Source organism: Hyperoodon ampullatus (assembly GCF_949752795.1).
Source record: "Hyperoodon ampullatus genome assembly, chromosome: 4".
Lineage (NCBI taxonomy): Eukaryota > Metazoa > Chordata > Mammalia > Artiodactyla > Ziphiidae > Hyperoodon > Hyperoodon ampullatus.
In genome coordinates this window covers 48,370,493-48,472,992 of record NC_136917.1, presented here as the reverse complement: position 1 = coordinate 48,472,992, position 102,500 = coordinate 48,370,493, and the positions used below count along the sequence as shown (strand labels likewise).

Sequence of the window (102,500 nt, the reverse complement as noted above, 5' to 3'; positions counted from 1 at the left end):
TCGCCCTGCTTCCTCCTGCCTCCGCTCTCCCTGGTCACCGCCCTGCCGCTGCGGTTGCTGGACTGTCCTCCCTGGCCCAGTCTTCCAGTCTATCCTGCTTTTCCCATTTCCGCTGCTCCGACAGCCTTTCCAGCTGCCCCACGCTTCTGCTGCTTCTGCTGCCCATGCCATCTCCCTACTGCTCCCATCCTGATCCCCATATTGACTTCAGATCTCCCTGCCTCATACCAGATGCCAGCCAGGCCCCGATTGCAGTGGGAGCTGATTAAGGACCAGGGACCCACAGCTGGAGGCATCCCTGACAGCACAGTACGCATCGGACAGGAGACATCAGCCCTGTCTGGAGTAGAACCCCAGCCTGGAATCCTAGAATGTCCCAGCAGGTGCCAAACCCAAGTGCCTACAGGGCCAGGCAGGGAACCCCGGTGAGCAAAGCTGTGGGTTTAAGTGGGAGAGTAAGAGGCATCTGACCCTTAGTGACTATTGGAGAGACAAGAGGGCCTGGTGGGGACTGTGATGAACTGGAGAAGAAGGCATGGTGCCTCTCTTAAGGGGGAGCTACCCATCAGAAGTGTGGGCCCAGGTCTCCAGATATCCTGGCTTTTTAAGAGAAGAGGGAAATCTGGATTTTCATGAGACGTTTCCCATTTTTAAATGTGGGAAACTGATTCAGAAAGTGTAAAAGAGCATGGCTCAACTAGGGCCTCCTGTCGGCCTCTCAGTGCAGGCGGACAGCTCTGCAGAATTAGGGGCTTAGCAGTCAGAGGCAGGGCTTGCCTGGGGATCCACGGTGAGAGTGGCCTAGAGCTGAAGCCAGGCCCAGGGCTCCCCACCCCCGCTCAGCGCTCTGCTTCCTGTCTTCGCTAATCTCTGTGTCCATGGACCCCTGACCCTGGGAGGCTGATGGGGGGCCCCAGGAGGCAGTGGATGTGCCTGGCTGGGGTGTGGCGGAGGGGTGGCCTGGGGCCCTCCATTCCTGTTCTGGGAGTCATCAGAGACGGAGAGGCACTGAGCTGGGGCCATGGACCATCTGCCGTGACTTCCAGCCTATGATCTGTGAGAGCAAATGGGGGTGGGGGTGGGGCAGAGGAGAGAGAGGCCACACCATTAGGGCAGCCATATTCCCAAGGTCAAGTTAGGGTCAACAGATAACACCGGGGGTCCCACTGGTTATCTTGGTGTTTGGTCCTCAGTAGGCCCTGCCCCCTCTACCGCCCCCGCCAAGTTCATCTCTGCATGGTTCCCTGAATAGGCCCAGGTTCCCTGACCCAGTGCCTTCTCCATCTACCCATCGGAATCCTGTCCATCCTTTCAGGTCCCACCTCCATACAGTCTTTTTTTTTTTTTTTTTTGCGGTACGTGGGCCTCTCACTGTTGTGGTCTCTCCCGTTGTGGAGCACAGGCTCCGGACGCGCAGGCTCAGCGGCCATGGCTCACGGGCCCAGCCGCTCCGTGGCATGTGGGATCTTCCCGGACCGGGGCACGAACCCGTGTCCCCTGCATCGGCAGCGGACTCTCAACCACTGTGCCACCAGGGAAGCCCCTCCATACAGTCTTTATCACCCCCAGGTATGGACTCCTGGGGTCTTCGGGGGGGCTGGCTCAGCCCTACATCTGGTGAGCCCTGGCAACCCACCCCTGCCCAGCCCAGCCCGCACAGAGCCCTCACGGTGTTCTGAGACGACCCGTTTAATTTCCGTGCAGTTAAGACCCTCACATCACGCTCTCTGGACCCCAGAGTGCTTGGGGCAGCAGTAGGGCACCCCGGGGGGCGGGTGTGTTGCTCAGCCACTAGGGTCATTCCCTGCTCTGCCCCTCCTGGCTGTGTGGCCTTGGGGACCCACAGTGCCAGTTCACAGCTTTGCACAATGGATGCAGCATCAATCTAAATGCAGTTTCTTGGTGGCTCTGGGGACAGCGAGCGAAGAGTTAAGACAGTCCCAGCCCCTCCGAATTCCACGTGACCCGGGTTGCAGAGCCTCCGGGTCTGCGGTGGACACTGTTCTCCAGACTCATTTTTTGCTAGTGGCTCATGGAAAGTTTGGCTCCTTGAGCTCCAGACCACTCCCTCTGGGGCCTGAGGCCTCGCTGACGCTGGTCTTGCCCTGGAAGGGCATCCAGAGCCGCCTCCCACCCGCGGAGCCTTGGTCAGCACCCCTACAGCACGTCTGCCTGACTTCCTGCTGCCTGACCTCCCCCAGGACTGAGCAGCAGCCCGCCCCCTCTGGCCACATGGAGGCCTCCTCTCGGCGCCCCCATCCAGGATCACTTTTCATTTGGAGGAAAAACGTCTTTTCCCACTAAAGCCCACAGCATCTGTGAGCTGTATTCCCTTTGAGTATTGGGGTGGGTAGCAGCCCAGGAGGACTTGGACATCCGCTGGTCAGAGCCCAATCTCAACTCCATTGCTCACTGGCTTTGTGACCAGCTGAATCTACTGCCCTTCTCTGAACCCAGGTGTCCTCAGATGTCAAATGGGGAGAATAACTTTCCCCTGGCAGGGGATTAAATGAGGTAATATAGCTGCTTGATGCATATTAAAAAAAAATGATCAGAATGCTTAACCTAAAACGTGGCATGTAGAAATTCTCCAGGTGTCATGGTTCTCAAGAGCCTGCTCTCCCTTGTACAAATAAAGAAACAGGCCTAGCTCGCTCCCCCAACCAACCAACCCGGGGGAAGGAGGGTGGGGGTGGTGTGCTTGGAGCCAGAGACGGGCCAAGACAGAGCCCACGGCTTGCACCTTCCAGCTCCATGGCAAGTGCCTTGGAGGCTAGACCAGCGTCCCCATCCGTAAGATGAATGGGTTGGACAGGAACCATGTTGTGCCCCACAGAGGTGGCTGGAGGGAGAGCCGTGGGCAGAGGGGAGCTCTGTGCCCCTGCTTGCCCAATTCAGGCTTTTGCCAGTGACCATGCTGTGGAGAGCTACAGGGGGAGCACCACCTCTTTGGAGCCAGATTCAGGGCTTGTCCCCTCTTGCAGGATGGAGTTATGAGTAGGAGCCCTGATGGTTTCTGCAGTGAGCTGGGATGCCCTGCCAAACCAGTCAGAGGTGGAGGATGTGGGGTGGGGCTAGGGGGAGTGGGACAGGAATAAAATCCTCTGGGCCAAAAGCCTTGCTTTGACCTTGATTCTGCTGAGCCAGGGTCAGGGTCTCAGAGAGTTTGGGGGCTTGGGGTGACGGGAGTCAGAGGCAGGGGAGGGGCCGATGGTCAATATTGATCTAGCTGAGTCAGGGGAGAAGGATGGGGAAGCGGGAAGGCTGGGGTGGGGCCTGCCGATAACTGGATCTTCCAGCTGCCAGTGTGACTGTGGGAACCGGGGAAGGGGGTGCTCAACACAGAATTCCCAAACTGGGTCCTTGCTAAGATTTCAGCTGCCTGGAGCCCTGCCCAGTCCAGCGTTTCCTAATCCCTGAGGGTGGAGCCTGAAGTATCTGTATTTTTAGCAAACTTCCCGGGTGATTCTGAGTAGCCAGCCGAGTTCCCGTATATATTTGGGGCCCACGGGTTCACCCCCTGTTGCTGTAATGATGAGGAAACTGAGGTCCAGAGAGGGAAAGTAACACACCCAAGGTCACACTGGGAGAGAATGACGATAGTCCCCCCCGCCCCTTTTTCTTGCGGGAAGAGATAGTCCACTTCTAGATAACTCCATTCACCATCTGCTGTGGCCCAAGGCCCTGGAAGGGATAGCCGCCCAGAGGGAAGTGGCCTCTGAGACCTTTGCGAGCCCAGGTGGAGAAGGGAGGGTGGGGCTCATCCCAGGAGGAAGGAAAGGAGGGGGGCCATTCCCACAGGACTGGACCTGCCCCACCTTGCCCTCTGCAAACACTCCCAGCACCTGCTGGGGGATGTTTCCTAAAAGATATACTATGGCCCTGGTCTGGGAAAGGCCATTTCCATTGCTGGGGACCCACCCATGCCCTGGAAAGGCACACCTCCAGCACGGTAGGCTCGGGGCACTCTCGGCCTTCTGACACCTCTGGCCCCCTTCTCCCCGCTACCTGACCCACTGTTCTGGGCTCTCAGCCTGGCTCTTGCCTGCATTCTTCCGCCACATCTCAATCTGCTGAGCATCCACACAAATCCCCTCCAGAACCCCCAGTCACTGCCACGGCCCTCCTACTCTTTCTTCTAGCTCCCACAACCTTCACACCAGGGCCAGCCCTCATCCCAGCCCACCCTGAATGCCGGTTCTCACTTTCTGGGGTGGCATCAGGGATTCCTGGGGACAGGAGACAAGCTAGCTCATCTCTGGGTCCCCCTCAGAGCCCAGCCCGTCTGCCGCATGCCCTAGCAGGTGTTCGGGGTGGTTCCTGTTCTGAGTCTCACCTCCCTCCCTCCCTGGGCCATTTCAGGTAAGTGCTGCCTTCACTTTCTGCACCACCGTCCCCTTGTTCGTGGAATGAAGAGAATAGTAGTGCCCAGCAGGGGGGTGAACTGAGGGTTGTGAGAGCGCGTATAAACGAGGTCAGGTGTACACACATTCCAACAGCACACATTTGTCAGGGGTCTACCCCGGGGCAAGGATGATGATACCTGCTGCGTGCATCCTGAGCGTGGACAAAGTGCTGACTGCCTTCAAGGACACACGGTTATGTAGACACTTGCTCAGGTGACTTCAAACCAGGAAGCTCTGGCGAGGTGGGTAGAGGAGGTCGCGGAGCTCATGGAGGGACCTAACGCAGTGCATGCTGGGAAGGAGGCGGGGTCTTCCCGGAGACGGTACCGCAGCTGTGTCCTGAAGGGTGCGGAGGCGTTGCTATGCACTGAGCAAGGAATAAGAGGGAAACCAGCCCTCTGCAGTGAGTTCTGGAGTAAATGGGCAGTGAACAGGTGGAGACTACAGGTGTAGACCACAAGAGATGAGGCAGCAGCTGGAAGGGATAGGGGTCAAGGAGATGGTGTTCCTGAGAATCCCAGCCACTGTTTTCTGGCCATCCACAGATGGGGAAACACAGACCAGGGGCCTGGAGAGAACAGAGCTCTGCGTGTTTGAGTCCCGGCTCTCTGTCTTGCAAGAAGCCTCTTTACCTCTGAGCCTCATTTTCTTCATCTTCAAAATAGGGCTGTTGTAACTGGGGTAAGAGGTGTGAAAGCACTTTGTGAACTGTAAAGGATCATGCCTCTGTAGATAATAATAGTGCTTTAAGTGGAGCTGGCACTTTGCGAGGTAAAGGATACTTCCTGAGGTCTACTGGGAGCTCCCAGAGCTTCGCAGGCACACAGAACCCTGGACCTCCTGTAACCTGCTCCTGGGCTGCCACCTGCCGGCAAGTGCCTGCAATGGCAGCCCAAGCTCTCAAGTCCTTCCTGCTGCCCAGGCGGGAGATCCAAGGCGCCTGAAGGCTCAAGTCCAAGCAGTCCTGGCGCTGCCGTGCCATGCTCCAGGGCAAGAGTGCAAATGAAAGCCTTAGGTCCCTCTGCGACCCGCTTCCTTGTGCTTTTCAGCCTTACTGCCAAGGTCCTCACGTGTGTGAGGGGCACATGCCCCATAGACACGCCCCCTGGCCTCCTCACAGGCCAGCAGGCAGGACAGACCCAGAAAGCAGCTGGCGTGGGAATTCTGGAGCCCAGACACCCATAGTGTGGTCTGGAGAGGACCACAGGCTCCAGAAGTCACAACCCCCCAATCTTGTGGAATCAGGCCTCTTAGGTGGGGGGGAGGGCATGGCTTACAGTCAGCAACTCATCTGTTTGGCCTGGGACTGTCAGGTTTCACACTGAAAATTCCATGTCAGCAAACGGGATGGTTGGTCACGCTGTCATGGCCTGAGGGGGCCAAAGCCTCTGCATCACCACCCTGGCCCAGCCTGAGCAGCTTGGGCTCAGGGAACCACACTAGCCTCTAATGCAGCAGTGGCCTCCCTTCCTCCAATAAAGCCAGTCCACCACCCTTCGCACCAGCCCCAGCACAGTTGAAACTGCCCCCGACACTAGTTTCACAGATAGTTTGTGGGTAAAGAGACCCTTCCTCCCCCTCTGACATTCTCCAAACCCCTCTCCAGGGGCTCTGAGGCCTGGGGGCTTGCCTGTGAGGTTGGGCAGGAGGAAAGAGAATGGGTGGGGAGGGACTTCTTCTGGAACAACCTCCTCATTATACAAGGAAACCAAGGCCCGGAGGAGAAGAGCCTTGCCCCAGGCCCCCGAGGGAGACTCTGCTGTTGGCCACTGGAGGCAACTCACGCCTACCCGTTGCTCTTGTTAAGGGCACTCTACGTGCCTGAGAGGCAGCCAACCCCCCCCCATCCCAGGCTCTAAGGCTGGGGCACGTGGCCCAGGCATAATCCCACAGTGATTGGCTCAGACTTAAGCACGTGACCAAGTTAGTCCAATCAGAATGAAGACCTGGGCCTTCATTTTGCAAATGCCAAGAACTAGAACAGGAAACTGATGAACTCTCCCAGTGCCCTGCTTGACCAAGACAGAGAGACAGCCAGTGCACAGAAGTTTGTAGCTATTTATTGCACTGAAAACACCAAGAATAAAACAGACACCCCTTCTTCCCCCCAACCCCACAATAGCAGAAAGTTTGAGCAGTGGTCATTCAAGTTCACAGCCACATATTTTAAAAAAGGAAGAACGGAAACAAAACCCCAAACAAATAGTAACAAAGAAACCAGCACAGGGAGTCTGGCAAATACATCCCCAAAAGGGTCTCCCTTTGCTGGGAGACAGGAGGCCAGGGGTCAGGATCAGCGCTTGCTGGGCGCACACCCGGGAGAATGCTTTCCCGTTAATGTGTTTGCATGCTGGAGCCTAGGACTTGTCTTAGGTCTGGATTTTTTGCATCTGCAGGATGTTTGACTGTCTGGTGGGGTTGGGCTCTGGGCCGCGCTTTGTCTGCCAGTCTCCCCTGCCTTCTGCTTTGGGATCACACCGGTGCCCTGTGGTCCACACCGGCTGGCTGCGCACCCACAGGCTTGACCTTCACAGTGGGGCCATCTTGGCCTGGGGTAGGGACCGGCCTCCACTTCTCTGGCACCCAGAGAGGGGCACAGTGGACAGGAGGTGCGTCAGCAGATGAAAGGCAGGACATTGGTGTCCTCCAGCTCAGCTCCCTCTGGAACCGAGGGGAGAGCAGGGAAAGGACTTTCCCAAGGTCACACGGCAAGTCTGGTCAGAGCTGGGAATGGAATCCTAATAACCCCCAAACTGTGGCTCTTTCCCCCGCAGTCCCCTGCTGATTAGCAGAGGACAGGCACCAAAGAGGAGGATGAGGGGCAGGCGGGGGAGGGAGGGGGGACTGGCCAGGCCCAGAAAAGAACAGGAGTCCAGCCAGTGACTCACACTGTCAATTCTCATGGGCGTATTGGGCTTCACCTCACCATCCTGTTTGATTCCCCCATCAGCCCTGCCACACAGGCTGGGCAGGAATATTTAACCCCTTTAACGGAGGGGGAAACTGAGGCTGAAGGAAGGACCAGACTTTGCCTTGGTAATGGCAGCAACCCCTCACCTTTGGCTTGGGGATGGCTGTGGGAGCTGGCAGATAGCAAGGGAGGCAGGCGGTTTGGCTGCTGGAGCGCTAGGGTCACTGGGCCTTACTGGGAAGCCTTCTGGACCTGGGGCAGGCCAAATGCCTGCCCGGGCCTTGGCAGCAGGGTCTCTGCCAAGGATAGAGGCCAGTGATCGACCAGTTTGGAGACCAGGAGGGCTGGGCAGCCTCTCTCCTGGCCTACGGCCCCCACCCAGCCTGCCTCACCTGTCCCACGGGCAGGAACCCTTGAGAATGGGCCCAGCAGACAGCTCATGATTGGGGAAAACTCAGAAAGTCCTGGGTCACATCCCCACCAGTCCGGCTCCACTCAACACCCAGGATTCCCCAGAGGTTTGGGGGAATCAGGGACTCCTCCAAATCTTTGGGGATGTGGCTCTTCCTCCCCTAAAATCCTCCAGAGGGGAAAGTATCACATCCTGGCAAAACACGGCCACACAGAGGCCAAAAGCACAGAGAGGCAGCAACATAATTCTGAGTCGGACACTGAGAATACAACCTCTATTTTTTTTTTGTCCAAAACATGTAGGTTGGTTTTGCTGAGTGTTTTTTCTTCTTTTCTTTTTTTTTTTTCAACATACTTACTGCATATAAAGTCATGCAAAGAAAAACAGTGCAGACAGTAGATCCTTGTGGATGTACCAAGGCATTCCACATCAGAGTCAATCCCAAGGGAAGAGGGAAAGAGAAAGAAAGAAAGAGATGCAAACCCACAGCTGCAGGAGGAGGTGTGAAGAGGAGAAATCCCAGTGCTCTTTTTGGACCCGCATGAAGACACATGCTCGTAAACCCCCCAGAGCTGGGTGGGGGGTGCTGAGGGGGGTGTGCAGATGTGGGGGATGAAATCCAGGGAAGCACGGTAGTAAGGACCCCAGTTTGGGAGGCAAGCAAGGTAAAATCCAGGTACTGCCACCCTGACAGCTTCCTCCACTCTCTCTGCCCTGATTTGCTGTTTCTTCGTCAGCACTAACACCTGATGCTTCTCCAGTCCACAAAGGAACCTAGGGACTGAAATGTCAGAGAGATCCTTCCCCCGGGGGCTGAGTCCACCTCAGCCCCAGATAACCACAAGTGACAAAGTCCATCTCAGCGATGACAAAAAAAAAAAAACAAGAACAGAAAAAAATACCCCTCAGCCCTCTTCCCACCTCCCTTCCCAACCCAGACCTTCTCACCAATTTGAGAGGTCTAGTTAGTACATAAATATCCATTAACGCAAAATCCATTTACAAAACACACAGAAGTTTGGCTATAAAAAGGCATGCGGTCCAAGTAGAAGTGATACCTAAATGCTGTTTTCTTTTGCCCCCCAAAGGCAATCAGATTCTCTCCCTTGGATGTGATGAAGCTGGAATTCTCCGGGCCTGATGGAAGGGTGGAATGGGCAGTTAGTGTTGGAAGTAAACATCAGCAGGAGGAGAAAGGGAAGAAGTGGGGGCACCCTGAGAGGATCGCGCTCCCCACACTGAGGGAGGAGGGTCGGCTGGAGAGCAGGAGGGCAGGACAGGATGGGAGAAGAGTTAGGAAGGCAGGCAGTTGGAGGCGGGAGGCTCCTGGCATCTGCTCCTCTCTCCCCCTCTCCCCCGGGGGAGGTTGGCTGGGGGACTGGGCGTTCTTCGGCCCTTCCCTAGAGGAGCCCGGAAGAGGCGAGATCAGGGAGAGGATCTGGCGGATGCCACATTCCTCCCAGCTCCGCCCCTCCTCCCAGCCCCTGGATGAATACACAGCTGGGCACTGTGGCTTACAGCCAAGGCAAGACCAGGCCAATGACAGCTGGAGCGGGGGTGGGTGGGTGGGTGGGGTCCTCGGGTCCAGCACCCAGGGCACGTGGGCCTGAGGAAGCCCTGCCCTGGCAGGGGACGGCTGGTGACGGGGAGATGTCGCCATTTGCTCTGAAGTCTTGATGGCTTTTGCGAACAGGCAGGTTTTCTTGACACGGGTATGAAGGTGACGGTGATGGTGGTGGTGGTGGGATGATGTGATTGGGGGAATTCCAGCAAAATCCAAGTGGGAGAACCAGCAGCCACATTCCACGGACGAACGGTGGATCTCTGCGGTACGGTGCCCCCAGCCTGGTCCTTCAGCTGTAAGACATGGTACGTGCGGTGCGTAACGTGGGTGCTTCTGAGGGCACCCACCCTGCCCACCTCCTTGGATGGAGTTCAAGCCGCCTCCTGTGGGTCCCCCCAGCTCTTCCCCCTCACCCCCTGGGACCTCCAGGCCTGATCTCCTCCCTGTGGTCTTCCCAGCCGCCGGGTTCCCCAACGTGTACCATCTCCAGACCGGCACCACCCCGTTCCTTTAGATTATCCTGAATGACAGATGGCAGGAAGGAGGGGCTCTTACTGGGGCAGGACGGAGGGCGCCCCAGATCTGTGGAAGTGGACGATCTGCCATTTGCCATCCCGGCGGTGCCACACGCGGGTCTCTTCCGACTGGGCCGTGCGGGGGATGCCGCCCGCATCCAGGTACTGCGTGATGCGGATGTAGGCGATGCAGGCGGCCTCGTCACCCATCAGGTGAATGTGGGGATTCAGGATGGTGGTGTGCACAGGCTTGCTGTTCCGGGACCACACTGCAGGCGGGGATGGGAGGGGGCAGAGGGGTCGCACCCGGGGGCCTCCTGCCTCGCTTCCTTCACTTCCCCAATTCTCAGCAACCCTCTCAGCAGAGGCACCTCTGCCTGCCTTGCTTCCCGAAGAGTGGGGCTCTGTGACAGGGCTCAGCTTCCTGGGAGTGAAAGCAGAACTTGTAGATGACAAGCTCATATCCCAGCTGAGATACAGTGGACTTCAAGACAAGCTGACTTCTTCAAATGCAGGGGAATGGAAGTTTCGAAGCATAGTATCTCAGACATGCAGGTGAATGGAGAATCAAGTGAGCTTACACCAGAGTCTCAACCCAGATCCCTGTAGAGGCCAGGAGAGTACATAAACAAGGAGGCTGAACTGGGTATAAGACGCTAAATGACAATGGACCCTTTGTCTCTGGGTCGGGGGACAATAGGGAGTGGTGGAGACTGTGGTGAATAGGGCGCCATGTCCCTCCTATGGAGGTGCCCTGCACACAGCTTCCCTGGTGTTCGCTATGTAAGTGGGACCCGTGTTGCCACACCTGGTTTTTCAAGAGAATCTAGAAATCTGGATTTTTATGTCGAATGCCTCATTTTAAATTATTGGCATCAAATTCAAATTTAAAACGTCATACAGACCACATGAAACATGTGTAGTCCAGCTATGGCTTGTGGGTGCCTCATTTGCCACCTCTATTCTCAACATGTAGAATGATGGAAACTTGAAGAATATTAAAATTGTATAATCTTAGAATCTTGGAATTATAAGGATGGTGTTGGTGGTGATGGGGTGAAGTCATGGAACTTTTCAGAGTTAGAAGGCAGTGCATAGCTCTTGTAATCATGATAGAACTGACAAAAGTACCAGAAACCAGCTCTCTCTATGTGAAATATTACTCTTATTATTATCATCTTCATCACTATCATCATCATCATCATCTTGGTTCTAGGAACTCTCAATGTTTTCAGCAAGATAGAAAACAAAAGCACAGAAAGACAATGGCCTAGGGAGGGACTGGACAAGGGTCACCAGGATCTTGGGCTTCAGAGGAAGCCTCATGCCTTTGCTTAGTGTAGCCCAAATGTATCCGAATCCATGGAGAGCTGATTTAAAATACAGACTGCCCAGCCCCACCCTTGGAGTTGCCAGTTCAGGAATCTATAATATTAAAAAGCTCCCTCTCCCCGTCTCCCTCCCCCATCCTCTGATTCTGATGTCCAGACAGGTTTGTGAACCACTGATTTCCTGAAAAATGTAAAAAAAAATTTTTTTCCCAGCACTTCAGAAAGCATCCAATAGTATCCACCCCTAAACATTACAATCACACTATACCCAGGCTTTGGATAAATGACTCAAAATCACTGAGTCTTAGATATGTAGACTAAGAGACTTTTACAGTTCTGGGCTCTTGGACAGAGAGAGTGCAGAGCTTTTGTGTTATAGGCTTGGGGGTGACCTCAAGGTCAGAGGTCACAGGTCACCCCATGGCCCTCCCACAAAATGCAAGGAGGCCTCCATAAGCAGCCTTGACAGCATCTGGGGCTGGAGGCACTCAACACCGTCTAGTTCAATGCATCCATTTAGCAGACCTGGAAACTGAGGTCCAGAGAAGCAATCGGGCTTGTCCAAAGCTAGGTCAGTTTCTGAAAGAAATGCAGTAGAACCTAAAAGAAGTCAGTCTCGAGGTGGGTCTAAATTAGGACAATCTAGAACAATCTCCAAAGGGGCAAACAGAGCTTAGCATTGTTGAGGGCACTGGGCCTTACTGTTGTCTGCCAGGGCTAGGGTCCTGAGGGTCATTTGTAAAGCAATGGCCACCCTAATGTGGTATCTTTTGAACAGACTCTAGGCTTCCATTTTCTACCCTCATGGATAGAATGGGAGAAAGGGCCAGGTCCTCCAGCAGGAAAAAACAGGCAGGAGGGTGGGACTTGCCCCGGGGCAGGCAGTTACTCTGGGTCTTGGTCTTGTGGGTCCTTTGATGTGACCAGGTGTCCAAGCCCAGAGTCCAGGGGGCTGGTGCTGTGATGGGGCTCACTGCCAGGATGCAGATCAATGGCTAGCACAGCCGTCTGTGTTTTTCTTCCCTTTTGCCATCCCTCAGCCTTCAGAGCCGGTTCAGCCTGGTCTCTGCTCTGTGGGGATTGTGGAATTCTCTGGGGAACCAGTGCCCCCCACCCCCCAGGACAGACGAGTATAGAGGTGGCCATGGTGATCATGGGAACCCCAGGGTGATGGGGACGGTGGGGTCCAGCCACCTCTCCTCACATTCTATCTGCATTGCTAGCCTTAGAAAATCAGAGTTTGATTTGTCAAAGGAAAATGCAACTTCCTTCTTCACGGCTTTTTGGGGATGCTCTTAAGCCCTCATACTCTACAAGCTTCCATCAGACTGCATGCAGGCAGGAGAGGAGTGTCCATCTAGGGGACACTAATGCCCGGGTGAGGGGGGAGCACGGGGAAGGAAGGAGGCGATGGAGAGAATCAGGACCGGGTTCTGCCACCAACTTTCTGGGTTCCTTTGGACAAGTCATTCCCTTCTCTGGACCTCTGGACCGTGAAGAGTTGGACTAGATCCAACTTCAGTTGCTTAAGTATCACCTTTATTTTTACCATCTACCTGTACTTACTTTATGAAAATATTTCCTTAAGTTGATGCACTTTATTAATTTATATGAATTTATTTTAAAAGAAAACTTTCTCGTACAATCATTAATGAATAACCAGTCTCACAGAATACAATTTTAATAATAAGTCCAGTTAAAATGAAATCAAGTTATGTAATCCTAGCTCCATGCTCTTGCCTGCAAGGATCTGAGCCTGAGACCACTCTCTTTTTGATAATGAGGTGAGTTAGAAAGCATTAGGTGCTTAAGACAGACTAGCGTTAAACTGACCCTTTCCTCTTGGCGGGGCCGGATGTACTGAAAGAGAATTCAGAAAGGGACAAACTTTCTCACTGTGTGCACCAATGCTGTTTCAATTGGTGTCCACATGTACCGGAAATCACCTAGCATAACCTTGGTGGTACGTGCCTTCCCTCTGGGGGACCCTGGATGTGCCACTTCTCAGGGCCTCCCTCCGGGTCCTGAGCTGCAGGAGTCTAACCTGTGTGTGCTTTGGTTCGTCCCCGTCTGACCCCTGGCCAAGGTGAGACACAGACACAGGCAGAAAGCGCCCTAGGTCAGGCCCAGCCTCAGCCCCCTGACAGCCCCGGGTTGCAAAGCTGCCAGGGTCTCTCCTGCAAAGGAGAGGCCCGGGAAGGACAGACATGCGGACAGAGACCTAGACAAACAGGCAGGGCACAGCAGTGTGAGCTTGGTCCGCTCCTTCTCCAGATTGCCCACCCACGGGGGCACCTGCACAACAACAACCCATGCGCCAGCTTGCGACCAGCTGGGCAGCTGGGGTGGCTGCAGGCATTCAGGTGACTGTAACTTGGGGGTGTGCCCTGGTGGGAAGGCTCCCTTATCTGTAGAAAGGGAAGAAAGGTCTTCCCCAGGCCCTACCAGGGTCATGGGCAGGCGAGGGCCGGGAGGGCTTGTCACGCTTATCCCAAGTCCCCATCCGCAGCCACTGGCGTCGGACGGTCCAGGGTTCGGAGAGGGAGCCAAGATGGTACCAACCCCTGTCCACACAGGACCTTCCTCTTCGCTGCCTCCTGAGCTGCCCCGGGGGCCCTGCCCGTCACCCTGCTGTGCCATCTGGCAGGACACGGAAAAGAGCAGACAACAGGCAGCCCAGAGGGAAGGGATTGCTCACGGTTTTCAAAATAGAATCGATGGAAGTCCAGGCCCTCGACCAGGTTCCCTAGGGCCTCGGGTTCGAAGGCTGTCATCCCGGGGTCACACATCTTCCTGGGGGGAGGAAGTTAGAGGAAAGATGGGCTAGGGTGGCGTCTCGGGTGCCCCCCTCTAAATTCCAGGGGCCTGGACCCCGGGAAGGCAAGCCTGTGAAGTAAAAGTGACTGCACCCACCTCACAGGATCAGTGAGGTTGGCGGATGGGACGGGGCTGGTCCAGTTACAGTGTGGGGCATTGCTGACTGGCTAGTGCCACTGAGAACTGGGAAGCCTGGGTCCAGGTCGTGGCTCTGCCACTTACAGGTTATGAGACCCCCTAGCAAGGGGCTTAACCTCTCTAAGCAAGAGCACCATGAATGTCGTGCATTGTTCGCTGCCCCGAGGCGCCGGCGGGGATAATTCAGCCTGTACACTCCTCTCCAAATTACATCCCCCGCCCAGGGCAGCAGATCCATCCAGAGAGGGCTTTTCCTAAATGGTCTTCCTTGGCCGGGGAGACATTTTCCTTCACTAAAGTGAAGCAACTTCTGTTCACCAAGCAGGTGTGTCCCTGGAGGGAGTGCGTTTTGCTACTTTAAACAAAGTTGCCCTATTGTTGGCAGCAGCCCGCCTGGTGAGCCACACTTTCCTCTTCTGTAAGAGGAGGATAACAGCATTCCAAGAAGTGATGCCTGGGAGGAAGGAGCACAGGGCATGGCAGAGGAGGCCCACTGCTCTGAATTTTCGGCTCAGTGCTCCCACCCAGGTCTGTTTTCTGGGAGACCCTGACAGCCAGACGGAGGAAGGAAAAAACTGTCTCCCCCACCCCTAGGTCTCTGGGATCTTCTGTAACACAACATGGACCCCTGTGATGATGACAATGAAGCCAGGGACAGGAAGCACCCCAGGCCAAGCAAAGATCCTGCCACGGGGAGGGACTGAAGACAGTGGAGGAGGGCATTGGGCCAGCATCGTCTGAGCTGGATGCCGTGGGGAGTGCAGGGCGCTCTGCACTTGCTCTGCCCTGACTGCCCTGCCTCTGTGACTCCAGACAACTCGCTTCTCCACTCAGGACCTCAGATTCTCCAGATGGATTAGCCAGGAGCTGGGGGGTTGTGCTCAGACCATATGGGTTGCTCGGGACCCTTCCAGATCCAGAATCCTCTAAGGCTGGGGGTCTGAGCCCTGACCGTCTGGAAGACTAAGCAGCCCCCGGCCAAGAGGAGCCCTTCTCCAGAGGGTCTCTGGGTGTCCCTGCCTCTGAAGGGACTCAGAGACCCTCTGCTCCAACTCCATTGTACGTGTAGGGAAACTGAGGCTCAGTGAGACGAAGGGGCTTATCCAGGGTGACGCAGGGCCAGACTCGGCACCATATGACCCAGAGGTCATGGCAAGTGGTCAGAACCTAGATTGGGCTGCAGATGCCAGAGGAAGTGACATCACAGAGGTGGGAGGCTTGGGGTCCATAGGAGCCACCTCTCTTTCCCTTTCTCCTGTGTCCTTCCGGAGCCACTCTCGGGCTCTCCCGTGGCTGACTTAATTCTTTCTAGGACTGGATGCAAAACCTGTTCAACAGCGCATTTCCATGCTTTTATGCAACCCGCAGGGGCACACGTGCACACACACCCGTGCACACCCCTTGTGCACGCAGTCACAAACGTGCATGTGTGGGCAAGTGCATCACACTCACATATACAAGCGGCCTCCGTCTCACACCTGCACCTTCCAAGATCCTTGTTCCTCCACAGATAATCAGTAGATGGCTGGGGCTTTGCCACCTGCTGCTGCTGAAACCCTCCCACAGTTAGGATGTGCCTGGTCTGCCAAGCCTTTGAGAGACAAACTTCAGCTCCTGGACACAGTGGTAACCAAGATCAGGCAGCCCAAGGAGCAAAGCCCAGCCCAGTTATTCCCATCTCACCTGAACCCAATAGGCAAAGGTCATTCTGCCCTTAGTTGGCAGCTTTTGTCCACCGAAAAGCATATGTGGGGTCTTCAGGCCCAGGCCTCGGTAGCTTTGGCCAAGATGTTGAGGCCTCAGCCCAGAATCCTGGCTCTCCTGGAGGCCAGCGGAAGGCCTGCTTCCAGGCCAGACCAGCAAGACTGTGGCCACCAGGGGGCGCTCCAGCCCAGCCTTTGCACACAGCTGCCCCTCCAACAGCTGATCAGGTGTGTAGAGGATGTCTCATACCACCTGTTTCATATCATGCTATTTTTGTGCACTCTGCCTTATCCCCAGAGGATGTAAGATTCCTTCTGGAGGTTCTTTTGCTCACCCCTACTCACTGGAGGTACAAACCCTATGGGTTCCTGCCTGCTCCTGCCCATCTGAGGTCATAGGAGGTCCAGGGTGAGGCCCCAGGCCCATGTGGCAGGACCCAGCTCATCTCCTGAGGAGGCCCATGTTGTGGTGGAGACCCACCCGCTCTGTCCTTGGGGAAGCAAAAGAGTTTTGTTGGAGTTCCTCCTGGGGAACAAGATAGGAGCAGGACTGAGATATAGACAAGTGTTGTGAACAGAAAGCTTAATGAAAGCGTAAAGTCTGAAGGCAAACCAGAAATATGAGTTCAGCCTGATCCACAGCACATGCAGAGTGAGTAAAGGAGGGTCAGAGACAAGGACCCCCAAAGGTAGCCATCAGCACCCCCTGATCAACAATCCAGGCGGGACATGCAGAATGGACCCAGCCGACTCACGTGTAGGACTCAAAATCTCCATTGCTTATGGCTTCAATCAGCTGTTCTGTCACTTTTATAATTTCTTGTTTCCGCACTGTAAGGCAGGAGGGAACACAGAGAAATAATAGCAATAGTGATTGGGATGCAGCACCAACCACAGCTTCCTGAGCCCCTAACACGCACCAGACCCTGTCCTGGCACCTGAGGGCCTCAGAGAGATTGCCTCGTTTATCCTCACACTGTCCCTGGGTATCATTACTCCCATTTCATGGAAGAAGAAACTGAGGCCCAGAAAGGTGAAAAAAAAAAGTGTGAAAATTCCCTCAACTACAATGGGCAGAGCCAGTGTCTTAGTTGACAGCCTCTGCCTCCAAACAGCATGCATGACTCTGGCTCTAGGGCTGATTTGAACCCAGGTCTTGATTCCAAAATATGCTTCTCCATTACTTTGTTTTGCCACCTGAATCCAAGCAAGGTCACCTGTGGAGGTTGTCACCAGCAACCACAAACCAGGGGCTCCCCCATGGTCCAAACTGGGGCCACTAAGGAAGGGCTTAGGGCTTACTCATCCCTTAGGTCTGAGTCAGTTTTTGTCCCATTTGGGTGCCTATAGGAATCAGGCACTGAGTCTTCCAGAACTTTCTAGGCAGAATGAATCCCAGTTGCTGACACCTGGCCACCCCTGTCCGCCACTGAAACACCACGAACAGCTGCTGTCTTCCTGGTAGAGGATTAGACATCAGTTTTCTTATCAGGTGTGTGATGTTCTGAGCCCCAGTTTTCCCATCTGTGAAATGGGGACACCATCACCTCTCATACGTTCAGTGCTGAACAAGTTGTGTAAAGAACCCAGGCTTCAGTACCAGACAGGTTTCTTCTAAATCCCAGCCCAGGTCTTTACAAGCTCTGCAACCGTGGGGCACAAGGTTGTTTTCTGGTCCATCGTATGGAGATGACAATGCCCTCGTCCCGGAGTTGTTATGAGCATGGGATGAGATGATGTGCCTGAGGCACTTGGACCAGAGCCTGGCACATAGTAGGTACACACTGTAAGTGCTGCCTCCTGTATCCTCACACACTCATTACTGCATCTGCTCCTCACAGCCTGGGGGGTAGGGGGAGGCAAGGCCAGTTTCCCCGCATCTGACACATGAGGAGACCGAGCCTCAGCAATGAAGGAATTTGAAGCCAAATGTCTGGCTCCCAGCAGGGCATTCCTCCCAGAAGCCTCAGGCGGTTTCCCAGGGCCAGGCCTGCTTCCCTTCCTCCCCCAGGCTCAAGCCTAACCTCCAAGCCGGTCAGTGAGCTGGCCTGCTGGAGCAGCCTCAGGTGAGATGTGTGGACATGTTGCCCATTTCTCAGGCTGGGAGCATGGGAGGGAGACGGCTCCTGGAGGAGGCCTTGTCCCTGCCCTTTTCCTCACCAACTGCAGGTGCCATCCCATCCCCCCTCACACTGGGGAGCTCACCTCAGGCCCAGAGGACAAAGAATCACAGGACACCCAGGCCGCAAGAACTCTTGGGGAACAGGGACTCAGCCTGCTTATCCAACATTGGGGAACCAGAAGCTTGGTAAGGGGTGTGACTTGCCCAAGGACATAGAACATTTTGGGTGCAGAGTTTGGCTCCCAGCCCAGGGTCTTTTCCACAGGACCCAGGAGCTCCAACGCGTTCCGTGATGTGTTGGGCCCACATGCTTGTCTCTTCCGCAGCTCAAATATGAGCTCCGTGGAAGCTCGCTGATCCCTGGAGCCTGGAGCAGGCCTGGCCAGGCATTCATTGTGGAGTGAGTGACTGCTGCCAGTACTCAAGCCGCGAATCTTTGAAGGCTCCCAGCACAATTTCATGTGGTTCTCACCTCCCGGTCAGAGACAAGTTCCAGTCACCATGGAGGCAACAGGTGAAACAGTCTGCTCCAGTGGACCAACCGCCCCGAGCAGACTGTGCAGCTCCAAAGCCCATCTCCCTCTCCCTGCCCCACCTGCCCCTCAGGGCAGGGCCCGGTGCCCAGCGCAGCTCTTGGCACGTGGTAGGAGCTCAGTAGACGTAACATCACTGAAGTTACTATCTCCAATGTCAGTCACCGCAGTGAGCCACTCATTCTTTATCTCCTGGCTCTGCAAAGAATCACCAGGGCTGGGAACGGGTCTGTCTCAGACCATGAGGTCAGCCGGGTGACTCTGGGGCCTTGCCTGGGGCTGAGACGGAGGCAGCTTGAATGAATGAACGAGCAGATGGACCAAATCAGGGTCTGGGGCTGCTGGCCTTGCCCTGTTCCCTGGAATTGCCCAAGTGGCCTGGTGGCCTCTGTCCCTAGGAGCCCAACAGCCCGGCCTCCTGGTCAACTCTGCCCTCCTTCATGGAAGCTGGGGATTGAGGATGGGGAGAAACCCACCTCCACCAGGAGACACCTAGTTCCAGCTGCTCCCACATGAAATCAGGGTGATGATCCAGAGCGAATCCACATGCTTTAAGAACCATCCACAGCTTTAAGAACCCTTCCCACTTGACATTCCACCAGGCCGTGTTTAATGCCCTGTCTCCCGTGGGCCGCTTCTCACCACCATCTCAGAGAGGCTAGTCAGGTGGTCAAGGGTATGGATTCTGGAGCCAGACCCCCTGCGTTTGGATCCTGGCTCTGCTACTTAGTAACTGTGTGCCCTTGGGCAAGATACTTCCTCCTACCTCAGTTTCCCATATGTATAATGGAGCTACTAATAGTACTTACCTCATAGGGTGGTTCTGAGGATTGAGTTAAGAATATATCAATAAAAATAACTAACACACATATGGTCCTCACTCAGAACCAGCTACTGTTCCAAGCCCTTTATATCAACTCACTTATGTAAATAATGATGCATTATGTAAAGCACTGAGAGAAGTGCCTGGCACTCCATAAGCAAGCGCTGTGATTATCAGCACTGAAAAGCTCTGAATTGGAAGTTCTCCCTGTGGACAGTCTCTAGCCTCTAGCCCGGGCAGGGACACTTCCCAGCAGCCTGATATATGATGGTTCCGTTTTGGTTGGAACTTTGGGGCTTGCAGCCTGCCAGGTAGGCCACCGCACTGCTGGACAGCTTTTGCCATTTGCATCCACCTCCTTCTTTCAAGTTGCAATCTCCCCCTAAAAGCCCCTAGTTATAGTTCTGGTCTGCCTTCTGGGATCCTTCAGTGTGTACCTGCTTCTCCAGACTCTGTGCCTTCCCCCACCAGTCTTTTCTTCTCAGGGCTGAAGGCCTCCCACATGTGGTTTGCAGGATCTGGCTCAAGTTGGCCATCTATTTTCGAGGGTACTTAAGCTGTTTAGTTGCCTCTCTGAGTGTGAGCACACTATCCCTGATGTGGCTTGAATATTGCAGAATATCAGGTCTAGGGTAGCACTCTATCCCCTCTCCAATTCTGGACACTACACCTCTATTAATGCAGCCTGAGACAGTGCCTCCAGCCACTCAGGACACCAAGTTTGCCAACAATTGAAGCCTAGCAGGCAGGACTCTCCCTAGCTTCATTCTCTGGGACCAAAGATCTGGGGGTCTGGTGCTCCTTAAATCTGGAGAAATTCACTCTGGTTCTGAGCCCCTCCCATGCCCTTGGCAGACCTATTGCTATACGAAAGATTCATCCAGCAGCTGCTCAGTGGCACCCTCTGGCATTTCTCATCTGCCAGGTGTTCACCCAGACAACCAGGAGGGCTCCGCTCTAGATGGGAAAGCTGAAGCTCCAGAGAGGTTAAGGCACTCTCTCAAGGTCACACAGTATGAGGAGGCTGAGATGAGATCAGCATTCCTGACTGTTATTTCCCAGAACGTCTCTGCCCATATTCTAAGGCAGCTCTTTGGGTTGGAGAGGAAATTGAATTTTCAAGGAGCTGACCAGGAGGAGATAGGGCGGTGGGGAGGAAGTCTGGCAGAACCCCATGCAGCTCAGAGGGTGAGAGGCCTGTGTATTAAGCCTGAGGGGATCTGAAATATTAATGTCCCTTTCTTTGCTGAGGGGAAAATGTTCCCTGGAGGATGACATTTCTAATTAACTTTAATGTTAGGTCAGAATCCACCCCACCAGCTGCTATTCTCACTTAGTAAGAAGACTTAACAAATTAACACCAGAAAATGGTTCTCTGGAAACTTTCTCTGAGGCCTGGAGAAGCTGGGGGAGGCACAGAGTTCTCCTCTCCTGCCAAACAGGGGGAGAAGCTCCTGGCTGGGCCAGCATCTCTTCCATCAGACATGGCCTTTTACATGTGTGGAAACTGAGGCAGGGAACGGGGTCCCAGTTTTACCATTAATAACATTGACATGCCCTTTCTCTTCTCTAGGCCTCAGCCTCCCCTCTTTATTTTATTTTTAAATTAAATTTTTTTTTTTTGGCCATGCTGCACAGCATGTGGGATCTTAGTTCCCCGACCAGGGATCAAACCCATGCCCCCTGCAGTGGAAGCGCAGAGTCTTAACTACTGGACCGTCATGGAAGTCCCATCCTCCCCTCTTTAAAAGGGGCATAAGTGAACTAAAATTCAAGACTTCGCAAATGTTCCCATCCTGATATCTCTAAAGCAGAGGATAATGATTGTAAATGTCAGGGCTCGCGGATGTAACCCAGAGCCGTTACCCCAGGTGGAAAATGTCTTTAACGGGTCACATTTTACATTAATAGAGCACACAAATTTTACATTCTATTCCAAACATTTCTCTGTCTGTTGAACATATAAATATTTGTCTTAAAATCATCTTTGAGTAAAACTGACGCTCCAAGGAAACGTCATATGGCTTCCTGTCATTCAACCATAAGCTCCAGTTTGAAAGAAGAGAAATTAAGATTTATTAAACAGTGGCCATATGCCAGACACTGTGTAGGCACTTTAGACACAGCCTCTCATTTCATCCACACAACAATCCTCTGAGCTTGATACTATTATCATCTCTTTACTGTTAAGGAAACTGAGGCTCAGAGAGGTTCAGTAAGTTGTCTAAGGTCACCCAGCAGATGGACTCCAATGAAGAATCACAGAGCCAGTTTGCCTCCACAGACCCTGTCTGCACTGAGACCAGGATTATGAGGCCACAACAAGTCTCCTCAAAAATCCCAGCACCTTACAATGAGCCTCAAATATGGTGAATGTCTCAGAAACAACCTATCTCGGCCCACCACAAACCTATGGAATCAGATTCCACTGGAGCAGGGCCAGTAATATGGCTAAAAATCATATTTGAGGGACTTAGAATGCTGACCTGATCCCAAGGGAATTCTTCGAGCTAATGCATTTTGAAGGTTGTCCCTGGTGCTTTCATAGACGCTTGATTTGCTCTAGCACCAGGCTATGGTGATGGAGTGACCGTCTCCTGCCCCTGCTTTGCCCCAGCTGGGAATGACCGGAGAGGGACACACATAAGGTGGGGCTGGTCTTCCAAACATCGTGGCAGAGTCAGGAGGCAGTCAACGGCGTTTAGTGTGTCAAAACTGCCTTAAATAAGCCTGAACGGCAATTGTACAAAAATATTTATTACATAATAAAATGCTCTTTTCCCCATCATTGTATGTCCTTTTAGAAGCAAATCATCTAAACTCCTGAAAATATCTCAACCGGCACAGCTGTGATCTCTCCAGGTCGATGCTGTTTTTCTAGATTTCAGAGACTCCCCAGGCATCTCTGACACACACCTGAGTGTGAGAACCCCCTCCCTCGCCGGTCTCCCTGTCCTGGGGGAAGAAGAAGGGCTGGGTACAGGCAGAACAGCAGGATGTCACTGACTCGTCCAAGGATCTGGTGTCTCCTGGGCGGAAGCCAGTGCTCCCTCCTCCCTCCGCCAAGCTCCAAGCACCTTTCCACATGCCAAGGCCTCCTCAGCTGAGCCAGGCCCTGGAGCCACACTGCCTGGGTTCATATCCTAACTGTCCCCTTTACGAGCTCTGGGACCTTGGGCCAATTTTCTCAACCCCTGAGTTTCTGGGCTGTCGAATGGGGTTAATCACAGTACCTACTTCTTAGCTTGTGGTAAAGCTCAGGTGAATATCAGGCACTTGAACCAGGTCTAGCACACAGCAAGTACCCCATAAAAGGCGGCCAGTATTCCTATACCATCCTATTATTTCCTCTCTTACTATCAGATCACCGTTATCTGGCGTCTTTCTCCCCCTTTCATCTGAGGGCTTGTGAAGACTGTTAGCCACTGGCTACAGTAGCCCCTGCATTTTGGGTCAGTCTTAGGCAGTGTTTCCCATATTCCAGTTTGTTGAATTTCCTATTGATACATTTTTGCTTTCCCTTCCTTTACTATATAATTACTTCAAGTTTTTAAAATCAACTTGTGTTTTTTTTTTAAATCCAAAAACACTTCAAAAGGAAAATGTATACTACTATGATACATTTATGACTTGACGATGTTAAATTAATTTTTTTCTAATACATGTTAAAGTCAACACATAACTGCTACCATGAGAAAAGTCCATCCAGGCACCTCACATAGGGAAATGGCACCCCACTGTGTACCCAGTCTATAAGGAGCCAAAGCGAGGCTCTTTGTAGAGAAACAGGACACAAAGCTGGCCTTGGGGTCCCTTCAGGCCGGAGACTGTCAGCGAAGGGGGCCTGCCAGGAGGCCCGGGGGCCCAGATGCTGAAGGCAAGACCCCTCCTACCTTTGGTGTCTTCATCCTCTATGGTGGTGTTGGTGCTCTCTGAAGATTCCTGCCAAAGAGAACACAGGAGGTGGTGAGGCCCACTTGTCAAGCGGGAAGAGGTGTGGTCTGCCTGATGCTGCGGCCCCGTTGCCGTAAGCCTCATTGGCTCTGCCATCCAGATGCTGCACTGAAAACCCTGTCAGACTTCCAAGCCTAAGGAGGGGACGGGCCCAACTAAGCAGGTGGCTGGTGGCTGGTGGTGGGGACGGGGGTGTAAATGAAGGGGTGGATGCATGGAGAGCCCTGGCCTTCCTGGAAGGGGGTCCTGAGCCCCGTCTGCTTGAGGGAGCAGAGAGGGGGTGTGGAGGGCAGAGAGGCACATGGTGGCCACAGGATGGGGAAGGAGTACACACACTGGCAGGAGAGGAAGAGAGAGACGGGAGGAGGCCCAATGTGACAGAGGCTGGGCTTTTCAGGGGGAGAAAAACCACACAACTGAGGGAGACAGCAGTGGAATCAGAAGAAGAGGGACGTGGGCCACCACGCCACCGCAGGAACCCCTAGACGGTGGCAGGGGCTGGTGGCTCCTCTGCCACCGGCAGGCCCTGGGTAGCCTCACAGAAGCTCAAGAAGGGCCTCTACGGCGCCCGCTACTTCGGCCAAACCAAGCCCCCCAGTGGCCACAACTGGCACAAACCAAGTCCTGAGCTGAGTTCCAGAGCAGAGGGCAAGGCGAAGCGAGAAGCCATGGGCTGGATGTGGGATGGGGTTCAAAGCAACCTTCGCATCCGAGGGAGTTCTCAGGTCTACCGTCAGGCTGCTGGCCTGGGTCATGGAGTTGGAGGTGTCGACAGAAACACGCCAACGACACGCACACACAACACACATATTGTCACACGAGGCACACGTACCAAGCACACCCTGAGCACCCTCTCCCCGCCCGGGTTCCCAGTGTAGCCCGCAGGAGCGAGGCAGGAGCGAGGGTTCGAGGCCCAGGATTTACCGGCGTTTGGGAGACGGCAGACACTCACCATTAACTGAACGCTGGAACTGGACTTTCTTTTCTGGAAAAACAAGGAGAAGAGATGGGACAGGAAAAGACACAGCGTGAAAACGGCAGGGAGCAGGAACGGACAACAGGGGAGGGGTGGAAGGAGGATGGGCCTCGGGGTCATCCTCTGTGGTCCCTTGCCGGCAATGGCATCCGGACAAGGAGTCAGGGCCACCAGCAGCAGCTGACCCGGCAGGGCCAGGTCTCTCTCAGCCTAGAGTTCTGGGACCTCGTGCACAGCTGCCTGGGTCTCAACAATCCAACCACCAAGCTGCGGGCTAAGCCTCTCTTGGATCAGGGCTCCCCCTATGCTAAGTTCAGATGGAGGAAGCAAATCCTGGGCCTCAGATACCAGGTGCCTAAGGCCTCCAGAATCCAAGGCTCTTGAAGGACAAAAAGGTGCTCGGGTCTGGAGATGAGGCCCAATGTCTCCTCCTAGACTCCTCCTGTGTCTCTGCTGAAAAGACCCCACTCCTAGTTCGGTTGAGTGTCATAGCCACTCAGGAAACTTGTCCAAAATATACATAACCAGGCCCCCTCTAAGGAGTTTGATAACTAGGTCTGGGCTGGGGCCTGGGCATCTTTATTTTAAACAATATCCCCAGGTGATTCCAAAGCAGAGACAGGTGTGGGAACCACTCCTCTAAGTGGCCTCAGAAGTCCTGCTTGTGCCCACAGCTTCCCAGTGACTGGCCTATTCGGCTCCTTTATGCTGATAGAGAAACTGAGGCAAAGGTAGACACACAGCTGAGCCCAGAATTCGAGTCTTTGGGCCCTGCCATTCAGCCTATTCTAGCCTTGGGGGGATTTGTCATTTCCCCTGTATAATCAACTGTGGAACCAAGGGAAGGAGAGAGGAGCATGTAGACTATCTTCTCCTTCTTTCAGCTCTAAGCCTGGAGTCTTAAAGACTCACACAAATAGAAGGTTACAGGCCAAGACTGACACTTGCATTGAGCAGACAAGAACCTGGGGTCCAGAGACGGGCAGTGATCCACCCAAGGTCGCTCAGCTAGCTACTAGCAAAGAAGAGGCTGGAACCCCCAGTGCAGGCCCTCTCCTCTGTCCAGGTCTCCAGGTACCCACAGCCTGATGGCTCTTCAAAGGCTTATCCTGGAAGCACTTACATCTGGGAGGCCAGGAGGCTCTCCCTTTGCTGCTCTGGGGAGCAGAGGGGAGACTTGAGATGACCTCCGGGTAGGCCTTTGCCAGTGGGAGGCACTGGATATTCTCCAAGGGTCCTCAGGTCTAAGTCTGGGCTTTCTGACTCCAAGATCCAGGAGCCTCTGAGTGCCAGGAGCCTTAGATCCTGTCCTCTCCATCCAGGACCTCTGCATGGAGGTGGCTCACTGGGCATTTCCAGTGTAAGTGCTCACAGCCCCTGCCTCTGCCTCAGCTGGCCCGGGCAGTGTGACCCCTGCAAGGCAGCAGCCGGCAGCCAGCCCCTCCTTCCCTGCCCTGTCCTCCTAGTGTTGGCCTCACTCCTGGCCGGAGCCGGGCCAGGCACAGTGTGTGTTGGAGGGGACAGGCCCACACAGCTCGGCTGTCAGCGGAAACCTGAGGAGCAGCATGAGGGCCAGGAGGTTCCAGGCGGGACACGAGGAGGCAACACATAGCAGAGACTGCATCAAATTCGGACGCACAGTGACAGGATGGGACATGGGGGAGAGGGGTCATGACGCACGGATGGGACACCAACAGGGGGCAGTGAGTGGGGTTGAGGGGTGGGAGCGGTCAGCCCCTCTTCATGAGAGTAGAGGCCTAGGAGTGGCTGGGACCGGGGGCATCGCTTCTTGGTAATAGAAAGACTCGATTTTCCTGAATCACAAAATGATGATGATACTAATAATAACCCTACACCGACCAGCATGTTAGTTTCAGTTAAAAAGTGAACTGTCACCAAAAGTAGAGTCACATCTCTTAGAACCACGTGAAGGACATGGTTCTAAGGTTGGCAGGGATGGTAGAAACAGAGGATGGTCGAAGTTAACCTTGAAAAGCCCTTAAAAGCCCATAAAGTACGGTATTGTGTCATATCTTGAACTCCAACCCGCCAGTTTTTCCTCCAGCGTTGGAACCGATCACTGCTTCTTCAATTAAGCCCCAGGTGGAATCAGTGGTTTGTCTCTAGGGACCAAGTTGTAGTTCCTGCTTTGGCCGAGCACATGTTGGCTATAGGAGCATCACGATGTGACTCCACCAGGCCCACCCCGGTGGGAGCCTCTCACCAGCCTCCCTGAAAACAGCTCTTATCTTGCACAGATGATGGAACTGATGGCCCAGGTTCCCAAGGGAGGGAACAGTGGGGGCCCAGGCTCAAACCCCTGGCTTCTTGACTTGAGGTCCAGTTTCAGTCATAGTAAAAACATGAATGGACCTCCCTCTTCTTGCAGGCCGGGCTCCCCAAATCCTGGGCAAATCCCCCTGGGTTACTCCCGTCTTCCAGCTGGATGTCCCCGCTCCTCCAACCCAAGGAAGGGGAGGAGGTTGAGCTGCAGAGAAAGGGTCGGGCCAGGAATAGCCTTTGAGTGTCTCTTCCTCCACACCCAGGCCACCCTGAGAAGTCACTCAGGGTCTGTCCTGCCCTACAGGAAGCAGCAGCACTTTCTTCACTGTGCCCACTGGAAGGCCCTGCAGTGACCAGCCAGAGCCCTGCCACGCTACGAGATGCCCTTGCCCTCAGACAGCCTCTGCCTCCTGGCCTTGCCCAGAGAGGAGCCGGACAAGAGCTTCGTCCCACGACCCAGCCTGAGGGAGGCCCTGACCAGGGCTTTGCCAGGGCTACACCCGAGCGCCAAGCAGACGGCGGCAGACCTCCCGCAGCCCTTCTTCCTCCACCTACCTGGGCCCCAGCCCACTAGCACCTGTGGCCTCTGCCCCATATCCCCCAAATATGATTTTCCCCAGGGGACCCAGTACCCCCAGTGTCTACACACTAGGGCCAGATTGAGCCCCAGCTGCTCCAAGCCTGCCCCCCTCCCCTGCAAGTTGCACATCCCTCCATCACCCTTTCAAATGGGGAGGGGGGTGACTCATGGGTAACCCAAAACAGCAGGTAAGCCAAAACTCAATTCTGGATTCCATTACAGCATTTGGGATGCATGTGTGTTAACTGTATAAATTGGGCTGGCTTTAGATCTGTGTTTTCCAAGTATTTTCTTGAGCAAACTTCAAGAGAAATCTTACCCGAATGTCCAACACGTAAAGCAGAAAAGATAATACTACTGACTAGCATCTCATGAGCATGTATCGCACGCCAGCACTGTGCTAAGTCCTCAATACACAGTATCTTAGTTCATCCTCACAAACAGCCCTGCTCACCCATTGCTTGAATGAGGAAACACAGGCTCAGGAGATTCAGATAATGGGCTATAAGCTCACCCAGGCTCTCTCAGCCACTGCGATGGCTGGTCCACGGAGTTGTTCTGGCTGAAGCGGGTGTGAGAAGCCCCAAATCCTCTCTGCTTGGCCTCCCCCTTCCAATCCCTCCCCATCTGCTGCCAGAGGTACCTCCCCAGAACCTTTGGGCTCCAAGGAATTCCATTTGAAAACCACTGGCTTTGACTGATAACCAAATAATTACATATACCTCAAGCACCCAAGATGAGAAGGGAAAATGATTTTTTCTTGTTTGTTTTTAAAGTTGAAATGTTGGAAATCATGGAGTTCACAGCCCTCCCCCCTCCCACTGTACCTATGGGGAAACTCAAGCCCCCAGAGGGCCAAGAGCAGAGAGGAGGGCCATATCCTGGCCTCAGGCAGACAGCCCAGATCCCCTCCCATGCCACCCCCGGCAGACCAAAGCCAGGGGCCTGAGACCCTAAATGCCACTACAAGCCAAGCCATGAAGACACCAGCCCACCTGGGTGGCTGTGTTTGGAAAGCATCCCACACCTTCCAGTGTCCTGGGCACAGCCCAGCCCTGGGGCCCTGGCCAGGCAGGGCTCTGAGCCCAGAAAAAGGCAGGGTCTCGAGAGAGGAGAATCCACAAGGCGAGCCAGTGGCAGGGGAGGAGGGAACTGCAGAGAGTAGGGGACCAGGCAGAAAGTAGGGGACAAGGCCCCAGAGAGCAGAGGGAGAAGAGAGAGGAGGGAGGGAGGGGTCAGTGGGGTGTGGAGGAAAGCAGCTCGGGCATCAGGGGTGGGGACAGGGCAGGCCTGGGTCGGGGAGAGGAGGGGATTCTTAGCACTGAACCGGCAGGCCTTGATGGGGATGGGTACCTCTGGGTGTCAAAGCCAAGAGGATTGGCTGTCCATGCCCTGCAGGCTTTGTAGGCTGGACTGGGGCATGCACTGGGTCAGGGGCCCATTCCAGCCAGCCTACACTCGGGAAGGAGGAGGTCACCCCTCATGACATCTCTGTCCCTTCTTTGAACCCACTCACTCACCAGTCCTCCAGAACCGCAGAAATCTCATTTGACCGGCCCTCATGCCCACCCCAACCCCAGGCCACCTGCCTCTCCCACCCTCTTTCAACCCTACCCTCCCCCGCCTGCCCCCCACCAATCCCGGTGGGAGGATGGGCACCGTAGCCCAGGTCTGGGTCTGGGGATGCCAGGCTGCACGGGGTGAGCACGTCTGCCCAGAACACCATCAGCAAGGCCTGGCTCTTGTCCCAGCCCTGCAAGCCGGGCCCTGTGGGCGGAAACGCTGTCAGAGGCAGACCCTGTCGGGCTGGCCGGGACTTACCTTCACACCATCATTCTTCTTGTTTCCTCCACTCTTCCCGCCTGCAGAGGAGAAAAAGTAGAGGGTGACCAACACCAGGCAGGGCACCAGGGCCCACAGGGCGAGGAAGAGCAACATCCACGGTCAGCGGAGGGCACAGAGCCGGAGCAGCGACGTGGGGAGACCTCCTCCCCTTGCTCCTCTTCCTCCCTGGGCGGCCCTGGGTCTGCCGGTGGCCCGCTGGGTGGGAGTGGGCCTGGGTTCTCAGGACTCTCAAGTGTGACCCTCTGGCTCCATGGGTTGAGGGAGGTGCCCAATGTGTCCCAGGACCGTGGGATTGCTGTTTCAGTCTGGGGATTCCCTCCAGATCCTAGTCACCACCCGTGCTAGTGGTGGCCAACCCGGAGGCCCGGCTGCCCAGCCTGGGGCTGGATGCTCCCTCCCCGCCCCAGTCTGCTCTAATTTTAGCCCCATGCTGCTGCGGAGGTCATGTGTCAGCCCTGCCTACTCACTCTGGACAGCTGCAAAGCTGCATTTTGCTGGTGATAAGAAGCAGATGCCCCCGCTCTGGGGCCCACCCCTGCCAGAGCACCCATCCCCTGCAGAGGCCTCCCTACCCTCAAACTCCAGAGCCCCACACTGGGGCTGGCTGTGTCCTTGGTGGCTGGGAAAAGCAGAGCAACAGCTCTCAGGGAGGCCCCACCTGTCATTTCCCATTCTCTTCCTTCTCACCTCCTGGTCAGAGCCCTTGGAGGGGGCATCAGTCAGGAAATGGGATCAATGCCCAGCCCTGTGCAGCCTGACATCTGGCTGCTTCAAACCTCAAGCAAATGGCCTTAAGTTAAACCAGACAGTATCTCTAAAGTGCTTAGCACAGCACTTGACATGTATGCAGTAGATGCTCAGTAAATGGTAGCCACTGTAAGTCCTTTTCCTGGTGGCCTGGAGAGAGCGAGCTGGGGAGGAGGGGTGGTACTGGACATTGATGCCCCAGAGGCTTGGAGGGTTGGGGCTTATGGCTGGTCCAGCTCCCCAGTCATCCTCACATTTCCACCTATGACCCCTCTCAGGCTCTCATGCAACTTTTCCCTCTTGCAAAATTTCCCTCTTGCAAAGCAAGGCAGTGGTGGGGCCGGGGGAGTACCTCTGGATCCCAAAGCCGAGAGGAATGGCCAGCCATCATCATGGGCTTTGTGAGCTAGACCAGGATGCACAGCAGCAGGGAGAGGACTTGCCCCTCAAGCCTTCAAGGAGGCCCCTCTCAGCTCCAGCCCACTATTACAGGACTGTGGGTGCCGTGAAGCCACATATTCTGATTTTCAAGAGAAGTCAGAAATCTGGGATTTTCTATGAAATCTCCTGGTTTTTAAGTGCTGGAAACTCTTGCCAGAAAAAAAAAATTTTAAACACCACTGGTGCCCCCAAGCACATCGAGAGAGAGAGGGACTAACCCATGGGCTCCGTTTTGTGAGCTCTGGACTAGGGTGCCCTAGGGGCACTTCAGTTGTTAAAAAAAGACTCTGACTGCCTGGGTGGCTCATCTTTCAGTTTAAGGAGCTGCAGGATCCTTGTCTGGGGAGAGAGTGGGAAGGCAGTCCGGTGTGGTAGGGAAAGCCCGAATCTGAAGTTGCAGGGTCTTCCCAGCCCTGGGTCTCATTCTCCCAGTTGGTTAAATGTGCAGGTGGACCCTCTCAGCAAAGCCAGGGCTGTAGCTTCCCAGAGCCGACCCCTTGCGGTGGAGCCAGCCACGTGCCGCAGCAGCTCTAGCTGTCCCAACCAGAGGGCCCCTCGGGTGAGCCTTGTTGTATCTGCTTACCTGCCCCATCCACCGCCCCGGGCTCCCCAGAGAGAAGCCTCTGGCGGACGCTGGCCACGGCACTCTCTAACATGCCAAGGGGAGCTTTTTGCTAAGCCCTGATGCTAATCTCCTCCCCTTCTCTCTTCGGGGCCACATGCCACAGGTCACTGGGCATTTCCCGCCTGAACCAGCCCAGGCCAAGGCCAAAGCTTCCTACCCTGGACTCCTTGGTGACCCAGCCTGGTAAGGCACTTGCTCTGGGTCTGGTCACAACTGCACTGAAAGCCTCCCTCTAACAGTGTGACCTGGGGCAAGTCAGAGTTTACCTCCCTGATCCTCTGTTTTCTCACTCAGAAAACAGGGATGGCAATCACCTTGTCACAAAGACCACGTGAGTGAAAGCACGGGCACTGCTTCATAACTGTGGGGAACAGGAATACTGCTACTCCCTGGGCCTGAGTCAGTCCCTCCTGGACCTGTACCCTGACATCTGTGAGGCCCTCCCCTCTGGCCGGCCCAGCCTGAGAACCCCAGCACTGCTGTGAGGTGGGGGAGCCAGACTTAACCTCTAACCCTTCCTGGTGGGCCCCTGGCTTGATGACCTTTGACCTTTACTTCTGCAGGCTTGCATCAGGTGAGCTAAGTCCCCAGTCATGGGGTCCCCTACAGCACCCCCTCCCCAGGCCCTCTGGCCTGAGGGCACCAGATACCCCATACGGCAATGTCCCTACCTCCTGCAGGATGTATTTGGAAATCTGAGGTCCTACCACCTACCAGAGAAGTTCCTGGTGGCCAGCATAGTGGTGAGGATGGCTCCCTGCAACAGATAAGAGGAGGGGGTTTGGGGGGAGAGGAGGCCAGAGGTGAGGGGGGAGAGGAGAGACAGAGAAATGGGAGGGGAGTGGGGAAGGAGTGGCAGGTGCTCCATTCAGATACAAAGCCAAAGCCTTCTGACCCTTGCCCTCCATTCCTCCATTTCTCTCACCCCACAGCCCCGAGACCATCCACAACTCCCTGGAGAAGGGTGAGGCAGGGGTGAGCTAGGCCTTAGCTGGCATCGCTCTGGGTACACGGCCATCCTAGGAGCAGATATTAATAGATTCCACCGGCCTGGCCAGAGCTGGCGGCTGTGCTCTGGGACACCTGTCAGTGGGGCTCCTAAAGGCCAAGGAAGTTTCCTGACGGGGCAAGGACAGTAGACTCTGCACCCCTTGGTCCCCCCCAACCCCGTCTCCACCCTCTGCCTAGGGCACTCAGCTCCTCATTCCAGTACTAGCTCGCCCTCTGTGGCTCCTGGGTTCGGAACCCTGGGTTAATGAGGAAAAGCCCTCCTCTGTCAATGGAGGGGCTGGGGACCAATGGCCCTCCTGGTTCTAATTGCTGTCTGATTTGAACACTCTCTGGGTCTGACAGTCCATGATTTTAAGACTCCCTGACTCTGACATTTTGAGACTTCTCCTGTGACAGCGCCCACTGCGGGGTTGGGGGTGAGATGCCATTCTCCTGGCATCATGCTGGCCAGCACCCCGTTGGCCCATGTCCCTGTCCTGAGCCACCATGCCAGGCCTGGGAGCAGTTGGTGAGGAGATTCCGAAGAAGCCAGGGCCTCAGCATCTGTCACTCAGCATGTGGATGGCTTTTCTGTTCCGACCAGCTGGGGACCCCTTGGTTGCTCTTCCTACCTGCTCACGGGGTCCCTGGCAAGGGCTAGGCCAGGAGATGTCACGGCCCTGAGAACACACAGACCTGCTGAGAGGCTGGCAGCTTAGGGCCCACCTGGGTCACGCTGTGGCTTCCTTGGAACCACAACCCCTGTCTAGTCCCTCGGCCATTCCTCTCCAGTGCTTGGCAGCTGGGGTCTCTCACCCCCACCATGGTCTCCTGCCCAGTCACATGTCACCCCCGGAAACCTCTCCCAGCCACGCCGAAACACTTGCAGTCCCCCTAAGGGGTCATGCTCACGCCTCCAGACTTCTGCACAGGCTTTTCTCTGTGTCTGGAACATCTGCCCAATCTGTCTCTATACTGTTAATACCTGCTTATCCTTCGGGATCTCAGCTCAAATGACACTTGCCCAGGAAGGCTTCTGGGATCCTTCCCTGGTCCATCCAGACCTGCTCCATGGCCCTGCTATGCACTCCCACAGCCTCAGGGCATGTGGTCACAGCACTCACCACTGCCCCATATAATGTCTCCATCACTCGTCTGTCCTCACCGCTGCTCACTGCCCAGCCCAGGCAGCCGGCGTTCAATAACACTTGTTGACTCAACAAAGGAAAGAACTAGTGAGCGGGTCTCTTGGCCACTGTGGAGACCCAGGCCAAGCTACTCCCACAGCTGGGGGGCACGGAGGGTGAGGACCTGCTGTTACCTTCAGTTTTCTCCTGGCGTTGAACTTCTTCAGGCAGTCCACGGTCTCCTGTCTGTGCATGCAGGAGGCCACGGTGGACCGGTGCTGAAGGGAGTGGGGGAGAGGTCTGTGAGCGGAAGGCAAGCCCTCCCTTGCCCTCCAGAGTATCCTATGGATGTGGTTGTCATCTTGGGGGAATGATTTTTTGTTCCAGGGGATAGTATAAACATCCTGGCAGGGCTTCCCTGGTGGCGCAGTGGTTGAGGGTCCGCCGGCCGATGCAGGGGACACGGGTTCATGCCCTGGTCCGGGAGGATCCCACATGCCACAGAGCGGCTGGGCCCGTGAGCCATGGCCGCTGAACCTGTGCGTCCGGAGCCTGTGCTCCGCAACGGGAGAGGCCACAACAGTGAGAGGCTCGTGTACCACAAAAAAGAAAAAAAAAAAAAAATCCTGGCAATGGACATTCAAAGCCAGTAGCACCCCCAGTCATTGAGCCAACCCAGAATACCTCCCACTTGCCACTCTCCCCCTGAGAACAACAGTGGGGTCAGTGTCTCTTGGATTAAGCTCCGTCGGCCCCATGCTGGGCCCTCAGGCCCAGGAGCAAGGGCCAGGCCTCCGTAGGGGCCTTATTCCTGAGGTCTGGAGGGGCTCCCAGGAGGGGCCTTGCTGAGGAAGGCTCACCGAGATCCAGGGGTGCTTGAGGGCCTCGGCGGCCGTGATGCGTTTGGATGGGTTGATGGTCAGCATCTTATTGATCAGATCCTTGGCTTCTGGGGTGACGGTGTCCCATTCTGGTGACGGGAACTGGAAGGGGCAGAGGGGCCAAGTTTGCCCAGCCTACCCCAGGCCACCCCTGCGATCCCCCAGCCCCTGACTGGCAGGGGAGCAGGCAGGGGTCCTAGTGTCCTTCTACTCGGGCGTCCACAACCAGGAAATGGCGCAGGGTCCCCGGACCCCAGGACAAATCAGAACAATGGCCAGGGAAAGAAGGCCTCCCTCTGCTCTTCTGAAGCTGTGCCTTATCTGCAAAGCAGCCAGACAGTGGTTAGAGCCCAGACTTCAAAATCAGAAGTTTGGGTTCCAGTCCTGGCTCTGCCTCCTGGGCTGTGTGAGCTTGGGCAAGTCATGTGACCCCGAGAGATGTTGTGAGGATTAAATATGATATAGAACACGTAGCATATAGGCCAATAGACATCAGCCATGCAGAACAGCAGCACAGCTTGGTTGTTAGAAGCATGGACACTAGAGCCAGACCTCCTGGGTTTAAATCCCAGCTCTATCGTTTCTTAGCTAAGTGGTCTGGGCATTTATTTAACCTCTCTGTGCCTCAGCTTCCCTATCCGTAAAATGGGGGTAACAATAGTACCTATGTCATGACTGGTGTGAGGATTAACTGTAGTAATACATAGAAAGCATTTAGAAGACTGCTATATGTGTTAGTTATTATTACTATTTGTATATACAATATATAATATGTGTGTATGTGTGGGTACATATATCTATATATGTATGTATGTATACATATATGTATGTATCTATCTCTCTCTCTATACATAGGGAGAGAACCTGGCTCCTGGAGCCTGCCCCCTGACCTCTCACACCACGTTGGTGCTGCTTCTGCCCTCTGGGGCCCCATGGACTAAATCCCATCCCTTAGATGCCCAAGTCATTAGGCACTGCCAGCTCATGGCCTGGCCCCAGTCACCCTCAGGCTCCACCTGCTGTTCACCCCATCCCCACCCCGTAGCTAGAGAGTGGCAGGAGGCCTAAATGGGCTGGGAAGGTGGGACAGGGTCATCCTCGGGTCTCTGGCCTCATTGGGCCTTGGCTCTCACTGGATGGGGCCCAGGGGATGACAGGGAGGCTGGAGAGAGGAGCAACACTCACATCATAGGCGCCAGCTTTGATCTGCTGGTACAGGCGGTGCTGGTCCTCATCCCAGAATGGGGGATACCCAACCAGCAGGATGTACAGGATGACCCCTGAGGAGAGAACCAGTAGAAACTTCAGCCTCATGAGGAGTACTGATGGGGTGGGGGGGTGGTGAGGGAGGAGAACGATGGGAAAGGACAGAGAGGGCACCAGAGGGTCAGGCAGCCAGGAGGACTAAGGGGCCTTTGGATGGACTCACCACAGGCCCACAGATCCACAGGCTTCCCGTACGGGTCCTTCCGCAGCACTTCTGGGGAGAGGTATCCGGGTGTCCCTGCGAACCCTGCTCCCCAGACACACAGACAGGCAGACACACACAGAGAGGTTGGCAAGTAAGTAACCCGGAACAAGATCCTGCTGGAAGAGGGATGAGGTTGCCCTGGAGATGGGGAAAACGGCCCCTGCCTCCAGAGCCAGCCAAAGGCTGGAAGCCCTGGCCTGGTAAGATACCAACACCTCCAGACCAAGGCGGACGAGGACGGACTATACCTGTCACCACGCCCCCCAGCACCGAGAGCCTCATTGCAGAGTCATTGATCCATCCCAGGATTCTGCCTCAGAGTCACAAACTTCTAGCACAACCCTCCTGGCAACCACTACCAATCAATCGCAGAGTCATTGATCCATCCCAGGGTCCTGCCTCAGAGTCACAAACTTCTAGCACAACCCTCCTGGCAACCACTAGCAATCAATCGCTGGTGGCTCTAGAGGTGAAATGTCCTTGCCCGTCAGTTCCAGGCTGAGCTGAACCCTCACCCACTCCCCACCCCTTCCAGGAGCTGGTCCTGGGATGGCAGAAGGCCTGTCCCTAACTCTGGCTTTGCCCTAAGTCACTTAGGTAGGTCTCTTTTCCTTCCGGGCCTCAGTTTCCTCATCCGTGAATAACGGATTAGGGATTCCTATCCTAAACACCTCCCAGCACTGTTGGGAGGATTTGTTGAAATAACGGACACCCAAAAAGTTTTAACGAGTAATTGTGAGAATAGTTCCTATTTAATGTGTGTGTGCTAAGCAGGGCTGAGAACTTTCTCTGCCTGATCTCATTTAATCCTCACACCACCCCAAGGAACATACTATTATTATCCCCATTTTATAGATAAAGAAACAAAGGCTCAGGGAGGTGAAATGACTCACCTAAAATCATATACCCTGTAAGTAGCAGAGTCAGGATTTGAACCCAGAGCTCTGGCTCTTAACCACTGATCAACATTGCCCACTAAAAAGTAACCCCAGATAGCTGAAAAGACTCGATTATGCTAAAATCTCCGAGCACATTGGACCATCCGAGCTTAAATCCTGGCTCTACCCCTTTTCATCTCCCTTGGCCTTTTCTCAGTTTCTTAGCCTCTGTTCCTCATCTATAAAATCAGGATAATAATCTAGCACCCAGGCTGTTAGGGGAACTCATGGAAGCCTCTAGCCGACAGTGCCGGATGTGCGTGTGAAGAAGTCACCTACTGTTTTAATGACAACCATGTCCCTGCACCAGGCCCCCAGGGAGCTAGGGTGGGTGACCCCCACTGACTCAGAAGCTGCAGGGATGGGGGGCTCTGCTCCCTGAGCCCCAGATGGGGCAATAGCCACCTCCTCTGCTCGGGCAGAGGGTTCCTAGAGGCTGACGTGTCAACTCAAGGCTGGCCCCCAGTACCCCTGACACCCCCTGCCCTACTCACCAAACCAGGCCTGCTGTTCCCCCTCCACCTCTATGGCCAGGCCAAAGTCCGCCAGCTTCACTGCGGCACCCTTGAGCTTGGAGGCCAGCAACAGATTCTCCGGCTTCCCAGGACCAGAGAAAAGAGGGAAAGGGGGAGAGGAAAAAGCCAGAGGACAGTGAGCAGATTCAGAACCTCAGCTCTGGAGCTCTGGGCTTACAGGAGCAGCAGCTGAGCAACCCAGAGGCACACCGCCCCCCCACCCCCCCACCCCCAGCCCCGAACACAGAACCCTGAGCTTCCCAGAGAGGGGACTACCCCACTGTAGCCCTCCACCTTCTGCAATAGGAAAACCCTTCTTCAACCTGCCAACCCCTCCTTCCCCTTCCCTCAGGGTTTGGTTCTGGGGCTGAGGTGGGGGTGGGACAGTGGGGAAAAAGAAGCAACACTTATTGTGCTTCCACTATGTGCCAGCCCCTGGGCTCAGGGTTTTGCATACATCATTCCATTTATTATCTCATCAACCCTTTGGGGTAACCATTATTATCTCCATTATCCACAGTGGCCTTCTTACATCCCCTGAAACAGTCACGCTTGTTCCCACCTCAGGGCCTTTGCACTTCCTGCTCCCCCTGCCTGATTTGCTCTCCCTCCGTGCGTCACAGGTTTGGCTCCTTCTCATCAACCAGCTCTCACCTTCATGTCACCCCCTCCAAGAAGCCCTTCATGACTACTCTATCTAAAGGAGGAGTCCCCAGGTATCTTCTGTCTTAGCTCCTTGTTGTTACCTTCATAGATCTCATCACAATTTCTAATGTGTTTTCCCATCTGTCTATGTGCTTGTTCATTATCCGTCACCTCTGTACAATATGAGTTTCTTATGTGTTCTGTCCACCAATGTATCACCAGCACCTAAAACAGTGGGCGGCACATAGCAGGCACTTAAGTATTTGTCACATGTATAAAGATGAGGAAACTGAGGTTCAGAGAGGTTAAGTGACTTGACTGAGATCACACAGCTAGTGACTGATAGAACCAGATCGAGGCATAGTCTGGCTCCAGAGCCGTGCTCTGAACCACTCTAGGCTGAGAGATGTGGGGCCTCCTATGTGCCACCTGGCCTGTGGGGCATGAAGGCTGTCATCTTCTGCTGGGTCTGGAAGACAGGAAATCCCCCTCTTCAGGGCAGAGACGTATTAAAAGTGGGAACTTTTCGGTTAGAAAGCCCTAGCTTCTGTTCCCAGTGCTGCCACTTCTGTGCTGTGGAACTTAGGCAAATTCTTTCACCTCTCTGAGCTTTAGTCTCCTCTCCAAAAAGTGGGGATAATGCTTACTTCGTGGGGTGGCATATGGATTAATTACAATAATCCCTGTAAAGCACTTCGCAGTGGACTACAAATGCTTGATAAGTATCAGTACTCATATTTTTTGTTTGGGGAGGAAGAGCGGGGGCTCTGAGTCCCTGGAGACCACTAATTTCTTCTGACCCCCTTCCCTACTGGGACTTCCAAGGAGTCCCACACCTGACCTTTCACTGCCCCAAACTAGGCAGGATGCAAACAAGTATAGCTCCTCCTGCCCCTCGTTAAGGCCTCTTTGGTCCTCTGGGGACAGTGTTCCCAACATGTCCTGGGTCTCAGTAGCTGTCCTGTCCTGATTTGATGAATGTGCCACTAATTAATCTATCCGGAATGGCCTAAATTTGTGCTGCCTCTCCCTGTTCCTCCTCTCATGCAGGGGCTACAGTTATAATGGGAACAGGCCCTCGGGGAAAGCTGCCCTGCAGTCTGACCAGAGACTCTCTTTGCGTGCACACTTGCCTGCGGGTCTAGACTGAGACACTGGGAGCTCACCTGGGCTCAGGTGCAGAGCCACAGATGGCTTGTGACAGTCAGAGGTGAGCAGGGGTTCTGGTCAGAGCACTGCACCCCAAAGAGGGACCTGGACTGACTGCAGGATGCTCAGAGAGGGTACCCGGGATGAGGAAGGCCTGGAAATCCCATCCTAGGGGGGAATGGAGGAGAACAGCCTGCAGAAGCCTTAGGAGCTACTACAAAGCCACTCACGTGCCTCCAGGGTGCTCTGAGCTGGAGGCTTGACCTCTGTGTGGCCCCGAAGGGTAGAACTGGGGCTCACAGGCGAAGCCCCACAGTGGGAAATATTGAAGGAGCATTTCCTAATAGTTCAAGGGGCTACCCCATAAGAAGTGAGTTCATAGTCACTGAAAGTCAAAAAGCAGAGGTTTGATGGACACCTGGCAGAGTCACCTAGAAGGGTTAGGTGACCTGCAGAAGCAGGAGGTGCAGTGAGTGGCGTTTTGGTCCCAGCCCACCGGTAGCATGGGATCTGGGGTCAGAAGTCCAGAGCTCCAGCCCTAGCTCAGGCACAACTGAACTGCCTGTTCTCGGGCAAATCCCTTGGATTCTTTAGGCCTTAGTTTCCTGCTCTGCAAAATGGGAGTGGTGTTATGCAGCTACCACACACTGATGCCCTGAAGCCCAGCAGAGGAGCACCGTGAAGCAGGTGCTGACCGGGCGAGGCCGTGCAGCTGGTGCCAAGCTTAGACTCCACATCTGCCTAGTCCAGTCCATCTCCTTCAAGTGGGAAGAGGGAGGACGTGGAGGGCCCCAAAGCCTGTTTTCCTACCTCACCACTCCCCTCAGAGGCCCAGAAGCAAGACTGATGACGCGTCTGTGTACCAGGCACTGTGCTGTCTCCTTTGACATCCTCACCAACCCTGTAATGAGGTTGCTATGGCAACCCCCACCATAATGAAGCTGAGGCAGTGAAGCTAGAAAGTGGCCCAGCTGGGATTTGGACTCCACCAGAGTCAGCCTTGGTGGCCTAGCTGCCTCTCACCTGGCCTGGCACAAAGCACCTGAGGCTGGGAGTTGAGAAACCTGGGTCCCCCGCCCAGATGCTCCACGTCCTTGAGCCCGGTTTCCTCGTCTGAAGAGTGGGGGAGATATTCCCCACCCAGCCCAATTCAGGGAAGCTAACGGGGTTCTGATAGTACCCCTGGCTCTGCAGGTGGAGGGAAGGGCAGGGGACGGAGGAGCCGGCTCCCGGTGAGCCGCACCCTCAGGTGGGTCACTCACCTTCAAGTCCCGGTGTACCACCCCCATCTGGTGGCAGTGCAGCACGGCCTCCAGGATCTGCTGGATACAGTGACTGAAGAGAGAGAGGAAGGGGGCAGGCGGTGAGGGCGGGCCTCCCCGGGGAAGCCAGCAGGAGGGAGTGCCCTGCCCCCAGGCACCATTGCCAGGCTGCACCTGGCACTCACCTGGCATCTGCCTCACTGTAATACTCCCGGGCCACGATGTCTTCAAACAGCTCCCCGCCGGTGACGCTGGGGAGACAGGCACAGAGTCACTCATCCACAGAGGCCCCAGGTGCCACGTCTTTTGGAAAAGTCTCCAGGAAGCTAAGAGTGGGGCCCAGGGACCTCAGGCCCAAAGGGAGGGGCCCCAGAAGCCACAGGGGTGCTCCCCACTACAACCCCCTTCCTGACTTCCAGCCCACCCTTCCACTGACCTCTCTCCCATCCACGCTCGGGGTGAGCCAGGCTGAGGTTACAACTGGGGGTGAGACACTCAGAACACGTCACTATGATTCATTAGGCTCCTGGAAACCCAGTGGCTGGAGCTTTTTTGTTTTTTAATAGACTATTTTTTGTGGGGGGGGGTAGCTAAATTTTTGGTGAATGTGGTGAAATTTTTTGTGAACTAATTTTTTGGTTCACATCAAAATTGAGCAGTAGGTACAGAGATTTCCTATAGCCCCGCTGCACATCCCCCCACCCTGACATGCACAGACTCCCCCATTGTCTCAAGTATTGTTCTTTAACCATGAGACCAGGAGCCACTGAGACCTCTCAGTTCATGTTTGCTTTTCATTCAATTGAATGGCTTTAAAAACTTTAAATTTATTCCAAAAGGAAACTTTATATCACCACTATAAATGGAAGACCAGCATCACTGGCCACAAATAGAAACGAAACTAAATATACGATGGTGAAAGTTAAAAGTGTTCATTGGTGTGTCAGGAAAACCAGCCTGCACTGCTCAGGTGGCAGGCCTACCACGTTTTGGGAAACTCTATCAGAAGAGGTAATTCAGCCCAACCTAGGAGGCATGTGGACTCTTCAGGCCAAGAGACCCAGTGAGGTCATCCCTGCCAAGGCTGTCCCCATCCCCACTCTACATCCCAGGATGGGGCCAGACTCACAGGTCAAAGATCAGGTAATGGTGTCCCTCCTCGGAGATGCTGTCGTGGAGCCGGACTGTAGGAGGAGCCAAGGCAGCTGGTTACGCAGGGCACAGGGCTCCCCACTCCCAGCCTCCCTCTCACCCCTCAAATGGCCAACATTCCGAAGTTTCTCCGAAAGATACTGAGCACAAGCCAGTTGCCAGGTGCCTTGACAAATACATGTAAACAAAGGATCACTGACATCAGGCATCCCCAAAAGATGCCTGGGCTTAAAGACTAAAGACCCCTGCTTTGGTCAAAGTTTGGTCCCCTTCCCTCTCCAACCTTCAGTTTCCCTGCTGGGAAGACCAGTGTCATGCAAAGACCTGTGGCTCAAATCTCTGCCACTTGCTAGCTGTGTGACTTTGGCCAAATTGCTATCCCTTTCTGAGCCTCTCTTTCCTTGCCTGGACAATGCGAATGAAACTCCTGGACCCGCAGGCTTCTCGTGAGACTTCCATGAGGCACACAATCGATGTTTACTCAGTGCTGGCCCTGTGCTAATGGCCCTGCTCTGCTTCCAGGTCTGAGGTGATAGCAGAGCTGGTGGAGGGGGGAATGACATTGGTCCCTGCGTTCTGGCTGGTGAGGAATTGTCATCTCTTCATACCTCATTTACCAAGAACAAAGGCAGAGCCCCCAGGAGCCCAGAGCTTCCAAATTACCCCCTGAGCTTCTGGGGAAAAAAAGGGGGCCCAAGGCCTGGGGCTGACTCTGTGGAGGGGTCCCACACCCTGCCAGCCAAGGACAAGTTCTCCCAGGACAAGTTCATGGCCTTCCCTGCACCACAACTTAAAAATGGCCGTGGAGGGGGGTGTGGGCTCAAAGAATTATGGTACATTGCACAATGGAAAATTACACAGCTGCTAACATAATGCGGCAGTTATGTATCCACTGGTTTGGAATCATCTCTAAATTATGCTGTTTGGTGAAAAAGCCAAGAGCAAAGCAGTATGCATAGTTCTTTTCTGAAAGGATGTATTTCAGCTTGTGTACAGCATAAGTCTCTCTGGAAGGATACAGAGATGTGGGCACTGAGGGTGCCTTGAGGAGGGGAATTGGGACACCTGGGGCTGTGGGTCGTTGTGACTTTTCGCTGTAAGCCCTAGTGCCATCTGAATTCCTGCCATGTACATGTATTTCTGACTCAATACTGAGCCCCCTAAAGAGCTTAGGGTCCTCATATTGGCACATAAAGTTTGGAGAAGCAGTATTTATTGTTAAATACCCCAGAGTGTGTCTACAGAGATGAGGATCAGAGATGGAGGATGAAGGGGATACAAATTTAAATAAAATGTCTTTTAAAAATCTTAAATGATATATATTTATAAATAATGACTGAAAGATGTTTTTAAACTATCTTAAAGCAAAACTAAAAAGTAGGTAGCCTGAGAGTACATATAATATAATCCTGCTTTAATTATTTATCAACATTTTATTATAAAAAATTTCAAACAGGGCTTCCCTGGTGGCGCAGTGGTTGAGAGTCCGCCTGCCGATGCAGGGGACACGGGTTTGTGCCCCGGTCCGGGAAGATCCCAAATGCCGCCGAGCGGCTGGGCCCGTGAGCCATGGCCGCTGAGCCTGCGTGTCCGGAGCCTGTGCTCCGCAACGGGAGAGGCCACAACAGTGAGAGGCCCGTGTACCGCAAAAAAAAAAAAAAAAATTTCAAACAGAGTCAAGTGAATACCCAAGTACCCAGGACCTGGGTTCTATCATTAATGTCTTATTATACTTACTTTATTATATTTCTATCTATCCCTTCATCCTTTAACCTATTTCAATTTGTTAATGCACTTCAAAGCAAAGATAGGCTTGACTTTTGAAATGTATGTGTTTTGAACTGAGCATCCTGTATTTTCTGAGTGCAGAATCTGACAACTGTACATTGGTGCCCTGCCCAGACCCCCTTTAGTAAGATGGTGCACCCATCCTGCAGCTGCAGTGGGTTGGCTTACCACTCACAGTTGCCCTCCTTCTCTGGAGAATAGCACACTGCTGATGGAGCCACCTTGCCCACAGGTTACCTATAGCCTTCAGCCAATGATGGACTAATGTGGGGAGGCAGAGTCTGTGCAAAGGGCCAGTCTCCTTACTTCAAGGAGGGACAACTCCAGATGTTTATGTTCCAGAGGCCTCCCCACTGCACCCCCCACCTGGGACCAGGTCAGACTTGACCTGAGGCCACATTTCTGCTCAGTTCCCTCCCCTCCCTCCATCGTGCTTCACCCCATCCCTTACAGGCTTCCCCTGGGAGCATATCCTCAGTAAACCACACGCACCTGAATCCCTGCCTCAGGCTCTGCTTCTAAGAAACCTGACCTGAGGTAATATGTTTAGATGTACTTGAGAAGGTACAGATATCAGATATTACATGGAAGCATATATCATCAATGTTAGCTCTAGATGCTGAGGTTATAGGAGATACCTCTAAAATTATTAGTCTTCTCATTCATCTACCATAAACTTGCATTAACAGTGTATCAGGGCAAACTTTTGAAAAACACCCTTTCCTCCAAGAGGATTCTTGGCCAGCAGACTCCTTCCCATCTACTCTGCTCAGGTGTTTTAACTCCTCTTTCCTGAGTGTGAGAAGCTCTGAGAAGCCAAGCTACATCCAGAACCATCTCAAAAAGAGCTTTTAGAACTGGGTCAACAGCCATTTCGGAGGAGCTCCAAGAAGACTGGGGTTCCAGATCTACCCTCTGGGCAGGAGCCTCAGCCCCTTTCAGAGAAGGTCCTCAGGGCTCAGGGAAATGGACAGAATGCGGGGGCGAGGGGCGTATCCAGAGCTGCCTGTAGCTCAGATGGTGCCTTTGTGCTGATTGTAAAAGGCTGGCCCTCTGATCAGCCAGGTGTGGGGGACATGGGTTGGATTCCGGCCGCCAACTGCGGGATGATACTGGAGTTGGCTTCAATCCCCGAGAGGTGGCTGCATCACGGCTCAGAGCTCAGGAGACCGGACTCCTCATTTCAGTGCTGTTTTCACACACAAAACCTCGCCTCCCGTGGATGAAAGCTATCCTCAGGAAAAACTCAACCCAGAGCCCAACAGAGGAAAGGATTCAAGGGCCGTGGCCTATGTGACAGTCCCATCTCCTGGTGGGGAGACTGGCATGTCTGTGCTCATTGATTTAGGCTGTCACTGCTTGTCAAAGAACAAACAAATCTGTAACCTAGTTTTCATTTGTGTAGCTGGATTCATGAACTTCTGACATTCCTGTCCTATTTCCAACAGTTACCATTGTTTTCTTTGAAACTGAAGGGTCTATTTGACCCCCTGGCCACTGCCTGCCCCCCCAACAGCACACGCCTGATATTCACAGAAGGACTGAGAACACAGGCTCTGCAGTCAGACTCTCTGGGTTTGCCTTCCCGCTCCACCTCTTAGAAGTTGTGTAACTTTGGGCACATTACATAACCTCTCTGAGTGTCCTCTCCTAGCGGCAGTGCTAATACCACTGCACTGGACTGGTGTGGGGAGTTAATGCAGTGATGCTTGTAGAGCACTGAACACAGAGCCTGGCACTAGGAAGAACTTAATAAATGAAGACATCATCACCTTCATCACTGACTAACCTCACTTCCCTTGGCCACCCCAGATCACCTGCTAAACTCTCAGGTTGTCTCCTGCTCCCTGGGGTGGCCTTTGGGGTTCAGGGGCGGGTCTGCCTCATCAGCAGGTGCTAATGGTACAGAGAATAGAGTACTGTCCTCCCCGAAGCAGGATCTAGGAGGTAAATGCTTTGTGCGCAGCACAGCTGGACCCACCTGTGCTGAGCCAGGGACCTCCCTGACGTAGTCCCCTGTGTATGGCTGGGCAGTGGCCATACACAGGCAGCAGCCAGTGACCTTGGCTGGACTCACCAAGCAGCCTGAATAGGACTCAGCCTAGTTTCTCTGGGCACAGACCCACTTCTCAGGTTCTGCATCTACATCTGGACCTCTTTGCACTTCTTTGGGCAGATTCCAATCTACTTTGAACTGAGATACTTGGAGGCCCAGGAAGCGGTACCCTCCAAGGACACTTCCAGCCCTAACAATAGCTTCAAGTTCCTCTGAGTGTATCCTGTTCTGAATCTCAGCTCTGCTCTCCACGTCCCTGTCCATCAGCCACACCCACCCCCTCCCCACCATCATTTCTATTTTTTTTTTTCCTTTGGCTGCACCGCACGGCTTGCAGGATCTTAGTTCCCTGACAAGGGATTGAACCCGGAACCCCTGCAGTGGAAGCAAGGAGTCCTAACCACTGGACCGCCAGGGAAATCGCCCCCATCCTCATTTCTTCCACCCATCCTCAGAGACTAGCAGAGGCCTGGCACATGGTGGGGCCTCGGATGCCCTTGACATCAGGTGAACAAATGGAGTAAATGACTCAGTGAGGATGATGAAGATGATAGCTGCCATTTCTGAGATTTTACCACCTGACAGGCTTGTGCTAAGTGCTTTACTTACAATATCTCATTTAACCCTCACAACAGTTCTAGAAAGTGAGTAGCATGATTATCCTCATTTCACAGAGAAGGGTACTGAGTCTGAGAGGTTCATAGCCTGCCCAAATTCAAACACCATATAAAAGGCAGAGCTGGGGGACTTTCCTGGTGGCCCAGTGGTTAAGAATCCGCCTGCCAATGCAGGGGACACGGGTTCGAGCCCTGGTCCGGGAAGATCCCACATGCCGTGGAGCAACTAAGTCCGTGCACCACAACTACTGAGCCTGCACTCTAGAGCCCGTGAGCCACAACTACTGAGCCCACGTGCTGCAACTACTGAAGCCCACACGCCTAGAGCCCATGCTCTGCAACAAGAGAAGCCACTGTGATAAGAAGCCTGCGCACCACAACAAAGAGCAGCCCCCGCTCGCCACAACTAGAGAAAGCCCGCACACAGCAACGAAGACCCAATGCAGCCAAAAATAAATAAATAAAATAAATAAATTTTTAAAAAGGCAGAGCTGGGATTTGAATCCAGATGTGTCTGACTACAAACTCCATTCTCTTAACCACTATGTTATATATAATGCCCCAAACTAACGACTCAAAATCTTCATGGCTCAAAGGAATGAGAATCATATGAAGATTTAGGCAAGAGACAAGACTTCAGGTAAGGTTGTTCTGTGGGAGGGTACAGACTGAGAAAAAGTGGAGCAGCTTAATGATAATAAAGCACTTACGGGGGGTTGTTATTGTACTATGCTTTATGTGATCATCATAATCCTACAAGGTATGTATCATTTCCATTTTCCAGATGAGAAAATTGAGCTTCAGAGCAGTTAAACAACATGTCATGGATCATACAGCAATTAAGCAGCAAACCCAGGATTTGATCTGCAGTCTGTCAGCCCCAGAGCCAATAACTTACTCCTCCCCTTTAGAGCTGGGAATGAGCGGGTGAAGGAGGAGGCAGCATTGACCTGAGACAGCTGCAATTGTGTAGCGGCGCACGCACACACGCACGTGCACGCACGCGCGCGCGCGCACACACACACACACACACACACACACACACCTCCTTCCTCCAGGACTGATGGCCTTTTTAAGCACCATGGGATTTTATAGTCAGAGACCACTCATGACCCCCTCCATTGTACAGTTGGGGAGCTGGAGGCCCAGAGAGGGTAGGAGCAGGAGCTGCCCATGGTCATAAACAGGTCAGGGGCCAGGATCCAACCAGGGTTGCCCCCGCCAGCCGCCTTGCCACCCCTTCTCCGATTCTAGCCCTGGAACCTCTAGCTGCTGTGTGTACAGCTCTGCTCCTTTTCCCAGGCACTGGGAAGGGGAGGTGCCTTCTGGGTATAAATAGCAGATGGAGATGCTTCTCTTCAGCAGAGAAGTTAACCCTTGGGGCCCTGGACATAGAGAGAGGCTTCCCTCCTGAGGGAGAAGTCTTGGTAGCTGTCAGAGCTGGAATGTTCCTTACAGAGCACCTAGACCTTGTTCCTCAAGTGTGGTTGGTGAGCCAGCAGCCGTGGCATCACCTTGCAGTGTGTTAGGAATGCAAAACCTCAGGCCCCATCCAGACCCACTCAACTAGAATCTGCCTTTTAACAAGATGCCCAGCTGGTCCAGACAGTCCCCTCCTTGTGAAGATGGGAGAAGTGGCTCAGAGAGGGTAGTGCTCCTACCCAAAGTCACACAGCCGTTCCCTGACAAAACTATACCTAGAATCTGCACTCCCTCCCCTCCATGACTCAGAACGCTGCCAGGCTGGGACACAGCCCCCAAGTTGTTCAGGGGTTGGGGAGGGGAGGTCAGGTAGCGATGTGCTCTTTCAGTGCCATCCTGCCCGCCCTGGGCTCAGCCGCTCCATGCAGCCTGTGTTCAGTCCACCCTGGGCAGGGGCCGCATTGGGGCTGGCCTCGGAGAGGCCGGCACTGCAGGTCTATGCAGGTGGGCAGGGCCATGGAGCCAGGCTGACTCAGCGTGGGGGTAGGTTTGGGGGGTGGGCTGCACTGGTCAAGGCCAAGCTTGGCCTATTTTCGTCTCTCTCAGAGCTTGGGGAGTTTTCCTGAAACAGCTTTTCTGAAGGAGGCTGCCGGCAGCGTGGGCCGGGAGGAAGGGCCCCTTCTTCACCTTCCCCCCCAACCAAGCTGCTCGCCGAGGAGTGTGGAAACCAAGACACCCCCTTTCCCACCTCTGTCGCCTCGGTCCCCGAGAAGAGAGCAGCTACCCCCTCCCCTCAACAAACACCCACCAGGGCAGGCAGGGGAGCTGGGCCAGGCCCCACCTGTACCCCTCACCATCCCCCATGCTCACCAATGTTGGGGTGCTTCAGCAGGCGGCAGATGCGGGCTTCACGCTCCAGCTTCTGGTGGTCTGAAACACAGATGCCCAGGTGAGTCCAGGTGCGGGAGGAACCTCCACATGTCCCATCTCTCCCTCCCCACAGCCTCTAATGACCTCCACCTCCCAGGGCAGCACCTGGGCCCTGGGCAAGCTCGCCTTTTGGGCAGAGCCTCTGGGTCCTCCAGGAGGGCAGTGGGTTGCAGCGAAAGAGGGAGAGGCTGGGTTTGCAATGACGCAGAAGTCCCTTCCCCTCCCTTGGCTTTCAGGGCTCTCAAACGAGGGGCATCTCCTTCCTGTATCAGAGCCAAGCTCCAGGCAGCCTGGAACATCCCGACTCCCACAACAGGCTCCAGCTGCCCCTCCTCCAGCCCTGCCCCTCACACTACACCCCAGACAGACTGAACTGCTGAACTCCACCTCTCCAGGCACGCGCTGCTCAGCCCTCTCACTCTGGAGCCTTCGCACACGCGGTTCTCTCAGCCTGGAAAGCTCCCTCTCAGCCTCCCACCTGTTCTTCACCGGCTGTCATTCACTCCTACCCATCCTTCGATGTTGCCCTTTCCTGGCAGCCTGCCCTGACTACCAGCTGGTAGGGGCTCCTCCTCTGTGCTCTTGGGGCCCCTGGACAGCACGTCCCATTCTGTCTCGGGGAGATCGCTGTCCTTGAGGACGAGGACTTGGTCTCTGTTGTGCCTGTGGCATCGACCCAAATGCCTGGCCCATAGTAGGTGCTCAAGAAATAACTGAATGAAAGAACAAATGACTGAATGAACGAACCTTTCTAAGGGAGTGGGAATTCTCTGCAGGAGAAGGGCCGTATTAATTCACAGAAGCCGCCTCCCGTGAAAGGAGTTGGGACCAGGGACACAGAGAGCCCCAAAGAATCTGCAGGTAGAACTTGGCCATGGCAGCCTCAGGGCTTACTCAGAGATCTCCCACCTGCTTCTCAGGACTTTTGTCCAAATCCCCTGGATTTCCCTGCCCACCTGGGAGAGAGGCCTTGCTTGGGGTCTGCACCTGTGGTCTCTGATACTGAGGCTGCTGAGAGCAATCACACCCGTGACCCCACTCAGTCCTCCCAACAGCCCTGGGCTATGGGTATCACTGTCCCCATTTTAAGCATTTTGCAGTTTCCTTTTTGGTGCTTTTCCCCAATTTGGTATTTAATGCCTTAATTTTAAAAAACAAAACAGTATATAAAAGGAGCCGGTCGCAAATGTAGACTATTTACTATGGGCCAGGCATTATGCAGAGCACTTTATATGCATCTCAAGCCCTCATGACAGTCCTCTGAGGGTGGTGCTACCACTGTGCTGGCTTTACAGAGGAGGGAACAGAGATTCAGAGAGATTCAGTATCTGGCCCAAAGTCACACTGTGGTGAGCAGTGGCGCCACGCTTTGTACTCAGGCAGTCAGGCTCCAGGCATAAGCTTTAAAACCTTAAGTCAGGGAGTTCCCTGGTGGCCTGGTGGTTAGGATTCCGGACCTTCACTGCTGTGGCCCAGGTTCAGTCCCTGGTCAGGGAACTGAGATCCCTCAAGCCGTGTGGCACGGCAAAAAACAAAACAAAACAACAACAAAAAACAACCCTGTGCTGTCCCATTTTCCACACCCTGACTCATCACCACCTCCTCCACCTGTCCCCTATTCCCGAATGGGAAAATTGAGGCCCACAGGAGGGAACTCACACAGACACTCAGAGGCGGAGCCAGGACTAGAACCCCTGTCTCTGAGTGGCCCCTCCAAAGCAGGTGGGCACCAGGGAGGATGATGAGGATGGAGAAAGTCCCAGCCCTGTCTCCAGGCAGCCAGCTCCCCTCTTCCCTTCCCCCTCCATTAGAGGAATCACCAGCCGTCCTCCAAGGGCTGCAGAAACCAAGATCAATAATGAAATGTGGCTTTTCCATCAGCAAAGCAATTAAGACCAATCCTCCTTCCATAGAGTGGAAGCTCCACTCCCCAGCTAAAGGCGGCTACAGGCTAGGGGAGGGGAGGCTGGTCCAGGCTTGGGGGCATCCCCCGGTTCCTCTTCCCTCTCTGCATCCTTCCATATCCTCCAGGGCAGGGGGAGGAAAGCTGATTCCCAGGCAAAGGAGGGGGATCCCCATCCAGGGCTGGCCAAGGGCCATCCCTGAGCTGAGGAAGGCTGGACCCTCCCCAGCTCCAAACCCTGTCCCCCACCCACCCATCCCCAGCAGAACCAGAAACCAGGCAGCTCAAAGTGGGGCCTATCAGAGGGGGCTGGGGGCCTCCTGACCCAGGCTACACATTCAAGGGATAAAGGATCTAAATCCAGAATTCTGATGTTTTTCTCCATGCGAGGTCACCCGGGAGGTCACCTACACTGACAGGATTGAAAGAAGAAAACGTTGGTCACACAGCTTCAAATGTGTGCCTGGGGACTTCCCTGGTGGCTCAGAGGTTAAGAATCCACCTGCCAAAGCAGGGGACATGGGTTCGAGCCATGGCCTGGGAAGATCCCACATGCTGTGGAGCAGCTAAGTCCGTGCGTCAAAACTACTGAGCCTGCACTCTGGAGCCTGCGCGCCACAACTACTGAAGCCCACGAGCCTAGACCCCGTGCTCCACAGCGAGAGAAGCCACTGCAATGAGAAACCTCTGCACCGCAACGAAGAGTAGCCCCTGCTCGCCGCAACTAGAGAAAGCCCATGCACAGCAACGAAGACCCAACACAGCCAAAAATAAATAAATTTATTTTTTTTAAAAATGTGCCTGGTTACCAGACCTCACTGCTGGAAAAACTAGGAACTAATTGTTTTTATAAATCTTGTAATCATCTTGTGCATAGTACAATTACACTGCATTGCAAATTCCAGTAATAAAGTCATTAATTTGTTGAATGTAAACATGTACTTTACACAATAATTTTTGTAACTCTGTTTGAAATATTTTCATTTTCTAATATGTAGGGAACCTCAAGAAACATAGGGACTGAGTTCCTCTTGACCTCTGAGGCCTTGCTCCATTAAGCAGATGGGGAAACTGAGGCCCAGTGCTAAAGGAGCAATCTCTTTATCAAAATCAATGTGGTCATCAGGTGATCAAGCCTTATTACAACTCAGAGCTCTGAGAAACTACTCCTGAACACTCCCCCCAACCCCCAGCCAATAGTCCTGGGCAGCCACGGACCTCTTATTAAAATATAAATTAGATACTGACTTCAAACTTGCCAACAGCTTCCTAATGTACTTATAATACAATCCAAACTCCTCACCACATCCAGGAAGACTGCTGGGTGCTGGGTCCGACCTCATCTTGGCCTTGAAGCTCCAGCCACACTGGCCTCCTTTGCGGCCTCAGGCACTGCAAGCCCCTTCCCACCTCAGGGCCTTTGCACCTGATGCGCCCTCTGCCTGGAACACTCTTCTCCTGGGTCTTCTCATGGCTGCCTCCTTTTCAGGCAGGTCCCAGCACAATGTCACCTCCTCAGAAAGCTTCCCCGGCTGCCTTTTCCGAATGTCCCTCCAGCCCCATCACTTCCCCATTACCCTGTCTTATTTTCTTTGTAACACTCATTGCTACCTGAAATTACCCAGCTTACTTGTGTGTTTAATGTTCTTTTCAGTCTCCCTCCTGTAGAAAACAGGTGCAATGAGAGCAAGACCTCGTCTGCTGGCCTCTGCCTTGTTCCCAGGGCCTAGAGCCACACAGCAGCTTGTCCAAGTTCCCATAGCCAAGAAGTGGCAGAGCTGGGATTTCAACCCATGTTCATAATTACTGTACTATATTGCCTCCCATTCTCATAATTGATAAATTAATCCATCCAGCTCAGTAGAGGCCCATGATGCTGAGGGGTCTGAGAGAAGCTAGTCTGCAGCCTCCTGCCTGGGTACCAGGAAGACTTGCTCCCAATGCCCATTATGATAAATGCTTTGTGAATCTTCTCCCTCGGTTCCTTGGGGCAGGCCTGGAGGCAAGATATTGGGGTTAACGGGGCCAGCCCTGCCCAGAGCTCGGCAGGCAGCAGGTGGGTGGAAACTCTGGGGAGAGGTTCCTGGGGCCAGACAGTACCAGCAGGGCAGAGCGGGGCAAAGCAGAACCCCGGGATGTGCAGTCAGGCAGCCTGAGGGCTCTGCCTGCAGAGGGGGCGGGCTCCAGCAGGCAGGTGGGCAGTGGGATTCTAGCTAGAGGCACAGGAACCAGGGCAGAAAATAGACCTCTGAGTCTCGGAACAGAAAATGTCCCCTCTCTGCACAGGACTTCAACAAGCCTCCAGATCCTAGGAGGTTGGAGAAATAATCCCGAGGGCCAAGAGTGCCAGGCAGGGGTAGGGAAGGAGATGAGAAAGACCGGAAAGATGTGTCTTACTGCCTCTTCGAAGGCTCCCTTGCATGGACCTGAAGCTCAGGGGCAGCCTGAATGATCTCACCCCGTGCTTCCCACCCAGTGTCCTGGGACTGATGGCCAGGGAGCCGAGGACGTGACCCCTCAGTGCTCAGGTGGACAGTGGGGCTAATGGAGGTCGCTGTATGAGGGCCAGTCACCTCTGGCGGCACCAGCCACATCTGCTTGCCCAGCGTGCCCTAAAATGTTGATGAATTCTGTGTGTGCCTGCCTGGCGAGGCTATAGCTAGGAAGCTTCCAGAGCCCCTGGCAGGGAGCTGGCGCTGACAGGACTTTTTAAATGCAAGAGCTTGGGCCTCACCTCCTGAATCCCACACCCTCAGGGGTGGAACTGGGGCAGCTGTATTTTTCAAAAGGCCCCCAGGGGGATTTGGCAGGGACTGGGACAGGAAAATATTTTTACCTTCATTTCATGTCTTTATGGCTTCCTCGAATTGTTTATACTATGAGCATTTTATATAAAAGAGTAGTTTAAAAATAGACACAAAAAATCTCTCCCGGGTTTGGGAAACGCTTGATAGAAGAGGCTGACCCCGTGGAGAAGGGGAAGCCACAGCTCCCTGGGGAGTGAACAGACACCCCAGGGGGGCATGCCCCCCGCCCCCGCTGGGAACTGCCAAAGTCAGGGGCGGGGGAGGGGGGAGTGCCAGCATGAGAAGCTTGGAATGTGTTGCCAAATATTCAGCATCAAACCACTCCCCACCCCAGGCACCGTGAATGGCAAACAAAGCAACCTGCTAAAAGAAGCTCTGCCCCTCATCTCCTGCTGGGGAGAAAAGCGTTGGCAGTTGGCAGTCTTCTTTGAGAAGGTTCTCTCAGAAGCTCCCCACTCCCACCCTTCACATTCACCTAGGCCTGAGCGCCTTCCTCCCAGGAGGTCAAAGGCCCCTCAAATCCAGAGAGGGGGCAGTTACTGCACAGCCCAGAGTCTACACTGTCCCTGGAATGCTTAGTCACCTTCCAGAAAATAGGCAATGCTCCCTCCATTCCCCCATACGCATCTGTCTCTTTCTGTCGTGTGCTTGTGTGGATGTGGCTCTGAGAATGTGGTGAACTGGCCCAAGATTCCCCAGAATCCAGGGAGGACCTTGGTTTCTTTCTTTCTTTCTTTTTTTTTTTTTTTAAGATGTTTTTGATGTGGACCAGTTTTAAAGTCTGTACTGAATTTGTTACAATATTGCTTCTGTTTTATATTTTGGTTTTTTGGCCACAAGGCATGTGGGATCTTAGCTCCCCTACCAGGGATTGAACCTCACCCCCTGCATTTGGAAGGCAGGACTGCCTTAACCACTGGACCACCAGGGAAGTCCCAAGACCTTGGTTTCTGACCCTCCCTCATTTTGGGGGCAACCCAACCAATCACCCCAAGCCGTGGCTCTAGTCCCGCCCCCTCTGTATCTCAGGGATTGGGACATCTCCCTTGATCAATAGTGATGTAAAGCACAGAGAGGGCACCAGACAGCCACTAGTCACACAGCAACGGCAAGGCAAGTCCCAGCAACTGGGTGAGACAGCACTCCTACCGGCCTTCCTGCCAGCCCTGGCTCCCTGCCCCCGGCTCTGGCCCTTGACCTTCCACAGGTCTCGCCCTTCCACGCCAGCGTTCATGTGGACTGTGTGGCACGGAGGGCCCTGGTCTTCAGCATACCACCCCCACCCCCAGCCCAGCCTCTCCTCCCTGCAGGACACTGGTCTGCCTATGGGGGGGTTAGGTAACTAGGAGAAAGCACTGGGCTCCCAGCAACACTGAGCCAGAGAGATGAAAGGCAGCAGCACACGGTCCAACACGGAACATGTTGGTAGGCCTGCGGGGGACAATGTGCATCCCGTGCCAGCCTCTGTGAAATCCACACCTGCTGGGCCCTGGTCCAGACACAGCTGCCACTATGCCAGGCAAACACCTGGACACTTCACCAACCCCTCACATGATGTCTTCCACGCTGCACAAGGCATGAGCTGCACAGACCGCATCTGTACCCGCCTCACCCAACAGAACGTCCTCCACCCACTGGGGGTCCCCAAGGCAGCACAGACCCACCATTCAGAGTGGAGATCTTTGAAGATAATCCTCCCCAACGCGCTGACTATGGTCACCACCATTACCACCCTAACCACATGCTAAGGGCAAGAAGCAAAGCTTCCGTGCAGGCGTTCCAAGTTTTAACGTCCATACAAATCACCAGTGTCTTGTTAAAATGCGGTTCTGATTCCTTATATCTGGAATCATGAATTTGCATTCCTAACAATCTCCTGGTGATGCTGATGTTACTGGTTTAGGACCACTTCCTAATTAGAATTACCTGGGGATCATTTCCAAAACCCAAGTCACAGCCCAGACTAATTAAATCACAGCTTGCGGGATCCAGGCATCAGGAGTGTTTGAAGCTCTCCAGGGGATTCCAGGCTTGGAAGCCACTGTCCAAGGGAGTATATAGGGACCAGAGAGTGGACTGGTTTGGTTGAAGCAGAGTGCACTTGGAGTTCACGGGACACTGGTTGAGCCCCCAGACGCATCGGGCGCTGTCCTAGGTGCTGGGCGTATATAGGGAATGAGACCCACTCCCACTTTTTTGGTGCTTATGGTCATGAGGGACCATAGATATTAAACAAGGCACCAAGCCAGTAAATGGGATAGCTCCAGGTTGGTAGAAAGCCACAAAGAGAGGAAACAGTAATGAGAGATATAAAATGGGGAAGTCCCCCTCAGGTTTGGGGATCAGGGAAGTCTCTCAAAGGATGTGACATTGAACTGAGACCTGAAGGTTGATAAAGAGCTATCCTTGTAAGGAGCCAGGTAAGAGCATCCAGGCAGAGAGAAAGGTAGGTGCAGAGGTCTGGCAGTGAGAATGGAGGCAAGCGGCAGAAAAGCAGGGAAAGGAAGGCCTACTTGGCACCTTCGTCTTTACCTGCATGGGTGGATGAGGGGCAGAGAGCCTGGCTTGTGGGAGAGGCTGTGGCCTCCAGCCCAGACCCTCTAAGGAAGGAATATGGAGGTGTCTATTCTCATCATACCCACAGGAAGAAGAGCCCCCACCTCTGACAGCAGCATCATCCAGGCGGACATACCTAGATCCTGGTTCTAACCCAAGGGGTAGAGGGAGGGCTGAAGGGAGAAGAGCCCCGGAGGGCAGGCCAGGCCCGGACCCACTGCCTACCTCTGGCCGAGAGCTTCTTAGTGTTGATGATCTTGGCAGCATATTCCTGGCCAGCCAGCACCTTCACACACCTGCGCACCACTGAGAAGGCTCCCCTAGGACAGAGAAGGCAAAGAGGGTGAGGGAGGGCCCAAGGGCTGCGTTCCCAAGAGACACCACAGTTCGTGCAGCTGCACTGGGCTGGGAGGGAGCCCTTGTTCAGTGCTGCTCGAGCTCGTAGGGGCTGCTGTGGCCCGATTCAGGGACAGAGCAGGCCCGGAGACCCAGGGGAACCACTGGTAGTGAATCATTAGGAGCTTGGCCTCATGAGACATGAGACTTGTAGAGTCGTAATAAGTTAGGTTCACCAAATTCTAAAACATTAGAATCATGCAGTGTTAGAATCACAGAATCTAGGTCCCTGGAAATTTTCAGTTTTTTATTCTTTGAGTAGGTAACACATTGCCATGGTTCAAAGTTCAAAAGGTACAAAAGTGTAGATAGTTAAAAGAGTCCTCCCCATCCCTGTACCCTAGTCTCCAAAGTCCCCTCCCAAGAGATGGCCAGTGTTACCAGAGCATCTTTCCACAGATACTCTCCCCAATACTGGATACTGGACCTTGCATGCTGTTCTGCATTCTCCTCTTTTTCAGAAATTTTTTAGAGATCCTCCTTCTGTATTATAACATAAAGAGTTCCTATTGTAAATCAACTCTACTCCAATAAAAATTTAAAAATAAATAAATGTTTTTTAAAAAAAGAGTTCCTCATTTAATCATGTGGCTGTCCTATAACTTACCTAGCCAGTCCCCTGTCAATGGGCATTAGGTTACTTCCGATCTATAGCTATCACAGTGCGGCAATGACTAACCTTGTGTGCGTGCATTACAATTACATTTCCCATGTGTACAAGTGTCTTCGACTAAACTTCTAGAACTGGTATTATTTGGTCAAAGGGTAGGTGTTGTTTGGTAATTCTGATAGATGAGAGATGACCCATCTTAGAGGTGTACCAACTTACTTTCGTACTAGTACGTGAGGGGACCATTTTCCTCCACCCTTGTCAACACAACGTGTTATCAAACTTTCATATCTTTGCTAGTGAGATGTGGAATGTGGTGACTCAGTGTAGATTTGATTTGGAATTCTCATATCAAGAGCGAAGCTGAGCAGTTTTTCATGTTTTAAGAGACTCCTGGGTTTTTATCTTCAAAGTATTTGTGGCTGGGAGAACTTGGAGCAAGGGCTGTGGGTTTCACTGCTCATAGGAGTCATTGTTGCCATGTGGAATGTGGCCCATTTCCCAGATTGTTTGATTTTTCGAGAAAAACTGGAAGTCTGGATATTTTCGTGACATTTCCCAATTTTTAAATACTGGTACCTTATTCCAAAAAATTTAAACACAGTATTTTGCCAAACAAAACTAGTTTGAGGGCTAGATCTGTCATCTAGGTGCCATGTTATACCCTCTACCAGAAAGGTCATCTGGTCCAACCCCTTCACATCACAGAGGAGGCCCCTAAGGGGCCAGACACTACCTGTGGTCACCACCATTACCACCTTAACCACAGGCTAATGGCAAGAAGCAAGTCTCCTGGGCAGCCTTCCCCAGTTTTAACGTGCATATGAATTACCCAGGCATCTTGTTTAAAAGGCAGATTCTGATTCCTTAAGTCTGAGGCGGAGCCCAAGATTTTGAGCTTCAGTGTAGCTCGGGTAGATTGATTGCTCAAGGTCACACAGCTAGCTACAGGCCATACCATGTCTAGAACTCAGATATTTGCTCCCCCAGGTTTTTGGCTTCTCTTCCACCCAGGGAGCCTACCGCTTGCTGGCCTGAATGCCCAGGTTCCTGAAATGGCCTCACCCCACCATATCCTCCAAATTTTGATCCCCGCTCCTAAGCACACAGTCAGGTCCAAGCCACAAAAATGAGGCTGATGGGAGCAGGGGCAGACGCTGGCAGGCACCGAGGAAGCCCGCAGGCTGGCGGAGATGCTTGCTCTACACACACCCCTGGGCGTTGTGTCACTGGCTTCTTCGTGTCCGGGCTGCATGAAGGGAACGGATGGGAAACTGTGGCGAAGGATGAGGAAGAAAGATCTGGGAGGAGAGCTAGAGACCAGGAAATATGACCTCGTAGGAAAGCTGAGGAAGGCCACAATTCATGGGCACAGCAACAGACCATCCGTGGGGTGTGCAGCCCTGTCTGTCCTCCACCTGGAGAGAGCAGCAGACCGGGTGTCCCTCCCTGAGAAGCCTCCTGGTGACATGTCCCATTGTTTGTGCTCCCAGAGCACCCCATACCTCCCCATCTAGCCTAGGACTGTGCTTGCTCATTCAGCTTGTCTATCCACCAGACGGAGGGTTCCTGAGGGCAAGGACTGGAATGTTCTCCACACTCATGCCCAGGTACCCAATGCTACCTACAAACAGGGCCTCCATAAATGTTACTATAGGAACAGGAGGCAGATTTAGGTGAGAGGTTCTGAAATGAGACAGGGAGAAGATTTCAGTCTGGGGTGTTAGTAATAGGAACAGGCATCTGAGGAAGGTGCGCACACTGGTCTCTCAAAGGTGCCCACCCTACCCAAACAGGGAGGTTTCTGTCCAGTAGGAGGCCATGATTCTCAGAAGCCCCAGGAGAGAGAATGTTTCAAGGGGCCACTTCTGGGAAAGGTATTGCGAACTCCAGGGAGAGGAGGAGCAGGGAAGGAGGGCTTGTCTCACTCACCAGCATCTAGCTCATGCTTGGGCCAGAGCTGGAGTTTAATTAACTTGGATGGAGGGATGGATAGAGTGAGGGAGAAAGGGAGGATGTGAGGCAGGGAGGGAGAAATATAATTTCTCCACTAGAGAAACAAAACTCCATTCTAGATAAAGACATTGGATCGATGGTTATCAAACTGGCTGTTTCAGAATGTCTTGAGAATCTTTTTTTTTTTTTTGGCTGCATTGGATCTTCTTGGCTGCGTGCGGGCTTTCTCTAGTTGCAGCGAGCAGGGGCTACTCTTCGTTGCGGTGCGCGGGCTTCTCGTTGCGGTGGCTTCTCTTGCTGCAGAGCACGGGCTCTAGGCACATGGGCTTCAGCAGTTGCTGCGCGTGGGCTCAGTAGCTGTGGCTCGCAGCTCTAGAGCGCAGGCTCGGTAGTTGTGGCACACGGGCTTAGTTGCTCCGCGGCATGTGGGATCTTCCCGACCAGGGCTCGAACCCGTGTCCCCTGCATTGGCAGGCAGATTCTTAACCACTGGGCTACCAGGGAAGTCGAGGAATTTTTTTTTTTTTTTTTCGGTATGCGGGCCTCTCACTGTTGTGGCCTCTCCCGTTGCGGAGCACAGACTCCGGACGCGCAGGCTCAGCGGCCATGGCTCACGGGCCCAGCCGCTCCGCGGCATGTGGGATCTTCCCGGACCGGGGCAGGAACCCGTGTCCCCTGCATCGGCAGGCGGACTCTCAACCACTGCGCCACCAGGGAAGCCCCGGGAATCTTTTTAAAATACATATTCCAGGCTTCCCTGGTGGCGCAGTGGTTAAGAATCCACCTGCCAATGCAGGGGACACGGGTTCGAGCCCTGGTCCGGGAAGATCCCACATGCCGTGGAGCAACTAAGCCCGTGCACCACAACTACCGAGCCTGCGCTCTAGAGCCGCGAGCCACAGCTACTGAGCCCGCGTGCCACAACTACTGAAGCCCACACACCTAGAGCCCATGCTCTGCAACAAGAGAAGCCACCGCAATGAGAAGCCCGCACACTGCAACGAAGAGGAGCCCCCGCTCACCACAACTAGAGAAAGCCCGCACACAGCAAAAAAGACCCAATGCAGCCAAAAATAAATTTCAAAAAAACATATTCCAAGGCCTCTCCCAGACCTACCAAATCAGAACCTTCAGATGCGGGCCCAGAAATCAGTATTTTCAGTTAACAGGCTGCCCAAGTGATTGTTTCCCAGCCAGCTTGGCACTGCCCTGCCCGCCTTCTGGGGGAGTCCTGCTAGATGCCTGGTCCCCCTAGAAATCAGCGTCGATGGGCCATCACATGGGGCTCTGTGCAGAGCGGCTCAAGAGGCTCTATGACCCTGGGCTCTGCCCCAGGAGCTGAGGACCTAAGAGCCATGTCTATAAAACAAGAGAAGGCACGCTTGCTGAACTTCCTCCTCAAAACACAGCACCAAGGTTTGTGTAAATCCCAGGCTCTAACTAGGGGTCCAGGCCAAGGGCGGAGCAGCTGCAGGAGCCCTGTGTCTCTGAACGTAGGCATATGCATTTTTTTCTGGGGCAAGAATGCATAGCTTTTAGCAGATTCTCAGAGGGAGGAGCTTATCAAATCCAGTTCAGGGCTACTGATCCAGAGAACACCAGCATCTCACATGCCCAGATGTCCTCCCTTCAAATGCACGTTCACCACTAAGCTCCTTGGCCCTCACAGCAACCCTGTGAAGTTGGAATTATGATCCCCTATTTCACAGATCAGGAAACCGAAGCCTCAAGGGAGCAGGCATAATCCTCTCGAGGCTGTGAAGAGAATCCAGGTCACCTGCCCTTGTTCTTCTGACTCCACCAAAGGCAAGAGAGCGTGACCCTAAAAAGCAGGGGCTCTGGGCTCACAAAGCCCTGTGATCTGATCGTGACTGACCCCCGACTGTGTGATATTGAACTTGGCCCTTCAACTCTCTGTTTCCTCCTATAAAATGGGGGCTATAATATCTCCCTCCTGGGTTTGTTGGGGAGATTAAGGGAGGTAACACATGCAAAACACTGGGCACAGTGCACAGTACACAAATCCCTGAATGGGGCGAGGAAAGGGTCTGGGCCAAGGAGCCCCTCTTTCTACCTATGCAGCCTCAGGTCTCCATCCACAAGTGGAAAGGCTCCTTCCTGCCTGCCCCGGTGGTGGGGATCAGGGAGAGGAGGGGCAGAGGAGAATCTGCAGCAAAAATGAGAGTGTGGGCAGCAAGCTCGCAGCCCTAACTTCCTCTCTTTTTTATCTTTTGTTTAAAAAAGGCATGTTTCTGCATTCTCGTCCCGCATGAGCCAGTGGCCACAGCCCAGCAGCCTTGGCAAAAAGAAGAGCCAGCCCACTCCTCCCACGGCCCTGAGCTGAGCAGGTGGCCAGTGGGTGGGTGGGTAGGAGCCTGGAAACAGGACAGGGCGGAAAAGGAGAGGAGGCCAAGGTGGGCAGGGCAGGGTGGGAGGGAGTGACCAGGGGTCCCAAGAGGAAGGGATGAGGCCTGCATGTGAGGGCCCTACGTGAGTGGGGGAATGTCCATGGGAGGTACTGGGAGTGCCTGTGACAGAGTTCCTGGGTGCAAAGGGTTCGGCGGGGGGGTGTCTGCCCACAGGTGTGTGTCAGCAGCCCATCAGTGCCCTTGTGTATGTGATGCCAAGAGGCTCTGGGTGTGACAAAGCACACATGCGTCACCCTGGGTAAGTACCTATGTTAGGAGAGGGTCACAGAACGTGGGCAGGGAGGGGTGTGTGTGTAAGATAGACACTGGAGGGAAAAGATCTCAGCTCTCAGCCCTGCTGGGAGGTCTTGGGCAGCGGTCCGGCCCGGCGTGGGCATCAATTTCTTCGTCTGCAACTTGGGGGGGTGGGGTGGGCGTGGGGCTAAAAAGTACACAGGCCTTTCCACCTTCAATATTCTGTAGCGAGCTGTCCAACAGAACTTTCTACGATGATGGAAATATTCTGGGTTGTCCATTGCGACAGGCACTAGCCTCATATGGCTATAGAGCACTTGAAGTGTGGCTAGTAGGACTGAAGGACTGAATTTTTTATTTTATTTCATTTAAATCATTTTAAGTGGCTAGTGAACACCATATTGGATAGTGAGGTTTTATGTGGATAAGAACAGGCGCCCCTGAACCAGGCAAACCAGAGTTCAAATCGTGGTTCAGCCTCTTACCAGCAAGTTATTTAACCTTGGTAAGACTATTTCCTCCCCTGTAAAATGTAAGTAAGAATAGTACCCACCCTAAGCAGCTGTTTCAAGGATCCAGTGAGAGAGTAAGGTATGCAGTGGGTTTAGCCCAGTCCCTGGAGTGTAGTAAATGCTCAAGAAACAACACCTTTTATGGGCATCATGATCTCCGAAGTGATGAGAACAGCCAGCATCATCAGAGGCAAAATGGACCTTGTCTGCCAAGCTCGGGGAAGAAGCAAGCCAGGACAGGAGGTGTGCGGAGGCCATGGTGAGGGGGTGGGGTGCTCCCCAGGGCCCAGCAGCCTGCCCCTGGGTATGAGCAGGCAGGGAGGCCGCACCTGGTTCTCCGACTGACGGATGGGGAGGTTGCCGTGATAGTGGGTCCAGTGTGGCTGACAATGTGCGAACGTGCTAATGGGCCATGAGAAGCAAGATTCACACTGGGAAATTGCTTCTCAGCTGCCTGGCAGGCAGAGTGTCCTGGGAGTTGCTGGCTGCCACCCACAGCAGGCTCATCACCCTCTCTGGCCTAAAACACCCCAAAATGCTGACATGGCTGCAGAGGTGGCACCAGGAACATTAGATGGGGACTCAGAAGACCTGGGTCCTTGGCTGCCAGCTTGCTTACCCTTCCATTTGAAAAATGGAGATGAGGAGCCCCAGCCCCATTTCCTCCTGGGCCAGCTGTGAGAAGTCTCTGCTACGTAGTGATAAGAAGAGGTTCCTGATACCCAAGACTGGTTACTGACAACTTCCCCTAAAGGAACCCTCCCCTCCTTTATGCCTCCCAGAGCCCAGGGCCTTTGCCTGTGGGTGTCAGCAGACAGGGACACTGCTTATGGGGCTTCAGTCACCGAACCCTCTCTCCACTCTGCCCTCCTTGGGGGTCTGATTAGCAGGAGTCCTGACAATCTCTAGGGTCTTCCCCTCATTGGCTGCTTCCTCAAACACACCCAGGTCTCCCACATTCTGCGACAATAAACAACCTTCCTTCTCCCACACTTAAAAAATTGAAAAAAAAGCAAGAGCGTTTCTCTCGACCCAGCAACCTGGGCCACTTCCTTCCTCCCTTCGTTGCTGCCAAACTTCCAGAACAAGTGTCCGACATCCACCGCCTCCTCTTCCCACCTCCCACACTCCATGAACCCACCACAATCTGGTTCCCACCCCCGGGCTCCCTGGAAGAAAAGTTGTGCCAGGCCCGTCCCCCCAGTCCCCCCAGCCCCCTGCCAGCCCCGGCATCCCCCACTAGGTCTGATTGATCTGCCTTGATTGCCCCACTGACCACCCAGCTTTGAGACCTAGCTTCCCTCTTGTTTCTGGGTTGCCACACTCTCCCCGGAACCGCACCCCCCCCCACTTGCTGACAGTGCTTTCACTTCTTCATCCCTCCTCCCCACAGCATCACTGCTCCCTGTTCTCTCTCCACCCATTCTTGCCTCTTCCCCTCCATCCCTTCTACCCAGGACCATTAGCTGGGATCTCTGGGGAGGCTCTGGGCATTCACGAACACACCTAAAATTTTAACAAAATTATTCTATGTCTGTGCATTGCTCTGGGCAGAGGATGCATATTTTTCATTAGCTTGACAAAGGATTCTCTGACACCCGTGCCCCCCAAAATGATGAAAGCCACTGACTATTACCCAAGGTTGAAATCTGCTTCTATACTGCCCCTCCTCTCTTCAGAATGCTAGTCCCAAATTTCTAGCTACTTACCATCTTGCCTGGATGCTATGTGAGAGGCACCTTTTAATCAAAGTCCAGTCTCCTCCCCCCAAATCTCCCCACTCTGGGTTAATATACCTAAGCATTCTACCTCTCTGAGACAAGCTGGGGTGATTTCAGAAAGTTCCTGCTCGGGACTTCCCTGGTGGTCCAGTAGTAAGACTCTGTGCTCCTAATGCAGGGGGCACGGGTTCAGCCCCTGGTTGGGGAACTAAGATCCCGAATGCCACATGGTGCATCACGTGGCCAAAAAAAAAAAAAAGGAATGTTCCTGCTCAAATGTATACAGACCTGTTATCTGTGAGAGGATTAGCTTCCAATACCTCTTGGTGGTCAGTAACTTACAGCCCAGGTTAGCTGATCTGATCACTTGGCAAAGAGCAAGCCCTGGGGGCATGGAACCCAGAGCAGATGGGGTTTGAATGTCTGGGGGAAGGGACAGAGCTGGGGTTGGCCACCGGAGCAGCTCTACCCCAGGGGTCAGAGTGTGCGCCACATGTGGCTACATCGGAAGCTGCAATAGTATCTTGCCATTGAGGTCCATTCTCTCCCCATTCTACAGATAAAGAAACTGAGGCCAAGACCTTGAACCCAAGACTCCTGACTCATCGTCTTTTGCTCTTTCCAATACCCCGTACTCTCGGATCAGAGGGCCCTAACTTGGGGTCCACAGATGGGCATTAGGGTGCGGGGATCTGTGGGAAATAATATACAACATTCTGTGAGTTGGAGTGAGTGTGTGTTTTCAGGGGTGACTGTGGCTCATATGAGATTCTCTGAGGGCTCCTAGATTCCTCAAACAGTTAAAAATCTGGGATCAGATTTGTTCAGAAACGAAAGGAACATCTTGGTTTCCATAACACCCACCTCTACATACTTTAAGCAATTCCCTTCACTTTTGGGGGGGCCTCAGTTTACCCATCTGTGAAATCAACTGTTGATCATTTTAAGCCCTCTCTTTATTTTTTTCATTTGAAGCAATAGTATCATTTCTTAATAACAAACAAACAAAACACAGCTATGCAGGTCACCAGACAGCAAATAAAACTGAGATGGTAGGGGCTGGCAGCTCAGGACCCCTTCCACTAGGTTTTCTCTCTCTTCTCCCCAGCCCAGCATGGCAGTTCTGCTCCAAACTCCGCAGACTAGCATTTGAGAGCCAGAAAATCCTAGGACCTTTTTCTGAAACCACACATCCCTCCCCAAGCCGCTGCAGCCGCCCACTTCCAGACTCCAAAAGATCCTGCAGGGACATAGTGTCTTCGAGCTATCCTGCACACCCCCCCAGGCCTGCCGTGTGCCAACCCAGCAGAAGTCTTGTGGGGGACACAGAAGGCCTGGGAACCAGAAGATTCTCTTTGCTGCAGGGAACACTGAACCAACAAAAGTTCCAACATATTCCTTGTTTGGGCTATACCTGGGTTTTCTTGAATGGGTTACAAAAAGGAAAAAAAAAAAAAATATCCACAGGTGGTGGTGTGATGAATTGGGAGATTGGGATTGACATATATACACTAATATGTATAAAATGGATAACTAATAAGAACCTGCTGTATAAAAAATATATATGGGCTTCCCTGGTGGTGCAGTGGTTGAGAGTCCACCTGCCGATGCAGGGGACACGGGTGCGTGCCCTGGTGTGGGAAGATCCCACGTGCCGTGGAGCAGCTGGGCCCGTGAGCCATGGCCGCTGAGCCTGTGTGTCTGGAGCCTGTGCTCCGCAACGGGAGAGGCCATAACAGTAAGAGGCCCACGTACCGCAAAAAAAAAAAAAAAAAAAAAAAAAATATATATATATATATATATCTCCACAGAGCTTGGTGACAGGATCAGAGCAGGTAAAGCAGGAAAAAGGCTGAGGGTCTGCTTTCTCCCCAGGCTCCAAGGGCCTCCTGGCCTGGCTCCATCGACACGTACACAGCAAAGACTTTCAGAGCTTCAGAGAGAGAGGCTCCAAGGGGTAAAAAGCCAAGCACTGGACTGGAAGGAGGTTGGAGCGCCCAAACCTCATGTGTCACTGGCTTGTATGACTTCAGGCAAAGCCCTGACCCTCTCTGGGCCTTATTTCCCCATCCCTAAGACAAGGGAGCATTCTTCATTTTGGTATTCTGTGCAGAACTGAGGCTATTCTGGCCCCTAAACCGTCTCCCACTTCGTGCTTGCAGCAAAGCATCTCACCAGGCGAGGACAGGGATGCAGGGCAGGAGGGAACTGGAGGCACGGAGTGAGAAGAGGGCTGTGGAAGTGCATGCATATCTCTGCTAGCAGAGTGCTCACTATCTCCCACGGCCATGTCCATCTGGGCGGTAGAAGGGCAGTTCTGACCATTGGAAAGTTCTTCCTTATGTTGAGCTGAAATCCACCTCCTTGTTACTCTACACATTTAGTCCTGCTCTGCCCTCCAGGGCCATACAGAGCAGCCTTGTCTCATCTCTGGGGCCCCATGATGTCCCTGCAGAGATGAGGGGAGAGGACACACCCCCGAGGGGTCTTTTCTCCCTGCTAAATTCCCCCAGCTTCTCAGCCCTCTCTCACTTGATTTGGCCTCCAGACCTTGGCCACCCTGCCTAGGTCCCCTCTTCTAGACATTCTATAGGTTTTTAATATTCCTTTTAGTACCCAGGCATCCAAAAGTTGGAGGCAAGTTGAGCAGGCCTAAGAAGAGTAGGGCCACCAACCTCCCTGGGGCTGACATGCTCCATCAAAATACACACCTCAAAGCCTTTGCCTGTGCTGTTCCCACTCTGAGGAACACTATTCCGCCCTCTTCCCTCTGACTGACTCTTATTCAGCTTCCAGCTCCCCAGTGTCACCTCCTCAGGGGAGCCTTCCCTGATACCTCCCTCATTCCAACTAGTTGAGGTCTCTTTGCAGCTCATAGCCCCGTGTTTGTGCTCAGGGCCCTTAACCAGTTGCATTTAAATAATAATATCTGAAGTGATTTAATTAATGTCAGATTCTCACTAAACCATAAGCCCCAAAGGGGCAGAGATGACATAAGTCTGGTATGTGGTATCTTCTGGGCTCAGCCTGGGTCTGGGAACAGAGTCTGTTGTCAGGAAATACTTGTTGAGTGGATGCAAGAGTCACAGACATGTTCTTCCTTTTATGTAATGCCAAGACACCAAGGCCGTCAGCATTTTCCAGCACAGAAAGTCCCACCGGCCTTACAGGTCCACCTGATGCCTTGGTGGGCAGCTAAGCCCCACGAGGACCTAGATCTAGTGCCTGGGCTGGGTCTCAGCAGGCTGTGACATGCTTGGGGGGCTGCACCAGGCTGGCCTGGGGAGGGAGGCTTCCTACTGTGCCAGAGAGAGGCTCGGAAGAGACCGTGACACGGGCAATATGCGTGCAGCAGGGGTGGACTGTGGCCAAGGGACCAGCACAAAAAAGAGGGAAGGGGAGAAAAAGAAACAGAGACCAAAGAGACACAGGGAAGGATGAGAGGCAAGGGCAAAGAGAGAGAGAGAGACAGAGAGACAGCCCAGAAGCCTAGCCAGCATCATCTTGCTCTCCCTGCACTGGGAGGTAAGACTCTCGCTCGATGCCCTGTTGGAGCCAGTGTGTTTGTGTACTTACACGTCCACATGCACCCGTGTGTGTGTGTGTGTGTGTGTGTGTGTGTGTGTGTTTGTGCACTAGCAACAGGATGCAGGCGCTGCATTCCAAGGCTCTGCCATCACCCCACTGAGAGGACCGGGGCCCAAGACTGCAGGGGTGCTGGCAGCAGTCACCACGCGCTTGTGCAGGGAGGCGGGCAGGCAAGAGGGAAGCTCGGCAGTGTCAGTGTGTCTCAGGCTATGTGGAGGCGGAGGCCTGTGGCATGCACCAGAACATGTGCGTGCCTTCCGCTCTGCTGGCTCGGAGGAGGAGGGAGGAAAGGCTGTCCCCTTCCCACCTGCCCCCCAACTTCCCATCCTTGGCCTCTGGCCCCTGCACACCATCTGGTCCCCTACCAGACCCTGCTTCTGCCTCTCCCTGTGGCCTTGGGCAAACCACCTCTCCCTGGGCATTGGCTCCACCGTTGATGCTTGTGAGACACAGTGTCTATGGTCCTCCCAGCTCTGGTGTTCTGGAAACCTGAAATTTCCCAAGGGTGCCTTCCACAGACAGAGGCTAAAGAGGGTAGCAACTCTAACGGCACATTTCAGCATCTGCTGAATTGTTCTGATCCCCATTTCACAGATGGTAAAGCTGAGGTACACCAAGGACAAGGAATCCACCCAGGGTGGTGCCTCAAATTAGAAGGAGAATCATGATTGGACAATAAGTGACAGTTCAGAGTTCCCTCACCCACAAGGCCACACCCCTCTTCCCTGGAAGTGTTCCCCAGACAGGGCACCAGAAGCGGCCCCTCTCATCAACCCTCCCCCCACACGCAGAGTGCTGGAGACCCACACCCAAGCCTGAGAGCTGCCACCAGTATGCTGAGCTGGTCATTCCACCTTCTCAAGCCTCAGTCTCCTCATCTGTAAGATGGGCGAGTAAGTTCTCTGCCTCCCTCAGAGCTAATGGGTGGAGAGTGACACACCGGCCCCAAAGTGCTGTGAAGGTGAGAGGTTATTAGAAGCAAAATAAAAGCACAATACCGGTCTTTGGTGGGAGGAGTACATCGATGCCCATGTGTTTTCTCCCTCTCCAATATTACACCATCGATCCTCCTAACAGCTCTGCCAGGGAAGGGTGGGATTGCTAAACACATTTTGCAGATGTTAGAGCTTATGTCCCAAGAGAGAACCTAAGCACCCAGGACCCTGGGCTCCCCCCCAACCCCAGCGCAGGGAGCTGCCTCTGGTCCCCAGTGTCCCCCACTGATCAGCCCAGCCTAAGCCCCATTCATGATACAAAGCCATGGAGGTAAGAGGGCTTGGAGGGGCTCTGGAGCTAGCTCTTCCCCCTCCTTTGGGCAACCTTGCTGGCGTCTGCAGCCCCTCCCCTAGCCCCAACACCGCCCTTGAGTCAGTTTCAGACCCGTTTCTAGAGAGGAAAGAGTGGGTTGCAAGCTCTCCAGCCTCCCTCTCTCCTCCCCCACCCCTTTCTCAAGTAAAATCCCCTTATGAGCCTCTTTCTGTGCAGCCCAGTGATTACACAGGCTGCAGGGTAATTCTACCTCTCTAACTAACCTCTCCTGGGAGTGGGATCCAAAGCCCAGAGCATGTCAAAGGCTGGTGGAGGCATCCTCCTTCTCCACCTCTTGGAACCCAACCCTTTCCCCTGATCTTGGTCTTCGAGAAGGCTGGGTCTGCGGGGGAGCTCTGGTCCCAATGCCCGGGCCCACTCTGACCCTGCCTGCAGCTGGAGTCGCTGCAGCCTGCCTTCTGCCTCCAAACAAGCATCTGTGCTCCTAAGGTCTGGGCTTCCATTTCTCTCTCCCATGGGAGGAAGGAGGATTGGGGTCAAGGGAGGAGGGAGTGAGCTAGTCTCCGGGTCCCAAGACAGCCCCACCTCAATCCTCTAGGGAAACTGGAATCAAGTGCCTGGCTTATGTGAATCATATGCTGCAGTGCGACCTTCGTCCAGTGGCATCAAGAGGCCCCAGGGCCCTGATTCCAGCCCACGCTCCCTCAACTGGCTGCCCACCAGGCGGGGGAGGAACTGCCAGCCCTACCACGAGCTGCTCAAAGGCCTGCAGTCAGGAGCCAGGCCTCACTGGGCAGGGTGCCAGGAAGCCCTCGAGAGGCACGTGTCCTCCTCTCCAGCTGGGCAGCCAGGGCCCTTCAGAAGGAGATCCAAAGACCCCCACGTCCCCTTGGAGGGCCAGCCCAGCTGCCTCAGGCAGTCACCGTGCCAGTGATGTGAAGTGGGCTCCCAGAATGGGGGCTCGGTTTCTGGGTGGTAACAGCAGTGTCCCAGCTGACAGAGACCTTGGGTCACCAATTGAAGGATTGGCCCTGCAGGCACCTTCGTTGCTTATCCCAACAGAACAGGAGCTGTTGCATCCCTGCCAGCCTTGGGGGGTGGGGTGGGGGGCAGGGCTTAGTCAGCCCCCTCTGCCAAGCTGGGCAAACTCCAGACAAAAGGTAAAGACGTGGCAGATCAGCTTCAGCCTGTTCATCTGAGGGCAACAATGACCCCAGTGTGCCAGGCTTGTCACTATGTCTTTATGAGAACCATCTCATTTCATCCTCCCAGCCCTTTTTTATCTTCAGGTTACGGTGGGGGGAAAGAGGTGCTATAGCCCGCCCAGTGTCACAGTGCTATGGGTGGTGAGGTCCAGACCTTGTGCCCTCTCTGGGCACTGCCACTTCCTGTCCCACTGGGCACTTGGACTGAAGCTGCACGCAGAGCACAAAAGCCCTGTCTCCTCGGTGATGTACCCAGGCCTTCTAGATCCAGGCATTAGATGTGTAGAGCCTCATCTCCTTTTCTTTTCCAATACAAGCGTCCTGAACCTCAGGCCCATCCTTAGCCTTTCCGATGTCCTGCAAGTCCTGACATTGCCTGTACCATTTCGTAAGTTTGTGTATTTTTCTAGGGAAGGTAGACTTAGACTTTCATCAGATTCCTGGAGGAATATGTGACCTAAAAAAGGTTAAGAGCACTGATGGTTGTGGAAGGAAAAGGTCTGAAATGGATCAGATTAGGCCTGGCCATGCCTGCCACCCTCACTTTTCCTGCCATGGCCACGAAAGGGCTCCCTGTCCCCTGAAATTCTGCCCTTGCCTCAATCCCTCCAAGCGCCCCAGCAGACAGCGGGGCTGAGAAGGCTCACGCAGGCTCTCCCTGACAAGTCACCCCCACAGCACCCAGTCTTCATGATATCCATCTCCTCTTGGGGCAAAACATCACTTTTATTTTCACTTTGAGCGCCTGAGTCATGTCTCAACTCCATCTCACTGCACTCTGTGACGCAGTCCTCCCGAAACCGAGTCTTGCTCGCACCCCGAAAGGCAGCTCCCAGCTGATCAGGGAATCCTTGGTTCCATGGGTGCCGGAACCCAGCTGAGAAGGGGTCCCTGCACAAGTGCAGCAGACAGCCTCAGTCCTCCAGAGCAGCCCCAAACGTTTCGTTTCTGCTGTCCTGCCCCCCACATCCCCAGCACAAAAACACACTCAGAAAGACAGGAAGTCTGCAGACAGGAGTGAGCACACAGCTGCACATGGGTGTGTGTCTGTATGAGGGAGCTGGTGTGTGCCTGTAGGTATCAGGATAGCCTGGTGTGCAAGTGTGTGAGTGTGTGTATGTGTGTGAGTGTGTGTGTGGGGGGGCAGCCTACTTGTACACAGCCACAGGCCCACCTCCCACATATATGCAGACACCAGCCTGAGCTCACACACGCCTTCAACACCCACACTCCCACCCGAGCCCATGGGCCCAGGCCTCACACGCACACACATAAACCTTCCCATGGGCATGCCCCCCTGTTCCTCACAGACGTGCATGTCCAGACCTCACAGGAACACCAGTGAGCCCAAGTCCCACATGTGCATCCTTACACAGACATATATTTACACACAGCTGATGTGCATACAGCTCTAACCGGCCATACATGTGTACACACAGTGACGCATGTACACACCTTCGTTCCCCTGCAAACCAGCCAATGGACCTGCTTGTGCCACTTGCATCCACCCTGCAGGGCACACTTGCATTTTTAGGCCTTACACATGAAGCACACACCAGCACGTCCCTTCTGGTGCACACACATGTGAACACATGCACACCTTTTCAGTGCATGCAAGTGTACCCCAGAGTCAGTCCTCACGCAGCAACACACATCAAAGCACACCCCTGTGTGTGCACATCCAGACCTCACAACAGCACATACCTGCTCACAGGGCCCCTCTCCCCTGCACTCCTGCTGCTACAGCGGGGACCACCCAGGGCATTGGAGCTGCTCTGCCCATGGGGAAAACTCTGCCTCTAAACTGTACCCCTACCATGGATCCATCCCCAGATCCTCCACAGACATAGCTGGCGGCATCCGGGAATGCTTCCCTGACACTCCACAATCTATGGGGCTATCCCAAAGGGCTCTCCACCCCCCATATCCTCCCACCCTTCTCTCTACACCAGTCATCAGAGGCAGGAAATGAGCTCTGGGGCTGGACAACTTTGCCAAGGGACCAGAGCTGGTGCACCCTCACATCACTAGCCCCTGCAACAGCAGTGTCCCCCCACTGCTCACCTGATTGCCCCCCCAACACCTAGGAAACCTCACCAGTGATTCCGTTATTAACCCCTGCTGTACCATTGCCCTCACCCCTGGCAGGAGCTGGCAGGGGGGAGGTGGGGAGGGGATGTGCTTACAGGGAGAAGTTGGCCACTCTGCACAGCTGCTGTAGGTGCCTAAAGGCAGGAGGAACTACCTGGGAGGTGGTGAGCTCTCTGTCACCAGAAGTAACCAAGTTGAGGGAGATGGCCACCTCAAGAGAAACTCAACAGGGGATTCCAGCCTTAGACTCAGCTGACTGGGAAGATCCCTTTTTAATCCTGTTTCTAAGAATCTGTGTGTGCCCAGGTCATGTGCATTTGTGTGTGTATGTGTGTGTGTGTACACGCGCAGACACTGCCATGCACTGTCAACCCTTCACCTCTATGCACACACTTGCCGGGCTGGCCTTGGCTCATCTTGGCAAACATGCCCGCACCTGGCTCTAGGCACTCTGCACGTACAAGTGCCCCCAAACACATGCAGCCTTCCTCCCTGTGTGTGCACTGGAAGCACTGCAGGCGCACACCCCCACCCGTGACACTGACCCCCTGAGCCCTCCAGGACTCTCTGGGGTGCAACTCACTTTCCCAGTTCCTCGAAGAGCTGGTACTCTTCCGTGAAGCGGGTGCAGGTGATGGTGGCCATCCTGGCGCTGGGTGGGCAGGCGAGGCTTGGGGCTGGAGGACCAGGACTGGGGTGCCGCTGCTCTGTTCCCGGAACTAGGGGCCACTCGCCTGCCCGTGCTGCCAAGTGCAAACTGAGAACCGGCTTGACTGACGAGCCCGGGGCTTCTGAGCAGAGCACTGTGGCTGCTCACAGCCTCGCGAGTCTTCGTCAGCATTCAGGTCCCCATGGCAACCACCTCCGAAACGCCCTGTTCCCGTTGCCGCGGTAACTGCCTCCCCAACACCTGCCTGCCTTTCACTTCAAAACCTGCTCCCGGACGCCCTGGCCCTACTGCACACAGTACTGCAGGCCTGTGTGGACCTGGGGGTGGGTGGACCCAGCACCCCCGAGGTGATGGACCAAGGGAGGGGTTGGAGGAGGGGAAGGAGAACAAACTTAGTCCACAAGTAATCTTCAATCTTCCCACCTCCCCCACTTCCAACTGTGGGGCCCTTGTAACAGACAAGATGGGATTAAGTGGGGCAAAAAGGCAGTTGCCATGGTAACGGCCGGTGGGTGCCACATTCTGGGATGGTCCCCCGGAAAGACAGGATGCAGTTACCCTGGCAACTTCATCTCCTCTGGAGAGACAGGTATTGCCCCGTTGCCCTGGCAACAGCCAGGTTCTAAGGTTTACAGGGAAACGATGGCTAATTCATTGGGATCTCTCTCTCTGTGGATCACCGCAGCCTCTGTAACTATCTCTCTGCCTCCCTCTCATTTTTTTTTTTTTGCCTCTTCCTCTTTCTTATTTTGCTCTCTCTCTTTCTCTCTTTCTCTCTCTCTCTCTCTGTTCTTTGCCACCTTGTCCATCACACTGGGACTCTAGCTAGGGGGGAAGTGCAGAGAAGCTATCAGGATTCTGGAGGGAACATCCCTGGCTGTCTGCTCACCCCAACCCCTCTCAGCTATGACAACTGGTCCCCTCCTGAGGTCTCTTCCATAACCACTCCCTTACCCCAGGCCGCCAGAGGGGCCATGGAGATCTGGTCTCCTGGGGCTCATGTCCCAGTTTCTGCTTGTGCTTCAAGTCAAAGTGAAAGAGGTGGAGGCGGCAGTGGGGAGGGGAGCATGGCCTGGCTTGGAGGGGAGTGGCCGTGGACCTGCCCTAAAATCCTCATTCCCAAATTCTGTGGGCACTTTCCTGGCCAACTTCAACTCTTCAGGGCAATAACCATATCTATGGCCCCAAGATCTCACCCCAAGGCCCGAGGGGTTAAGAAGGAAAAGGACTGGCATTTAAAGATCTGAATTCAAATCCAGTCCTAACATATATTAACTGTGTGACGCTGAGAAAGTCACAGCCCCTCTCTGAGCCTCTAGCTCCTTTTCTACAAAACAGAACAAAGTTGCCACTGCAGAGGAAGGCTGTGAAGATAGAGCAGGCTGAGGGCTGTAGAGGCCTTTGGGGAGTATGTAACTATGAGGCCTCTTTTTAGTTTCTAGAAGAGGAGAAGGAAGGTCTAAAGTGAGACCATGACCACCCCCATTGCTCTAGCTTGAACTCAGAATCTCAGACCCTCACACCCACCTCCTCCATTCAAGCTCACTTCACAGCCCACCAGGCTGAGGTCTCATGCCAGCACTTGCTTACAATGAGCACAGGATAATAGGATCCAGGATCCAAACCCTCTGAGATTCCAACCCACCCATTCTGAACCTCCAAATTGCCTTACTGGTCACCTCACTTGCTAGACACATTGTCTGCTTGTTGGTCATCCCCAACTCCAGCAGATCCCTGACTCACTACCCTAGGTCCAGGAGCCCCTGGAGAAATCTGGGTACACCCCCCCACAATTCTGCCCCTCTTCCTGAGAGTTGGGAGTGGGAGAGAATGATGGAGTTGACTTTGATGCAGCCACTTCTTCCCAGGAGAGAAACAGGAGGGAGGCAGAGGGGAAGGAGGGGAGGAGAGCCAGGGAGGAGGGAGTAATGGCTTAGCCACTAATTGCACCATTACCACCTTCAGAAAAAGGAAAAACCACTCAGTTTTGTTTCTGTGCACAATATGCTTCCTGCTTCTGCTGCCAACGTTGCAATTCAGAGGCAGAGAAGGGAGGCCTTTGCTCCGGGGCTGCACAGCCGGTGGGCAGTGGGCAGGGCACAGAATACCGCTAGAGGCCAGAGGCGAATGCGCGCAACTGGAGGAAGGGTTGCACCGCCACCTCCGTGTCCCAGACCCTCTAGCCTGTCCCCAGGAGGGGATGGCTACCACACATGAAAGCACTGGAATAGTCCTCACAACTGAGGCCACTTGCATCATTGCCCAGAGAAGAGGAGAGGCAGTGTTCTGCAGTGGTTAGAGTGACTCCATGACCTATAGGCTGTGTGATTTGGGATGGGTATCCTAGCTTCCCTGTATCTCAATTTCTTAATCTGCAAAATAGAGTAAAACATGCCCTAGCTCCAGGGCTGTTCTCAGGATTAAATGAGATGAGCACAGTGTCTGACACACTGTAAATGCTCAATAGATGGGAAACTATTCTTATTAAGGGACTCAAAAGTCCCTCCGTCTTCACACTGCTCTCTCTGAATCATGCAAGTACACACCATTATCTTCAAGTCCCAGCACTTTGGGTACCATTCTCTGAGTCCCCACTGGAGTTGAGCTCATGGTTTGAACATCACCTTGCCCTGGCCTGGTTTGCAGAATTCCCATAGAACAAAGGACTGGGGCTAGAAGGCAGGGGTCACAAGGCCTCCAGCTTGTCAGGTGTCAACCTAATGGTGCTTTAGAAATTAACAAATAAGACAAAAGGCAACTGTGCCCTGAGGCTGTATGAATGGGAATCTTATGTTCTGAATAAAGGAGGTGATAGTCCTGCTTGGCTTGGAGCTGGCCTGATCCTCTCCCCTCTCCTCACCCCTCCTTTCCTTCCCTTGAGCTCTTCCTTCCCAGGTGTCCCTATTCTTCCTATTCCTTTTCATCCCCTTTCTTGTTTCTATCTCCCTTCCTCTCTTTCTCTCAGTCTGTCATCCTTCTCTCCCGCCTGGGGCTGGCCTGGATCCTGTGCACACGGTCCTGGGGGGATGGGCAGGACCCAGGCTGTAGGATCCTGATGGTGCCGAGACGCCTGGAGAGGACGGAGAGGGAGGAAGAGAAGGGAGAAGAGGAAAAGGTCTCCTTGGCAACTCTCTTACACACACACACACACACACACACACACACACACACCCCTCCGAACCTTCTAGAGCCTAGCACAGGGGTGTGGGCACTGCCTCAGACAGGCACCCCCAACCTGACTGTAACTGTTGCCCTGCCAAGGAGGCACAACCGCTAATTCACTGCCTCCCCTGAGCCCGAGAAGCTGGCAGCTGTGCCCGGTGGCAGCGGGCAGCAAGGAGCCAGCCCTGCCTCGGTGGCGCTGAGAGCACGAGCTGCTGATTGCAGCAGGGGGACTGTTCCTGCCAGACTCCCCACTTCCCAGGGATGTGGCAGGAGGAGAGCCAGCACGTGTGCCCCCAGCTGCAACTTGCGTGCGGTACTCAAGAGCAGGCCTGCCTGCCACTTGCTGGTGGCCAGGAGCAGGAGCCCTGGAGGGCACTGAGCTTGGCTCTGACACGCTAGGACAGGGAACCGGAACACAGGCTGTACCCCATGGAGCTGGAGAGGGACAAACGGGGACCAGGGCCAAGTTCCTGGGCCACAGCAGGGGGTGACACCCGACTCAAATCCCACCTTGCACGGCCTCCACATGTGCTCACACACACACGCCCAAGTGCCTCAGGGTCCTGCAGGGCCTGGGTAGGCACCACAGAAAACGTGCCATCTGCACGGTCCCCACGAGGCCTGTCCCATTAAGGGCAGTGAGCATGGGGGCAGAATCGGTGGAAAGTGGGCCAAGAGAGAAGTGATTCTGCAGAGGGTCTAGGTGGAGAGTGATTTGGTTCGTTACTTGCAGTAAGTCATGCCAGCCTCGCACTCAGAAGGGACAGGAGCCAGGGGTCAGGGAGCAGCTCCGTCCCCTGAAGTGTCCCACCTACGTGGCACTCCTTGCAGGGGAGAGGGACCCAGGGAGCCAAGGGACAGAGAACCACAGCTACTGGGCCCATGTCTGCACAGCACAACCTGCAGCTCAAGGACCCAAGTTCAAGTCCTCCCATTGGCTGTCAGTGTGTATGGCAGGTCTTTTTCCCAGGGGGGCCTCCACTCCTTCCTGAGAAATGTAAAGACAAGATGTTCCTTCACTGACTCCAAGGACGTGAAAAATAGTTCTTTCCACTTTAGAGCCAAGCCCTGTGCTAAGCGCTTTACATATTGCACTATTTATACCTCGTAACAAATGTCCGTGAGAGAGGTACAATCATCACCCGTTTTGCAGAGATGTGGCAGAACTTAACCAATATAAGGTTTGTTTGACTTCAGCACCCTACCCTGTGTTCCTTGGACTCCACTAACGCTGGAAGGGCCCTGAGGTGGCCCAGGCCCCTTACAGACAGGGGACTGAGGCCCAGAGAGAGGAAGCTGCCCTCCCGCAGTCGCACAAGTCCGGGGCAGTCAGGACGACAAGCCAGAATGCCTGACTCCCCCAGCAGTGCTCCTTCCCTTCCCCTCCCTGCCTCGCTCTTTCCTGCACTCAGGGCTACTTGCCTAGGTCCCAAAGTAGCCAAAGGCACCAACCAAGAAGAGGAAATAGTGCCAAGGCCCAGGGTGGGGCCCAGAGCCCTGCTCCTCCAGCCAGGTTAGGGCTCTCTCCTGGCTCCTAGGGGACTGGTCATCCCTGCCCAGGGCTCCATAGACAGGGTCCGACTCTGACAGGGCCGCCCCTGGCTCTAACCTATCCGGCTGGCAGATCTGCTGTCGTCTGGTCCAGCCAAGGGGGAAAGAGGGGGCCTGTCTGGCATCTCCAGGCTCCACTCCCCTAAGGGGCCAGAGCTGCCTCTGGCCTGCCCTTCCTTCCGACCCTCCTCACCATAGGCGGTGCAAGCATCTGCCTGGAGATGCCATTCAAGGGCCTGACACAGAGTCCAGACCCAGGTGCCCTGGCTGGGGGGAAGGCAGGAGCCAGAGGGGGTGGGAAGAAGGGGGTTGGGGGCCATGCTGATTGCTGGGCAGAGCAGAAGCCACAGCAAGCAGGCTGAGCCTCTCGTCACAATGCCCTGAGCCCTGAGTTGCCCCTCATCCTGAGCAACCAATCCCAGGCCCTGGCCAGCTGCCGGTGCCCCAGTTAGGCAGGCTTGGGGACTGCTGGGCTGTGGACGGGGTTACAGGCTGAAGCTTGAGTGGGGCTCCTGGGCTGTTAGCTGGGTTCTGGGTTAGGCAGGACTCAGGCAGATGAGCTGTAGGCTGGGTTTAAGATAAGATCAAGCCTCCTTCTCAGGGCACGGGGAGCAGGCACCAGCCCCTAGCCCCCAGCCCCAGATGGACTCTCCATGTTTGGGGTCAGACTGGCCACAGGGGGTAGGCCTTGGTGCCTAGGGAAGAGCAGAAATTGGCCTTTTATGGTCCTGAACTTGTGGCCCCAAAAGGCAGAGACCCAGGAAGAGAAGCAGGGTTGGAGCTGGAGGCTGGGCCGCCTTGGGCAGGGCAGACAACTCAGCAGACACGGGAGAGGCCTCCACTCAACTGGTGTAAGCCTGGAGCGGCAGGGGAGCCCTGAATTCATGCCCCTCTTGAAGGGGCCAGCCCACGCGGCTGGGACAAGGACCCGGCAGAGCTGGAATATCTTGGGTCGTGGGCAGACCATGGATAACCCATCCCTGGGGTATGCCAGACCTGGGACTCCAGAGTTTCCCCCCAGAGCAGGCAGAAGAACTGGGGGTGGCCGGAACCCAGAGGCCCCAGCTGGTCCTGCCCCTGCCCCATCATGACCCAGGCATCAACATCCTGGAGACAGAGAAGGGTTCCGGTTGGGGGGAGGCCATAAGAGGTAAAGAGAGCAGGGCTGGGAGGAAGGGCCCCAGGACATGGATGGTCACCTCCACCACGCAGCCCCAGGCCAGCCCCTCCCTCCTGGGCTCAGCGACCTCTGCAGTAGGGATGCAGCTCTGTAACCACTTCTTGAAGCCCCCTCACTGCACCGCACCCACCCCACCCGTCCTGCTCATCCACATGCTGACGAGTCCTAACAGGCCTCCTTTGCCAGAGACAAAAATAACTATTTTCAAAATTCACAGCAGGGCTTTCGCCTACACACGCTGCACCGACTGGAAGCTGAAGGGAGATATGCAGAACGCAGTGTGCGGATAGAGGCCCGCTACACAGCCAGTGAGCCCCAAGACCCCCATGCCTCTTCTCCCCACCTCCCAGCCCGTGTCCCCCAACACTCACACACCTAGGGGCGCCCAGGATGACTAGGGGGAGGGCTCTCAGCTTGTCCACTGTACACAGGGACAGCGAGGCCCGGAGCGGGCCTGAGATTTGCCGAGGCCCCACGGTGGCTCTGTGTCCACGTCCCATACATTCTGCCCCTGCCCAGGGCGCCCACCTCCTCTCCCATTCCCTGGACCAACAGTGAGCTCACGCCTGGCCCAGGACGCACATGCACACACCCGCATGAGCTCGCAACCACACTGCAGCCCTCGCTTCTGTGTTACTGCGCTTTAATCAAGTTCACGGATTCCTCTACAACCATTACCTCGGCCAGTCCTCTACAGGCCTGTGAGGTAGGCAGAGCCAGGGCTAGCACTCCCATTGCAGGTGGGGAAATCGAGGCCCAGGGGAAAAGGACTGGGCCAAAGGTCAGAGGAGAACCCAGACGTCCTGATTATTGGTGCACGGCTCTTTTCACAGCTTGATTCTGCAGGAGCTAATAGCCATGCCCAGTCCTCCCCTTCCCTCCCAGGAAGAGGAGCTCACCACCACTGCTCCCACCACTAGTCTGTTCCCAGGACTAGCCCGGGCCACATGAAGATCCAGGAAGGTCACCCCCGGGTCCCTGCACCTCCAACCTCAACACTCAGGGAATCCCTTCAGAGAGTGGCCACATCACCACGCCTTGGCTGGGGTCCAGGCCTGGAGCTGCCTCCAGGTGGTCCCTCACCCAAGAAGTACCACAGAGGTCCAGGGTTCAAGAACAAGGCCTTAAGTGAGCTAGGAGGTGACAAAGTTGATGGGAACTCCACCACAGCCCCAGGCACTAGGTCCACACCACAGAGGGACAAAGCTATTAGAGCTCATTCTCCAGATGAGGAATGTGAGGCCCAGAGAGCTCATGCAGGTCACTCGAGGTCACAGAGCAAGTCAACGGAGAGGTGTGACTGGGACCCAGGGATCCCAGTCTCGTTTATTCTCTCCCGACTCCTAAACCAAGTTCCCCATCCTTCATCTGAGGGGCTCTATGCCCTCCATTTCCCTGCAGATGAGGACTTGACCTGGGGTCCCTCGCTGGTGAGGACCAGGGCCAGGCTTGTGTGGGGAAGGACCTCACCTCCCCCCATCAGATCCGGTGGGACATTAGTCTGGTGTTGAGTTTACGGAAAAAGGATCGCAGCTTGCAAATCTTGCATTTTTTCTTACGGTGCCCTCGGGAAAGGCTTCGAGCCCTGCCTTCCTCCTCTTCTTCATCTTCTTCCTCATCACTGGCCCAAGGCCCCCAGGCACCCCCATTAAAGTCAGGATGGGCTCGGGGATTCTCAGCCGGGTAGCGCACAGGGATGGCTGTACGATTATAGTCCACCAAGCGGGCCAGCAGGGCTCGGACCACATCCGGCCGCTGGCCAGCGAGGTCCTCCCGTTCGTAGGGGTCAGCACTGATGTTGAAGAGCCACACAGCCTGGCGGGTGCTGGCCATCCGCTCCAGGTTCCACCAGCTACCGGGGAAGGCAGCCAGTGTCTGGGGTGGGATCCAATCGCCATAGCCCGGGTCTCCCGTCAGCAGCTTCCACTCGCCCACGCGGATGGCGGCCTGCACAGCAGTGTTCCAGATGCCGAAGCCACCCTCCAGGGAGCCATGCCGGGCGTGGTTGTAGAGTGGGTCAATGTTGTGCAGGATCTCCGTGCGAGGCGAGGCCCGGCCCTCGCTGATGGCTGGCCACACATCATAGCCATCCAGCCCATTGGCTGCCGAGGTGGTACCACCCGCCAGACTCACCAGGGTCGGGTACCAGTCAGTGATGTGCACCAGTGCCCGGCTTGTCCATCGCTTTCGCTTGAGCAGGGGGCTGTGGACGAAGCCCAGGCCCCGCACGCCCCCTTCCCAGTAAGTGCCCTTGCGTCCTCGCAGCGGCCAGTTGCTGCCCCCTGAGAAGGTCTGGCCACCATTGTCACTGGAGAAGATGATGACACTGTTGTCGTAGAAACCATAGCGCTTGAGGGCCCAGGTGATATTGCGCACAGCCTCATCCATGCAGGTCACCATGGCCGCATACTTCCGCCGGGCCACGTTGCCCATGGTGCGGTAGCGGTACAGGTACTCGCGAGGGGACTGCAGGGGTGTGTGGACCGCCTGGAAGGCCACATAGAGGAAGAGGGGCTGCCGGGGGCTGTGGTTGGCTAAGATGTGGCTGACACGCTGGGCATAGAGCAGAGTGGAGTACTGGCCGCTGAGCCCCCAGGCCACACTCTCGCCCTCGTGCAGGTCAAAGCCACACACCCCCGGGCCGTCGCAGTTGTCGTAAGTGTAGTAGTCCACGTTGCCTGTGAGTGAGCCCAGGAAGGTGTCAAAGCCCCGGCGGGTGGGCAGGCACTCCTTCCGGTAGAAGCCCAGGTGCCACTTGCCCACCATGTGGGTAGAGTAACCCAGCTCCTGCAGCTTCTGGGGCAGTGTTACCTGGTCCAGGGGCAGGCAGTTGGGCTGCCGAGGGCGGATGATGGAATGCTGCAGTCCTGTGTGGATCTGGTATCTGGTGGGAAGAGGGGAGGACACAGAAGGCACCAGTGAGCCAGAAACCACTGCTCTGGCCACCCAACCCCCAACACTCACCCTGAGGTAGGCTCTGATCCAAGTGCTACCAGTAAGCAAAGTAACAGTAACCAGTAGGTGTTATCAAGTGTGCCAAGCACTTCAAATGCATTATCTCATTAAATCCTCAAAATCAACTGAAGCAGGTATCATTGTCATCTTACAGATGAGGAGGATAAACCTCAGAATGGTTAAGCCACCCGTGCAGTATCACACAGCTAGGAAGTTGGGGAGTTAAGAGTTGAACCCAGGCTAATCGTAACAACAGCAATAATAAAAGCTGACACCAAGCACTTGCTGTATGCTCAGCATTGTGCTAAGCCCTTTATAGGAATTATCTCACTAAATCCTCACCGTAACCTAGGCGGTGCCTATCATTATTATTATTCCCATCTCCCAAATAAGAAAACTGAGGCTCAGTAAATTAAGTCATTTGTCCAGTGATTCACACAATTAGTAATTGGAGTTGGGATTTGTATCCCCAGCAGTCTGACTCCAGGTTTCAGAGTCCCTACACTCTAAGCCACTAACTTGCCATGGGGCCTAGAGCAAGTCTTACACTCCCAAGAAAACTCCTATTCACTCTTCAACGCCCAGCCCAAATGCTACCCTCACTGTAAAGTTTCTCACAGTTTCTCACTCAAAGAATGAGTCACTTTTGCTTCTGGGTTCCCACAGCATTTAGTACAAATCTTCATTGGTCCAACTTGGCCATAGGATTCTACTCAGTCATCTGTACATGCTCTTGGGCCCGATGATATTTAATGAGACTGTCCCTTACTCATCCTTGTATTCCTAGCATTCAGGTGATGTTTCAAGGACACTCAATTACAAAATGAATGAATGAAGAATGGCCCTCAAAGGATTTTAGAGCCAGAAGGGACCCAAGTCATTTTCTAGTTTATTCACCTCAAGTTAAAAAGAAACTAAGGTCCAGAGGAGGGGAAAGACCTTGCCCAAGGTCACTCAGTGGTCAGGAGCAGAGCCAGGACTTGAACATAAATCGAAGCAGAGTTCAAGCACAGACCCCCTTCTGGCAAACTAGGCTGCCACTTCTTTTCCCCTACCGAGGCCTCAGTCTGTCATGTGTAGGAGTGAGTTGGTTGGAATGGGACACCTCTAAAAACCTTCCAGTTCCCAAATTTTATGAGACCAGTTCTCATGTGTCTGTCCACAAGTTTATGTGGCCCCTAGATCCAGGTCACTCACACAGGCTAACACCCTGAGGCAGGAGCAAATGGTTAGCGGAACTCTGCATTCCTCGTTTATTCATTCATATCCCATTCCTTCATGTGATCTGCTTAGGGTGTCTTGCCTTTACTCAAGTCTTACAAGTCCCAAACTAAATAAGAAGCCTGGAACTTCACACGTGTATTAGAACCCCACACGTTTTTCTCACTCCCGGGCATCAAAGTCAAGCTCAGACCTAAATTCCCAACAACTTTAAGCCAGGCACTGGGGTGGGTTTGTCTGTTTTGGTTTCCTTATCTTAAAGCTGTTTTGCTGGGCTTCCCTGGTGGTACAGTGGTTAAGAATCTGCCTGCCAATGCAGGGGACATGGGTTCGAGCTCTGGTCCAGGAAGATCCCACATGCCGCAGGGCAATGAAGCCCGTGCACCACAACTACTGAGCCTGTGCTCTAGAGCCCGCGAGCCACAACTACTGAAGACCCCGCGCCACAACTACTGAAGCCCCTGCACCTAGAGCTTGTGCTCCGCAACAAGAGAAGTCACTGCAATGAGAAGCCCGCGCACTGCAACGAAGAGTAGCCCTCACTCGCCGCAACCAGAGAAAGCCCGCACACAGCAACGAAGACCCAACGTAGCCAAAAAATAAAATTAAAAAAAAAAAAAAAAAAAAAGAGTTGGATCCTGTTGGCCCCGCTGCTTCACTGCTGGGGTGAGCTGAATTGTGTCCCTCTCCAAAAGTGACCGCAAAAAAAAAAAGCTGTTTTGGTTGTTAGCTATCATTAGCTACTACTGCCATTCATTCATTCATTCATTCATTCATTTATTTATTTATGGCTGCGTTGGGTCTTCGTTGCTGCACATGGGCTTTCTCTAGTTATGGCGAGCAGGGGCTACTCTTCGTTGAGGTGCGCAGGCTTCTCATTACAGTGGCTTCTCTTGTTGCGGAGCACAGGCTCTAGGTGGGAGGGCCTCAGTAGTTGTGGCACACGGGCTCAGTAGTTGTGGCTTGCAGGCTCTAAAGCGCAGGTGCAGTAGTTGTGGTGCATGGGCTTAGTTGTGGAATCTTCCCAGACCAGGGCTCGAACCCATGTCCCCTGCACTGGCAGGCGGATTCTTAACCACTGCGCCACCAGGGAAGTCCCACTACTGCCATTTTTAACACTATATGCCACACACACTATTTCACTTACTTTGCATAAGAAACCTACAGTGAAGACTGCTATTAGCTCCATTCTACAGGTGACAAAACTGAGACTCCCAAAAGTGCAGCAACGGGCCCAAGTTCAGACAGCTGGCAAGCAGTGGAGCTGAGCCTTGAGCTCAGGTGTCTGCGACTCATGCTCAAAATCTCTCAGTGACGTGGCCTCTGCAGACCTCAGTCAAGCTAATGAACGATTAGATTTGATACAGGAAGTACCCTAGGCCCCTGAGTCACAGCGAGCCTCTCTTCATAGGGGCTGGGCGCCATGCAACACTGGTTCATAAAGTGGGTGGGCCAGCTAAGTCACCGCAGCCTGTCTGCAAGTGAGTAATGCAGGAAACTGTCTCTCTCCGGCTTTACCAAACACAACTGGACGCACTAACAAACATTAATGAGAGTAGTCAGCATCAGTCAGATGGAGCCAGCTGCAGGGGGCGGAGGGCAGACGCTGCCCAGCCACGCTCAGCTAACTTTGCAGATGCGGGGGTGTTGGGGGAGAGTGCTGGGGGGGGCTGGAACGCTGCCCTGCATGCTGTTCATTCCCCGGCTTAAACCAAAAGTCATCTCTCGGAGAGAAATGCAAACATGTGCACAACTCTCAGGAATGCAGATTCCTCCTCCCTCTTCTGGAGGTTGGTCAACACTTGGTCTTTACCATCAGCCCCCATCCCTCAACACTTAACACTGGTGTCCCTTCCTCTTTCCTGTTCTCTTTCCCAGTTCCTAGAGCTCAATGCTGAGCAGCAGATGGAAGAAAGAAAAGGCATCCCTTTTGACTCCCAGCTCCAGGGCCCCTCTAAAGCACCTGGCCTCTCAGTCCTCTCTCCTACAGACCCCGAAGTTTGGCACAGGCATCGAGTTTGGCCCTCCCTGATTCTGTGCCTCAGCTTCTCCCATCCAGGAAACAGGGAGACTATTGCTCTGGTTTCTGAGATCACACTAGTGGCTTTTGGGTAGAACTTGGGAGAAAGCATGCCCCATCCAAGGATTAGCTTCAGCCGTGCCAAAGGATTTTCTCCTAAGTGGCCAGCGTTTTGCCTTCTACACACACACACACACACACACACACACACACACCCGCCTCCTCTTTCCCTGCTCTTTTAATCCTGTAATCCTACCACCTTGCCTGTGGACAACTCCTTATGGAGAAAGGAGCACGTCTCCTTGGGGCCCCCAGCCAACTTGGGAGGATTTTGCAGATGAAAAAACAGAAGCTTTGAGAAATGAAGTGACTAGCCTAAGGCTACACAGGTCATTGCATCCTGTGTGTGTCTTTCTCCTCCACCTATCAACTCCTTGGCTTCCTCCCAATGTTGTCATCAAACAATTTGGGGACCCTAATCCCTCCAGTGACATAGAGGCTGCCATTTATTGATAGCCAAGCAGGCTATATGCGACTGGTTTCATCCTCACCACTCCTTTTCAAGATTTAAAACTGTTCACCCCATTTTATGGACAAGAAAACTGAGGCTTGGAGGAGTTAAGTGATTTGCTCAGAGTCTCAGGGTGTGTAAATAGAAGCAGCACTCAAAACTAAGTGTCAGAGGCTGCCATGTCCCTCTAACAAAGAGATGACCAGATGTCTCCTTCACATGGTGTGGAGTTTGAATGTCCTAGAACATCAGAGGGAGACGACCCCAAAGATGATCCAACCCATTCAGCGTACAGTAGGGAAACTGAGGCCCATAAAGGGCAAAGGACTTACTAATGATCACAGCCAATTGGGGACAGAACTGGCTGTGAGCCCGAGCTTCCCAGTGGGGATAATGTCGGTACAAGTGAAACCTACAGTTGGGTTTATCTGGGGCTTGAACCACCAGCATCAGTGGCTTGGGCCATGCCTACCTGCCCGTGAGAAGTTGGCTCCGCGAAGGCGTGCAGATGGGCTGGATATAATAATTCTCCAACTTGACACCCTCGGCTGCCAGCCGGTCCAACGTAGGGGTTTCGATATCTGAGCCATGGTAGCCCACGTCGTGGTAGCCCTGGTCGTCGGTGAGGATGAAGATGATGTGGGGAGGCTGGCGTGGAGCAGCCAAGGGCTGCTCCACGCCAGCCTCCGCGGGCGCGTCAGCCACTAGGCTCGGCTTGGCCCAGTCCCAGGAAAGGTAGCCGAAGCTGAGCAGGCTGACCAGAGAGAAGCCGGTGAGGGCGTGCATCGCCATGCCGGCCCGTGCGTCCCGGCGCGCAGGGCTCCCAGGGCCTCACCGCCTCGCGCGCCCAGGGCGCACGGCCCGCACGCCCTCCGGCCAGCCCGCCCGGACTCCGCGAGAGCGCTCAGCGTCCCCAGGGGAGGCCCAGCGGCCAGTCCGGGACTGGCTGGACTATGAGGCCGGGCCTGCGCGGCCGCAGCGGGGCGCCCTGGGGAGGTCAGGCCCGCGCCGAGCTGTCTCCTGCTGCCTGAGCGCCAGCTCTGCGCCGCCCGTGCTCCCTCTCCCCCAGTTCAGCCAGGCCAGCCTGAGACTTGGTGTGGCGGCTTCCAAAAAGTTCTCTCCACCATCCTCTGACTCCCCTCTTCCTTCTAGCCCTCGATTTCTCCCGTCTCCTAATTTCTCTCGCCTCTGCTTTCCCTTTCTCTTCCTCCCGACCCTCCAGTCCCTGGCCCAGCCTCTCGCCCCGCCCGGAGACCCGGGAACTGTCGGCTCCGTAGGGTGGTGGGCAGGACCCCAGCGAGGAAAGGGGAGGAAGCACGGGCTGGGCGGGTCTGTGGGGGACACCGCGGGAGAGAATGCGAAAAAGTTGTAACATCTGCCGGGCCGAGCCCCAGGTAGAGGGGCGGGGCGTCCAGCGGCGGCTCCGCCCCCGGGCGGGAAGCCCGGGACGGCTGGGCCCTCTGGCTCCAGCCTCCGCCCTGGCCCAGACTGGGGAAAGGAGGGAGGGGGCTGCTCGGAATTCGATGAAACAGCTCTGGAGTGGCCCGGTCGGACATTCCTCGATCATGGAGTCTTAGCTTCTCTGAGTGCCAGTCCTGGAAGGGAGGCGCATAATTTTCTATGCCAAACCGGTCATTCTACAGCTGGTGAAACTGAGGCCCTGAGATGGCCGGGAACTCGTCTAAATCACGAGAGAGTTGGTGGCTTCTTCCCTGTTGGGGCTAACAGCGGCTGGCTGAGTGGCAGTAGAGACAGCAATGGAGAGTAGGGACGACTTTGGCAAGCACCAGAAATAGATTGTGGCCTTGCCGGGGGCTTACCTCTCTCCCCAACCCCTCCCCCTCCTCATTCTTCAATTGACAGCTTGAATCTTAGACTGGCAGCCCTAGAATCCCGAGGACAGAAGCTGTTGTATACATCTCGTTCTCCACAGGCTCCAGAAGCTCGATGAGTACGTATTGCAGGGATGAATAGATGAATGGGCCTCAGAGGTCGCCCAGGCCAACACCCACCCAAGGAAATCTCCACAGCAGGGAAAGCAAGGTTGGGGAACTCCTGGGCCAGGCAAGTATCACAAATGAGTAAAGCAGAGAGGCCACTGTGTTGGCCGAGGAAGGCAGGGGCTGCATGGAGCAAAAGACCTCAGCCTTGTGTCCAGCTGACTGTTGTCATGCAAGAATGTGGACCAGTGTTTCCAGATCTTCTGATTTTCTGAGAACACCCAAATCCAGATTATTATGAGAAATATTCCAGTTGTTAAGAGCTAGTAACTAATTTAAAGTAAATTGAAGCCCTGTACAGGCCAAATCAAACCTATCTGAGGAATATTTTAGGTCATCGGGCATCTCTTTGCAACTTCCACTCTGCATCATTGTTTTCCAGATTTTAACGAGGCTGTATTTTTTAGTGGGAAAACTGAATTAAACAAAACTAGTTAGGCTTTTTTACTCCCGGAACTTCAATCTTTAATATGCTTACCTCCAAAAGTAGGGGTTGCTAAAACTGTATTTCCCAATTTTATGTGACTGAGGACCCTCTTTTTCACAGAGCTTCTCCAAGAGCCCGTGTTTTAGGAACTTTGAAACACAAAGACTGCCCAGGTGGGTCTTCTCTCCCAGTACCTTTCCCCTGCCAATATTCTGCCGTGTTCCCTTCCCTTTTCTTTAAAACCACACTGTGTGTGGGGAAAGAAACCAGACCTCCAAAATAGCAGCCCAAGTGAATCTGCATTTCGAAATGAGGGCTGCGTGGGGCTGGCCACTCCTGTTTGCTCAAAGCCCCATATTTAGGATGACCAGATTTATCAGAAGGGAAAACTGAGCCTGTTGTTCTGGCAGAAGAAATGTTGAGGATGGACAGGAAAAATACAGCCTCCTGAGGGGAATGCAGCTAAAATGGTGCTTCCGGAGGCTTCAGCCTGAGGCTGTCCAGGGTGTCAAAGTGGGACAGGTCACAGGAGGTCAGATGGACTTGGGTTTTGTACTCTTTGCATTGTCTATCCCAGACCTTGGTCAGGAGGAACTGACCAAGTTCCTCCTGAGAAATGGCACAAGGAGAAACAGCAAGGGGGTTGGGGTGGGGATTCAGACTTGAAGAAATAGATCCTGGGAGGCCAGCCCATGGGCTGTAGATCTCTGTGGAGCTGCCACAGGGACAAGACAAGCAGAATTTCTGAGAGTTCAAGACCGTGGGCTCTGACATCAGACTGCTTGAGTTCAGATCCTGGCACTTATTTGAGGTCAGGCCTTGGCCAAATTATTTTGCCTCCCTCGGCCTCAATTTCTTCATCTGTAAAATGGGGTGATAATATAAATGAGATACAACACAGTGCTCAGTAAATGCCCAGCACATAGTAAGCACTTGATGAATGTCAGTGGTTATGATTGTTCTCTGTACTTCTGAGAGAAAAGACTGAGTCCTGTGGGTGAAAGTTACTGGGAAACAGATTTCAGGCCAATTTAAGGGATTACTTGTGTAGAAAATCTGGCAGCTTGCTTAATAAAAGGATGGCAGTGATGGGTGAATCACCATGTGGAGAAGAGTGGGTGGACTCTTGTTCCCCAATATTCACATTTCTTTCAAGAGTCCCTCAGTAATCACTGAAACCCACAGTGGCTTCAAAGGGCTCCACCCCCCCACCCCAATGTTCTAGGGAAATAAACTCTGACCCTCAACTCTTCCTTTAATGCCATTACAAAACTGGGCCAGGGTGCAACATTGAAGCCAGACATTTCCAAAAGCTCAGGGATGACAAAGGGGGAAATAAACACACAGAGTAATGTGAATCCAGGTCATGGCACTTTCAGAATGTGGCTCACTCATCTTCCCTTTGTGTTCTCTACCGTATGCCTACCTGTCCTCTTCCCTGGGACAATGTCCATCAGCCCTACCCCATCCAGGTAGATCTCAAGAACTCCAAGATGTCTTAAGTTCAGACCCAAGAAGTAAGGCTCAGAGAAACAGAAGTCCCTTCTCCAGCTAAACCAGCCTTTGCAGTTTCTATCTCAGGATCCAAGATGATTCCAAGATGATTGACAGCAGGAATATCCACAGGGAAATTCTATCCCCCATTCCCATAGGTGCACACATACTCCATAACCCCCAAAGGACACCTACATTAAAACCCTACTAGAAGCCTAACACGTGCACACGAAATGCAGGTCAGATGTGGCAGGGATGTGGTGTTGTTACTTGCTGTTGGAGATTTCCATTGATGAAATCAGACTTCAAAAAGCACTGAGTTCCTCATTACTGGAACTGTGCAAGAAGGGGAAAAAGTGCCCATCTGTCCAGGAGGTAATAGGAGAGATTCCTGAACTAAAATGTGGAGCAAAGCTAAAGGACTTTGAAAGTTCTTTCCAACTTGAAAATGTTATGATTCTAATTATTTATTCCCAGAAAATTTTTTTAGGACACAGAGATATAAAAGTGAAACACAGGTGAGTCTTTTTTGTGCCTTTGTCTTTCATTGCTGTGCGTGGTATGTGTGTGTGTATTTGTGTGGGGGCTGTGTGTGCATAGGTGTGTGTGTACTTGTGTAGGTGTGTATGTGTGTAGGTGTGTAGCTGTATACGTTATGTTTGACCATCTTTGAAGTAAAATTATCTTAGTACAGCTATTATTTCCTTCTGACTTAATTGACCTTGGCAAAGATCTTATGTACAGATCATGCATGTTGTCATCCTCTGGAAGTCAATTTGTCTATGCTGGACCAAATCAAGGAGCTACAAGAAAACATAGAAGGCCTCTGGACAGACAAAAATGTCACAGAGTTCAATCCCTTAACTTACAGTAGAGCTCCTCAGGTCTTCCTCACTCCAAGCGTACTGACTCTTACTTCATACACAATTCTTTTTTTTTTTTTTTTTTGCAGTACACGGGCCTCTCACTGTTGTGGCCTCTCCCGTTGCGGAGCACAGGCTCCAGACATGCAGGCTCAGCGGCCATGGCTCACGGGCCCAGCCGCTCCGCGGCATGTGGGATCTTCCCGGACCGGGGCACGAACCTGTGTCCCCTGCATCGGCAGGCGGACTCTCAACCACTGCACCACCAGGGAAGCCCCATACACAATTCTTATAAGGCTAATGATTTCATTTGCCAGCCCAAGAATATTGGAAGCAGCTCAGAGGGAATACATGAGAAGGTGGCATGAGGCACCTGCCTGTTTTATAGTAATACAGTTTCATAGTGAAAACATTAGGGAGAAACAAAAGAATCAACATAAAATCAGACTGATGGGTTCCCAAAGCCTGGGAGTTTGGGGCCATTTGATGCCGAAGCAAAGAACCATATCTACCCAAACAGAACCAAGGGCATCACCAGATCACAACCCAGCATAGAAATGAATGACGGGTCTCCCTCCAGAGTTTAAATCCTGTTCGGGATCCTCTTTTGAAGAAAACTGGGGAAGGCATCAACTACTTTTTCCATCCAAAATGGTTACTATGACAAGTTCATGGTGTAAGCTCAGCTTCCATTGTAGAACATCCTCCCAGAATTTGCAGGCTCAGGAGGCAGTACCTTCTGCAGTGCTTCCGTGGTGGCCATGAGGATCCTGCACAGCTGTGATGCTGGAGGTCAGGCTCAGCGACCATAGAGCATGCTCCCCAGGGACAGGTCTAGCTCATCCACCTCCTGCCTCCTCCTCACTGCCCTCAGATACCAGCACTATGTTCCCTGCACTTCAAGCCCCATAAGCCTCTGTAGCTTGAAAGGGTGAGTGGCACTCGGGAAAGCAGCACACCAGGTGGGAGCACAGAAATTCCCTTTCTGACAGGTGGGCTGTATCCTCCTACTGAGGAGTAAAGACTTCCCGCAAGAGACAATTCCACAGGTGCCCTTGTTCACCTCATCTAGTAACCACTGGTTCTCGCCTTAACCCCCATGCTCTCGACTAGTGCATCATTCGTTATAATTAATTAATGATTAATGGTAAGGTCAGAAGTGTTTAAGAAAGCCAGGATGGCCGCCCTATGGAGAATGTATTGCCAGGGCCCCAGTTAAGGGTGCATGTGAGAAGTCCAGGTAGAGACCGGCCTGCCGAGGTGAGCCGCTCTCCCCAGTGGGCAGGCTGAGGTCCGGTTCTTGCTGGATATTGCTGTATTTGGGCAAAATGGTTCTGGGAGGAAAAGTGCTTTCCTCCTTGATGCTGGGGCAGCCCCTTTAGCATTTCCAGGGGAGGCACACATTCCCCTGACCCCTGCTTCCAGGCCCTCTTGGTGGTCTCGCTGAGTGCCCCTTGTCTGTCAGAATCCCATATCAGACATCTGAGCCTGGAGTGGCAAGAGCCCGGGCACCCAAAGCCCCTTGCCTTTAACCCTTCACTGGGCTCTGGCCTTGGGCATTTCAATGGCTCCTTTCTCTGGCGCTCAATGAAACATTCTTCCGAGTAGATTATTGAAAGCAGAGCTCTGGATACACAATGGGCGCTCTGTGCTCACAGCCACTGCCCAATCTGTTTGCCCAGCCCGACTGCGGCCTCCCCTCTCCACACACCATCCACCCTCCACCCACCGGACCCCGGCCCCACCTCAAGGCCAGCTCGCTAGAGGGAGGCCGTATGAAAGGACTTGTTCTCCGCCTTCTCAGAAGTTCCCGCTGTGGCCTCTGCCAGCCTTGGGCAGAATTAGCCTAACGCGTCTCAGGCTTGCCTCCAGCCCATCCATCCATCTATCTGAGGCTCTGCCCACTTTGATGTCCAGAGGCTTCTGTCCTCACTGGTCAGCTGAAGATTCTCTCTTTCTCACACATACACACACATGCAGATATGTGCGCGCGCACACACACACACATCAGATGGGACTTTCAAAGAAAGAGGTGATATCTCAGAGAATCAGATGGAGAGTGGGGGCCACTGAGATCCAGATAAATGGAGGGGCTCCTAAAAGAGAGGATGGCAGGGCTTCCCTGGTGGCGCAGAGGTTGAGAGTCCGCCTGCCGATGCAGGGGACGCGGGTTCGTGCCCCGGTCTGGGAGGATCCCACGTGCCGCGGAGCGGCTGGGCCCGTGAGCTATGGCCGCTGAGCCTGCGCGTCCGGAACCTGTGCTCCGCAACGGGAAAGGCCACAACAGTGAGAGGCCCACATACCACAAAAAAAAAAAAAAAAAAAAAAAAAGAGAGGATGGCAGGCTGCGCACCAGCACTGCCACCCCCCCACCCCCACCACCACCCCCGCCCACCCCAGGGCTCCAAGTTCCTTGCAGGTTCAGGGACGGCAAGAGTGTTCGGGTTGAATGTGAGACGTCGGAACCAGATTGCCTGTGTTCCAGCCCAGCTCTGCCATTTGCTAGCTGTGTGACTTAGTTATATGTGTTAACCTCTTGGTACTCCAGTTTTCTTACCTGTAAAATGGAAATAATAATAGTACCCACCTCATAAGGTTGTTGTCAGGATCACAGCAGACAAGGCAAGTGAAACTCTTAGCACAGTGCCTGGTGCATAATACGCTCTCGAGAACAGATAGCTATTGTTATTATTGTTACTATACTTAGATTCTATTGTCATTATACTTAGAGTCTATTCCTACAAGTGTACAGCCTCAGGGACAAAAATCCACATTCTCATGATCAAGTCATTCCTTTCCTCCAAATTTTCAATGGCTACCAACCATCTACAGTAAAAATCCAGCCCCTTGGCCTGGCACTTAGGGGTAGAACTTTGATTTCCTCCTTCATAATAGTCACTGGATATATGGAAGGTAAATAAGTCCCATCACTATATTATGGTTGTCATGGTCATCGTCTATTGTACTATTTGGAGAAACTGGCTTTTAGCAAAAATTTATAAGGACACCCTGCCTGGGGGAACAAAAACAACCCTGAATCAATATCAAATTGAAATTCAGAAGTAATAATAATAATAATAGCTTGCATTTATTGAACATCTACTATGTGCCTGGTACCATGCATGACACTTTATATCCATTATCTCACAATTCTCATGTAGTCCTATGATGTAGGTAAAATTATTACCATCATCTTACAGATGGAGGAACTGAGAAGCAAAGAAGGAGTAAGTAATTTGCAGGACTTCCCTGGCGGTCCAGTGGTCAAGACTCCGCACTTCCACTGCAGGGGGTGCAGGTTCGATCCCTGGTCAGGGAACCAAGATCCCGCATGCCCTGTGGCATGGCCAAAAAAAAAAAAAAAAAGGAGTAAGTAATTTGCCCAGGGTCACACAGCTGGGATGTGTCAGCGACAGGATTTGAGCCTAAGTCTAAAATCTAACACCTGCTGTATTAAATACCATACCATTCTCCCTCCCGTTAGAGACACCAGGCCCGCCAATAGTGTCTTCACTTCCATTTTTCCCTCTGCACTTGAGTGGTTAAATGTCAACTCTCCCAATGTACTTGGAATGCCCTGGCAGTCCCAGGGCCCCTGTGAGGTCTGAATGGGCCTGGAAATGTCACAGATACGTACTCTGGGAGGCTCCCTCACGTTCAATATCCCAGGTGGAGCTGCCTCCTGAAGGGCTTCACCCCTCAGGCCCCGAGGGGGATGGGAGCCACCTTAGAAGCCTGCTCTCAGGCCTGTTCCCTGCCCTCAAGCCCCTGTCCCTGAGGCCCCACTGCTGGCTCCAGTAGCTTCACAATGTCCCAAAGCCCTTCATGGCAGAGGCTTCCCCTGGCTGTCTATCTTCTCAGACCCAGATGTCACCTGTCAGCTCTGCTTCCCTGTGAAACAAGAGTCAGCCTCTCAGAGCAGCAATCTTGCTGGGCTTTTTCTTCTCAGGGACAGCACAATGCAGCCCCTGCTGCCTCCTGGCCTTGGCTAGACAGCTCGAAGGCAGGGATGCTCACTAATGACAGGGATGAGGCTTGCCTCTGTTTCCATGGCAACTGTGGCCCTCCACTTAGTCGTTCACTTTTTGAAGCTCCTGCTGGTGTGAAAGTTATTTTGCAAAGAAATGCTTAACTCTTATCCAGGAACTCTGTTCCGGGTCTTCAGATCCTTCCAGGTCCCTTATAAAGTTGACTTTCTCTTTCCTCCCTTTATTGAAATCCTTTCATCTTTAAAGCTCAACCCAAATCCTACCTCTTCTAAGAGACCCTTCCATACTCTCTCACCCCTCCCCTCCCCACGTGGAGTCAACCTCTTGCTCCCCACACTCCCCTGGGGCATGTATATGGCTTTATTAGATCACAGTCTGCCTGTTTCACAGTTATTTATGTCTCCTTCTGAGCCCCTGGTGAGTGATCAGCCCATAGTAGGTACTAAACAAATATTTGTCTGAATTTATTTGAATTTCCCTTTCAGGGTTTTTAAAAATTACTATTATTAACAGTACAGGCCATTACTAATAATCCCTTATGCTTGTAAAATTATTTACAGTTTATATGCTTCATGCTTGAGGGCACTGCTTTAAACCCCAGCTCCACCTTTGCTAGCTGTGTGACAGTGTACAAGCCCTGGAAATGCTCTCAACCGGCTTCTCATCAGTAAAATAGATTGTTGTAAATATTAAAATAAGTGGCGCAGTGGTTAGGAATCCGCCTGCTAATGCAGGGGACAGGGGTTCAATCCCTGGTCCAGGAAGATCCCACATGTTGTGGAATAACTAAGCCCGTGCGCCACAACTACTGAAGCCTGCATGCCACAACTACTGAGGCCCACATGCCTAGAGCCCATGCTCCGCAACAAGAGAAGCCACCACAGTGAGAAGCCCACACACTGCAATGAAGAGTAGCCCCCGCTCACCACAACCAGAGAAAGCCCGAGCACAGCAACAAAGACCCAACGCAGCCAAAAATAAATAAATAAAATAAATTTATAAAAAATAAAATAAAAGTGTAAAAGGTTTACTTAGCACAGGGTCAGATACCTAGTGGTGCTTCAATAAATGTTAGCTATCATCATTTTTGTGGGGTCTCATTTGGACCCCACAAAAGCTCTAGGATATGAAGAAGGGCAGGGCTTTTGTCAGTGTTATCATCAATGACTCACGAAGAGACAGAGCTCAGAGAGGGGAAGAGTTGCCTAAATGTTCAGACATCAGTTGAGTGCTGTGGTGGGCACCTACTCTCTGCCTTGGAGCCACTTCCCCTCTCCTGGAGACAGAACCCAGATTTTCCTTTGCAGAATTATTCCTCTCCACTGGTGTCAGCTCCAGGGACAGGCTTAGACAATCGGAGCGTCAGATGTCCCTCTGCCACAGTGATTAGTTCAGGAATGGACAAGGGGTCCAAGTCTGTCCAATGAGACTCGAGTCTGAGATTTTTGTGTGAATTTTTGAGAACAAGATTGTCTCTTTTCTTCTGAAATATAAGCCTGGACCTGCCTGGGGCTAACCCTGACAGAGAGGAAAGCAAAATGCAGAGGCAGAGGCAGATGGACCCATAATAACAGCATCTGAGCATGCGAATCCTGAAGCTAGAACCCCCCTGGCTGTGAGTGACGTGAATCAATACAGTCTTCCTCATGCCAGTTTGCATTGATGTCTGTCACTTGCACCTGGACAAGTACCACCTATTGCTCCTCCACACAGAAGTCAAGGATCTCTTTATCCCATTCATTCACTCAACAAACACTTATTGCCACCCACTCAGCTGGCCTGAGGCTACAGTGGTGGAGAGGATAACACCAGGCTCTCTGGGAGTTAATAGTCTATTGTCATCTCACTTCACATATGAAGAGACTGAGGCTCGGGGAGGGGGATGCCCCGAAGTATGTGCCCTTCAGATGATTTAGAGGACCAAGACCCTGAGTGAAGCTGGGCAGGAGCTGAGGCAGGCAGCTGGGACTTGTCAGTTACCAGCAGGACTGGTTTAGGGAGTCTTGAGTTTCTGCTCATCCCAGGTCAAAGCAGGAAGGTTCTGGGTCCAGGCCAGAGGTTGGATGCAGAGGCTGAGGCTCTGGTCGCCTGGGTTCAGAGCTCCAGGCAGGTGCCAGTCTCTTGGGAGGAGCATGGCTCTGAGATCTGACTTGGGGGATTTGACTCCCGTGCTCTTGGCTTAACGGACAACTTCTCCTTTTGAGCTGGAACTCTGATTGTTAAAGGTTCTCCAGCATCAAGATTATCTTGGGGGGAAAAATCTTGGAGGAGGCTTCTTCTCCCAGGAGTTTTCACTACATTTTTCAAAGAGAAGGGCCCCACTTTCCGGCCTAAGCTGTGGCTAGTTTTTCTACTTTATACGATGACTCATGCCTGGGAAAACCCAGTCTCTCCAGGGCTGGGTCCCTCAGGGAGGCTGTGATGTCTAGAAGTTGGATTTGCACTCAGCTTGCTTTATCTGTCTCTGCCTCATCCGTGTCTAGCACAGGGTCTGGCATATAGTAGATGAATAAGTTTTTCTCAAATGAATGTTTGTGGGATTTTTTAAGATGGAGAGTGGTGCCCATTCTGAGTCAGACTGACCATAAAACTAGTACAGCATAAGCTTCACGATCCCTTGCTGGCACGGGCCTTTCCCTAAGCCCCGGGAGGGGCCCTAGCAATGTGTTCACATGGTCATATGCTTCTGTAACATTTGCACCAGTCATTTTAACTGCAATGGGTTGAGATCACTGACTCCACTCTGACCTCCTTCCTCACTGTCATATTTTCCTCCTGTCAGATGGCTTTAGAATAGCTGTGGCGTTTTGGGGTCTGGCTAAGGGGAAGGTGAATTGGGAAAACATTTAGTCTGCATTTGGTGGCTGTGTAGGTTCCATGTGTAGTTAAGTCAGCTGTCTTTGTATGTAAATGCCTTTGGGACCCTCTTTCTGGCCACTGAGCCAATTCACCTGTCCAAAGGTGCAGGCTCAGAGCTCACACAGTGATGCGAACGTGTCCCCCAATAACTGGCAACAGAACTATGTGTCTGAATAAGTGAAGTTTGAAATCTAAGGAGCCAGAAACTAAGCTGTGGAAAATTCTTCCAATTATCAGGCCTGTCCAATTGTAAGTAGAGGATTTGGTGCTCAGAGATACTTAGACAAAATGGAAGTTATTTCCTGTCAGCAATATTCTCTATAAAACAGTTCATACAATTAGAAATGCACCATAACCTTTTACTTCCTTTTGATGAGTATCATGTTGTCAGTGGGTTGAATTGTGTCCCTGCAAAAGGATATGTTGAAGCCCTAATCCCCAGTACCTCAGAATGTGACCTAATTTGGAAAAACAGGTTATAGGGGTTCTCAGGTTAAAATTACGTCAATAGGATGGGACCTACCCCAATATGACCAGTGTCCTTATACAAATGGGAAGCTGGATACAGAGACACAAACACAGGGAAGACCCCGGGTGAAGATGAAGGCAGAGACTGGGGTACAGCATCTACAAGCCAAGGAACACAGAAGATGGTCAGCAGAGCACCAGAAGCCAGGAGAGAGGCCTGGGCAGATTCTCCTTCACAGCCCTCAGACGGAACAACCCTGCAGACACCTTGATTTCAGACTTCTAGCCTCCAGAAATGGGAGACAATAATACAATACATTTCTGGTGTTTAAGCCACCCAGTTTGTGTTACTTTGTTATGGCAGCGCTGGTGAACTAATACACATGTGGAATAGAATTTGCCAGAAGACCCGTGTCTGTACTCCACAAACCTGGAGCAGTACCACAAACAGTGAGTACATCCCTGTGTGAAGTCCCATGTTTTATGCATTCCAACTATCAGAAGCTAAAAAGAAAAAAGCAATTAACCATGCAAGAGGGACTTCCCTGGTGGCTCAGTGGTTAAGAATACGCCTGCCAATGCAGGGGACACAGGTTCAAGCTCTGGTCCAGGAAGATCCCACAAGCCGCAGAGCAACTAAGCCCATGTGCCACAACTACTGAGCCTGCGCTCTAGAGCCTGCAAGCCACAACTACTGAAGCCCCCGCGCCTAGAGCCCGTGCTCCGCAGCAAGAGAAGCCACTGCAATGAGAAGCCCGTGCACTGCAACGAAGAGTAGCCCCCGCTCACCACAACTGGAGAAAGCCTGTGTGCAGCAACGAAGACCCAACGCAGTCAAAAAGAAATTAATTAATTAATTAATTAATTTAAAAAAACAAGCAAGAGGAAAAAGTGGATTACCTTTCCACTTTCTCTATAGAAAACGATTACAAAGTCGTTTTCCTATCCTAACAAGAGTATACCTAAGATGGCACCTGTGGCCTGCCCTCATTCCCTAACTAATACACTGCTCTGGCCATCCAGAACTTTCTCCCATTGTCCACAACTAGGACTTCCCTACCTCCACCCCTGGGGCCCTCATCTTTGGGCCAGTGTGTGCTCCCCAGATCCTGTTTAGAAAAACAACCAGCTGGGCTCTGTTCCCATGGGCCCAGATCACAGATTTGGGATTCTGAAGAACGAAGGGGTCAGAATGGCCTGGACTCTACATCTGAAACCACCTTTCCCCATCATTTTCCATCCCTTTTCCCTACCCAGAAAACAAAATTGGAGTTATTTCCTCTTAGAACCTGAAGGAACATTGCCTTTATGTTTGGCCACAGATGTGCTGTCTCCATTACCCTGTGAAAGGCCATCTAAACATTGGCAGTTCTGCTGGGTTTTTCTTTCCACCTTTTCCTCCTCCTACCACCCCGACCCAGCACCCCTACCCCCCGCCCCCGGTCTGGCCTCCAGCCTCCCTTCCATTTTCCCAGCTCCACAGTGTCCTCAGAAGAACCCCTGCCCTCTTCTCCCCTCTAACCTACCTCCCGCCCGCCCTTACCACCAGACTCCTTGGCTGACTCTCTCATTAGAGGACCAGCCAGCGTCACATTTTCCTTAGGGTCTGTCTGGGCTCTTGGCTAAGGACCTGGGGAGCAGCAGAGGGAGCTTTTGGTTGAGCAGTTCAGCTGCAGGGTCCAGGTGGCCCCCGATGTAGAGGGCTGCGTCTGGAGCACCCTCAAACACAGCTTGAGCCATCAAGATTCTGAACTCAGCACTGAGAAGAGGGTATCAGTCAGGACTCTTGGGGGCACAGAAACCCAAGTGCCCAGCTTAGGCAAGACTTGCGTAACCACGAGGATGGAGGGGAACTTCGGGGATGACTTGCATTCTTCCCATCTTTCGCCTTTTCCCTTCTGTGGGTGTCATTTTCATTATTCCAGACAAGTAGCCCCAGACTCACCAGGAAGAGATTCAGAGCCAGTCTTCCCTGGTCCAAGTTAAGAAGTCCTAGAGACTTTGTAGATATATTGTGAATGGGAGTGTAAAATGGCGCAGCCACTGTGGGAAACAAAAAGTTGAACAGAATTACCACATGACCCAGAAATTCCACTCCTAGCTATATACCCAAAAAGATTGAAAACAGGGACTCAAACATATACTTGTACATGAATGTTCATAGCAGCACTATTCACAATAGCCAAAAGGTGGAAACAGCCCAAATAACCTTCAAGGGATGAATGGATAAACAAATTGTAGTAAATACATACAATGGAATAGTACTCAGCCATAAAAAGGAAGGAAGTCCCAATACATGCTACAATGTGGATGAACCTCAAAATTAACATGTTAAGTGAAAGAAGCCAGACACAAATTTTCACATATTATATGACTCCATCTATCTGAAATATCTAGAAGAAGTAAATCCATAGACAGAACATAGATTGGTGGTTGCCAGGGGAGTTAGAAAGGGGAAATCAGGACCAATTGCTTAACTGGTATGGGGTTTCCTTTGGGGGTGATGAAAGCGTTTTGGAACTAGATAGAGGTGGTGGTTGCACAATATTGAATTGAATTGTTCACTCACATAATCATAGGTTATGTGAATTTCACCACAATAAAATTTTAAAGTCCCATAGGAGAACTCTGATTGGCCTAGCTTGGGATCAGGTGCCCAACCTGGCCAATCAACAGGGACTAGGGGTGGATCTGCAAAGAGACGGCAGCTCCCATTGGTCACATGGTTGCAGTTGGGAGAAGCTACATTTCCTGAAGAGGTGGGAGACAGCGTGCTCTTCTTAGAAAATGATACTTTTGTTTAATAAATAAAAGAACCTTTAAAGATCAGAGCTAAAAGAGAACTGGAAAGAAGCTCTAAAGCCTTTCTGTTTATAAAAGCAACATGCTTGTCGCATCAACTTAGAAAACCTTGAAAAATATTAAGAAAAAGTAAATATCACCATAATTGTCATGACTCAGAGATTCTCATGGTTAACATTTTTTTTTTTTTCTTTTTTTTTTTTTTTTTTGCGGTACGCGGGCCTCTCACTGTTGTGGTCTCTCCCGTTGCGGAGCACAGGCTCCGGACGTGCAGGCTCAGCGGCCATGGCTCACGGGCCCAGCAGCTCCGCGGCATGTGGGATCTTCCCGGACCGGGGCACGAACCCGTGTCCCCTGCATCGGCAGGCGGACTCGCTACCACTGCGCCACCAGGGAAGCCCAACATTTTAGATAGATAGATAGATATGGATAAAAATGCCTTTAATGCATTTTATTCTCTCTCTTGCTTTTTTTCACCTAATCTATTTTGGACTTTTTCTAAATGTCATCAAATGTAGATTCATGCCATCATTTTCCATCATTTTAATATCTGTGAGCAATGACTTTTGAGTGGAAGTTTCTGAAAGGCTCCTTTGAGGAAGTGATGTTTGAACAGGCCATTGACTGATCAGGAGGCAGAGATGGCAGCTGGGGCTTTCTCAGCAGTGGGAACAGTGTGGACAAAAGCCAAGTCAGTGACCATCCACTCTGCCCACTATAAGCCAGCCTTTGACTGATGAGGGAACTAGAGAGGGGAGGTAATTTTACCAAGGTCATGCAATGAGTTGGTGTTAAGGGGGAGACTTGAAGCCAAGACTCCCAGCTCCCAGCTCAGGGCTTTGGCCTCCACCGAGTCCTGTCCAACCTCCTCACAATGGCACTCAAGGCCCTGCATCACCTGGTTCTCATCCACATTCTTTATCTTCACAGCAGATGACAGCCAGTCATGGGTCATGCTTCGTCTCTGCTTCATGCACAGACAGGAAAGTGGAGGCCCACTGAGGGAAGGGCTGTCTGAGGTCACCGAGCTGGAGGATAACAGTGTCTCATGTGGAGAGAGCCCTTATGGCATGTCAGTTCGGGGCTGGGGCTTGGCCTCCACCTGGAGATCCCCACCTCCTCTCCCTAGGGCCGTGCCTGTACTGTCCCTGAGTCATGGTTACCAGCCTGCCTACTGTGAGTCAGCAGCATTCTTCAAGGCTGAGAGCACACAGCACAGACACAGGCCCTCCCCTGTACCTCGGTGAGCCTGGTGCATCCTCCAGCTAGGCTGGATGTTAGAGAGTCAGCCGGATGAGTGGCCTCAGGTCATGGCCTAATGGCCTGGGAGCTGACCTGCGGGGGTCTCAGGGGTTTGGATGACTCAGAGAAACCTCAGCTGCTTCTGTGCTGCCTGGAAGCTGGAAGCTGACCCTGTGTGCTCTCTGTGAAGGGGCCTGGGGTGGAAGGTCCTGGCAACGGTCTAGGCTGGGAGAGGAGGTGGGAAGCAGTGAGAAGGTTCCCTGACATGCCCTCCACCCCCTTTGGTCAAGTCACTCCCCCACTCTGGGTGTGGAGGTGGTGTGCAGGGGGTGGCGGATGTTAAGAGCACAGACTTTGCCATGAGAAAAACCTGGTTTGCAGCTGGAGTCGCTATTCTGCCTCTTATTCACATGTGACCTCGGCTAGTTACTTACCCTTTCTGGGCCTCTGAAAATGGGAAGACCAGTACCCACCTCACAGAACTGCGGCAGGACTAAATGTACATAATGCACTTAGCACAGGGCACGGCAGAGAGAAAGCACTTAAGAATTGAGTGCTATTATTAAGATAATAGTAAATAGTATCCAGGCTCTTTTCTGGCATTCTTCTTTTATTCATTCACCCATTCACTCATTCATTCCCTTAACCAATATTTACTGAGTACTTACCAGGGGGGGACAAAGCTGAGAACAGGGCTTTCCAGAGACTAGAGGTCATCTAGTTGCTGATGTTCATGGTTGAGACCTTGGCTGAGCAGAGAAAACATGGATGTTGACAGGCGTGGTCTCCACGATCATGCAACTTACATTCAAATGGGAAAAAGTGACATGGTAAATAGGCAAACTGATAATGAGCAAGAAAGTGACAGATACGGTTGAGGGTGATTTGGGGAGGCCACTTAGATGGAGTGGCTAGGAGCGGCCTCTCTAAGGGGGTGATGTTTACGCTGTAGATGAGAGGGTTGAACTGTGAGAGGCCAGCCTCATGAAGAGGCAGGAGGTGGAGCGCTTCTGCCAGGGCAAGGGCAAACTCCAGCGCGCGGCAAAGCTCTGCTGGGGAAGGAAGGGTGAGGAGGTGAATGGGGCTGCCAGAGCGGCAGGACCTTTCAAGCTGTGTTAAAACCTGTTCATTTCTTTCTAAATGCAATTCCATGCCTCTGTAGGCTGGGGTTCCAGGGTAACACTCCCAAACTCCTGAGTCAGAACTCAGCTGGGGAGAGCTTGACCATTTTCCCCAGGGTTCAGCCTGTGTCCTGTCCAGGGTGCTGTGACCCTCAGCCCTCCCAGCACCAGCAGGGCCCTCCCCGGAGCAGGGAGACCACAGCAAAGCTGCCCAGCACAGGCTATTTCTGGCAGGGGAGGGGGTGCCTGGGCCCTGCAGCTGCATTCCTGGAGCAGGTCTGCCCAAATGGTTGGACCTGAGGAATGCAGAACCACCCCTACCCCAGACACAAGGAGCCTTTTCTCACCCAGGCCCCTGGAATGAGGCTTTCCGAGGCCCGGAGGTCACTAGATTTCTGATGTTTATGGTTAAGGCCTTTGCTGAGCAGAGAAAACACAGCTGTCAGCAGAGGTCCAACAAAACACCTGCAGGGAGGGACCCGGGCTGGAGAAGGGAGGGGGCTGCCAGGCTCGCTGGGGTCCTCCCCCTGCCTGCAGAGTTCAGTCACACTGACATCTACGGTGACTGTCCTAGGCAGGGATGACAGCCTGCCATAGATCATCCCCTGAACTGAGGTCGCCCAGCTAGATCATAATAATTGCTAATGTTGAGAACTTATTATGGGTCTTCATGGTGGTAAGAACTTAACCAACATTTCACAACAACCCTGTGATGTGATTACTCCTGTTACTGCCATTTTACAGATGGGGAAACTGAGGCTTAGAGAGATTCAATTACATGCCCGATGTCAAGGAACTATTTTACATGCCTGATGTCAAGGAACTATTAAGTGGAGGAATCTGGATCTGAACCCAGGCCTTCTGACTCTAAAGCTCACTCTGGGTTTTTGTTTCCTGATTGTGTTTTATTTACTTAAATTAATTTTTTTTCTCAAAGAAAACTTCTTTTTGTTGCTATTAATAAAAGTCCATCTTGAGCAAAGGTAAAAATAAATGCAATGAAAACCAAATAACGT

General features: G+C 53.3%; 2 protein-coding genes across 2 annotated transcripts; both read right to left on the bottom strand.

Annotated features, from left to right (window-relative positions):
• Positions 1–9,844: 9,844 nt before the first annotated feature.
• On the bottom strand, positions 9,845–71,591 carry CAMK2A (calcium/calmodulin dependent protein kinase II alpha; the record flags this gene model as incomplete). The annotated part of the gene is made up of 17 exons (XM_079702317.1): positions 9,845–10,077; positions 13,838–13,932; positions 16,553–16,628; positions 23,169–23,217; positions 28,890–28,930; positions 31,441–31,483; positions 33,038–33,121; positions 33,704–33,826; positions 34,910–35,004; positions 35,154–35,237; positions 36,628–36,730; positions 39,705–39,777; positions 39,890–39,955; positions 40,834–40,888; positions 47,610–47,669; positions 55,161–55,255; positions 71,530–71,591. 17 exons carry the CDS (start codon positions 71,589–71,591, stop codon positions 9,845–9,847), a joined length of 1,437 nt encoding a protein of 478 aa, XP_079558443.1.
• A 7,248-nt stretch (positions 71,592–78,839) lies between these two features.
• On the bottom strand, positions 78,840–85,011 carry ARSI (arylsulfatase family member I; the record flags this gene model as incomplete). Its single annotated transcript, XM_079704023.1, has 2 exons — positions 78,840–80,396; positions 84,692–85,011. The coding sequence occupies 2 exons, from the start codon at positions 85,009–85,011 to the stop codon at positions 78,992–78,994; spliced, it is 1,725 nt and encodes a 574-aa protein (XP_079560149.1). The 3' UTR covers positions 78,840–78,991.
• Positions 85,012–102,500: the final 17,489 nt, after the last annotated feature.